Source organism: Stigmatopora argus, chromosome 3, assembly GCF_051989625.1.
Source record: "Stigmatopora argus isolate UIUO_Sarg chromosome 3, RoL_Sarg_1.0, whole genome shotgun sequence".
Taxonomy (NCBI): Eukaryota; Metazoa; Chordata; class Actinopteri; order Syngnathiformes; family Syngnathidae; genus Stigmatopora; species Stigmatopora argus.
The window spans coordinates 5,462,765-5,606,943 of NC_135389.1; the positions used below are offsets into that span (position 1 = coordinate 5,462,765).

The 144,179-nt window shown below is 38.8% G+C and overlaps 4 protein-coding genes and 5 non-coding genes across 17 annotated transcripts in view; 1 reads left to right on the top strand and 8 right to left on the bottom strand.

The window, feature by feature from the left end:
• Window positions 1–4,040: 4,040 nt before the first annotated feature.
• cstpp1 (centriolar satellite-associated tubulin polyglutamylase complex regulator 1) lies at window positions 4,041–16,215 on the bottom strand. Its single transcript, XM_077597158.1, has 9 exons — window positions 16,024–16,215; window positions 15,801–15,903; window positions 14,788–14,918; window positions 11,879–11,963; window positions 8,296–8,381; window positions 7,758–7,959; window positions 7,442–7,548; window positions 5,101–5,164; window positions 4,041–4,999 (listed from the first exon to the last, which is right to left on the bottom strand). The coding sequence occupies exons 1-9, from the start codon at window positions 16,103–16,105 to the stop codon at window positions 4,831–4,833; spliced, it is 1,029 nt and encodes a 342-aa protein (XP_077453284.1). The 5' UTR covers window positions 16,106–16,215; the 3' UTR covers window positions 4,041–4,830.
• Window positions 16,216–20,609: 4,394 nt separating this feature from the next.
• On the top strand, window positions 20,610–79,183 carry ckap5 (cytoskeleton associated protein 5). Of its 5 annotated transcripts, none has more exons than XM_077595721.1 (45): window positions 20,610–20,697; window positions 28,225–28,322; window positions 29,389–29,582; window positions 29,729–29,935; window positions 31,877–32,048; window positions 32,124–32,247; window positions 32,864–32,967; window positions 35,297–35,410; window positions 35,529–35,633; window positions 35,964–36,053; window positions 37,379–37,543; window positions 37,623–37,751; window positions 37,865–38,014; window positions 38,465–38,566; window positions 39,671–39,781; window positions 39,970–40,062; window positions 40,198–40,383; window positions 41,079–41,173; window positions 41,300–41,483; window positions 41,590–41,729; window positions 42,463–42,637; window positions 42,792–42,905; window positions 43,806–43,934; window positions 45,546–45,740; window positions 46,476–46,596; window positions 49,514–49,587; window positions 50,764–50,874; window positions 52,173–52,295; window positions 52,378–52,527; window positions 53,426–53,629; window positions 56,432–56,567; window positions 56,657–56,850; window positions 56,933–57,108; window positions 64,695–64,718; window positions 65,989–66,159; window positions 67,119–67,239; window positions 68,134–68,313; window positions 68,977–69,164; window positions 70,633–70,708; window positions 72,151–72,339; window positions 73,417–73,557; window positions 74,218–74,301; window positions 75,650–75,809; window positions 75,876–75,994; window positions 77,409–79,183. In XM_077595721.1, the coding sequence occupies exons 2-45, from the start codon at window positions 28,266–28,268 to the stop codon at window positions 77,667–77,669; spliced, it is 6,138 nt and encodes a 2,045-aa protein (XP_077451847.1). In that variant the 5' UTR covers window positions 20,610–20,697; window positions 28,225–28,265; the 3' UTR covers window positions 77,670–79,183. The 5 variants fall into 5 exon arrangements, with proteins under 5 accessions (XP_077451847.1, XP_077451848.1, XP_077451849.1 ...); XM_077595722.1 differs by having other exon boundaries at window positions 38,468–38,566; XM_077595723.1 differs by lacking the exon at window positions 64,695–64,718.
• Window positions 79,184–80,981: 1,798 nt separating this feature from the next.
• Window positions 80,982–93,349, bottom strand: LOC144071620 (homeobox protein DBX1-B-like). Its single transcript, XM_077596876.1, has 4 exons — window positions 92,980–93,349; window positions 92,357–92,458; window positions 85,235–85,440; window positions 80,982–81,767 (listed from the first exon to the last, which is right to left on the bottom strand). The coding sequence occupies exons 1-4, from the start codon at window positions 93,347–93,349 to the stop codon at window positions 81,468–81,470; spliced, it is 978 nt and encodes a 325-aa protein (XP_077453002.1). The 3' UTR covers window positions 80,982–81,467.
• A 42,135-nt stretch (window positions 93,350–135,484) lies between these two features.
• dnaaf4 (dynein axonemal assembly factor 4) overlaps window positions 135,485–144,179 on the bottom strand; it is a 119,499-nt gene continuing 110,804 nt past the window's right edge. For all 5 annotated transcript variants that reach the window (XR_013299777.1, XM_077597467.1, XM_077597468.1 and 2 more), the window contains one exon: window positions 135,485–135,951. Coding sequence is in view for 4 of the 5 variants with exons in the window: in XM_077597467.1 (XP_077453593.1) it covers window positions 135,839–135,951 (113 nt within the window). In the remaining variant the exon portion in view is untranslated. The remainder of the gene's footprint in view (window positions 135,952–144,179) is intronic.
• trnaa-ugc (transfer RNA alanine (anticodon UGC)) lies at window positions 138,710–138,782 on the bottom strand. The gene has a single exon. It is a non-coding gene; the product is annotated as a tRNA-Ala (tRNA).
• On the bottom strand, window positions 139,253–139,325 carry trnaa-agc (transfer RNA alanine (anticodon AGC)). The gene has a single exon. It is a non-coding gene; the product is annotated as a tRNA-Ala (tRNA).
• Window positions 141,720–141,792, bottom strand: trnaa-ugc (transfer RNA alanine (anticodon UGC)). Its single transcript has one exon. It is a non-coding gene; the product is annotated as a tRNA-Ala (tRNA).
• On the bottom strand, window positions 142,263–142,335 carry trnaa-agc (transfer RNA alanine (anticodon AGC)). The gene has a single exon. It is a non-coding gene; the product is annotated as a tRNA-Ala (tRNA).
• trnaa-ugc (transfer RNA alanine (anticodon UGC)) lies at window positions 143,225–143,297 on the bottom strand. The gene has a single exon. It is a non-coding gene; the product is annotated as a tRNA-Ala (tRNA).

Consider the following 144,179-nt stretch of genomic DNA (forward strand, 5'->3'; position numbering starts at 1 on the left):
TCCGACCCCTGAAATAGCGTTAAGATAATCCAGTATGTAAAACTTTATTATACAGTTCAGTATTCAGAACATGGCTCGACATAGGACTGGTCTGTTGTTATCAAATGTGGTTGTAAGTCAATGACTGCTTGTACTTTTGTTCAGTCTTAGAAACCTAGGACAATCTATTGTTTTTTTATTTAGATAAATTATGTATGTAATAATTTATATTGTCGTTTTTTTCCTATTTGACTCTAATGTGATAAAAATGGAGTGGACGTCCACGAGTGACGGATCATGTCATTTGTATTTTTCAGTACAGTATACTATAGTTACCAAATTTAAGCAGAAGGCACACATCAACTGAGCTGGAGAAGTCACAAAACCAGTGTGTGCTGTTTCACTTACCAAGGCCATGCATTTTGAAATTGAAGGGTCATTACAAAATTGGAAGCCATTTAGTTTTTTTTTTATCTTTTCAGGGACAGTAATCACTCAATTAAAAGCTATTCAAAGGTTGGCGGTTAAGACTTTTAACACTTAATAGGGCAAGCAATGATTTTTGGCCATTAAAAAATTTATTGCATTTATTATTATTGTTTTGTTATTTAATTTTTATTTATTATTATTTCATTTTATAATATTTTTTTAAAGAATTATAAATACACAAAAATACACTTTCGTGATGGCCCTCAGGAACATTCCTAAAGTAAGCATTCAAAAAAAAAATCCTAATTTGTGCATAAAAATGTCAAAACTCCTATCTTACATTGGCTTTAGACATTTGGTACAAGTAATAATTTTGTAAAAATATATATTAAAAAAAATCATTAACAGAGGAAGAGAAAATTGCATTTTTCGGGGGTTTTCCAGACTTATTTGGTACTTTAAATGTTTTTCAAGCATTCTTTTTGTTGTTGTTTTCTTGTCCGTAGACAAATAAATTGACTCAGAAACAAGATTTTTTAGTACTTTGTATGTGAATTATTTAAAATTTGAAGGGTGGATGCCATGTAAAATGCCCTCCAATTCTGGAATGACCCCATAATCAATTGAAATTAGTTTACATTCTGGCCTTTACATTTAGCACATTGCAAGCAGCTGTGCCTCCTCTTGAAGTCCAAAATTGGTGAGGGAAGAGACAAGTTGATCAACAGTCCAGTTTGTACAACATTTATGCAGTTTTATCCCAAACCTGCTCGGTGACAAGGCTTAGTTGTTCTGTGCAATCTAGAGAAATGTTTAACACTGCAGCCTGACTTATTAGTCAGTATCACCTGCAGCTCACGTGATTTTAATTTGGGGTTTCCTGCTTGAATCTGATCACACCACTTTAGCACTTTTTCAATTAAAAAGGGAACCTTTTATCTCAGTATATATCTATATTATACATAAATAATCATTCCAAGCACCTTGTGTATGAAAATCTGGCCTTCACAATCATCAAATTTAATCCGATAAACGTGTAATGCTGCCTAGTCTAGTCTTCTTCATGTTGTGTTTTTAAAAACACAAGCTGCTGAAGTACATTTCAGATTTAAGCAGTAGATCTGTTAAAGTGTTGAATGCAGAACGAGTGCCTCTTTATTTTTCTGATATCATTTATTTTCTGTCTGTATTGTCTTCAGATGAGTATCCATACAGCTTGAAATGAATTGGTTCACTACTTTTGATGGAAATGCTGATCTGATGTGCATAAAATAAGTGGTAGGATGAATTAATTAATGGTCAGCAACCTCCAGGTTTCAAGCTCAAGACAAAATTTTGAAAATAGAACAATTAGTACATCTGGGGACGAAGAAATTCATTCCCATTTAGAAATTTAATCTGGAGTAAAGGTTGTTTTGTCAAGCAAGAAAGTCTTATTTCATCTTTTGAATTACGTAAGCATCTTCATGAATGACTGTACTTAATCAACAATATGCATAGAGGTCGTATATTTGTATAGAAGGAATTCTATACTGGAAGCTCGACAAAAACGGGAAAAACATTGCATGGTATTGATGTTGAATTATGCGCAGAGTTGTGCTGATAATGGCTATTCTTGTCAATAAAAAACATTCAGAACTGCAGATACGAGATCTTTATTTGGGCATAAAAAAAGTCCATATAATTTTTTTGACAAAGTCAGCTGGGATAGGCTCCAGCAACCAACACAAACCTTGTTAGCATTACCGGATCAGAAAATGAATGAATACAGCAACTGTTAACAATTGTAGTGATAATAACAACTTAATGGTTATCATATATCTCATCTCATTTTCTGAACTGCTTTATCCTCATTAGGGTCGCGGAGGGTGCTGGAGCCTATCCCAGCTGACTCCGGGCCAGAGGCGGGGGACACCCTGAATCAGTGGCCAGCCGATCACAGGGCACACTCACCCATACCTAGGGGCAATTTAGTGTCTAATCATCCTACCAGGCATGTTTTTGTTTTTGGTAATGTGGGATGAAACTAGAGTACCCAGAGGAAACCCACGCAGGCCCGGGGAGATCAGGCAAACCCCACACAGGTTGACGTGACCTGGATTTGAACCCAGGACCCCAGAGCTGTGAGGCCGACGCGCTATTCACTCGCGCCACCGGGCTGCCGTTATCATATATATCTTTCAAAATAAAACAATAGTGTAATCAATTTTGTAGGTGTATATTGGGAGACCCGAGTCCTCACAAATAAAATATGAAATGTCGGCTTTGCTTCGGGCTCGAGCGCAAATCAAGTTAATTCAGCGGGTTTGGGTCAGGCTGAAAATTAATACGCGCGGGTCAGGGCGGGTTTTTTCGGCCCGATCTTACCTCCAGCGCAGGATTCATCACCAGACATGTTGAAATCAATGTAGGAAACTACAATGTCAGTGTTTGGTATTAAAAATATAAAAAAAATAAGACGTGATGAATTATGCTATCTTGGTTATGATTTTTTGTCTTGCTGGACATGTTATTTATATATTTGTGTGTGTTTATGTACAAATATGTACAGAATGCAATATCCTTTTAGACCTGTATTATTTTGGGCGGTGTGATGACGTGATTGGTTAGCGCGTCGGCCTCACAGCTCTGGGGTCCTGGGTTCAAATCCAGGTTGGTCCACCTGTGTGGAGTTTGCATGTTCTCCCCGGGCCTGCGTAGGTTCTCCGGTTTCCTCCCACATAAAAAACATGCATGGTAGGCTGATTGAACACTGTAAATTGCCCCTAAGTATGGGTGTGAGTGTGCATGGTAGTCCATCTCCTTGTGTCCTGTGATTGGTTGGCCACCGATTTAAGTGTCCCCCGCCTCTGGCCCGGAGACAGCTGGGATTGGCTCCAGCACCCCCCGCCGTGTGCGGTCGATTGGTCGCCGGTCTTTTGGTCGCCCGCTGTCGCGGTCCGGGCGACCAAAAGACCGGCGACAAAACAAGGTAAAACAACACTGTCTACGCATCAATAAAAGCCAACAATGGCCATGAGCAGTTTCACTGAGCCGACGTGTGTGCATAAGAGTTTGTATGTACATGCGTTGTCCCTTTAAGAAGCTACGTCAGTCAGGGTCTTAACAAGTTCTCCAACAAAAAACAATAAAAGTCCGGGAAATGTGGAGCTTTTCTTTAGCCTAATAATTAATAGGGCATTAAGTATGACTAAATAGTAATTCGCAGTTTGTATTTAGGGAATTTGAGAAACGATTTAAATGGTAATCATCAATAACCTTCCGGGCGACCAAAAGATCGGCGACCAAACGACCGTGTACCCCCCCCCCCCCCCCCCCCCCCGCGCGACCCTAATGAGGATAAAGCGGTTCAGAAAATGAGATGAGATCTGTATTTTGTTGCTTGTAGTTCTTACCTCATTCATTGCCACTAACAGTTATAGACAATAAATCCATTTTAAACTGGCAAGGTTGGCATAGAGTGATCAATTTTATTGCCCATGATGGCAATCGATGTCCAATCCAATTTGGTTGGGGGCTGCATTCGATGATTCTACAGCCTTTCTCATCCAAAACGGATTGGACATCAATTGCTGTCAGTGGCAGCCAATGAGTTAATACTTAACTCTGTTAAACAAATGAAAGTGGAAAGATTTCAGATAGGCCCTTGCCTCCTTTTATTTTTCTAAAAGCGGCCCTCGGAGACAAAAGGTTTGAACACACTTGTTATAAAACAAGCAATATGCTTCATATTTACATTGCGGGCTTCCTGTCATTTGCCTAAATTTGAACTACAGTGGTACCTTGAGATACGAGCTTAATTCGATCTGGGACTGAGCTCGTATGTCGATTTTTTTTTGTAACTCAAACGAACGTTTCCCATTGAAATGAACTAAAACCAAATTAATTCATTTCAACCCTCTGAAAAAACACCAAAAACAGGATATTGGATTGGAAAAAATGTTATATTCGTTCTAATTCGCCATCTATTAACAAAGTAACAAATAACTAGTGGTTTAATAATACTAAAATGAGTTTAATAGTACTAAAATTAGGATTTCGCGGAAGGGACAGAGACGGACCAAGAGAGGGGGGGGGGGGGGGGAGACTTTGCACGGCAACGCGCTCGTAACATAAACAAATTTAAATGAACTTGGATTACGATGCACAGACACTTAAAATAAGTTGAATCTAACCTTACACTAAGCTTAATTCTAATTTTGTTTTACATTTTTACACCTTTCTTCTCCTGGCCTGGCTTTCAGGTGTGCCCATGATGTTCTTATGAGCAGCCTCTCGCGTCCGCTGTATGCTCGTATATCAAAAATGGTCTCATATCTCAAATTGCTCGTATGTCGGGGCACTCGCATGTCGAGGTACCACTGTATAGTAATATTGCATGCCATTACACAACTAAGATTGGGAGGTAGCGAAGGTAAAAGATCAGTTTTCAGACGAGTCAGTCTCCTCTGTCGAGCCGTCACTTTCAACCTCCATCTTCCTCCTGTGGTGAATGTTCCTTCTGGGGGAGGCCTTTCTCTGGACCTCCTTAAGCATCCCCACTGCACTGCCACTGCTGTTGCTACTCGGGCTGACAGCTATTTGGGCAATGCTGCAGGGAAGAAGGGAAAACATGGACATTTGCACATAACAGAAGGAGGATTCTGACATGGAAAAATAAGCAGAATATACTGCATTGCACGCGTATCTTACAGTTTGTCCAGTTCCTGGTCCATCTCTGGGTCATTCAGTACATCGGTCTTACTGGGCAACACTCCTGAGTCCAACAAGCAAAGACAGAAGATTTCAAATTTGAGAATTCAACTGTTTTTCATTTTGCTTTGAGAGGCAGTGTGGTATGAAAGTGACAAATGTACTTTTTTGTTTGTTTCCATTGTTAGGATTTGTCACGATGCAGTAATAAATGATAATGATCTATCTGAATCCAAATGAAGTCCAAGAAATCTACTGTAAATAATGTCATAATGAAACCACAATACAGTAATATCTTGTGATACGAGCTTAATGCGTTCCGGGACCGAGCTCATATGTCAATTTACTCACATCTCAAACCAAATTTTCCCCATAGAAAATAGCAAAATGAAAATTAATCCGTTCCAATCCTCTGAAACCCCCCCCATCAAAAAACAGGATATTACAATGGAAAAACATCTGTTTGTTCTAATTCACCACTTATTAACAGTAACAAATACCTATCTACCTGCAGAGGGTACTCGGATGATTCGCCTAAAGACGTTTCGCCGACGGACGTTTCGCCGACGGACGTTTGACAGACGGACAGGTCGCCGAATGGACGTTCCACCGAACGGTCATTCGGCCGAACGGAGGTTTCGCTGAAACGGGATTCGCGCGGTTGCCCCGCCCCCGGATCGTGTGTGTACAAGTTTTGCAACCTCGGTCCGCGGGCCATATACGGCCCGTTAGGATTTTTAATCCGGCCCGCTGAGTAGGTAAATCATATCGCTACGGTCATCGGAGGGGTTTCTCCCCGGGAACAGTGCTTCGTGGGCGGATTTTAATGACACATGCAGTTTCATTATCGAGCTCCATATATTTCCCGAGTTTGAGCACTTTAAAAATCGGCGGGGGGTTCCCCCCGAGCCTATCTGAGAATAGTGCGCCGTGAGCGGACTGGGTTGGACGACGAATTTTTCAAATTTGAGCCCCACACACATTGGAGGGGTTTTTCACCGAGCACAGTGCTCTGTGGGCGGACAGGGGTGACACATGCCCCGCTGGGATCCTGAGCACCATAATTTTTTTCTAAGCGTGAGCACCACACACATCGGCGGCGTTTTTTCCCGAGCGTAACCAAGGATAGTGACACATGAGCGGATTGGGTTGGCTGATGCCCCGCTGAAATCCCGAGCTCCATAAATTTTTCAAAGTATGAGCACCACACACATCAACGGTGTGTTTCCCCAGTGCCTATCCGACATTTGATGTCGCAAATACAAATACTAGTATTTGTATTTAATCATTAAACACTGTTTTCGGCTGGATTTGACCGAATTTGAGAGCATTTTGAGCCGTCTGGCGAATGGCTCTGTTCTTAAAAAAATCCTAACGGGCCGTATATGGCCCGCGGGCCGAGGTTGCAAAACTTGTACACACACGATCCGGGGGCGGGGCGAGCGCGCGAATCCCGTTTCAGCGAAACCTCCGTTCGGCCGAACCGCCATTCGGCCGAATGACCGTTCGGTGGAACGTCCATTCGGCGACCTGTCCGTCTGTCAAACGTCCGTCGGCGAAACGTCTTTAGGCGAATCATCCGGCCACGCCTGCAGAGAGTGATCAACACTGCCCAGAAGCAGCTGTTGCATTTCCTGCTTTTCCTTCCTTAGCCTGTTAGCTCCCGCGATCGCTCATTCAAGACTACTTCTCGTTGGCAAGTGATCGTGCGTTATCCTATTGTGAGGACATTTGTGTGCATCATTTTCGGAATATTTTGAAGGCAATACAACAGCAAACAGCCCATCGATAGCGAACGTGAGGGTGGAGGCGTGGTAAACAGCTAACCCGCAGAACGAAGGTAAAAAAAAAAATTAAAACAAAATTAGAATTCAGTTTTGTGTAAAGTTACATTAAACGTATGTTTGAGTGTCTATATATATTAATCCAAGTTAATTTAAATTTGTTTGTTCGGTTACGAGTGCGTTGCCGTGGCAAATGTCTATATGTGTATATTGGATTGGATTGGATAACTATTCATCCCGTATTCGGGAAATTTCGTTGTCACAGTAGCAAGAGGGTGAGAATGCAGATATAGGAAAGGCATTTTAGAGTATAAATAGATAGGTAATAAGTAAGTTAATACATAAAATAAATACATGAATAAATATATAAATAAACAAGCGTGTATATATATTTTATATACATATACTAGTATATATATATATTTATATATATATAATTATTATCAAAGGTCTAAAAAAACAAATCACAATTTGCGTTTTTTGGAGCAACTTTCTGATTAGCTGTTGTTTTGCGCTTGAAGCATATCTGCGGTAGGCATACCAAGGAGAATACTTACCGATAATTTGGTTGATGGTTTCATGTTTAGCCAGGCTCGTCATTAAGCTGTAGTATGACACTTTGCCAGTCTCTAACGCTTCTTGCAAACAGGACATGGGAGGGTGACTACGCATAACAAATACACAAGCATACAGTTTTGGTGTAAGTCAGAAGAAACCAAAGTGTAATGCTTAACACCAAACGTGTACATTGCCTTTTGCGTATTAATAACTAACTGTTGCGAATACAATGACATTCTTGGCAACAACATATTTGATTCCGATGGTACTGGAGAAGAATGTAAGGCTCCTGAATAGAAACAAAAATAGGTCTACCTGTATTTGATACGGTCACAGAGTGTGTCTATACACCCAGCCAGAGTAGAAGCGTCCACCTCTAAATCCTGCTCCTTGTTATTTTCTTCGGTGATCAAGCAAGGAGGCTGTTCAACAGTTGTTGATGTGGGAACAATAACTGTGTTAGGACTCTTTCCGGCTAAGAGATCCTGGTAGATCAGCAGCACACTATCCAGGAACTCTACAAGTGCAATTGGGGGTAAAGCAATCTCATTTCAGAAGTAATAATACAGAAGGTATGTGAGAATGTAGTTTGAATGAATACTGGCTTTAAACGTAAAATCAGAGATTTTCTTTCGTAACAGTCAGGCTGTGGTGTATTTATTGTTTTTTCATTATTTTCCATTGACTAACCTGAATTAATAAAACTACTATTTATACCTCCTTAGAAAATGATTGGAGATTTTTTTTTCTTATACGAGTAAAGTAATTAATCAAGGTAAAATTGAAAATCATTTAAGCATTCTAATTGAAGATGAATTGATATTGAATTCAGACAATATGATACAGTACTGACCTTGGTAGTAGAACTGCAGCTGGAAGGCGTAAATGAAGTCTGAGAACGACATTAAACAGTCTAAGCCATCATCCATTGACACAATTCTGTAGGCAAAAAAAAAAAAAATCAGCAACCATCTTAAATAAGTCAAATGGTTGTAGTTATACCTCTGTTTACGAATGCCCCTAGGTGCGAAATTTCCAGGTTACAAAAGCTTTTTATATGCAAATGAGTCCCTCGAGATAAGAAAAATATCCAAGTTACGAAAACCCCAGAAAAGTGCATGCATTCCTCATCTGTTATTTTATTTAGAAAATATTGTCGGGATGCATTGATTCTCACTTTAGAAGCTCCCTACACCATACTGGGCTCTCATTGGCTGTCTCACAACAACCACTATCCATGTTTCAAGATTCTCTGTTATGTACTTTTGACCGCCGTTCGTCGTCACGGAGTTCTGTTTTTTTGGCGAGTTTTCCCAAGAGTGGATAAAGCAGCTGCTTCTGTTTTTATCATCATGCCTCCCAATGAAATTACCAGCGTGAATGAAAAGAAGTCAGCGAAGAGGACATTGACGAGTTGGTTGAGAGGCATAAAAACAAACTCTCTAGTGCACAGGTGTCAAAGTGGCGGACCGGGGGCCAAATCTGGCCCACCACATCATTTTGTCCGGCCCGGGAAAGAAAATCATGAGTGCCAACTTTCTGTTTTAGGATCAAATTAAAATGAAGATTATAGATGTATATTATATTTCCTGATTTCCCCCTTTTAAATCAATAATTGCAATTTTTTAATCCTTTTTTTCTGTGTTTTTAGTTCAAAAATCATTTTGTAAAATCTGAAAATAGATAAAAATATTTTCTGTTTTTTACTTTAATATTGAACATAATAAAGAAAAATTTGGTTTCCTTTTGCAATGAAAAACAAATAAATATAGATTAAATGAAAATAATTAATAAAGATTAAATAAATGATTTCCCTTACTAAGAAAAAAGCTTAAATTAAAATTGTATTAGATCTATGAAAAAATGAATATTTAGGGCTTTTAATCCAGTTCTTTTAATCCGTTTATTAAAAAAACAATCTAAATATTACATCTAAAATGGTACGGCCCACGTGAAATCAAGTTGACGTTAAAGCGGCCTGCGAACCAACCCAAGTCTGACACCCTTGCTCTAGGGTTAATGGAACACTCGACAATACGGGGGAATAAAACGAGAAGGCAAAAATCAAAAAAATGCTGGAGATATTTCACAAACTTTCTGTCTTCGTAGAATAAAAAACATCCCGAAAGTGTTCACGAGTCGTGCGATCGCCCACTTTGTCTGTTGCATTATAGAAACATTATTAAAAGTTGTCAAAGGCAATCATCTTTGGATTTTTTTTTTAATGTCTGTCAACCAGCACGGCAAGGGGCAAGTGAAATCCAAACAGGAAAGAACCAGTAGCGATTAATAAAAGGGGTGAAAATTTTAATTCCAAAGAAATCATAAAACGTTAATGTCTGTTGTTGATTAATGTTGTTTGAATTCTTAATGTTGCGTTTATAAGATGTATGCTTATGTGTCCGTGTGGTTGTCAATGTCTTGTTAGGGTCTTGGGTGGATGTGAGTGTGTTTGATTTTCAGCTCTTGTGTCCTGGACCCACGGGGCTTAACTTGCTCCAGGGCGCCCGGAGGGACACAATAGGGTGAAAAGCAAACACAGACACACTCACACATCCACCCAAAGACGTGACAGTGGTTGTATGCTATCTCTCTGTTGCATACCGATCCTCTTGTTCCTATGCGTTCCACCGTCGATATATTTTGTATGCTTTTAACACATTAATAATGTTCTTATAATTTTCTCTCATTTTTGTGTTTCCTCACATCTTTCACACAAAATTGGGACACAGAAATTTTTTAAAGGGTTTAGTTGGTAGTTGTGTGAGGACCATGGAACGGATTAGAGAATTTCCATATAAATGTACTGCTTTACTTATGAAATTTTCAAATTAGAAAAAAGTTCTGGAACGAATTAATTTTGTAAGTAGAGGTACGACTGTACTGTGGAGTGCACACAATTATTAAGTAATCTGTCACTGTTTTTATCCATTATGTGGACATCTTTGCTGTGCTGAGTTTGAATACAAATTCCAAGTTCATATCATGAGCCCATTTGTCGTACAACAAATAAAATAACATCAAAAATTGAGTCAGTATATGGTTTCATTTTAAAATAAGGGTCAACTCTGGACCAAATTTGATATATTCTAAATCACTTTCACAAAGGACCATGTGGGTAAAAGATTTCATTCCTACTGAAACAGGACAGACAGTTTGACCAATGAGGTTTCCACTGGAACAAGCAGCACCTGATTGCAATCAACTGATTATACACTTATAAGAGAACCGATTGGTGAAAAGGTATTGTCTTCGGTTTAAAATCCTGTGTGCTAAATGGTCAAACAAGTTGCATCTTTTCTTTCAACAGCGGTTCAATATGAGAATTTTTTCCATAATGCATTCCAGATGAGGCTCACATTCCCAAAGTACACATCCAAAATGATTCGTAACAATATAAATACCGTAAAACCTCTATTTGAGTGGCACCTCTTATTTGAACGGCACCTCTAATAAAACAGCACCTTGGTGGAAGAATGGAGTAATAGAACGGCACCCTCTAATTGAACGGCACCTCTAATTGAATGTCACTACGGGAAAAGTTTGAAAAATAGAACGACATGCCGGTGAAATTGAGGTTTTTCTCAACCTTAGAAGGTGGTCAGATGGCAAGCGCCTTCTTGCCTGGGATTCATACCGTTGTCACATTAGCGATGCCACCAAGAAGCAATTGAAGAGGCTCCATATTGATGTGGCCGTGATTCCAGGAGGCTGCACCAAATTTATACAGGCCCCCGAGGTCTACTGGAACACCCCATTCAAGGCCAAAGTCCGACAGTTCTACGAGAACTGGATGTTGCACGGCGAGAAGAGCTACATACACCAAATTCGGCAACATGCGAGCACCAACAATGGAAGTTTATTTGAAATGGATTGTCGATGCTTGGGATCATCTGCCGAAGGATCTAATCATCAAGTCGTTCAAGGGATGCGGACTGACCAACGCTCTTGGCGGCTCGAAGGATTGCCAGATCCATTGTTTCAGGTCAGTCGGCCCAATTCAGACTGGTTTGCATCTTCTCCAGCAAGCGCGAGCCAATGCTGGCGACGATGAACGTGAACTCACTTAGACACCAGACGCTGATGCGGCAGGTGATGTGAATGACGAGGACAGCTACAACAGCGACGTGTCACTTGATTTTCACCAGTGAATTTGTAATTACTTACCAGTAATCGCCTTGTATTTGTGCCTTTTGCCAAATAAATATTTATATGTTACCTGGTTTCTCTTTTCATCCATAAAATTTACCGCATCTTCTCAAAATTCTGACCAGCTAGTCGAAAAATAGAACGGCACCATCTAATTGAACGGCACCTCTAATTGAACGGCACTTCCGGGGAAAGTTTGAAAAATAGAACGGCATGCCGTTGAAATAGAGGTTTTACGGTAAATGAAGAAACAAGATGTATTATGTTGGATAATACAATGAACAGACCTGGCTGCACTGTTTACTATTTCCATTGGGAAGTCCGGACACAATAACTGAAGCAGGGAACTATAATCCAAACTGGACAGCAGATCTGGAAGCAACAAATACAAATGGGAAAAGAGATTACCGTATTTTCACGACTATAAGGCGTGCATAAAAGTCAAATTTTTTCTCCAAAATAGACAGGGCGCCGTATAATCCAGTGCGCTTTATATATGGACCAATACTAAAATTGTTATCACGATAAAATAAAATAAATCAGTCGATAGGACAACTAAGGAAACCAGCCCCCGACTCTACTATTTTCCCGTAGATAAAGTACTGCACAGTGACTGCTGGGATATAGAGTTCTTAATACACCCAGTTCTTCAATACACCCAGTATGACGTCGCACGAGCACACTAATTTGGTGCTCGCCGTCATTTCGGCTATATTTACAAAAGAAATGTTGGCGTCAACAGAGCATTCAAAGCTAGACTGAACTATATATATATATACACAACTACGCCAAGCAGCCCCAGACTCCACTATTTCCCGTAGATAAAGTACTGCGCAGTGACTGCTGGGATATCGAGTTCTTAATACACCCAGTATGACGTCTCGCGAGCACACTAATTTGGTGCTCGCCGTCACTTCGGCTGTATTTACAAAAGAAATCCTGCTGCTAAATGTTGGCGTCAACAGAGCATTCAAAGCTAGACTGTGAACTATGTATATATATATATATATATATATATATATATATATATATATATATATATATATATATATATATATATATATATATATATATATATATATATATATATATATATACATATACATACACACACCTATACATGTGTATGTATATATATATATATATATATATATATACCTATACATGTGTATGTATGTATGTATGTATGTATGTATGTATATATGTATATATATATATATATATTTATATTTATATATATTTATATATATATATATTTATATTTATATATATTTATATTTATATATATTTATATATATATATATATATATATATATATATATATATATACACACACAACTAACTACGCCAAGCAGCCCGACTCTACTATTTTCCCGTAGATAAAGTACTGCGCAGTGACTGCTGGGATATAGAGTTCTTAATACACCCAGTTCTTCAATACAGTTAGTATGATGGCGACCGCACTAATTTGGTGCTGGCTGTCATTTCGGCTGTATTTACAAAAGAAATCCTGCCGCTAAATGTCTGCGTCAACAGAGCATTCAAAGCTAGACTGTGAACTATGTATATATATATATATACAACTAACTACGCCAAGCAGCCCGACTCTACTATTTTCCCGTAGATAAAGTACTGCACAGTGACTGCTGGGATATAGAGTTCTTAATACACCCAGTTCTTCAATAGTTAGTATGATGGCGACCACACTAATTTGGTGCTGGCCGTCATTTCGGCTGTATTTACAAAACAAATCCTGCCGCTAAATGTTGGCGTCAACAGAGCATTCAAAGCTAGACTGTGAACTATGTATATATATTATATATAATAACTCGGAGCTTGCCGTCATTCCCGGAGGCTTAAGAACTACAACCGTGGGACCCAGCGTTTTGGAAGACTCATTTGGGCAATTGTTTAATGCGGACACAAAAAATGAGGACTTTGATGGATTTGTGGGTGATGATGACGCGAGTAAGTTGTAAAATGTCTAAATAAAGTACAACCGAACTCAGTTTTGCTTCCGTTGCCTTTTTAAAGCGTGTTTTTAGCGTGTGGGTGTTGCGCGCAAGAACTATATTTCCCAGCGCACCGGAACCCGGAAATAAGCTGCTTCCGGTAGCCAGCGCTATTGCGTTTCGATGTTCATCCATATATAATATATATGCGTGTAATGAAACGGTGCGTGCTTTGTGTGTCTAAAATACAGAAATAGCACTCGTTACTGACACTGCGGCATAAAATACGATGCGGCATAAAATACGATGCGCCAAATAGTCGTGAAAATACGGTAAATGATTTTGGAATTTGTACAGAGGCTTTTAATGGCAAGTAAAAGTACACCACACATCAACGAAACATAATTTCAAACGGTTACGTATGACGGGAGCATTCTAGTGGACCTGGACGATCGTCAATGGGAAAATGAATTCTCAAGTATATCACTATATAATTTGTCTTGGTTCATGGTTTCAGACGAACAAAATGCATGTTCTACAATGACCCAATCAGAGCTCCGATCTAAACTCAATCGAGATGTTGGGGCATGATCTCAAGAAAGCGACCCATTTTGCAAAGAGGAACAGTGCACGATTTCTCCTCATCTTTATGCCTTTTTGTCAGAGTTCAAATTTGAAACTAAAAAGATGTGATAGTTATCGTGATAATTATCGATAGACGGATAATTTCTTTTTTTTTCGTGATAACAATTTTTGTCATATCGCCCAGCTGTACTTTCATGAATTTATTTTGGTACACATGTACTAGACTAAAGATCCAACCAGAGGAGCAGACTCAGACGTCTCAATTGGGTAATCCACCCCTCCCTTGAGAATTGAGACCCAAATGTAATAATCCAACAGAAAAGAGGTGTAAGGTCAGAACGGAGTAAGAGAGCTGTCCTCCTTGCAAGTAAAAAACCAAGAGTGTCTTTCCTCTTTATTTGTTTACGGGAATGTCTAATGGCTAATCTGACAAACTCACAACCAAAATAGCTTAATTTATCACAATGCTTTAAAAAGATTATTTACAAGTTTATTTGTCAAAAATAAACCACAAAAATTTTACAGTTGACATTGGTTATGTCAGCTTTTGATTTAAGGACTAATGTAACAGAATGTAGGTTTGTATTTAGGGTTATTGTGGCGCCATATTAAATTATATTCCCATAATTTGAACGTTGAATTGTTTGTGTTTCTCTCACCTCCACTCTTTCCTATCTGCCGGTAACATCTCCAGAAGACTTTGATGAATGAGGCTCTATTATGAGGGGTTGCGCTGATGTAGTTAAACTCTCTGAAGAAGATGTGATTACAGTTCTTGACACTGCTGAAACTACACATAGACACAATAAAAAGCAAGTATACGTACTGTTCAATAAATAAAAATAAAAGCAAAACACTTCAACGTTTCCTTTATTTTTTAGCAGTACATAGTGTGCTAAATACTATATTTTCCGGACTATAAATCGGACTTTTTTTACATAGTTTGGCCCGGCCTGTGACTAACACTCACGTGCAAATTGTATATCTTTTTATTTCTCTTTGGCCACCAAAAGCCTGTTATGTTGTTGGTTTTAGGCTATAGCCATCTAAAAAACTGCCTGTTTAGTCTGATGTTCTCTTGTTTACCATTGTTACTTAAACGTATCGGTGTTTGTGGTTTCTGATAACGTAAAAAATGCCCTCCCAAAAATGCAACTTATACTCCGGTGCTACTTAAATTTAAAAAAAAATCCTCTTCATTGAGTATTCTTTGGATGGTGCGACTTATACTCAGGTGTGACTAATAGTCCGAAAAATACGGCAATATTTGGTTAACCACCAATTGTTAAAGTTTTCCTATTTAAGAGATTAGAGAGTATCGTAATTTTCATCATAAGTGCACCAAAACTATGAGAGATAAAATGAGAAAAACATTAAGGTAACAACTGGGAGAAAATCGTGGTCAGATGATACCAAAAGTTGGTAACAATGGTTGTTTGTCTCCTTGTGCCCTCCAATTGGCTGGCCACCAATTCAGGGTGTACCCCGCCTCTGGCCCGGAGTCAGCTGGGATAGGCTCCAGCACCCCCGCGACCCTAATGAGGATAAAGCGGTTCAGAAAATGAGATGAGACTATACAATTAAATTATAGCCAAGTGATATTTGAATAGATTACACTTTACGTGAAAAATCAGCTTAACAAAAAGAAAAGACAATAAAGAAAGCAACATACTATTCAGCTAAGTAGCGGGTCACACCAAAATGGGTATATTCTTCTTTATGTTCCAGCAACTGGGTCAAAGCATCACTGAGGTAAAACAACACATTGCTCTCAGCTGTGGAGGAAAATAAAACAATTATATGCAATCATAAATAAAAAGGCAATCCATTTTTTTAACCAAGAACTAAAAGTGCAGGAAACACAAATGTGAAATCGTTTCTATGAAAGAACCTACCGAGATACTCATCCACCGTGACAGTGGTATTAAAACGATTCAATCCTGACGTCATATTGTCAGAAAAAGTCGAACATGACATGCAATCTTACGAAATGTATGTGAACAATTTTGTTAGCCACAGTGTAAATCTCCGAGCTTGTATTCTTGAGGTTCCTCCCTCCGTTTTCGTGCCAAAACCAGTTGTTGTGAGTCACCACCTGAATGGTACTGAAAAACATATCCAAAATAATGGTTCCTACTACTTCCGGCAGACTAGCCGATAGTACTTTATACGTACAATATTTGCACGTTACATAAGTATATATCAGTGGCGGGCGGAGCATTTTCTGGTAGCGCCTTCAACGTATCAATCCAACCCTCAAAAACTATTTTATAGCTATAAAACCTCTACTGCGGCTACAGCTGCGACACATAAAAAATAATCAATAAATTAATGCGCAAAAATGGGGTAAAATCCACTTCCTAGCAGCATTTCATGATTAAATACAAATACTGGAGCTTTTCAGACATTAAAACCAGGCCAGGGGGTGATTTTCCCGGGAAAAGACAGCGATGAACGTCAATGGCGTACGGGCAAACATTGCCCGAAAATGGGGTAAAATACAGCCGAAAACAACATTCATTGATTAAATACAAATACTGGAGCTTTTTAGACATCAGAACCGGGCCCGGAGTATCATTTCCCCGGTAAAAAGACAGCGATGAACGTCGATACGTCCATAGGTGAAATGACAAAAAATGCACTAAAATTAGGTAAAATCCACTTCCTAGCATCATTTATTGATTGAATACAAATACTGGAGCTTTTGAGACATTACAACCAGGCCAGGGGGGTGATTTTTCCCGGGAAAAGACAGCGATGGACGTCAATGGTGAAACGCCAAAAATTACACTGGGGTAAAATCCACTTCCTAGCAGCATTTTGTGATTAAATACAAACACTGGAGCTTTTCAGATATCAGAACTTGGCCCACAATTGAAATATTATTTAGGAATACTATAGCCATATTTAACTCACCAAAAATCATTTTTACACAATATCCATCCTCCTTTCTTTCTTCCTTCTTTCCTATCGCCATCGAAGCTAATGATGAAAGTCCTGTCATATTTCCGGCATAGTCCGTCTTGAAAATGGCATTAAATCAACACAACAATATACTATTTGCTTGTGGAGCTAAGTTAGCGCGCTGAAAGTACCCCACACCATTTTCCCGGCTGTAACAAGCTTGCTAGCTTCGGAGTTGACCACCCTTTCTTAATGATGTCCATTTTTTTTCTGGAAAATAGCTTTGTGAGCAAACAGAATCAATTTGTTTTTGCTTCTGCTTCTGTCGGCCATAGTGGGTGGAGTTTGCGATCTCGGCTGCCTAGGGTGCTGCTTTGGCCCGCCTACTAGCCAATCATAGTTTGTGAAAGAAGCAATGACATGTCCCAGCCAGCAAAATGCTAACGCCTATGAAAAATCATTGTTGGGTTGCCAACTCGAAATCTGATTGGTTAAAAGCAACAGTCTAGTTTAATGCAGCAGAGCCCGCAAGAGCTGATTGTGATGGCTTTGAGGCAGATCTGATCTGGCAACGAATAATGGCTGAAATGTGATTGGTTAAATGCTTCAATATGAAAACACACATCTGGAAGCAGTGCAACCAGGCGGAAAAGCAATGAAAGGAAGCTAACAGACCATTTGGAATAATAAGTACGTATTGATGGACAAAATATAATATGATTCAGATATTTCTTAGGCCAGCAGAGAAGGCCTTGAAGGCCCTGACGGCCCGCCACTAATAAATAAAAAAAAAATATATATATATATATTTATATTCTGAACCGCTTTATCTTCATTAGGGTCATGGGGGGTGCTGGAGCCTATCCCAGCTGACTCCGGGGGACACCCTGAATCAGTGGCCAGCCAATCGCAGGCCACATGGAGACGGACAACCATGCACACTCACACCCATACCTATGGCCAATTTAGAGTGTCCAATCAGCCTACCATGCGTCTTTTTGGAATGTGGGAGGAAACCGGAGTACCCGGAGATAATCCATGAAGGTCTGGGGAGAACATGCAAACCCCACACAGGTGGACTTGAACCCAGGACCCCAGAGCTGTGAGGCCGACGCGCTAACCACTCGCGCGACCGGGCCGCTTTCATCTTCAATTAGAATGCTTAAATGATTAATTACTTTACTCATATAAGGAAAAATATTTTCTCCAATAATTTTCCAAGGGGGTAAAAATAGTCTATAACTGTTAGTGGCAATGAATGAGGTAAGAACTACAAGCAACAAAATAATACAGATCTCATTTTCTGAACCGCTTTATCCTCACTAGGGTCGCGGGGGGTGCTGGAGCCTATCCCAGCTGACTTCGGGCAATAGGCGGGGTACACCCTGAATTGGTGGCCAGCCAATTGCAAGGAGACAAACAACCATTCACGCTTACACTCATACCTAGGGGCAATTTTAGAGTGTCCAATCAGCCAGGACCCCAAAGTTGGACTCAACCAACAGCGAGCTGCACAAGCAAATATATTGTTGTGTTGATTTAAAGCCATTTTCAAGACGGACTATGCCAGAAATACGACAGGACAGGCTCGACTTTCAGCATTAGCTTCGATGGCGATAGAAAAGAAGGAAGAAAGAAAGGAGGGATATTGTGTACAGTTAAAAAGGATTTTTGGTAAGTAAAATATGGCTATATTCCTAAATAATATTTCAATTGTGGGCCCGGTTCTGATATCTGAAAAGCTCCAGTGTCTGTATTTGAGCTCCAGTGTCTGTATTTAAGCTCCAGTGTTTGTATTTAATCACTAAATTCTGCTAGGAAGTGGATTTTACCCCATTTTAGTGCAATGTTTGCCGTTTCGCCATTGACGTCCATCGCTGTCTTTTCCTGGGAAAATCACCTACCGGCCCAGTTGTAATGTCTGAAAAGCTCCAGTATTTGTATTTAATCATTAAATGCTGCTAGGAAGTGGATTTTACCCGTTGAAGGCGCTACGAGAAAATGCACGGACCGCCACTGATGTATATATGTATATGTAAGATATTTTTCGTCTTAATAGATACTCATCAATCTATTTCAGCAAGCTACTGATAATACTTTCCCAAATATTTTTCCTTTATTATACGTTTATTTCATACACGGAGTATTCATTCCTCTTCTTAACCGCGGCTTATACTCACAAGGGTCAGGGACAAGCTGAATCGGTGGCCAGCCAATCGCAGTGTATATGCGGCGTATGCTTGGGCCAATTACTAAATTCTATATACAGACGCTACCCTACTTACGAACATTCAACTTACGAACAACAGTACATACGAACATGTCTGCAAATTGCGTTTAAGTCCAAAAATGTTCGCAAGTGCAATTTTGTATTTCGCCCCTTTTTCGGAGTAGTACTTCTTTCCGCCGCTAATACCGACGCCTGGCGCTGTGAGAGCTCAGCTCACCCAGCATCTACCTTCTTCTTCGTTGCAATGCGGAAGTGCGTGAATGTATCTCCAGTGTGCAAAGAACCTTTTTCATTTGTATCATTAAATATCTCATGCATCCAATATTGAATATGGTTGGTAAAAAGCTAAAGGCTTCTATTGAGGGAGTTGCAAGGAAGAGGCAAGCCATTTCATTTGAAACGAGTGGCAATAATAACGAAGCTTGATGCGCGTGAGAGTGGTGAGCGTTGCACATTCAGTACCATTTCTAAACAAAAAGATCGAGCAGCAGGACCCAAATATTGAACGTTGCACAAAGTTTGCAAATCAATTGAATGATGCCATACAGTGCTACCTCATCATTTATGATGAAAAAAAGAAGAAAACTGTGCAATCGTCATTAGGTCGCTTCTTTTGGCCAGTTTCTAATACATAAATCTCTCTCTACAGTACTGTACATATTCTCTCCATTTTATTAAATGTTTTTTTTCAGTACAAACCAATGCGTGTTACTTATACAAGCCTTAAACATACAAATGCACTTGTATAAACCTTCAATATACTTATATCGGCCTTAAACATAAATTATAATACAAAATATAGCACTGAATCAACTTACAAACAAATTCAACTTATGAACAATCGCTCGGAACCAATTGCGTTCGTAAGTAGGGGAGCGTCTGTAGTTACGTATATCAAAATTGCAGTTTAGGGTGGGGTTTAAGTTCAAATTTGACCAATCAGTAGTTGACTATCGTGAAATAACACGATTCCTTGTAATGATGTAAAATAATGACTAGGATGAAGTTTTTTGGTTTTTATGCGAATTTTAATCGTGAGTCGGTTTGAAAGAAAAATAATTCTGATCCCTCGTTCCTTTCCGCCCTTTGAGAATTTTCAAATTATTTCAAAAAGTTGGACTCAACAAACAGTGACAAACCGGAAGTAGCGCTCAGGTAAACGCAAAATCTTATGACTTCTACCCCAAAAATAGGCATTGTATTAAAATATAGAGTAGAATATGAGAAAGAAACGACTAAACTAGATAAACTAACGTGTTATATAGCAAACACTAAATAGTATGCATATATATTTTTTGTTATCACCGGATGTACTATTTTTAGTCTTGTTCCCATTGGTTTCAACTCTTTATAACTTGATTGAGGTGGTTGTATTTTCACCTCCGTATTACCACCGGACGTCTAGCATCGTCTTGCCTCCCAGAGCCCTACAAAGGTATTTTTTGAAAACAAATTGATATCTCCTCTCGATTCCAATGTGTTTTTTGCCCCATAAATTAAACGACGGACTACTTTGTTTCAGTTAGAAGCCGGCGTTCATTGCGTTGATGGGCCTGTTTTTGTTGGCGCCGATGGTTAGCTCTGAGACGAGCTAAAGGCGGCGACCGTTCGCTATGAACAAAAAGCGAATAGCATGTCCCCGCTTGACATATCCCCTAATGGGCGATAACTAATTTACGTACAGTACACATTAAATTCATAAATGAATGCAGGGCTGCTTTTTTTCCCGTGGACCTGTCTTCAACTTGAATGGACGATGTAACGCGTTAGCTTGTCACTGTTGATATTCACTGGCATGACGTTCATCTGCTAAACCATCCCTTTTCTAAACTTGACGATCAACTAATTTTACCAGCATGTCAAGGAGCTAGTCAATAATGCAATATAGGACAATGGATATTTTTTATTGGCGCACATTTAAACCGATCACCTGGCAATAAATGTGCTTACATTCTTAAATGGCAGTGGCACCGTAGACGGTAACCGGTCAAATAGTCCCAGGGGCTATATGGCCCCATATGGCTATTTAGCCGGTGTGACAGTATATCTTATTTATTTATATAGTAAACCCTTACCCTCCTTTCATATTTTCACAACTTTTATCAAATAACAGTACACTGTCTCAGCATTATATTAATATTGCTCTGATTTGTCTTTGAGTCATCAAAACACAGGGATACTACTTTAATGTAGACTATAGGCAAAGTCAATCCATTATGAGAATTGAAATTTGGCAATATTTCTCCCATTTCTAAAGCAATACTCACAATAATTGGCAGTTATTGTTTATTTTATAAGTGGCAATAACACATCAAATTTCAACTATCAATATCATTGGAATTGTATGTAACACTTGTCTTAGAACTGTTTGAGTTCTAAAGAAAATTGGTGTCAATGGACTATGTAGACATCTGTGAGATAACATAATACTGTTACCATTAATGTTTGTGTGCTTTTGTTAATAAATGTATGCCATAAAAGTTGAATAGGCCTAGTTATCTTTGTATAAAGGTCCTTATCAATTATCACATTAAGGAAATAAGCCTTATAAAATGTAGTTTCTTACTATTTACCCCACACAGAATTCTTACCGGCTAAATAGCCACATGGGGGCATATAGGCTATTTGGCCGGTTACCGGCTAAATAGCCCCTGGGACTATTTGACCGGTTACCGGCTACGGAGCCACTGCCTTCTTAAATTCAGGTATTTAGACGTGTGGCTGTGTCTCATCTCATTTTCTGAACCACTTTATCCTCATTAGGGTCACGGGGGGTGCTGGAGCCAATCCAGGCTATCTCCGGGCCAGAGCTGGGTGACACCCTGTATCGGTGGCCAGCCGATTGCAGGGCACAAGGAGACGGACAACCATGCACACTCGCATACCTAGGGGCAATTTAGAGTGTCCAATCAGCCTACCATGCATGCGTTTGGAATGTGGGAGGAAACCGGAGTACCCGGAGGAAACCCACGCAGGCCCGGGGAGAACATGCAAACTCCACACAGGTGGACATGACCTGGATTTAAACCCAGGACCCCAGAGCTGTGAGGCCGACGCGCTAACCACTCAGGTCACCGCACCGCCCAAAATAATACAGATGTAAAAGGATATTGCAATATGTACACATTTGTACATAAACACACACAAATATATAAATAACATGTCCAGCAAAGAAAAAAATCACAACCAAGATAGCATAATTCATCATGTTGTCTTATTTTTTTTTATATAGATTTATTAATACAAAACACTGACATTGTAGTTTCTTACATTGATTTCAACATGTCGGGTTATGAATCCTAACCACTAACCGCTCGTGCCACTGGACCGCCCGTGTGGCTGTCTGTGTGATTAAAAAAAACAAAAAACTACCATTTGTTCAGGGTCCACTTTATGGGTGGGGTGAGAGATGAAACGTATTTTACAATTTACAGACGCTCCCCTACTTACGAACGCAATTGGTTCCGAGCGATTGTTCATAAGTTGAATTTGTTTGTAAGTTGATTCAGTGCTATATTTTGTATTATAATTTATGTTTAAGGCCGATATAAGTATATTGAAGGTTTATATAAGTGCATTTGTATGTTTAAGGCTTGTATAAGTAACACGCATTGGTTTGTACTGAAAAAAAAAACAGTTAATAAAATGGAGAGAATATATACAGTACTGTAGAGAGAGAGATAGATTTATGTATTAGAAACTGGCCAAAAGAAGCGACCTAATGACGATTGCACAGTTTTCTTCTTTTTTTCATCATAAATGATGCGGTAGCACTGTATGGCATCATTCAATTGATTTGCAAACTTTGTGCAACGTTCAATATTTGGGTCCTGCTGCTCGATCTTTCTGTTTATAAATGGTACTGAATGTGCAACGCTCACCACTCTCACGCGCATCAAGCTTCGTTATTATTGCCACTTGTTTCAAATGAAATGGCTTGCCTCTTCCTTGCAACTCCCTCAATAGAAGCCTTTAGCTTTTTACCAACCATATTCAATATTGGATGCATGAGATATTTAATGATACAAATGAAAAAGGTTCTTTGCACACTGGAGATACATTCACGCACTTCCGCATTGCAACGAAGAAGAAGGTAGATGCTGGGTGAGCTGAGCTCTCACAGCGCCAGCCGTCGGCATTAGCGGCGGAAAGAAGTACTACTCCGAAAAAGGCCCGAAATACAAAATTGGACTTGCGAACATTTTTGGACTTAAACGCAATTTGCAGACATGTTCGTATGTACCGTTGTTCGTAAGTTGAATGTTCGTAAGTAGGGGAGCGTCTGTACGTTCCTGAGGTTTGAATCCATCAATGAAATGGTGGCCTGTACCTGAATTGGGGATGCCCAGATGCAGATTTTTTTTAATATTCCATCTGATTTGCTATCATGATGTTTTTTTTCTTTGCCGATCGATACTCATATTTTTAGACCAGCAAAAATATTGTAAGCATTATATGACAAATCATATTTAAATATCAAAGTGAGCTCTGCTGGTACCACCTCAAAATGCTCTGCTTACAAGTATTATTCGATGAGCTGTTGCTATCATTAGTTCCACTCCTCAGCACTAGTTCCAGTCAGGGACATGTTTGCCTTGTGGTTTGATTTGCAGCGACCTGAAAAGCATGATGGTAGTGAAGACACGTGACTACTGGATCCAAATCTGCTCTTGTGACCAAATCCGATTCTATACAATACTCCAAAAGTAGCTGTTTTGGACACCATTAGTTAATATTGCATCAGGACATTACTACTTTGTATGTTGGGTGGGTTATTGATGAAAATACAGTCGTACCACTGCTTACGAGATTATTTGGTTCTAGAACCTTTTTGTTACCTTGAAAATTTCGTAACTAGAGGTGTACTTTATATTTAAATTCTGTAATTCGTTCCAAGGTCCTCACACAACTACCAACTAAACCCTTTAAAATTGCTCAGTTTCCCAATTTTGTATGAAAGATGTGAGGAAACACAAAAATGAGGAAATAATTTATTAATGTCTTAAAATAAATAAAGCATATGAAAATGTGACCTTCGCTGCTGAAATAGTTCCCTATGTGTCTGTTATAATGGAAAATTTGATACTCGTGTTTGTCCGCCAGATGGTGGCAAGAGCCCTTTCTACCATGGCCGAAAGCCGTCCACTTTGTAGTACTACATTTTAGACATTTACGTGTGCCCTATGTGTGTGTATGTGAAAATATGTGCCGCGTTGCATTTGTACGGTTTTTAATCGCTAATAAGGGGAATTGCAATCACTAATAAGGGGAGCATTTAGTCGAGGTGGACAGTTATGTAAGAGAGAATCTAGAAACATGGATAGTGGTTGTTGTGAGACAGCCAATTGAAATGAATGCTTTTATTGTCATGATATGAGATAGAATGAGAGCAATGAAATGAGAGCCTACTAGAGGGTAGCGATGTTCTAAAGTGAGAATCAATGTCTGAGCGACATTTTCAAAATAAAATAACGGATAAGGAAATGCATTTACTTGTTGGGGTGTTTTGTAACTTGGATCTTTTTCGTATCTCGAGTCAATCATTGCATATAAAAAAAATTTGTAACCTGAAAATTTCATATCTATTCCCTATACCCATTCGTTAGTAGTGGTATGACTGTAACTTCGCGCACTAATGTCCTTGCTTGAATGCGATAGAACAAGATTGTTTGCTAGTCAATCAATTGCTAATGCTCTTAAGTGCAAGAAGTACTGTGCATCGGCAAGTAGGAATGGGGCTGAGGACATGACAATATTGTATAATAGTGAACTAATAGTGGTACAGTGTCATAGTTTCTTAATGTCTTTTTGGGCAGTGGGATTGTTTGTCTCTATTGACTTAAGTCATGGATTAATTGTTGTAATATTATTATTCATTTTGAAATCAGCAAAAAAGCACATTTACAATTTGGTAGTGAAAGGTGCATAAACAGGTTGGTGCAGTGACACTTTAAACACCTTAAAAGAGCACTATGTAAGATTTGCACGTCAATTATTAATTAAATTGTCCTAATGTTTCAATAGACATGAAAGAAATTTAGAAAAACTTTACACGGTTCCCAATAGTTCAATCGAGATTTTCTTTTAAATGTATATTGTGAGCCAATAAAAGTCATTTTTAATATAGCTGATTTTTACCATGACTACAAATTTCTCGAGACCTTTGCAAATGCAAAAACAAATACATGACTAAAACAAATATCATACATTAGATTAAAATAAGCATGGATACTAAAATTTCTTGTCCACATACAATCCCCTCATTTTTTTATACTTTGACAACCCTATTAATTTTCAATATTAGCTGGATTGCAAGGGGTCAATCACTCCAGGAGTAGGAGGGACTGGAAGTAAAAAAATAGCCTGTGTTAGCCTGTATTCTGAAGAGGAGCAATGCAAAAAAAAAAAATAGTGGTACCTCGACCTACCATCAGCTCTACCTACGACATGCTTGAGGTATGATGACAATTTCGGTCGAATAATTCGCCCGCGATACGATCAAAATTTCGAGATGCGACCAAGCCAGGTGGCCATGACATGAGAGGCTGTTTATCATTGTAGTGCACTGCACTGTCTTTTTTGCCGCATCTCTTTCGTGTATAACAGATATCTACGAGCACTGAACGATTTATTCAGATGAGTTTCGACCAGGAAACGCACAACGCGCATGCATGGGCAAAAAGAGGGCTTTCTGGGTAATGAAGTAAAATCGTGCACAACACCGATAGGCAATGGCACCCTTTCTCAGAATAAAACTTCATTACCCACAATACATACGTGGGTAGGCTGTTATTCATTCCTTAGCCTTAGCTCCCGCGATCGCTCATTCAAGACTACTTCTCGTTGGCAAGTGGTCGTGCGTTATCCTATTGTGAGGACATGTGTGCATCATTTTCGGAATATTTTGAAGGGAATACAACAGCAAACAGCCCAACGATAGCAATCGTGAGGGTGGAGGTGTGGCAAACGGCTAACCCGCCCAGAACGAAGGTAAAAAAAAAAATTAAAACAAAATTAGAATTCAGTTTTGTGTAAAGTTACATTAAATGTATGTTTGAGTGCGTCTGTATATATTAATCCAAGTTAATTAAAATTTGTTTGTTCGTTTACGAGTGCCGTGGGTAAAGTACCCCCACCCCCCCCCCCCTCCGCCTCCATGTATGTCGCTGTCTCTACCCTCTGCGAAATGCGTCTAATTTTACTTCTATTAAACACAATTTATTACAATTAAACCACTTGTTATTTATTACTTTGTCAATATATGGCGAATTAGAAGAAATAAAACATTTTTTCCAATACAATATCTTGTTTTTGGTGTTTTTTCAGAGGGTTGGAACAAATTAATTTGTTTTTAGTTCATTTCAATGGGAAATGTCCGCTCGAGTTACAAAAAGCGCGACATACGATCTCAGTCCCGGAACGGATTAAGATCGTATGTCGAGGTACCACTGTAATCGGTACGGAAAATTAATGCTTTCATTTTTTTTGCTGTGCTCCTGTTTTTGTACAAAGCCCCAGACATGACACAGCTGCCAACTTCTCCGGAATATCCGGAGTTTAACCGGACAAATAACGCAAACTCGGGGACGCCTGACAACCTCCCTAAACTCTGGAAATCCCCCCCCAATTTTTTTTCTCGAAGCAACCATTTCGAAAAGTACCAAATTTCCAATTTAAATGCCTGGAAATTCACACCATCATAACATAAGATTAAAACTTATTTTTAAGTGCGTGTGTATTGTAGTCTTAAGTTCATTTATGTTACGAGCACGTCCGTCAAATCTCTCTGTCTGTCTGTGCTGAGTAATGTCACATTTTCGTATTGAAGATCATAACCACTTGATAGGTATTTGTTACCCTTTGATTTGGTGATTTAGAACCAATAAAAAGATTTTTTTCCATTGTAATATCCTGTTTTCCCCCCCCAGTTTTTTCACTGGGTGAGAATGAATTAATTGAATTTAGGTCATTTCTATGGGGAAAAATTGATTTGAGATACAACTAAATTGACATACGAGCTCATTCCCGGAACGCATTAAGCTCTATTTTCAAGTTATTACTGTACACAGTCACTTCTAGAACCAGCTCTTGTTGATCTGTTGGAATTTTGTTTTACACATTCTTGCAGAGGAGGAGGAGTTTTGTGATGGAAGATATCGTAAACCAAAATGGCATCAGCATATTTAACAGTATTGTCCCAGTTCTGGCATTTGTGTTTTTTTTAATATGAGAGTGATGGTACATTTTTGGTTTTCTGTCCAATACTTTCAGAGCTTGCTTATAAACGGCCTGTAATTCTTTTCTTTCCTGATATAAAGGAGTTACCTCATTTGTCCAGTGTTATGAAAACGTGACAAAAATCACTTTTTTTTAACTAGGCTTTAAATGGATCAACTTTATCCAACATTTTCATTTTATTTGAAATGACCATATGTGAGGTAAATTTCCACAGTTTTTTTTCTGAGGCCGAATATAGTCTGCTTGCCAATGGTGGTGATGTCTTCATTTGATTTTATTTATTTCATATTGCACAGCAACTTTTGTTTTGAAGCCAAATTCATAAAAATAAAGATGCCTGTCAAAATTTTTGCGGGTTTTATTATTTATTACTTTTCCTAGTTTTAGGAGGGAGTTGTCTTCCGTGACAGAACATCAAAAACGCTTTTTAAAATCATGTTATCTTTTTTTTAAGTAAGGTAACGTGGTTAGTTTCAAAAATGGAGTAATTTATTATCCTATACTCACAGAAGTTTTATATTTGAAAAACAAAAGATGTGATAGTTATTGTGATAATATTGATATCGAGTGAATACGTTTTTTAATCGTGATAATAATTTTTGAGATATCGCCCAGGCCTAACTTTATCAATACGTTTGCAATCAAATATTGTTTCCAGATACATTTCAGTATCGATACCTTTGACCACACATTTTTGACATAACTGCTATATTATGTTTTCCAGTTGAGTACCTCTTGGGGAAGCCTGCCGCTGCCAGTGGCAAAATGGGGGACGACAGTGAGTGGATGAAACTTCCCATTGACCAGAAATGTGAACATAAGGTAACTTACTTGTACTCGCAAAATTTCATGTTGATAATTTAAGGTGACTTTATTACTCATTTGACATGTTTCATAATCTTGGTCATTTCTAACTAGGTTTGCAAAACACTTAACAGGAAATAATGAACAGGAATTTCTTTTTATTTTAATCAGTTTTACTTGCCTTTGCAAAAACTCGTTTTCTTCTTAATGTGACTTACTGGATTTTATTTTAATACTTATGAATGTAAACTATTTGCCTTTATTGACAGTTAGGGGTGTCACTGAAAAGAACAGTACTTCTCAATTATTTTCTGTTGCCCCCCAACCCACTTTCAGCTGGGAGATTTAAACATTTCACCCCCTGCCAAACCATTTTTTTTTTTCTCTAAAATTCTAAATACACCTCTGGATACCTCCCTGCGCGAACTTTGCCAGTCAGCGTGCCACTGCTATCCAGAGTCAATCTCCAATTACACTTTCTTTGAGTCCGCCAAAAGTATGTTTCTCGAGTCGCAGTCTAGATCCCAGGTATTGCTTCACAATATTTCAAGCTTTGGTGTTTTACCCAAAATTTCGTATCTATATAGAAGTAATTCTCAACAAATGCATGCTTTTATATACTGTATTTACGGGTTGGTTGTGGCTCGGCTCATACAGAGTGACAGGGGTAGGAGTCAGGGGTAATAAGAAAGAAAAAGAAAAATGCAAATAGACTTAAGTGTCGTGTAACTATTGTTTTATTTTTTAAAATTGTTTTAATTAACTGCAACAAGTGCACAAATCTACTATTCTTAGTTTTTATTTTTATGGCTTGGCAACACTCTGTCCAAGAAGTAGGACATCCACATTCTTTGTGGTGAATCTTGACGATATGGGGCTAAATATACTAAAAATCTCTCCCAAATACATTTGGATTTATCAAAATGATAAAACTGTTCAAAAACTCATCTGAGTTTTGTTGACTACCATGTGGGATTTTTAAAAAAATATATATTTTTATTTTTTTACCTGGCATGGACCTGAACCTCAATGTGTGACAAAACCTGTGTGCAATTACTGTAAACATTTTTTTTATTTATTTCAGGTATGGAAAGCCCGTCTGAATGGTTATGAAGAAGCTCTGCAGTTGTTCAACAGGATTGATGATGAGAAGAGTCCAGAGTGGGGGAAATATCTTGGTCTCATTAAAAAATTTGTCACAGAGTCAAATGCGGTTGCTCAGCTTAAAGGCCTTGAAGCAGCTTTGGCTTACGTAGAGAATGCTCACCTTGCTGTGAAGTAAGTATATCCCGAAAAAAATCAATACATTGAGACTTAACAAATGTTTCTATTCATTTTTCAATGATACCATTTTGTTCATCAAAGTGTGGATCTTGCTGCATGATTAAAATCTTACAATTGCTGGCTTGATTTCACGTTTGCAGGACAACCGGCGATGTGGTGTCGGGAGTGGTGACCAAAGTGTTTAACCAACCAAAGGCCCGGGCTAAAGAGCTGGGTACAGATATTTGTCTGATGTACATCGAAATAGAAAAAGCAGAGGTGGTACAAGATGAGCTTCTGAAGGGACTGGACAACAAGAATCCCAAAATTATTGTGGCCTGCATTGAGGCACTCAAAAAAGCTCTGAGGTAAATGTTGCGTTAACCTGTAGCCAAAAAAAATCACTCGTGTAAATACAATTAATTGAACTCAGCCACAATATTAATTTAATAATAAGCTATTGTAAGATGACTGAGTTTTGTGAAGATTAATCAAATTTATATCTACAAGGAATACTATATTTTCTGAACTATAATGCCCTCCCGTTCACTACCCCCACCTACCCAAATGCCCCTTAAAAGTTTTTTTCCCTGCCAAAAGACTAAGCATGGTATTACCTGAATTTTCTTATACCGTATTTTCTCGAATTAAACGCGCACTTGAAAATAACACGCAGGTAATTTTGGGCCAAAAACATCTGGAAAAACGCAGTAATCGAATATAGTGCGCACCTAAAATTTCCCGCTGACGAAAATCAGAAATCTTACCTTTTTTTCTTCGTTTCACGATTGTTTTGTTCAAAACCGGGTAGAGAAATCTTCAGGTACGAGCGTGTCGAGTGTCGTGCAGTTGGTGGAGTTATGCGTTTGAATTTTAGGACAATAGATGATACACAGAGTGGACAAACATATCATGTAGACATGTTATGTTGCAATACCTTTTGTTTTAAGAAGTTCTTTCTCTAACTCTGGGAACATTGCTTTTCTTCCACGTCCTGATGCTTTTGCTGTTGCTTTTTCTTTCAATAATGAGTCTTTCTTCTTCCTCCAACCACGGATGTTAGCTTCACTAATATCGAATTTTCTTCCAGCTTCTCTGTTGCCCAATTCCTCTGCCACTTTGATGACTTTTCTTTTGAACGCTGCGGTATAACTTGCTCGTTTTGATGCCATGTTGCTTGTACAATGTCCAAAACTGAACTGAGAGAGGGTGAACTGAGACGAGTACGAGGCTAGAGGGGGGCAGTGGTGGTCTCGGCTTTCCGATTTTCGATCGGCTTTACGAGATGACGTAAAATCCGTGCGTCGGCTTTACGAGATGACGTAAAATCCGTGCGTCAAAGTGAGTTTGACAATGCTTTTTTTCGATCGAAAATTTGTAATTTATTTTAGTTATTGATTATAACACGCACCCCCATCTATTGGAATTAATTATATAGCAAAAATCTGCGTGTTATATTCGAGAAAATACGGTACTTATTTTCATTATGCTCTACTTTTTCAATAGTTTGCAAAAACACAATTTCAAATAATGTAAAAACATGATAATAACGGTTTGATTTAAGTTGTCCTACGTTAATTTTTTTAACATTTTATATCGATTTTGCGCGAATCGCATTCACTCCTGATGAAAACAGAAAATTCAAGAAATTGGACAAGGGTACTCTTAAAATGGGGTCGACAGAGGTTGGCAGCCCTGATTCTGAATTTCTAAGTAAATTGGATTTCACCATTAGTAGAAATTTACATTTAAAACCTCTCATAAAACAACTATAAAAAATAGGATGCTGTTCTTACCATTACTGGTGAGAGGTGCATGGAGAGTTAGTTTTCAATGCAACCGAAAGACGGGAACATAAATACTCTTATGGCAACAATACCAACTTGCCATCTCGTCCGCCTATTCCTGCTGCTCCAATCAGACAGGTGGTGCGTTTATGAACAGCCCTGAAAACACAAAACTTAACATCTCAATATTGCAATCTGAGGCATACATGCAACATAATTTGAAATATTTCTGTCTTTTTTTCTAAAAAGTTATTGTAAGCAAAAGTTTAGCTGACACAGAACTACTGTTTGCGATGACCAAGATGTTTTTGCACAACTGTTCAAATTTGGTCTGCAAGCAGTGTATGTCATTGGGGATGGATGTCTGTAGTCCTCTATCCTTTCTACCTTTTTTTTATTTCAAGCTCTGTTTCCATGGTAACTGCTTTTCTTTGTGGCTGTGATGTGACAAATGCAGGCAAAATAGGCAAAGATCCTCCTGGTGTACTCAGATCTTTTATAGATGCTGTCTTTTTTTTTTAGTGAGTTTGGACCCAAGATTGTAACTTTGAAGCCTATCGTGAAGGTTTTACCCAAACAGTTTGAGTCCAGAGACAAGGCAGTGAGAGACGAAGCCAAGATGTTTGCAATAGAAATCTACAAATGGATACGAGATGCTTTGAGACCTCCCCTACAGCATGTCAACTCCGTACTGGTGGGATAAGCTCAGAACTAGAAACACACAAACCAAAACTACTTGACAAACAAGTGTGTTCTGCCTCCTCTTCAGCTGAAGGAGCTTGAAGAGGAGTGGGTGAAGCTACCGTCTAGCCCACCCAAACAAAGCAGATTCCTGCGTTCCCAGCAAGACCTGAAGGCCAAGTTTCAGCAACAAGCACAAAGAGAAGAGTCTGGTATTTATAAACCTTTTTTATGAACTCCTGATAAATTGTGCTGTACTTCATTTAATAATTGGGATTCAGTTTGTTAAATAGTACTATGTTTTTGTTATATATTTACTTTCGTAGTTTTAAAAGTGCAACACATCCGCAAATATGGAATCAGATTGGTGTCAAATGATTTGACGCTTTGCATGTTGCGACCAAAAAAATACACTAAGCGTAATAATGTAAGCAAACCGTCATCTGAGAAGTAACTCAGAACTCACAATATTTCCATTTTTTTTATGTTCTTGCTGCCTAGTCTTTTGCTCATGATGCCAAATTTTCTCGCTTGCGCCACCTGTCTTTTTGCTTTCTCTCACTGCATCTTTTTTCATGCGCTACCAGTTTTTGCGTTTGTGCTCTGCAGTTTTTAGAATCTCATCAATACACAATCTTCAATTATGGCCTTATTTTAACACAAGCTTTGAGATCAGAAAATTGCCTGCCAGAATCTTGCAACTCACTTGGAATTTGACTCCGTTTATCATTGCAGATGTTGCGCTATTGTTTAAAATAGATTTTCAGCTATGTCCTGCTTGGTGAATCAATTTGATGTGGCTTAAAAACCCCACCCCTTTTTTTCTAGGAGGAGAAGAGGAGGAGGAAACGGTGGTGGAAGTGGATCCTTATGAGCTAATGGTAGCTGTGGATATTCTTTCCAAGTTGCCCAAAGACTTTTACGACAAAATTGTAAGTGCGATCTATAATTGTATAACAAGCTGATGTGATGTGCCACATGGGTGATGTGTGACGCTAAATATATCCTGTAAAGAATTTTTTTATGATGCCCTGGATGTTTTTTTTTTTACCATGCAAAATAATCAGTCTATTAGTGAGGACATCTGAGATTGCTTCCGTCCTCCCTCTCGTGGTTTTCTTTCCCCTTCCAAAACCGATACAAAAGATCAATGTTACTTTGGAGAAAATTATGCTGTTTAACAAAAAAAAAAATTGAACCATGTTCAAACTCTGGGATTAACCTCAACACCGAATGCCTGTGTTTGGCAGTCGCTTGAGGTACCGTTTTCTCACACCTAAATCTAAATTTTTCTTTAAAACAGTCGGTGCGCCCAATCGGTCGGTGCGCCCAATCGGTCGGTGCGCCCAATCGGTCGGTGCGCCTTGTTTATGCACTAAATTCGAATTTTTGTATGAACCTGACCACTTGAGTGACTGATTTTATTTCTTGCCGACACACTACTTATTGCGATCAACCCAGCGAACGTTCACCCTAAAAAAAGCCTCCCTGCTTATTCCAAGCATTGCGGTAAATCCATTCTAACCATCCCAGGCGAGTGGCAAGGGACTTGACTTCCGTGTGCTCGTAGCGCTTTTAACCCTCAAAAACACTCAATACTCAAAGAAGCAGCACTTAAGCTATACAGAGAAAATGCCTGATGTGAATGACAACAGAATGCGGGTGTGAACGCTTGGAAAATGGACTGAAGCCATGGATCGAACGCAATTTAACAGGGAGGAGGAACAACAGCATGCGAACGGCTTGAGAATGATGAATGTCAGATGGCCGCCAACATAGAGGTTCCATACAAAGACAGACAGGCAGGCAGCGTCGCATGAGTTACGTGAAGATTTGGAATGAATTGTTGATGCCTGGGCAAAAGTGCCGGAGAGCACTGTAGTTTGAGCTTTTGTCTAAATGGGAATCGCTATTACGAAACCCCACGATGAACGCGCTGACCCTGACAATGTTATGGAATGAGATCAGCACTTGTATTTCATACAAAACATGGTTCCATTATTCCAGGTAGGGCCGAGCGATAGAACGATAACGATAATTGTCGTTAAATAATTCTTGTCAACTATATTAAAAACTTTCGATAAAAAATAGATCATTTTAAACTGTTATCACACCACCCAACCACAATAGAGAACGAGGGTGCTGTTGCGGGATGAATGCTAGCTCCAGATTAATGCTCAGGAGAAGAGGATGACAAGGAAACATGTTTTTAGCGCGTTATCAATAGAGGCTAACACGGAGTATGAACGCAAAAGGACAGTAACTCGGCCAGTCCCTGGCATTTATTTTTTTAAATGCCTCGTACCTGTGAAAAGAGCAGCCTTATTGAAAATGTCCTTATTTGAGGACGGCCTGTAAGATTTTTCTTACTTGATCTGAAGATGTTTTCCCGTTTTATATAAATGTTCTGAAAACGAAAAATCTAAAACTATTTTGGGTAAAAATCGGTAAAGTTCATCCAACTTTTTTATTTAGTTTTTATAAATGGCCATATGTGGGGTAAATTTACTGTTTCTTTTTGTAAGACTGAAAATGGTCTGCTTGCCAAATGAGATGTCTTCAGTTGATTTTTTTAAAATGTATTTCATATTGCACATCAACTTTGGTTTGAAGGCAAATTTACAAATGAAGACACCTGTCAACATTTCTGCAGGTTTTATTCTTTACTCTTCATAGTGTAAGTAGGGAGACACGGGACTATCACTCAACTGGGCACCGTAAAAAAATGACGCTAGACCTTAAATTGTTCAACCCAAGTCGTTTTTAGTCATGCACGTTGTCCCACCGGTGGCTATTCTTGCTTCCTGCATTCAAAAGTAGACATTTTATCCGAAAAGTGAATGCAATGAAGGAGTTGGGAAAGGAAACACCCAGGAGGTGAGGGTGTGTTAGTCCTCAACCATCATGGAGTAGCGCAGGATGTTTCCAGTAAAGCTCAGCCTGCGGGTTCAGTAGTGTGTTTTGCGTGTGTCAAGTGATCAAATTCACTAATGTTTCCGCGCTTAAAGGTCTCCTTTTTTTATTCCCAGGTCGCCTATATGTAGTCTATAGATTTCATGACGACACAGTTTTAGCTTTGAAATATTACAATTTAATTTTCATAAATGCAAAAAACATTTTACCCACTTTCATTTTGAATATACTTTTTTTACTTTTTCTTTGTGAAAGTTAAGCAACATTTACTTTTGGCAGTAAATTTTTTTGAACACTGCTCTAGTAAATTAACTTCATTTTAATTAAGAACTTTGTTTTCTGTTAAAGGAAGCTAAAAAGTGGCAGGAGAGAAAAGAAGCTCTGGAAGCTGTTGAAACTCTGTCAAAGAATCCCAAACTAGAGAGTGGGGACTATGGAGATCTTGTTAGAGCACTTAAGAAGGTACGTGGTCTATTTGTTTCCATTATTCACTGAATCATTTGCTGAATATATTGCTGGAGCCTAACTGCAATCATTTAAAAGTCATTGATTCTACAATGCTGATTGTCCTGTATTTTAGGTTGTGGGGAAAGATGCCAATGTCATGCTGGTTTCAATGGCAGCTAAATGTCTGGCTGCACTGGCCTCCGGTCTCAGGAAAAAGTTTGGAACATATGCAGCGCATGTAAGTTGTACAATTCCAATTTTAAAGGACTAATCTGGGGAAACTAACATATTTTATTGATTTACACTGAAACTCCTGGGGAAAGCTCAACATGCTAGTAGTGACCAGGTGTTGGTTTGGTTGAGAAGTTGTTGATACATTTATTCAATTCTCAGAAATGTCATAAAACATGATGGATGGAAAAAAAAATCTATCCAAGTAAAACTATTTTATGACAGAAGAGTAGGTTTCATTTGTCATGGTGGTTTTTACAATGTCAAAGAAAATAATCCATTAATAATTCGGTCTTTTTGTGAAATGTTTCCTTTTCAATTTTCTCTTGTTTCTCAGGTTGTTCCAACTATTCTGGAAAAGTTTAAAGAAAAAAAGCTTCAGGTTGTCCAAGCACTGCAAGAGGCCATCGATGCCATCTTTCTTACTGTAAATATGCACTTGTTCTAAATACAGAGCATGTTTTATTTAAACACAAAAAAATGTTTACAGTCACACTACTTACAAATTTCTCTAGGTGCGACATTTTCTTATATGCAAATGAGTGACTCGAGATACGTAAAAGATCCAAGTTACGAAATCCCCCAAAAAGTAAATGCATTTCCTTCTCCGTTATTTTATTTTAAAAATATTGTTGCGGAAGCATTGATTCTCACTTTAGAACATCGCTACCCTCTACTGGGCTCTCATTTCATCGCTCCATTCTATCTCCTACAATGACAATAAAAACATTCAATTCAATTGAATTGGCTGTCTCACAACAACCACTATCCATGTTTCAAGATTCTCTCTTACATACCTGTCCATCTGTGCTAAATGCTCTCCTTATTAATCATTGCAATTCCCATTATTAAGCGATTAAAAACCATACAAATGCAACGCGGCATATATTTTCACACACAGGGCACACGTAAAAGTCTAGAATGTAGTACTACAAAGTGGACGGCTTTCGTCCATGGTAGAATGGGCGCTTGCCGCCATCTGGTGGACAAAGGCCATTAGAATGGCCGCGGAGGGAACTATTTCAACGGTGCAGGGCTTTATTTTAAGACAATCAATCATTTCTTTATAATTTTTTCATTTTTGTGTGTTTCCTCTTTCATACAAAATTGGGACACTGAAAAATTTGAAAGGGTTTAGTTGGTAGTTGTGCAAGGACTGTGGAACGAATTACAGAATTTCCATATAAATTACACCTCTACTTACGATATTTTCAAGTTACGAAAAAAGTTCTAGAACCAATTAATTTCGTAAGTCGAGGTATGACTGTATATGTAAAACTAAATGCAGTTTGACATAGAACTAGCTGATTCTGTCAATTATGATTAGTATTGAATTTTTCTGGCAATCTATTTAACTCTGTAAAATACACAATTCAAAACACTTGCTGATCAGAAAAAAACAATCAGAATATTTTTGAGCTCCAATTAAAAAAAAGAATAAATCTTTAAAATGCAATCCTCTCTCTAAAGTGCTTTATTTAACATGTATTGAACACAATTTGGTAATAATTGAGGAAGAATTATGGCCTAAAACCTTCCCTTTTATGATTCGTATAAACTTGATTTAGAATTGCTGTGGCAAATACACATGCACAATCAATTTAAGACTAAATGAAAAATCTATGGAAGATTTTGCAAAATCTTCCATGTTTTGTAATTGTAAAATGGAAGCCCTTTAAATTATAACTGGTCAGTTAAAAAAAAATCATTTATTTAGCCTGCAACTTAATGTAATTTGCAACTTTCTTTCAGACTACTCTGCAAAATTTATCTGACGACATTCTGGCTGTGATGGATAATAAAAACCCATCCATTAAGCAGCAAGCCTCTCTGTTTTTGGCTCGCTCCTTCACTCACTGCACTCAGGCCACACTGCCCAAGAGTGTACTCAAACCCTTCTGTGCTGCCCTAATCAAGGTATAGCATTGCCCATTGTATAAGGATGGAAAATAAGACTAAAAAAATACTCATCTGTGCTTGTCTCTTACTTCTATAGCAAGTCAATGACTCTGCTCCAGAGGTGCGGGACGCCGCCTTTGACGCGTTGGGGACAGCATTGAGAGTGGTGGGCGAGAAAGCTGTGAATCCTTACCTAGCTGACTTGGATAAACTAAAACTTGAGAAGGTGAAATCTGATCATTAATCTGACTGATAGGGAGCCATGCACTCGTGCAACTATAAAACACTAAAACACGTAGTCTTTTACTCAGTCTTTTTTTGTATTTTCATATTTGGTAGATAAAAGAGTGTGCTGAAAAAATTGAACTCCCGGGAAGTAAGAAGGGTGGAGGAGACAAGAAGCCAGCAGTCAAAGCACCTCCTGCTGCTGACAACCATTCTAAATCCTCTGCTCCACCCAAAAGGATCCCAAGTGCAGCTGCCAGCAAGGTAACAACATACATGTCAACCTCAGCCAATGGCTCCCCTTATTAATGATTGCAATTGCCCTTATTAAGTGATAATAAACCGTACAAATTAAACACAGCACATATTTATAATATATAATCGAATGTAATTGCCAGTGTCCCCAAATAAAACTAGTACATACTATTTAGGCAAGTAAAGCACACCTTGCATGTGATTCTTTGCAGTAATTTAGAGTCAAATACTCCCATGTATTTTATGTTCTTGGATGATCTGGCACCTGAGCTTCAGTGGATGCTTCCACTGTTGTATTAACTTACAACCGCTGGCGCGCTAGCATTTACATGAAGTACACAAATTTATTAATTGATTGTCAACTTCATCTATTAATTGTTGCTGCCCTAGTACATTCCATGTAAGTTATATCCCAACTTTGCTGTATATAAAGTATTTAAATTGTGAATCTTTCTCTAGCAGTCTGCTGGTCCACCAAAGAAAGTCAAAGTAAGCTCTTCTGCCAGTGGGAAACCCAAAAAGAACATGGAAAACAAGGAAGTAGCAGAAAGTGAACTGTCGGTAAGTCTGAACTCTGTTGGAACACTGTAGCAGAGTATGTTAATAGCTTTATTTGAATTTCATTTTCTGGATTCTGGTGGGCAAATGACCAATGTAAATATTTCCATATCAAGTATTTCCACGTTTCGACTTAAGTCACAACACCAAATTTTCTTGCTGCATCAGTCGATACGATTGAATGCAATGAAACTGGTTTCATTCTTATCTGAATGTTGTGACCTGTTTTTAGCAGTTTAAATTTAGGGAAACAGGCGCTGTCTTCTTTTTTGTTGTTGTCTTTGATTGTCCAGTTTCGTTGCATTTGGCCATGTTGCTCAGGGTACAGAAAGCCTCCCAAGCCAATCGTATTACAGTGCTAAACTGGTGCCAAATCTACTAGTAAGCCTCATTTGACTTGGTGCTTGATAGTTTTTTCTCAATACATGACATATTGGAGAGTAAATGTACTGTACAGTAATCCCTCGATTATCATGACTTCACTTATGGCGAATTCACTACTTTAAGATTTATTTCTGCTATTAATCATAAAAAAAACTTTTAATATAGGTGACCCTATTTTTCGCTATCGCGGCCATGTCTGGTCTACATTAACTGCGATATTTGAGGGATTACTGTACTCTGGAATCCATAAACCATTCAATGAGTCAACTGAAGCATTGTTAAGTAAAATGTCTAATACAAATCTGCTACAGTCATTGATCGTTTTTCCCCCCTTCTAAATTAGAAGTTTGCATGTTGATAGTTGTCTGATTAAAAAGATTCACAGAACAGTCGAAAGAGTAAACTGTCACGTGGGTAGTGAATATTGGAGAGAAGCATTGTACTGGTATGTAAACGCAAAAATTATTATGTTCAGTACATATTTCTGTAGCCAAAAAACAAAGGGAGTCTTTCACCTCTAAAGACACGAGTGAGTATATTGGTTTGTAAAAAAAAAGTAATACACCAAAAAGTATCTGTCAGGTTTGACCACTTTGTATATGGAATTATATAGACAAAATAAATCAGTGTCAAAATTTTGAACCAGGGCTTTTTTTCCTTATATTATTTTGAGATACTATTGCTCTTTGACCCTCATAATGACATGTATTTTTTTTATTTTAGATTGAGGTGTGTGAAGAACAGGCAGCCCATGTGCTGCCTGCATCCTGCCTTCAACAGCTAGGGTCAGCTAATTGGAAGGAGAGGCTCGCCAGTATGGAGGAATTTCAGAGGGTAGTGCTTTTGCTTTATTTTCAGGACACGCACATTCTTAAAAGTATAGCTCAGCATATTTATAGATTTACATGAATGATCATTAAGAACTGTGGTTATTATTTTTTTAGGGTTTTTCTCGGTGGTGACACCTGATTAACCAATGTGTTGTAAGAAATGTTGATTAGTTTATTCATGTTGTCTTTTAGGCTGTTGAAACAATGGATACAATGACAATGCCATGTCAAGCTTTAGTGAAAATGTTGGCCAAAAAACCTGGCTGGAAGGAGACAAACTTCCAGGTAACATTTGTTTCTTGTTGACCAGAATTAGATTCAAATAAAACTAATAAGGAACCTCTTAATTTGGTGCACAGTTTATATATTTTTAGTCTTGGGAATTGTAATTCACCACACTGTTTTTGTGCTTTTTGTTAGGTCATGCAGATGAAGCTTCATACCGTGACCACTATTGCCGAGAGAGGGCACTTTTCTAAGACATCAGCCTCTATAGTTTTGGATGGCTTGGTGGACAAGGTTGGAGATATCAAATGTGGTGGGAATGCCAAAGAAGGAATGACTGCAATTGGGGAGGCTTGCTCGCTTGCATGGACTGCTGAACAGGTTTTTGAGATTAACCATTCATTACCCTGTATTCCAGTGTTTCCCCACCACTGTGCCCCGGCATACTGGTGTACTTTGAGTGATGGTCAACTGTGCCGCAGGAAATGATCTGAAAGTCATACATTGTAATATTATGAGTTGAAATATGACGAACATTAACCAGAGCTGAAAACTTCTCCGGAATTTCCGAAGTTTACCCGGACAAGGAACGCAAGCTCCCTAAATCCCCAAAAATTGTAACTTACATTTTATTTTGAAGGGACCATTTAGGAAATATTGTAAGAAAAAAGGCATAAAATTATGATTTAAAAATGGTTAAATTACTTATTTTTACATGACTTGAAACAAAAGTGTTTCGGGTTCAACGGACAATATATGGTCGGTGTGAAAAATTTGATTTTGAAATACTTTTTGGGGGATTTATTTAATTCCTTTTTAATAAAATTTTGATGAGAATGCCTTTACGTTGATAATATAGATGACATAGTTTTAGATTACATTTTATTTATTTTCAATCCAATAAGTGTGCCACAGTTTAGAAAAGGTTGGGAAACACTGTATCCATTTCATGTTTTGTTCTTCCAGTCAGAACTTTACAATGCACTGGGCCTTCTAAAATAGAGAAAAACACATACTGCATATCACTATAATTTCTATTTAATGACGTCTATATTGTGTGTCTGCTTTTTATCTAGGTTGTTTCTTTGGCATTTGCCCAAAAGAACCCAAAGAACCAGGCAGAGGCTCTTAACTGGCTGGCTAATGCGATGAAAGAGTTTGGCTTCGTTGGGTAATTCATAGACTCTTTCTATACATGAATGTTTGCAAGCAAAAGAATCCTGACTATAATTTTCAGAGATCTGTTTAAATAGAATGCTTTAGCAACAACTCAGAAATTTAAACCTCTCATTCTCAGAATCAATGTAAAGGCATTCATCAACAATGTGAAGACGGCTCTGGGCGCTACTAACCCTGCAGTCAGAACAGCAGCAATTAACCTACTGGGTGTTATGTATCTCTACATGGGCGCTCCACTTCGCATGTTCTTTGAGGATGAGAAACCAGCTCTCCTGTCACAAATAGATGCTGCGTTTGAGAAGGTAAGGACCACATTATGCAAAGGCACCAATCCTTTTCGGTTCCTGTAACTGAAAACGATACCAGCTCAAACGTTTTAATTTGTCTTGGCTGTTTTCTGAATCATAGATGCAAGGTCAAACACCTCCAGCTCCATCAAGACTCACCAAGAAGGCTGGGAATGAAGAGGAGTGTGAAAATGGAGAGGAGCAAGAAGATGATGCTGTAGGACAGGACATCATGGACTTATTGCCTAGAACAGACATTAGGTGAAAATGACTAAATATTCCATTTTGAGAAAATGTGGTAACTTTCATTTTTATTATTTATAGGCATAATTCAATTTATAGAATGCAGTGTTGAAAACCGTCTTGGTGTCATACGCTTCACCTGCAGATAGAGTTTTGACAATTGCCTAACTGGCCATTAAAAAAAAGTTATTACTGTCTTAGTATTTCATGGCATCTGTCTAGAAATAGGGAGAAACAAAGTCTTTGGTGACATTAGATCACTGCAAAATTAGATTTCGGAATAATTTTTGGAGTTAATTGGATTCCTGGTGATAAAACCTTGAACGACTTAATATTGTTAATAAAGGTGATATTTGCCTTGAGATATTTTCAACGCATGGTATGCCGCAGCTCAAAAACGGTTGAGAAACACTGGTCTAATTAAACCCCCACAAAAGAATGTGAGAATTCGATCTCATAGTCTTAATGGAAATATTGCAAGCAAATGATTCGCATCCAAATTTAAAAATTTATTTACGTTAATCTCTCAAATCAGCCTCTTTTAGTAGTGTTTCTCAACTAAACTTTAGTCTTTCTTTTATTGCAAATGCTACTTTTCTGTTTGATTCAGCGCTAAATACCTGATGTGATCATCTTTTTGTGTGTATTGAATTTTTTTTTTTTTTTGAATTCAAAAAGCTGCTGATACTTATGAAAACTAGTATGTATATGGGAAAAAAATTCTCATTCAGCTTTTTGTCCCACCTTTTAGCGACAAGGTCACTTCTGATCTCATATCTAAACTCGGAGATAAGAACTGGAAGATCAGAAAGGAGGGTCTTGATGAGGTAGCAGCCATCATCTCAGAAGCAAAATTCATCACTGCCAACATTGGGGACCTCCCTCTGGCTTTGAAAGGCCGACTTGGTGATTCCAATAAAATCCTGGTAGGTCTATGGCCTTTCCTGTGGTTAGTATTTCTTCAGTTCTCTCTTTTGGATGGAAATATTTTTCGGTTGGAAAAAGTGGACCTTTTTAATTATTAAAATTATTATACACTATTAAAATGTTTTTTTATATATTGTTTTTTATTTTTTTTAGACTCAACAGAGCCTGACTATTCTTCAGCAGCTGGCAATAACCATGGGGCCTGGATTGAAACAACATGTTAAAACCCTAGGATTCCCCATCATCTCAGTACTAGGTGACAGCAAGGTACATAATCTGAGGACGTAATATATATGTGAATATTTTTTTCATTATTGACTGAGTAAAGATTGTCCTGGTCTCCATTAGTGTTATGATATTTAAAAATGGATTAAAAAAACAAAATACAGTTTTCCCTCGATTATCGCGACTTCGCTTATCAGGAATTCACTTATTGGTTTTTTCTCTCATTAATTATTAAAAAAAACTATTTTTTTTAAATTCAGAAAAATTTGAAAATCCACGCTGAAACTCACAAGCGGAAGCCACTCCCCTGTATTCTGCTTGCTACTGGGACTCAGCACTGAAGAAAACATATTTTTATTTATTTATTTAAAGTTCATTAAAATGTGAAAATCCATGCTGAAACTCATAAGCGGAAGCCAATCTTGCTACTAGGACTCAGCCCTGAAGAAGAAGAAAAATGTTATAATTGGGGTGACCCTACTTCGCGATTTTTCGATTATCGCAGCCATGTCTGGTCTACATTAACCGCGATATTCGAGGGATTACTGTATTTATTATTTTTTATGTATTTTTTTTTATCCAACACTGATTTAATTGCACAATTATTAAAATTAGTTCTATTACTCGTGGACTGATTCGTGGCTGAATTTTTGTAGGAACATTCTAAGGATATGCGTCTAACCCTGTAGCCCTATTTATTTATTTTTTTAAATTTATTTTTGAGGTATGTCTGTGCGTGCCTGTCTCAGAGTTGAACTAACCAGTAGAAGGCATTCATGTTCTTCCGTCGTTTTTGTGTTTCTGAGATGATTTTTCTTTTTCTTTTTAATGATTGTATGGAGTCATTTTTAAATTAAAAAACATTTTTTGATTTGCCAACAGTTACTTGGTGCAACACTAATTTACATATTATATAAGTGCATAATTAATTGTTTTATGTAGTCCAATGTCAGGGCAGCTGCAATGGCTACTCTGCAGGCCTGGGTGGAGCAGACTGGAATGAAGGATTGGCTGGAAGGAGATGAACTATCAGAGGAGTTAAAGAAGGAGAATCCCTATTTACGTCAAGAGGTACATACAGTAAATGCCCAAAACGGACCAAAGCATAACGGGCATAATAGAGATGGGGGTCGGGGGGCATGTATCACATGCAATAAAAAATACAATCCCAAAATACAATCACAGGTGCCAACATCCGTCCATTTCAGGAGTACCCTTGTCCAATTTCTGGAGTATTTCCAGAGTGAATGCGATTCACGCAAAATCAATATAAAATGTAAAAAAAACTAAGCGTAGTACAATTTAAATCAAACTTATTATCATGTTTTTACATTAATTGAAATATTGTCTTTTTGCAAACTATTGAATAAGTATAGCATGATGAAAATAAGTATATTTGTGTTTGGGTCCTTCTACATGTGTTTTACAGTCAGTAATTCCAAAATTTCATGTTGGTCAATGTGCAAATGTCGGTCCTTTTGGAGACTGCTTCAACATGGGATATTTCGTCGAATACGAACCAATATACTTCTGCGAGTGTCTGGGTTTCTTATTAGAAGTTTCATCCAAATTGCCATCCATTTTCCACTTAACCCGAGCAAGCATATTGATAAGGCGTACCAATGCTGTGTACGCCTATTTCCTTTAGAACAGTGGTTGTTAACCTTGTTGGAGCTACCGAACACCACCAGTTTCATACGCGCATTCACCGAACCCTACTTTAGTGTTATATATATATGTATGTGTATGTGTATGTGTATATATGTGTATATGTGTGTGTATGTGTGTATGTGGTTGTGTATGTGTGTGTGTGTGTGTATGTGTGGTTGTGTATGTGGTTGTGTATGTGTGTGTATGTGGTTGTGTATGTGGTTGTGTATGTGTGTGTGTATGTGGTTGTGTATGTATGTGTGTGTGTGTGTGTGTGTGTGTATGTGTGTGTGTATATGTATATATATGTTTTTCTTCCAAATTCAAGATATATAAATTCCTTGCAACACTGATTGGCCAAACAATGCCACGTGATCACCTGCAGCCAGTGATGGTCAAGCAGGGCATGTTATCATGAATAGACATGATGAGTCGATGTTTCTTGATCTCTGTGGTAGAGGCTCCACCAAACGAACCCCTGAGACCGACTCACCCAACCCCTAGGGTTCGATCGAACCCAGTTAAGACCCACTGCTTTTGAACAATCCCGGAAATGATAGGAGTTGTTTCAAAACAAAAGACTGGTGGTTTAGTCAGTCTTAATAATACTTACTTATGATGATAAATAGGCTACCTATGCAATCGATTCCGCATCGATTGCTACGCTGAAGTCGCACAAGACGAATCATTTGTCAGAACTTGTAACTTGGATGATTCACAATGCACTCGTGTTACTGAATTCATCCAGTTTACAGTGCAGTTTAATCAAAATGGCAGAAACCATTTGGTATTATTCCAAAACAGGTGCTTAAAAAATATTACGTGAACATTTTTGGGGATTTCCAAAGTTTAGGGAGGTTGTCCGGAGTTTCCAGAGAAACTCCTGAAATTCCGGGGTAGATGGCAGCCCTGCAACCCCCCTTGCAATAGAATAACTCCCGATCGAACACCATAATTACAATTAAGTATCATTTCTCAAGGGATGATTACTTGTGTAAAATGTTATAAATATCCCTCTCACTCCTCCGAAAGTTGTTAGGGTGGCTGGCCCAGAAGTTACCGACCCTGAGGACTGTGCCAGGGGATCTGATGGCTTGCGTTCCCAATCTATATGCATGCCTAGAAGACCGAAATGGTGATGTTAGGAAGAAAGCTCAGGATGCTCTTCCCGCATTCATGATGCACCTTGGATACGACAAGATGAATAAGGCCACTGGCAAACTCAAGGTACGTGAACAATCTATCAATCTTTGACCTGCAAAATAAGGAAAATAGGTCAAATGGAAACTAGATTTTATTTGCCAAAGATCTCTTATGTGCCACCACTAAATTAAAATGTGGTTAATACAGTCATGCCTCTACGTGCGAATGCCTCTAGGTACAAAATTTTCAGGTTACGATTTTTTTTATATACAAATGAGTGTCTCGAGATACGAAAATGATCCAAATTAGAAAAAGTAAATGCATTTCCTTATCTGTTATTTTATTTTGAAAATATTGTCGAGGATGCATTGATTCTCACTTTAGAACATTGCTACACTCTAATGGGCTCTCATTCTATCTCATATAATGATAATAAAAGCATTCAATTCAATTCAAATGGCTGTCTCACAACAGCAAAACTGCTAAGCCATGTCATTGGCCTGGAAGAAAGGTAGATCGCTGGTGGTTGGCTTCTCAAAGTAGATATTGAGCAATGAAAGTTTGAGCACCCCTCCACTCGCGAATCCATTCGAAACTCGAATTCCATTGAGTAAAAAAAAAATAAAAATAAAAATAGTCGTAATATTCCCCCCCTAATGCTGTTTCACTCAAAATGTTCTGTTTTGATGGGTGGTGTCACATACAACAGTTTTGTAAATAAAAAATCTTTTGCATCTCGTTCCCTTTTACACTTTTCCAAAGACACTACATCACAGTGCTTTTTTAAATTCATTTTCGCTTATCCTTGCTTCTCATTAGCAATCATCTAAAGACCAGGTCGTAGTCATGTTGGAAAAGGCCAGAGCAGTGATGCCAGCTAAACCTCCTGCTCCTGCCAAAATTGGAGGAACAAAAAGCTCATCAGAGACAAGTAGAGCGGGTTTGTATGATTCACCATATGCCTTTTATATTAACTAAAGAATATTGGTCTAACTCCTGATTTGTCATCACTTTTATCATCAGCAAAATGATAAGTTGATAGAGAAAGGGCCCTTTTGCATCTTTGATCTCCAGTATTCAGCGTGAAAAGGCTCACTTTGTTCGCATACTGCTAAATGATGGTTAGCCTTTATCGATCTGATTGGATCCAGCAAATGTGAAGTTCATATTTGTTTTGGTAACTCCTGCTAACAAACCTGTTACAGACGACCATAGATATACTGACTTCACTCCATGATTTTCTGAGAAATGCCTGAGACTGATACTTTATCAGTTTTGAACTGAACATACATGTATTCTCACAAGAGTTGTCCAGTTAATTGTAGTTTTTCCTTCAAGATGCCTTTTCTAATGTTCTGGGAGTTGCTGATTTAAAAAAATATATATACAGTATGTGTGTGTATACAGTGGGGCAAATAAGTATTTAGTCAACCACTAATTGTGCAAGTTCTCCTACTTGAAAAGATTAGAGAGGCCTGTAATTGTCAACATGGGTAAACCTCAACCATGAGAGACAGAATGTGGAAAAAAAACAGAAAATCACATTGTCTGCTTTTTAAAAATAATTTATTTCCTAATTACCGTAATTACTCGAATATAACACACAGATTTTTGCTATATAATTAATTCCAATAGATGGGGGTGCGTGTTATAATCAATAACTAAAATAAATTACAAATTTTCGATCGAAAAAAGCATTGTCAAACTCACTTTGACGCACGGATTTTACGTCATCTCGTAAAGCCGACGCACGGATTTTACGTCATCTCGTAAAGCCGATCGAAAATCGGAAAGCCGAGACCACCACTGCCCCCCTCTAGCCTCGTACTCGTCTCAGTTCACCCTCTCTCAGTTCAGTGTTATAATCAATAACTAAAATAAATTACAAATTTTCGATCGAAAAAAGCATTGTCAAACTCACTTTGACGCACGGATTTTACGTCATCTCGTAAAGCCAATCGGATGATGTGTTGTGGGAGGAAGAGGAAGTGGATGAAGGAAGCGTGGACGTTGATAGGATTCTCAACGAAGAGATGTATGAGGAGACGGATGAGAGGACAGACAAAGAGAGAGGAATATCTGCAGAGACTATTTAAAGATTCTGATGCGGACTCTTCATTTGAAGGATTCTAATGAATAAATTTGTTTGAACAAAACAATCGTGAAACGAAGAAAAAAAGGTAAGATTTCTGATTTTCGTCAGCGGGAAATTTTAGGTGCGCACTATATTCGATTACTGCGTTTTTCCAGATGTTTTTGGCCCAAAATTACCTGCATGTTATTTTCGAGTGCGCGTTTAATTCGAGTAAATACGGTAGATTGGAAAATAAGTTTTTGGTCACCTACAAACAGGCAAGATTTCTGGCTGTCAAGGTCTAACGAGGTTTCCACTCGTTACCTGTACTAATAGCATCTGTTTTAACTCTATCGGTATAAAAGGTGCCTGTCCACAACCTCAGTCTCTCTCACTCCAACCTCCACTAGGGCCAAGACCAAAGAGCTGTTGAAGGACACCAGAGGTAAAATTGTAGACCTGCACCAGGCTGGGAAGATTGAATCTGCATTAGGTAAAACACTTGGTGTAAAGAAATCAACTGTGGGAGCAATTATTAGAAAATGGAAGACATACAAGACCACTGCTAATCTCCCTCGATCTGGGGCTCCATGCAAGATCTCGCCCTGTGGCGTGAAAATGATAACAAGAACGGTGTGCAAAAATCCCAGAACCACACGGGGGGACCTAGTGAATGACATACAGAGAACTGGGACCACAGTAAGAAAGGCTACTATCAGTGACACAATGTGCCGCCAGGGACTCAAATCCTGCACTGCCAGACCTGTCCCCCTGCTGAAGCCAGTACACATCCAGGCCCGTCTGCAGTTCTCTAGAGAGCATTTGAATGATCCAGAAGAAGACTGGGAGAATATGTTATGGTCAGATGAAACCAAAATATAACTTTTTGGTAGAAACACAGGTTCTCATGTTTGGAGGAGAAAGAATACTGAATTGCATCCGAAGAAGACCATACCCACTGTGATCTCCAGATCTCAACCCCATAGAAAATCTGTGGAGGGAGTTGAAAGTCCCTGTTGCCCAACGACAGCCCCAAAACATCACTGCTCTCTCTAGAGGAGATCTGCATGGAGGAATGGGCCAAAATACCAGCAACAGTGTGTGAAAAGCTTGTGAAGAGTTACAGAAAACGTTTGGCCTCCGTTATTTCCAACAAAGGGTACATAAAGTATTGAGAAGAACTTTTGGTATTGACCAAATACTTATTTTCCACCATGACTTGCAAATAAATTCTTTAAAAATCAACCAATGTGATTTTCTGTTTTTTTCCACATTCTGTCTCATGGTTAAGGTTTACCCATGTTGACAATTACAGGCCTCTAATGTTTTCAAGTAGGATAACTTGCACAATTGGTGGTTGACTAAATACTTATTTTCCTCACTGTATATATATGTATATATGTGTGTGTATGTATGTATACACATATACATATATGCATATGTATGTGTACGTATATGTAAAATTTTGTTTTTAATTTCTGTGATGCTGGCTGTGAAATTTGTCCTAGAATTTGGATCAAATTGTGTTCAGGTTTTAAACCTTTCAAAACCCTGTTATGACTTTATATTGTGCTAAATTATTATTATTTTTGCCATTTCTCAGTAGCATTGCTCAAAAAGTGGCTATAAAATAGCGGTCTTTTTTACTCATGACACAGTAACCACTGGTAATTCAAAGCCATTAATGGACATCAAATCTATTTGTACTAGAGGATGTGGCAGCTATCAATGGTAGAGTTAGCAGTCTGTCGTTATTTGACAAATGTTTTCATGTCTTCCACAGCCCCCACTTCAGAGGACATTGTTGATAATAAAACTGAAGCTAAAAAGGTCAGAGGGGGAATAGCGGCTAAGAAGGTAGGTGTCGGTCAAAAACCACCACCACCCTTACACCCAGTAGCAGTTGTGGATATTAGGCGTCTTCTTTTAAATACCTGTTAGTTATTGGTGTCAGAATATCAACAATACAAAATATCCATTTAAAAGTCTGTTCATGAGATCATTTTTCACTATTAAATCTGTTTAGCCGCTTTACTTCCAAACAGTCACACACACAGGTATAATTTGGACTTTCAATAAATCATAACTGAAACATTATAGTTGTCCAGGAAGGAACCAGCTGACCAGGACAACTTGAACAGCCCAGTTACTATAATTTTAATACCTAGAGTTTGAAATAATGAGTGGATGAGTTGTAAAAATATTCACAGAACCCACACATTATGAAGATGGATAATTCAGGAATTTGTTTTGTTAGTAAGGTTTAATGGTTGAAATTTGTGTGCCCATAGAGTATTTTGATTTCATGTTAAATTCAGTATTTAGGGTTTTCCAATTGATTGTCAGTATTTCAGATTTCAAGTCTGTTAGTTTAGACCAGACATCACCAACTTTTTGAAACCTGGCTACGGTTGTGCAATCATTCTAAAATGAATAAAAATCAACAATTAGATCTTCTTCTAATTGAGGTACGGAACATTTGCATCGATTTATTAGGGTTTCACCCCCATTATTTTCTCGTTCTTTTCCATCCCATTTCAAATCTACCATTGGTTACACAAGACGGTTGGTGTTGCTAAGAACTACTTGCTTGGTTTAAGTCAGGGTTTTGTATTTATTTTGTTTTACGCTCCACCCCCCCAAGAAGATTTGAAAGTTTCACGTGTCTGTGTTCTTTTCACTTGAATTAAAGCGAAACGAATGATAGCTGCGCCAAAACTAGTGTTTCATTACATCTCAGAAATACAAAATATGCTCAAATGATGTAGGGGTAAATTATATCATCGTCACTTTGCTTGCTAGTTTGTCCCATCCTCCTTTTAAATGAAAACAGATATCCTTCAAAATACTGATTTAAAGAATGCTCTTTTTTGTTTACACATTGTTTTTGTCATGCTCGTGGTCCCTGGAGCCTAACTGCTGCCATTGGTTCAAACATGTGCTAGTGTTGTACATCTGTGTATATCATTTGTCACCCATCAGTCGCATTTTTGAATGATTTGTCAACATATTTTGGTTTTTCTGTTCGCTCAGCACTCCTCCCCCCCCGAGGAACCTGACCCTACCCCTCCCTCAAAGGACAAGGACGCTATTGCTAATAAAAAGCCCCTCAACAAAGGGAAGACTGTTGCTGGCAGTCAACAGGTAGATGTGGAACAGATGAGCTCCTAATGAGACAATTGTTGCACAACTACCACACATTAAATGATGCTGTAAGCTCTGAAGTTGAGCAAATGGAGAAAGTTTTGACAGGCTAATATTTTTAAGTTTGCACTGCACTTTAACATTTGTCTTGCCCCTGGGCTAGTGTTTACGCTTTCTAATGATAAGACTGTAGTCACTCTACTAATGGTGTTGTTATTTGTAACTTGTACAATACAATCACACTAATGTGCTCTCTCTCTCTCTTAGCAGATAGCTTACTAACTAATTAACACTTCAATGTTATTTAAATGGATATCATTGATGCACCAAAAACTGGGTGGCCATTTTTTAGAAATGATTTTTAGTGTGTATTTCATTATATAGATTTTTTTTAACTAACAACTGGGCCGAAACAGAATGTTGTGAGGACGTAAGCAAAACTGCCAACTCGTTCAGTCTGGCCAGCTAACTCCCTTTTTACGTTTTAGATTTTCTAAATCAAACCTAATTTTTCACTGAACTTATTGGCCAACAAGTGTGCGTACATCTATTTCCCATTGACTAGACTGCACAGGTGTCAAACTGGTTCCAGAAAGGGCCAAGGGGGTGCAGGTTTTCCTCCCTACTGAAACCACGCAGACAGTTAGGCCAATCAGGAGGTCTGCTGGAAGAAGTAGCACCTGACTTCAATCACCTGATTACATTTGTAAGGGAACAGATTAGCGAAAAGGTGTCTTGGTGGGTTGGAACGAAAACCTGCACCCACTCGGCCCTTTCTGGAATGAATTTGACACCTATAGACTAGAGCATATGACCCAGTTTAAACCTTACAAATGCTGTGATCCCAACTGATGAAAAGTAAGTAGTGTATATAAATAAAATGTAAATCTAGTGATATATGTGAAAACATGTAAGGAAACAGCAAAGTAGCTTGATTCAGCCAAAGAAGATTTAAGAGTTATTCATTTAACTGTAAAGAAAACGTACTAATAATTTCCGTATTTTGGTTTTGGAATTTTTCTTTTGGTTCATCCGTAAGGAGTTCTGAAAAAATGGGATTCAAATTCAGTGCCTGCATGCTTAGGCAAGTGTTATTGAAATGACTGATCATTGTTTTCATCTCATGCCATTGCATGAATTTGATAAAGTGCATGTTTAGGAAATAATAGTTACAATCTTTTCAACTTTCCTTGTTTTGTCCATTATTTCTTTATTCTTTGTGTGATAAACATGTATTTATTAATACAGCAAATGCATTTCTTGTGGTAATCTAATAATGTTAAATGTCTCACTTTCAGAGTGTAGCTAGTAAGAAGCCTGTAACTAAAGGCATGAAGGATGATGACGATAGGTCTGGGCCCCTCTTCATCCTTGTTCCTAATGCTAAGGAGCAGAGAATCAAAGAGGAGAAACAATTGAAGGTAACTGACAGCAATGGCCTACAAACAGCACAGAGAACATCTATCTGTTAGTATTTGAACATGATTGTTTTGTCCACCATAGATTTTGAAGTGGAACTTTAACACTCCTCGAGATGAATATGTGGAGCAGCTTAAAAGTCAAATGTCTACTTGCTTTGCCAAATGGCTCCAGGATGAACTTTTCCATCTCGACTTTCAGAGACACGTAAAGGCGATTAGCATCATGATTGAGGTAAGGAAGCTTGCTCCTTTCGTCCTTTTAGCTCATTGGTAACAAACTCGGGTCTTCACAGACACATCTTCAGTCTTTTTCTACATCTCCCTCCTCCAACACACAGATTTGATAGGGGCCCTAGAGGACCAGAGTTGGTGATCCCTGCATTAGATGCATAGAGTTGCAATACCAGGGCTGCACTTGTTGCATAAATTGTGTACAGTGGTAACTCTACTTATGAAATTAAATGGTTCCAGAACTTGCATTTTTTTGCAAGTAGAGCAGTACTGTGATGCCTCACCATTTAGCAGGTTCAGTACATTGCAGTTTTTAAAAAAGTTCATAAAAATGTCAGAATCTGTGCTGAAACCCCCAAGCAGAAGACCGGGTATAAAAAAAATGGCGGAAGTCAGGGCTCCGCTTCTTCAGCGCCAAATTGGGTGGCACTCAGCGCTGAAGAAGCAGATGCCATTGTTTTATCTCCGTCTTCTGCTTGCGAGTTTCAGCATGAATTTTGACATTTTTATGAATTTTTATTAATATTTAAGATTAAAAAATCACGATGTACTGAAGCCGCAAAGTGGTGAAGGATCACAGTAATTCTCATTTATCAACAGGATTCAATTAAACAAGTATTTCAACATCAAGTTTTTCACACCGCCCTTCGGTCACCAAAAGTACTATAACGATTTTTCCATTGTCTAATATCTGAAAACCAGTATCGTGTTCACTAAACTTCTGGTAACACAAAAAAAGCAACAAAATGACGTTAATCTTGTAATATTGCGATTTTTCTCTTGAAACATTACAATGTATGACCATTTGTTAGATAATATCCTGTGGGACACCTATCTTTCACGGCTCACAGGTTAGGAAACACTCGTGTAAATAACAATCACTGCATTTTTTTTGACAGAGGTTGGAAAGTGAGACTGATGCTACCATAAGCTGTCTGGACCTAATTCTTAAGTGGTTTAGTCTACGCTTCTTTGACACAAACACTACAGTCCAAATGAAGGTTCTGGAGTATTTGAAGCTTCTTTTTGCCATGCTAAATAGTGAAAACTATCATCTTACAGAGTATGAGGCAAACTCCTTTGTCCCCTACCTTCTACTCAAGGTCAGTACACCCCACATTTAGCAAGTTAAGTATGTTTTCTATGATCAGCAGTGGGCACACAAATATTTTTTGTTAGATATTGCAACCTTTTTTGATCAAATTCCTTTTGCCTTCGTTTAAAGGCAACATATGTAAAACACGTGACCAAACATGGTACTGCAACATGGATCAAAGTACAGACGCTCCCCTACTTACGAACATTCAACTTACGAACAACGGTACATACGAACATGTCTGCAAATTGCGTTTAAGTCCAAAAATGTTCGCAAGTCCAATTTTGTATTTCGCGCCTTTTTCGGAGTAGTACTTCTTTCCGCCGCTAATACCGACGCCTGGCGCTGTGAGAGCTCAGCTCACCCAGCATCTACCTTCTTCTTCGTTGCAATGCGGAAGTGCGTGAATGTGTCTCCAGTGTGCAAAGAACCTTTTTCATTTGTATCATTAAATATCTCATGCATCCAATATTGAATATGGTTGGTAAAAAGCTAAAGGCTTCTATTGAGGGAGTTGCAAGGAAGAGGCAAGCCATTTCATTTGAAACGAGTGGCAATAATAACGAAGCTTGATGCGCGTGAGAGTGGTGAGCGTTTCACGGGCATTGAATCGTTCGACCGTCAGTACCATTTTAAAACAGAAAGATCGAGCAGCAGGACCCAAATATTGAACGTTGCACAAAGTTTGCAAATCAATTGAATGATGCCATACAGTGCTACCGCATCATTTATGATGAAAAAAAGAAGAAAACTGTGCAATCGTCATTGGGTCGCTTCTTTTGGCCAGTTTCTAATACATAAATCTCTCTCTCTCTCTACAGTACTGTACATATTCTCTCCATTTTATTAAATGTTTTTTTTTTTTTCAGTACAAACCAATGTGTGTTACTTATACAAGCCTTAAACATACAAATGCACTTATATAAACCTTCAATATACTTATATCGACCTTAAACATAAATTATAATACAAAATATAGCACTGAATCAACTTACAAACAAATTCAACTTATGAACAATCGCTCGGAACCAATTGCGTTCGTAAGTAGGGGAGCGTCTGTATTGGAAAGCAAAGCCTTTGGTTTGCCAGAGAAGCACTTAGCATTAGAGAATAAAACTGCCTTGTCATACCATAGTTACATTTCAACCAGAAAAAACAGGCTAACAAACTACTACACATTGTTAGACATGTTATCATGTGCATGTGTTGTTCTATTTATTTGGGGACAAACATGTTGTTCTGCAGCATAATAAAAAGTTAAATAGGTTGATATAAATATATATATATATATATATATATATATATATATATATATATATGTGTATGTGTATATATATATATATATGTATGTATAAATATATATATGTATGTATAAATATATATATATATATATATGTGTATGTGTGTATATATATATATATATGTGTGTGTGTGTATATATATATATATATATATATATATATGTATATATATATATATATATATATATATATATATATATATATATATATATATATATATATATATATATATATATATATATATATATACAGACGCTCCCCTACTTACGAACATTCAACTTACGAACAACGGTACATACGAACATGTCTGCAAATTGCGTTTAAGTCCAAAAATGTTCGCAAGTCCAATTTTGTATTTCGCGTCTTTTTCGGAGTAGTACTTCTTTCCGCCGCTAATACCGACGCCTGGCGCTGTGAGAGCTCAGCTCACCCAGCATCTACCTTCTTCGTTGCAATGCGGAAGTGCGTGAATGTATCTCCAGTGTGCAAAGAACCTTTTTCATTTGTATCATTAAATATCTCATGCATCCAATATTGAATATGGTTGGTAAAAAGCTAAAGGCTTCTATTGAGGGAGTTGCAAGTAAGAGGCAAGCCATTTCATTTGAAACGAGTGGCAATAATAACGAAGCTTGATGCGCGTCAGAAAGTAGTGAGCGTTGCACATTCAGTACCATTTATAAACAGAAAGATCGAGCAGCAGGACCCAAATATTGAACGTTGCACAAAGTTTGCAAATCAATTGAATGATGCCATACAGTGCTACTGCATCATTTATGATGAAAAAAAGAAGAAAACTGTGCAATCGTCATTAGGTCGCTTCTTTTGGCCAGTTTCTAATACATAAATCTATCTCTCTCTCTACAGTACTGTACATATTCTCTCCATTTTATTAAATGTTTTTTTTTTCAGTACAAACAAATGCGTGTTACTTATACAAGCCTTAAACATACAAATGCACTTATATAAACCTTCAATATACTTATATAGGCCTTAAACATAAATTATAATACAAAATATAGCACTAAATCAACTTACAAACAAATTCAACTTATGAACAATCGCTCGGAACCAATTGCGTTTGTAAGTTGAGGAGTGTCTGTATATATATATATATATATATATATATATATATATATATATATATATATATATATATATATATATATATATATATATATATATATATATATATATATATATATATATATATATATATATATATATATATATATATATATATATATATATTAGGAACTTAAAAAAATATGGGGTGACAATGAACCTTAAAGATGGAACAATTAAGCTTAACCATTGTGAACCATGTTGGGAGTCTTTTGCATAAACCATGTTTCGTTAATGTCTATTGAAATATGAGAGCCATTTAATGAATAATCAATGTGCATTTCTTTCATATGGCTTCTTTTAACCTTTGCTTATGACCGGGATGACTGAGAATCTAGTCTTTGAAAGATCTTTAATTTGTGCATCCTCTATCATTTTCCCAGATTGGAGAGTCCAAGGATGTGGTTCGCAAAGATGTCAGGGCAATACTTAACATGCTGTGTAAGGTATACCCTGCATCCAAAGTCTTTCCTTACCTCATGGATGGTACTAAATCAAAAAATTCCAAACAAAGAGCTGGTATGCCACTCTTGTCTTCCATTAAATTGTTCAAATTCCAGCACTCCTGTGGTTTTAAAAGTTCTTAGTGTCTTTTGTTTTGTTTTAAGAATGCCTTGAGGAGTTGGGTTGTTTGATAGAAGGTTATGGAATGAATGTATGTCAACCAACTCCAGCTAAGTCTCTGAAAGAAATTGCAGTTCATATTGGTGATAGAGACACTTCTGTCCGAAATGCTGCCCTGAACACAGTAGTGGCTGTCTACAATGTCTGTGGAGACCAGGTCTATAAACTAATTGGAAATGTAAGTTGGCAGATTGTTATTATTTATTTATTGAAAACTCAACTTCAAAATTGACATTGTCCACCACTTGTATTGTTTCCAGTTATCAGAGAAAGATATGAGCATGTTAGAAGAAAGGATCAAACGTTCTGCAACGAAGAAAGTAGCTGCCATTCCCGCCAAGCAGAGTGCAAATGAGCGGTCTCAAAGAGATATCGCGGCTAACCCAAATGGCACTTTCCTTCGCAAATCTGCACAGGAAGACCCCAACAAACTCAAGTAGGTCCCCATGCAGTTTAGATTTCTTATTGTTCGGGCCGTGATTGGGTTTTCTAAGTTTGACATTTTCAAATTGGATAATGCATTTTAATATTGACATTTCTGTTACAAAAGTTACAGAATTTAAATAGCAAATGTGAACCACATTAATACAGGGAACAATCACAAACTTTATATAGTTTTTATGTGGATTTTTACATGAACACATTTGATAACAAGTTATGGAATGCTCATTAAATGATGTTGCTTGCTCATATTTAATAAGGTCTACAATTAAAGCGTTCAGTCCTTTTTTGTAAATGATATTCTACTTGAAATACGTAACTCAAATGATAGAATCTTTTAGAATACAGGGACACTAAAAAGTATCTTAAATAGTGAGTTAAAGTTCCTGTAAAATTAAAGGAAACCTAAAATAAATTGACATGTCAAATTATTGTGTCCTCAATTCTACCAAATTTGAAATAATAATTGTATTCAAAAATGAAAAAGGCTTCAAAATTAGGAGAAAAATAAGGCTCCCCTGACAGTTCTTAGTAGGTCAATGTGTCTGGTGAATGTGTTCAAATGACACCTTACTCAAGTTTAGAGGTTGACCGAAATGGGATGGATGGGATGGGATTTTTAAAGGGCGGTCAGTACCAATATCTAAAATTTTGGGGACGTTTGCTAATGTTTAAAAGCTGATATTAGAGGCCAATATACAGTCGTGCTTATACTCCACCTCCCTTACCATGTGTTTCAAACCAAATGTCTTGTTGTGGGTTAGTGTTGCAGTGTCATTCCAGGGTCTTTCTGTCAGTCAGCGTCTGGAATTGACCGTATAGATCCCTGATCAAAATGACTATAAATGGCTTTTTTGTTGTTAATCGCCCCATGTTGGATAAACCGTATTTATTTGAGTATAACGCGCACCCAAAGTTTGTGACTAAATATTGGTATAAAAAAATTCCCCAGTTTTTCTCAGCTCACACCAAGGATTGCACCAGTACTTGTAGCTGGCAAATGCTGAATACATGTCGCCATGACAAAACATTTATTCACAACATATGGTACGGAAACCTGATAAAACAAACTACTACCAGTATGAACTCAATTCTCAATTGGAATTTACAATTTTAAATCCTTGGTCTAATTCATCATAATATTTAAAAATGTTCAAAGTCTGATTCATCATCATCATCAGCTTCACCAAGGATATGATTCCATTCTTCTTGAGCAAGGATAGCGCTCCCTGGGTGGACTCGTTTCCCTGAAGCAACTTTAAAAAAAATTATTTTACCCCTACTACTACCCTATAAACTTGTCGAATGGTATTTGGAGATGACTGGCTTTTGTAAAAGAAAGTAGATTATCGGCATCTGGCGGACATAGACCGGTTTATGCCTCCCATTATACATAACGGCTGCGGAGGAGACTTTCTCACCGGCAGAAGGCAATGTTTCACTGGAATTTGTGTATAACGTGCAGCTGAACTTCACTTCAGTTTTCCGGTACAAAATGTGTGTTATACTCGAATAAATATGGTAGTCTATATATTGGTCGACCTCTACTCAAGTTCCAAATGTCAATCAGCTACACCTACTTGTGCATTTGGAAGTCCCTTTGTCTAACTCGGGGGGGGGGGGGGGGGGGGTTCAAACTCTTAATGGTTTTCAGGCCACTTTCATGGTATCTCAAGGGGTAGATATATTTCTGGGCTAATATTTGACAACAACCTATCCTTTTTACCCAATAAATAAATACACCTGTGCACTATATGCGTGCATAAATAATTCGAATTACTGATGCTTCTCTTCACAAATCATTTAAAATGATACATTTTAAAATCTAAGTGCATCGCAGTGCTCTGCATGTGCTCTTTCAATTCTATTGTCATAAAACAAATTATAATGAAGACTTCTTAAAAAAATCCACATTTATCTTAACCCCTACTTGACACACCACAAACTAAAGTGACCCATTACTTTGAAGGTACGCTTGTCCCTCTGACTTGTAATTGCATTCATCAAAATATTGGAAGCCAGTGCGTGACATAGAACTATCAGCATTCCTGTTTACGGAAACATGAAACATGCAAATTCCAATACTCATTTACTGCTCAAGAAATAGTTTAACAAAATATTATACATATTTTTTTTTTTGCTGTTGGGGCACAGTCATTTAATGCTAATCATATCCATGAGTTCAGCAGCCACGTCTCTCTACGAAATGTCCTCATGGGCAGTACTCTACACATTGCGCTCCTGCTGAAAAAAATAAAACACAAATGTTTTTACAAAATGAAACATCGCGGACAAGCTGCTACTGACAGAAGTTCGTAGCTGAATGCAGACACAAAAGATAACGAAGTACATGAGCTTGCTCGTATTCCATTGCTGTTCGCATCAGTGACATGCTCATGCAAAGCTCAAAATAAAATAATCAGAAGTAAGATGTTTTATGTTTTTGAAAGGGGTCATAAGTTGTAGGCCTGATTTGATACCATTACTACATTACTACCTAGTTCGAGGTTATCAGATCAAAAGCCTTTGTCGTCATACACAGCTGCATATAACGAAATTGGTGGTGCTACTCCACAAGGTGCGTTTTCCCAGTAAAAAAAAAACAAAACATAAATAGTAATCTAAAAGTATACAAATTCACATCCTGGCTAGGTAAATTCTAAAATATTGCACAATCTAAGATATTGTACATTATTATTGCACACCCCGAAGTTATTGCACAGAAGGCATTGTGTGTCGTGCTAACGCAAGTTCAGAGTCCTGATGGCTGTGGGAAAAAAACTGTCCTTAAGTCTATTTGTCCGTGCTTTGTGAGACCTTTAGCGTCTGCCAGAGGGCAGCAGCTGGAACAGGTTGTGACCAGGGTGGTATTGGTCCCTGACAATGTTCCCGGCTCTGCTGAGGTAGCGAGGGCTGGCATCCAGTGAGGGCAGAGAGCAGCCGATAATCTTCTGGGCAGTGTTGATCACTCTCTGCATAGCCTTTCTGTCTGCTGCCGTGCTTCCAGCGTACCACACTGTAATGCAGTATGCCAGGATGCTCTCCACAGTGTCTCTAGAAGGTTACGTAAAGCTTAGTGTCAAAGTTGTTCCTCCTGAATACCCTCAGGAAATGGAGTCGTTTCTGGGCCTTCTTCACCACTGCCGTGGTGTTGGTAGACCAGGAGACCTTGTCTGTGACGTGGACCCCCAGGAATTTGAAGGACTGGACCCTGTCTACGCATACTCCATTTATGAGGAGTGGGGCAAGATCTGTGCTGGGTTTGCCAAAGTCCAGGATAATTTCTTTAGTTTTTGTGAGATTGTGCACCAAACACCATGAAGACAGTTTGTTGACCTCAGTGTTTCCCTTTGATGCACGCGGGCACGTCCACCGTTGGATGCGCGAGCACAGTGATACCGAGACATCTGGACGATCGCAGGTGAGGGCGGTGCCCTGGGACCATCGCGGACTATTCAAGCATATAAAAACTGTGCAACCTGTTTGAGAACGGAATAATGGCGAAAAAGTTAGGTAAGAGACAAATTGATTCAGAATGCAGGGTATTTAACCTGGAGTGGACAAACGATTATTTTTTTATTCAATGCAAAGAAAAAGCTGTTTGTCTCTTCTGTCAAGAGACGGTTGCGGTATTCAAAGAATACAATCTTCGCCGACACTATGAATCCCGTCACAAAGACGAGTACGATAGCTTGCAAGGCCAAATACGAGCAGACAAACTCTCAAAGCGAAAAAGTGGACTACTATCTCAGCAAAATATATTTTTACGCCAAGCTCAGCTGAACCAGGCATCCGTTCGGTCCAGCTCTCGGGTTGCTAAAATGATAGGAAGCAGCGGTAAGCCTTTCACTGACGGAGAGTTTGTTAAGAAATGTATGGGTGCTGTCGCAGAAGAGGTGTGTCCCGAGAAGAAAGATGCATTTAATGCCGTAAGTCTGTCGGCGAATACAATGACCAAACGCGTTGAAGAAATCGGGAGTAATGTATATGCCCAGCTGCAGCAGAAGACGAACGAATTTGACTTTTTTTCATTAGCACTGGATGAAAGCACGGACGTGCAAGACACAGCGCAACTGCTCATTTTTATTCGTGGAGTTAGCGCAAACTTTGAGATATGCAAGGATCTGGCAGCCCTCCAAAGTCTCAAAGGGACTACAACGGGAGAGGATATTTTTGACAGTGTGCCAAACCGTGGAGAAGTTGGACCTGGACTGGTCAAAGCTAGCTAGCATCACGACTGACGGGGCTCCTAGCATGGTGGGCGAAACTCGCGGTCTAATGGGACGCATGAACCGGGAGTTGGAAAAAAGTGGTCTCACCGCCCCGCTACGAGTCCACTGCCTAATTCGCCAGCAAGCACTGTGCTGCAAAGTGTTGACGTAAGAGAGATTCTGCTCTGACAACTGAGCTGAACTTTTATCTGTTAAGATTGTGCATGGCACAACAGAAAGTTAATGTTCTATGGCTTTTTTTCCTATGAAGAACCCAGAGAGTTATTTAGTTATTTATTTCATAAATAGTGTTATTTATTTCCTGTTTTTTCTGTGAATAACTCAGAGAGGGTTATTTAGTTATGTATTTCATTAATAGTGTTATTTGTTTCCTGACTTTTTTCTGTAAAGAACCTGGAAAGTGTTATTTGGTTATGTGTGGCTTTCTGGAAAACAATATTTTTTTTTAAGCTCCCCTACGATCGTCACACTTTTTCTGTTACAAACTGACACCGGCATCTGGTGGGATGTAAGCAGTCAATCAATGACAATCGTTGGCTCTCTAGGTAGATAGAAATGCCTGCACCGTACTGCCAAGAGCTCTAAATCAGGGGAGCATTGAGTGTTAATGATCCTACTGTTGCAGCACCAGTCGTTGTGTATGTTGTGATGGATATATCGCATCTGCTCCCGAGAGTAATTAAATCCTGGCGACTGAAGAAAAAGTTTGCCTCGCAGATGTTAGTAAATAACGATGAGATTGAGAAAACAAAACACCAAAACACATCACAGGGCACAAGGAGACAAACAACCATTAACGCTCACACACATACCTTGGGGCAATTTAGAGTGTTCAATCAGCCTACCATGCATGTTTTTGGCATGTGGGAGGAAACCGGAGTGCCCAGCAGGCCCGGGGAGAACATGTGAACTCCACACAGGTGGACCGACCTGGATTTGAACCTAGGTCCCCAGAGCTGTGAGGCCAACGTGCTAACCACTCGATACACCGGGCCGCCCCTAACATATTTCATTTTTTTGCAAATTTTTAGCACTTACCTTCCAAAATATAAAAGTATACCCCAATGTATGTTTTACACCACCTTAAAGATTTTCCATCGATCACTATTCAATTTACACAATTGTACAAATTTTTACTCTTTCTCTCCTTTTAAAGCCATTTTCAGGGATATTTGGTCTGTCATTTATAGCATTGCTCGTTGCTCTTGGAGTCAACACTGATAGCGTAAAAGCAATTATATTCCTCCTCGTCAAATTTTTACAGCCATTTTAGTGAATGTCTGACCAATTGGTAGAGTACAATGTAATTATTAAAATGAAATAGTCATTTTGGGTTTTCATAAAAAAAACTATTGGTTTTATTCCCAAATAAACGTTAGTGTTTTTTGCTAGCCACTGTAACTGTACAAAATTTCAATGTTACTGTTTTAATAAGAGCATATAAACTACTGTAATGTATGAAAAACAAATACCCAAAATTGCATTCAAAATTTGAATAATTGGGGCTTCACTTGTTTAAAAATGTTTTTTTTAAATGACTAACTGCAAGTGAGTTTCAGAGGTCAATTGTACTGAACACATACTGTACTGGATTTTATCTGTTTAGTTCAAGCCAGTGAAACAGCTTTTGATGTAAACACAATGTTATTTAGTCAAAGGCCTCTTTCCTTCTGTCATCTTACCTTCCTCTAAACTCTGTATGTGTCTGTGTATGTACATTGGTATGAAAAAAGTTTCTTGGGCACCCCTGACAATTTCTATTTAATTCATAAACAAAAGGGTGTTTATCAGCAACTTAATTCTTCTGTATTTTCATGACTATAAGGCGCACTTAAAAGTCTTAAATTTGTGCGCGGTTCATGCTGGGATATGTGGTTCTTTTGTCAATACACCCAGTATGACGGCGAGCACACTAATTTGGTGCTCGCCGTCATTCCGGCTGGATTGACAAAAGAACTCCAGCCGCTATATTGGCGTCAACAGAGCATACAAAGCCTGCGAACTATATATATAAAAATATATTATATATGGGTCAATATTGAGCCGCAACAGCTCTCGCAACTACGGCAAGCAGCCCCCGACTCTATTTCCGGTGCGCGGTGAATGCTGATATATATAAAATGGCGTTTCATTTCGGTTGAGCTCGATCTAGCATATTAATTCCACGTTCGTCGTCATTCCCAGGGGAAGTCTCAACTGTGGTCCGAGCTTTCAGGAAGGCAGAAATTACTGACTCGATTAATGATGAATTTGGTGAGACGGAGATGTGCGTGTTGGATGCTGCATTCGCCCACCTGTTCCATGAGTTATTATGCTGTGTCACAAAAATACTAATACTTTAAACTCAGAGAAAATTAAAAAAACTTGTTTATTCATGTTGGGAGTGAATGGAGTTGTCAGAAAGCTAATTTGTAATCTATTAATAAAGATGGTCTGACCTCTGACTGTTTTGTTGACATTCCCTTTAGCGCAGCACCATCTAGTGGATGCATAACCTAACCCCAGCCTCTACTGTAGACCAGTATAATGCGGTGCGGTAGACCAGTGTAATGCAGAGCGGTGCGCCTTATATATGGAAAAAACATTAAAATGTCTCATTCATTGAGGGTGAGCCTTATAATGCGGTGCGCGTATAGTCGTGAAAATACGGTACATGTTTTCACAAGACATTTCATCAAAAACTAATAAATAGCAATATTTCAGGAGTGTAATGGCTTATTGGACTATCAGATGTGCAGCGTGCATCAAGACAAAATTATACAGCTGCACAAATGTGGCCACCCCAAAAAAGAACAAACAATATTCAGTCGACTTTTACTAAAAACAATGTTCCTGACTTCCAATGAGTTTCTGGTAGCGGTCCCTGTGTGCTGCGTTCAGTCAACTGCTAGATTTCTCTGAGTTGTGCTGTGAAAGTAAAGGCCTGTTCTCTATACTAAGTCCCACATGTCACTTGCCACATTATTTTAAATTGCCTTTCAAGATGAAATGTCTGGGCTTCAGGTTACATTTTATTAAAAACATATCCCCATAAAATTGCGACCCATGACGGTGCGATTTTTTTTTTTCTTTGTTATACCTTTTTTTGGCCTGTGCATATACACCTGAATTAAAGTTAAAAAAAAAAGGTATTCATACATGAAAATAAGAATTTTTCAGAAGTGCCCATATGTTTTCATACCACTGTGGATGTTGTACTTATTTGACTGGATCATAGAGTGAAAGCAACTATTTCTTGCCTTTTGCTTGAGAGGTGGGCCTGCTGCCTGCATGTCTCTTAACTCCTCATCTTTTTTTCCCCTGTGATTTCTTCCTTTCTGTATTCTTCCTGCCATCCTTTCCGGAGCAGAATTATGTATCGCACTTATAGGATGTGAGTACTTTTTTCTTCGTCATCCTTTTCGCTTTTGCAAAAAAGAAAGCAAAATACAATTTTTACAACCTCATGGACACTTTATTTTCTTTCATTGGATTCAGAGTGCAGCATCATTGAAAGGGATTAACAACTTGATCATGTCATGGTCCGAAAGAATCTTATATGGTCAAAAGAAAAGACACAATTTCATTTTGACAACAAGCAATAAAGGAGAAAAAGTTGATACATAGTTTCCAGGAATAGGCAAAAAGCAATTGTGAACCTTTTATAATCCCGGTAATGTATTAGCCCATCAATTTTCACATATTGTCCCCAAATTTTGTATTAAATACGTATGCAGAAAAAAATAACACATTTGTTTAAAACAATAAAATGAATAATAAATGCAAATTTTCCAATGCGGTGGTATTGCGTGTGATAGCTGAGTAAACATACATCAAGGATGAGTAAACAAGGATGGAAGGCACACGAATCAGGAACTCCCAACTGGCCAGAGTTGCTCTGCCAGGGTCCTAAAAAAAAGATAAAAATGTGACAGAAAAGGGGCTTTTGGTCGGACTTTTCCGTTGGCCGCTTCTCCACTCTGGGGTCCTCTTGGAGTGCGGCCTTTCCGAATCAGTCTGGTGCCATTCCCTCCGATATGACCAAGTGGCCGCTATCTCTTCACGGGTTTGCTCTCGCATCTGTCTGCAGCACGCCAACCTCGGTTTCATGGAGAGGCTGCTTCCTTCTAGCCAATAGGTGGCCCCCTAGGTATTGGGAGATGGCCAATGGGAAAGCAACTCAAACATGACAATTAAAATAAATAAATACCGGACACAAACTGTATTTATGTTTCAGTATACCAATTTTGTATAAAATGAAGTGAGACAAAAAAGAACAAAAAAATATTTACCAAGCAATTAAAATAACACATACAAAGACATTTCCCATTGGCGAGTAACACGACTCATATCGCCAGCAAACTGATATCAGCAAAGTGTTGAGAGAGGGCCAAAGGGAGAGCAACTTTTTCACGATAATTTCATAATAAAATACAGGATGCTCAAGTGTGTTTATGTTTTGGGGATGTTTGATTTTATTATTTATTTTTGGGAGGTTTCGTGTTTCATAAGTTGAATTTTGTTTTTTTATCTTGAAAAAACTTTCCCCATTGCGGTGTTTCGTAACCTGAATATTTTTTTATGTAGAGACGTACGTAAGTAGAGGTACCACTGTAATAATCACCCTGCTCTGTTATTAACTCACCTACCATTCTTTTTCCCAGCCAAGCCCGTCAGAATGCCCAGCATAGTGAGTCTCACATGCCCATTCCCAAGGAGTTCCAGTTGGACCTGGACATGATCGAGATGGACCGAGGCCGGGTAAATGAACTGCCAGACCTTGTCCAGCACAAGTTAGATGAATTGCTGGAACCCATTGTTATCCCCGAGCCCAAGTAAGTGTAACTGGGGTGCAGAAGCTAAATACCACAAATACCAAGAGCAGCAACACAATGATAAAATTACAACTGAAGCACAGACATACACCTCAAGTGAACATACAAAACAAACAAACTTGCAACACTAAATGTAGGTTGGTAGCTCTCTATCACCATTTCAGCTCATAAGTATTTATTTGGTAGAGATTGTTGTATCTTGTTATCATCCAGAAGAGTCGAGCTGTAGCTCTAATGTTAGCCACTAGCATTAACCAGTCAGTTAGTGTGTTTATTTATTTTTTAAGCCGTAAAAGCACATAGCTTCTTACAGAGCAAAATTGTATCCTTAACATTTTTCTTGTTCTTTTTAAATTAAGAAAAGCAAATGTATTAAATTGCCTTTTTTCTTTTTACATTTTGGGCATTCATAAGTCATGAAAAACAAGTGTTTAATGTACAAATCAAAATAGGCTCTCTGCAGAACTCCGGATTATTCTTTTTCGCCTCTGATTCCTGGGTTACTCGGTTGTTTGGTCGCCCGGAAGGTTATTGATAATTACCATTTAAATCGTTGCTCAAATTCCCTAAATACAAACTGCGAATTATTATTTAGTCATACTTGATGCCCTATTAATTATTAGGCTAAAGAAAAGCTCCAAATTTCCCGTACTTTTATTATGTTTTGTTGGAGAACTTGTTGACTGACATCCCTTCCTAAGGGGACAACTCATGTACATACAAACTCTTATACACTCACACGTCCGCTCAGTGCCATTGTTGGCTTTTATTGATGCGTAGACTGTTGTTTTACCTTGTTTTGTCGCCGGTCTTTTGGTCGCCCGTTGTTTGGGTCCGGGCGACCAAAAGACCGCAACCAAAAGACCGGCGACCAAACGACCGCACACGGATTCCTGGGACATCAAATATTGGAAATGTAAATGTTTATTTTACTGCTTTTGCGTTTTTTGTTTCACCAGAATGCGTGCTGTCTCCCCCCACTTTGACGACCTCCACAATAGCGCTGCTTCTACTATAAACTTGGTCATCTCTCAGGTGGCCAGTGGGGACATTAACACCAGCATACAAGCACTTGCACAGGTAAGGAGCGCTGCTCCCACTTTACTGGTTGAATTATATAAAAAATTATAACAATTTAATTTGCATTAGACTCCAATCACCCTTAGTAAGTGGTTTAATGTGACAGTAAAATCTGCTCGCTTTTTCAGAATTTGCAGAGACTAGAATATAAAGTCATAGTCCGGTGTTCGGGCTAAATAATCATAATTTTGTCTTCCGCAAACGTTAACTTAACCTAGATGCCGTTCGTGATGTGGCAGTAATCCAGAGTACTTGGTAAATGTATCCAGGGACATGGAGAACTTGCAAACTTTGCACAGAATGGGTGGATAACATCACACAGTTACTGAATGTGAAGTGGTAGTGCCAACAAGAATTGGAACAATACATTGATCTGGATTGATTTATGATAATACAATATTTCGTCAAAACGAAAGATGTTGATCGATTTATTTTATTTTTTTTAGATATGCTGTTTGTGCATTTTCGATAAAATTTGTGAAATTTTCAGGAGCAAAGCAAAGTTGTCTAATTTTTTTTCTATTTTTTCTAATCTTTGAATTTCTGTATGTACATGATAAAGTAATTGGATTGTACGTCCCTGCATCAAATCAAATAGGGGTAGACTAAAATAACAGCAAATGTCATATCGTGAAGGAATTGAAATTGTCGTCTCATGAAATTGTGACCCACACCTAGTGCTAACATTTATCCATCTTGCCACCATGGATACCAATTCATGTATGGTGCAATTATTTCATTCTGATTGTGAGCATCAACGCTTCTTAATCTGGATAGAAGTAATGACTTTCTCAGTACTTTTGATAACCTCTGAGGAGCTTCAAAAGCATTTGCGTCAATGCATGTTATAATACGGTTGATGTTAATGCTGAAAAATATGTTCTCTCCTTATAGATTGATGAAGTATTGTGTCAAGAAAACAAGGCAGAGGTCATGTCAGGACACATTGACCAGTTCCTCATTGCCACTTTTATGCAACTAAGGCTCATCTATAATACCCATATGGCTGATGAGCGGCTGGACAAGGAGGATATATTTAAACTGTATAGATGCATCCTTAGTAATATGTTGTCTGTGAGTCTCTCCTACACATTCATTTTCTTAGGCTTTGTCCACACCCAGCAGTGTATTTTGCAAACAGTAATTTGCCTACAGATTGTTCTATCTCCACATGCAAAAATTTTAGGCATTAAAAATGAATGTTTTTAAAAAATGACGTGTGAATTCGACATTTGATGCAAGGTCGTGTACATGAATGACCAGAGATTTGCTTTTTCCCCCCCCCAACAGTTGAAATTTCACTTCTGCCGACAAAATATGTTCATATTGATAGATGCGCCGCGTGCTTACATTCTGAATCTGTTCATACATACATTATTAAACACACGGAGGTTTTAATGCCACTTCTTTTGAAGTTGCTTGTTTTCACAAGACATTTCTCTGTATTGGTGAACACAGACAAATGACTTTGTGAAGGATAAACCTATATTTTATTTGCCATTACACATAAGAGGCATGTTCTCCCTTCAAGTTCAACTTTTTGAATAAAATTGTGAAACACGGTGGTTTGCTAGCTATTTATGATCGGCTGCAATAAATTGCGGGATATATATATTCCAGTTGTAATGAGCAAAATTCTCATTTGCAAAAACCCCTGCTACGTGTGCACAAAGCCTTAAATTTGCCTGAGCTGCATAGACCATTTGCAATAATCGCCTGCCATTTTCTTGTCCTCAGTTATTCTCTTTGGAGTCTTTGGCGAGAGAGGCATCAATGGGTGTGTTAAAGGATCTGATGCATGGTCTGATAACTTTAATACTAGACAGCAGAGTGGAGGACACTGAAGAGGGACAACAAGTCATTAGGTCTGTAAACCTGCTGGTTGTTAAAGTCCTGGAGAAGTCTGACCAGACCAACATAATTAGGTAAAATGAGCCGGTCCACCTATGTCCAGTTATTATTTGCTATAATGTAGTTCTTATTTTTTTGGCCTGTCTATCTAGTGGAGTTTTTTGGCCAGGGACAATTTCACATCCTTCTTTTTACAGTATGCTGTCAGTATTGCCTCGTGTGACTGCAAATGCACGCACGATAGTGAGTCCGGCAGAGGCATGCAAGAACAGGGAGCTGGGTACTCTCAAGCCAAGCATAAATGCATTCATTTTGTTAAAAAAAAGCCATTGCCTTTCTCACTTTAAGGAGAAAAGCGCAATTATTGTAGCAGTGAAAAGGACTCCACTACTTTCGCTAACTAAGTGGAGAGTTTGGCGTTTATGAATTACAGATCTCCCCAAAGTGCCTGGAGATGTCATTAGCTGTAGCAAAGAAAAGTTGTGTGTGTGTTCCAAGGCTCGAATCTTTTTAATCAAGTGCATGTAAAGGCTTCCTATTTTTGTTTGTGTGTGTGTTAGACCTAAAAGATGTCTCGTTTGAACCGCGACAACGCGCTGTGCATGTCCAATACTCGCATCGCGGAACGTGCAATAAGTTTTAGAGTTTATTGTTTGCTCAATACAACTCTTTTGATTGGCTTCGAGCGCTCTGCCGACAACAACTTAAGGTTGCCTTGCCTAATATAAACGTGTTGTCACCTGCTTGTTAAATGATACATTGATTTTGGACACTTCAAACGTGCCACAAATTATATGCTTCAATTCGGTGCCCTCTAGTGGTGACGAGACGGGAGTTGTCGCAAAAATCGCTGGGCAATATGAAAAATTATTACAATAAAAAAAAAATTGATTCTATCGATAATTATCACGATAGCTATCAAATCTTTTTTTCTTTCAAATTTGAAACTTCTGTGAATAAGTAGATACATTTGCTCGTTCTTGAATTATAAATGTAACTGAGTATCTTACTTTAAAAGAAAAGAGCATTTTTGTTATTCTGTTGTGCAATAAAGACAACTCCCTCACTATGAAAAGTACCTGCACCTTCAAACCAAAAGTTGCTGTGCAATGTGAAATGAATAAAATCAACTGAATTCATATTCACTATTGGCAAGCAGGCTATTTTTAGCCTCTCAAAAATAAAACGATGTAAATTTACCTCACATTGCCCAAAATACATTTAAAGTTGGATGAACTTAATCCCATTTTAGCCCAACTTCACAAGTTACATATTTTTTTCAGAACATTAAAATGGGGAAACTCCTTGATTCTGATATGATCTTAATGTTTAAACAGGATTATATGAATACAATGTGGTCCTGGTGGGTCAACATTAATATTTCCAAACAGAGCTAATCAAGTCATCTGGTGGAAAATCTTGAATTATTCATATCGCCAACACCCAAAATATCGCTATATCGTTTTTTTCTATATGTGCGTATGTATATATCGGTGTATATAAAAATAATAATATAAATAAACAAACCTTTCTACTTTTTAGTGCCCTGCTGGTGATGCTACAAGACACCTTGGTTCCAACAGCTGGGACTCCCAGGTTCTCTGAACTTGTTATGAAGGCAAGTTTCTGAGCGAAGAACACAAACAGAATGTTGCAGAAAGTAAAAAATCTATCAGGCATGCACCAAAATGTGGTCCAAAATGATTAGACAAAATGTGAATTAAGGCGCATTAACACCTGCTCCCTTTTTTGTCTGAACCAAACCTAAAACGTCAGTGCTGCTCACCTTTTGGTCTGATGTCAATACAAATCAGCAACTTTGGTGCAAACCAAGCACCCGGGGGGGTGGTTTCGGTTCACCTCCAAGCAGATCGTGGTGCGGTTTGCTTTGTGTGAAAGACCCACACTGTCTTTCTGATGAAGCCTCGAATCGCTCACCTATTTGAACGTAAGAGACTTGCGTAGCCACAGGCTTTATGGGAAATCTTGTTTGATTCACAATGCATCGGCTAACATAAGTCGTGACTAAATATATTAAGTTATGCTGGAGCCTATCCCAGCTCACTATGGGCACCGAGCGGACGGGGGGGCAACCTGAATCAGCGGCTAGGCCAGACAATCGCAGGAGATGGGCAACCATTCACGCTCACACTCCTACCTCGGGGCAATTTAGAGTGCCAACCAGCCTAACCTGAATGTTTTTGGGACATGGGAGGAAACCGGAGTACGTGGAGAAACCATGCAAAACTCCACAGTGAGAACCCACCTGGTATCGAACCCCCGACCACAGAATAGTTGGGCCGCTGCGGTGACCTCTCCTCTACCGAGCCACCCTTTTTAAAATAGGTAAACAAGTAAATAAACTAATTAATAAATATAATATGCCCACCCCAAATCCACAACTTCAAATTATATTAAGGACACTTAAAGCCAAGAAACAACTAGGTGACAAACATGGATCAGGAACTTACCGCCAGCCAAAGCTGACGAGGTTCATATCTTGACTCTTTAATTACTCTTTGACGTCGATGGCTTCTCTGCTAAGCTGACTGGCTTCCACAGCACGCTAACCTTGCAGCATCATAGCCATTGCTTCCTGCTCTCGAATGAAATGCCAGCAAATTGTTGGGAGAAAGCTAACCGTAAAGCAACTTCAGTAACACAATTTATAAAGATAAAATACCGGATAAAAAGGTGTTTATGAGGCTATTCTGCATGGATGTTGCTGACTGCAGTGAGTGGTAAGTGACCATGTTTTGCATGCTAACTCTGGAGTGGGAAGTTCAAGATCGACTCTCATAAGTGCTGCAATATCACTTCGATTCTTTCGTAAGTTGGACAGTTTTACGCGTCTTGGAACAGTAATTTGCATATCCAAGCATTTTGTAACCTGAAGATTTCATATGTAGAAGTATTCGTAGAGGTACCCCTGTATCATTTTCGTTTTTTTTTTAAAATATCTTTCCCGTCTTTATCAGTTCATTTTGGTGCATCCTTAGCGTACCAGATGGAATGCTTGAACAGAAATGTTAAACTAATCTCAACTGTGTGTTTGCTCAGTGCCTGTGGAGGTTGATCCGTAATCTCCATGAGACCATCAACAGCGTCAACCTTGATCGAATTTTATTTGATGTCCATAACATCATGAAGGTTTTCCCCAAAGAGAAACTTAAACAGCTCAAGAGTGACGTTCCACACAGAACCCTCAAAACTCTATTGCACACCCTTTGCAAGCTTACAGGGGCTAAGGTAATGAGCTCCTCCTGTATATTCATCAAACCAATGTTTTGTTTTCCCATCTTTTAAACTCCTCTGTTTTTTGAAGTTGAATGAAATGTAAGCACTGTGATAACAACCAAAAATTATTCAGTTGGCGTGTTTTTCTTCACTTGCATTGACGTTCATCCTTAACGAGTTAAATAAACCCAATTTAACTGCTTATTTTAATAAATAATGGTCTGTAATGAAATATTGAATCGTGAGTTACGGATCTGATCTTTCATCTTACGAAATAAAATGGTATAATCTCATCTCTATTTTGTAGGACGAAGTTTTGCCCATAAATTCAAAAGAACATTTTAGTTAAGATATCCACGATGGTCTTTTAAATTAATACAACAAGTGCTAATTAATTCCTTCTCCTTTTGAACATGGATTGTGAATGGAAAAACCTCAACATAGAATAAATTGAAGCTGTATGATCCTTTTTTAAACGTGGAATAAAATGTGTGCTGTGTGCGTCACATAGAGAGAGTGGGCTACTTAATCCCACTAGCAAGGGCACCCAGGATAATTCATCCATATTGTTTTATTTTCATAAAGTCTTGGTTGACATAATCCTCCTGCAGAAGCTCAAGCATGATGGGTTTTATCTAGCGTAGTTCCTTCACATTGCATGTTTTAACCTTTTGTTCTACACGGCAGATTTCTGAACTTAGGTGTGTCGCAATAAATATCCTAATAGAATATCTTATGTTGTAGCTTTAACTGACAGATTCTGTAGTAGGAAAGGGCTGTTTAAATGCTGCGTTGGTGAGTGTGTTTAAGCAGATGGTAATACTACTGCTTTTCCAAACATGCAGTAGCCAATATGTTGTCTGTAAAGCTTTGCAATTTGCAAAATCGGAAAGATTAAATTTTCTTTTTTCAAAAGATTCTTTCTGCTCATATGTACTTGAGCAAAGTCTTATTTTCCGACAGTTAAGATGGACGTGATTTTTATTTTTTTTTTACCAATCCATGAGATCACAAGTTAGAAGTCATAAGTTTATATTTTTGAAATGATCTTTACTAAACGTAGGTGCCCTTTTTATTCTTAATTGACAGATCTTGGACCACCTTTCAATGATCGACAACCGAAATGAGTCTGAATTAGAAGGCTACTTGCAGCGGGTTGTCAAACAGTCAGTGGGTAACCAGTTTGGTAGCAAGAGTGACCGAGGCAACGAGAAGGGAAGTCTGCACATGGTGAGCAATGGGTGATTTACAAATACTTGCATGCATTTTTATTTTATTTTTAGCTTTTAAAGTGACCTTGCAGCTGCTCTCTTTAAGGGTTATGAAAAAATAGCTAGATAAATAAATATTTAATTTTAATTATTTAAAGGACAATTATGGTGGGCAAAAATAATTTTGGAACCCGCATTAAAATATCAAGAGCTCACATGCTCTACCCCTTTGGCTCATGCTGAATTATCATACCAATGATGCATCTCAATCAGTAAAGACAGAGGCTAGCAAGCTACACAACATCAAGCAATGATCATGTAAACATCCAGCATTTGTAGTCTACAACCCATGCATATTTATTAATTTTCTGCTTATTCTCGAGGATAGTGGGGTGTGCCGGAGCCTATCCCAGCCAGCTATGGGCAGTAGGCAGGGTACACCCTGAATTGGTTGCCAGCCAATCGCAGGGCTCAATGAGACCATCATTCACCCACACATTCATAACTATCTACAATGTAGAGCATTTAATCATCTTGCCATGCATATTTTTGGGATGAGGGAGTAAATTTGTAGTTTTTATTGAGCAGCACATTTTGTTGTTGTCAAGGTCATCTTTGTAAAACAAACATATTTAATGATAAGAAAAAGATGACTGAATTATAAATGTTTTGTTCCAAGGAGGATGGCATGTCAAAGACAAAGGACCGTGACATTCTATCAGAAATCTTCAAAAAAATCGGCTCTAAGGAAAACACCAAAGAGGTGTGTTTGATTACTTTTTCCACACTTCAAAGTTGTATGCTTTACCTCTATGTATGTAATTTAAGTGGAGTTTTTCATGCCTGATTGCATCTGGTATAGTATGCTAACCATGTAAGCTAATGGCCATAAACTGGTCCCCCTTTGCACAACCTATGCAATACAACTGGCATGGCACTAATAGCACATTTTAGCACTTATATTTTATTCTTTTAATGGGCATTATTAAAATAGCTTTTCACATACAGTGGTACCTCGACATACGATCATAATCCGTTCCGAGACTGAGATCGTATGACGAGGTTCTCGTAACTCGAGCGGACGTTTCCCATTGACATGAATGGAAAACAAATTAATTTGTTCCAACCCTCTGAAAAAACACCAAAAACAGGATATTGGATTGGAAAAAAATGTGTATTTCTTGTAATTCCCCATCAATTAACAAAGTAACGCATAGCTAGTGGTTTAATAGTAATAAAATGTGTTTAATTTTAACTAAAATTGGGCGGATTTCGCCGAGGGGAGAGGGGCACAAAAGGGGCGGGGGCCTTCGGGTTTTTTTTCTCCACACAACGCACTCGTAAACGGAACAAACACTCCACCCTCACGTTCGCTATCGATGGGCTATTTGCTGTTGTACTATTCCCTTCAAAATATTCCGAAAATGATGCACACAAATGTCCTCAATCGGATAACGTACGACCACTTGCCAACGAGAAGCAGTCTTTTATCAGCGATCGCTCCGCTGCTCATGGGAGCATCGAGGGCGCTGGCTCGCGGCTCCCTTTTAGCTTGTAGCATCTGTGCTCGCGGCTCCCTTTTAGCTTGTAGCATCTGTGCTCGCAACCGCTTTGAACAGCGCCTATGATAGAGTTGCTACCGGGGATGCTATTGCGGGGAGTTGCGAGCCAGTGCCCCTGATGTTCTTATGAGCAGCGAACGAGAAGTAATATAATACTCCTCGTATTAGATAAAAATAACAGGAAATGCAGCAGCTGAGCTTACCCACGTATTGATTGTGGGTAAAGTTTTATTCTGAGAAAGAGTGCACGAGTATACTTCATTACCCAGAAAGCCCTCTTTTTCCCCGCGCATGCGCGTTGTGCGTTTCCTGGTCTGAATAACTCATTCGGTGCTCGTAGATATTTTTATACACGAAAGAGATGCAAAAAAGACAGTGCCATGGCCACCTGGCTTGGTCGTATCACGAAATTTTGATCGCATCACGGGCGAATTATTCGATCAAAATTTCCGTCGTAAGACGAGAATATTGTATGACGAGCGGTTGTATGACGAGGTACCACTGTATTGGTCTACAATGTGTTTTAATACTGTACCGAAATGTTCCCAGGGTTTAACAGAACTCTATGAGTATAAACAGAAGTGCAGGGATGTGGACCTTGAGCCCTTCCTCAAGAATACATCGCCATTCTTCCAGAGCTATGTGGAGAGAGGGCTTCGTATGATCGAGTCTGAACGAGAGGGCAAGCCTCGGATTCAAAACCCAACAGGTGAGAGCACAGACTAGAAGTGTCACTGACTTGTGGACAGATAGCAAGTAATATGCTATTCTGCAGTGATTCCACAGCATCAGGCCGACAACAGTCTGAGTAGTAATGAGGAACACCTGAAGCCTGCAGTATACTACGAAAGACTGAAGATCCTGCGTCAGAGACAAGGCCTGGAAAACACCAGGGTGAGGATATTTTTAATGCAGTGTTGCAAAGTGAAGATCTGTAGGAATGTTTTTCTTTGTAGATGGCCAGGTGAGATTTTTAGAATCAAAGTTGCAACTTAAATTCTTCATAAAATACAGTTCGACCTACATTCGAAATGTTCAGGTTACGAAACCCCTTCATATGCAAATTATTGTTCCAATATACGAAAGCTAGATCCAAGTTACAAAATCTAGTGTTTTATTTTGAAATTGTCAGTGTTAGATCGAGCTCAACCGAAATGAAACGCTGTATTATATATCTCAGCATTCACCGCGCACCGGAAATATAGTAAAATAGTCGGGGGCTGCTTGCCGTAGTTGTGAGAGCTGTTGCGGCTCAATATTGATCCATATTATTTATTTATTTATTTATTTATATATAGATATATATAGAGATATATATAGTGATATATATAGAGATATATATAGATATATATAGATATATATAGATATATATAGATATATATAGATATATATAGATATATATAGATATATATATATATATATATATTTATATATATATATTCTGCACTCCTGGGCATAATTCAAAATACAGATTTAGAGACTGTTAAGCAGGATCCTCCCCACACCCCTCTCGCAAAATGTAATAAGATTAAATGGCCATAGTGAGCACCAGTGGAGGTATTATAGAGCCACATGTAGCTAACGAATCACAGGTTTCCAAAACCCCTGTTAGTAGTTCCAAAATATTGGCCAGTTGAAAGGATAGCTTGTTAATATTAACCCCTTTTAATTCTGTCAATGTACTAGAACACTAAAGAAATTCTATATCCACACTTTGGCAAGGTATTGTTATGTTTCCAAATAATCTGACGTGCACGACCCAATAATTTCATCACCTTATTGAAGTGCTCAAATGTACTTGGAGGAAATTGCATAATACCAACATATCTTTATCCCGTGACTCATTTTTCACCACCACCGGACAAATAATAAAATACATGTAGATCTTTGTTGATAGAATTTGCTCCATGCACTAGTACATGTCCACACGCCGCTAGCATAGCGAGTAGTACGATTGTTGTAGGACTGGTATTACGTCTGACTGAATAACCAATGAGTTTAAAGCGGGCAAAGGACAGAGAAAATTACATTCCGAAAAAAGAAATTGAACATGTTTAAACTCCTTTTAGTATTAGGTTGTTTTCATTTTACGCAAAATGATGGCGACATTTAAAAAAAAAAAAAAAGCGCGCACGCAATTTTTGTGAAACACGCCAAGCCTGGATGATTTAAATCTCTGGCAGTCAAATGGTTAATCAAATGAATATGCTCTATTAGTAAAACAATATGAGCCAAAATCTCGCTCACAGAATGTAATCCTCAACTTTTTCCATTAGGCTCAAACATTTCTCTTTTGCCTGTGTTGCAGAGTAACAGTGGGGGTGACGGAGAGCCCCAAGAACGAGCTCCTATCACCTCAATTCTTTCATCCAAGCCGTCAGTGGCTTCGTCTACTGACATGCTGCACAGTAAGCTGTCGCAGCTCAAAGAATCCAGGGAGCACTATCAGCAGGAACACAAGGCTCAGTCTCGCTCTCCGTCCAACACGCACACGCGCTCGGCCTCTCCAGCAGCCAACCTGGGCGACTTGAAGAAACGTCTGGAGCGTATTAAGAGCAACCGGGAGTAGGAACACTCGAATCATATCATCTCATGGTGGAAACTAGCCTTGTTTTAGGGCAGGCACTTCTTTTGTTTCTCCTCCCTCTTCTGTTAGATGGACCTAACAAGCATTAGGAACTTTAACTCCCATTCTTCCTGTGTATAAAATCACCTTCTAGCTGATAATTCACTTCATTTTTCTTCTCTTTTTTATGTTCATCTCTTTAATGGAGCTGCATTTGGTTATGGCCGTACGTTTTTATTCTTTGATTAAAAAGTTGCCAGATTTTCTCATACTGCAGATTTTTCTAGGTTGTATAACCACTGCTTTTATTGTGGAGGAAACCGGTGCACAGTCAACCCTAGTCTTGTTTTGTTGCCATTCGTAATGTGCAGAGCCATATCGCTGTGTTGAAGTGGACTGTGCCGTGTGGACCAACAGAGGAGACTCTTAAATGTCCATCCAATTTCTTTGACGCTTATCCTTACAGGGGTTGTGGGTGAACTGTGGCCTGCTGACTAGGCGATAGGCAGGGTAGACCCTGAACTGGTCACCAGCAAATTGAAGGCTCTCAATTTTACTATTAGAAACGAAACCAACAGAAACGTTGCTAACCTTTTTAAAACAAGATTTTTTTTTTATAAATTAAATTTTTCATTTTACTCTGAATAGAAGAGCATTCCCCATCAGGCTAAATTTGACACTCAATTTTAGAAGTAAGACAGAATAGCAGAGCATATTCCATTCGGCTTCTACGTGCAGATGAAGTATGATTGTAGAAGTAAGACGATAATTACAAGAGGCGTGATATATTGTTGGCTTTACATTATTGAATCACTATTGGTCAAGCACTCAAGTACTTGCCCCACATGATAATGGCGTAAAAACTGAGGGCTAAAGTCTGTGATAGCTGCACTTCAGGGATAATTCCCCGGTTCTCCTTATACTACAGGAATGAAAACCTGGACTCTGATTGTGGTCTTTCCATATAAATATGCCCTCAACTTCTTCCACTCACTCCCTCAACGACCTATCATTAACAGGTTCATCCCCAACATCAGGAGTGGCCAATTCTGGTCCTCAAGACCCACTATCTGGTCTGGTCTGTTTTCTATATCCCTCCACCAACATGCCTGAATCAAATAATCAGGATTGGTATCAAGCTTCTTGACAGCTTTCTGATGAGTTGATCATTTGATTCAGGTGTGGTGGAGGAGGGAGATATGGAAATCAGACCAAATAGTGGCTCTCAAGGACCGGAGTTGGCCACCCTTGCCCAACATGGACACTGTGAGTATCTGTAAATACTATTTGTATGTACTAAAGTAATGTCCTTGTTTAACACCAAGACTTCTTTGAAACATGAGTCCGTAGCCAATATTAATGTTATGAAATTCTCTTGAAACCATCTCTTTATGTTGAGATCTTCATCCTACTGACAGAATTTCTCGCAGCCTAGACTGAAAAGAGCATGGCATTACATCCGTGTTTCTTTTTATTTTTCTCTTGTAAATAAAGTTTGCATTGCATAAACATGTTAAGTTGAGTAGTTGAGGATTTTTTTTCCTCCACAAAAAAATTAATTGAGCACACTTATTGGAATTGCAATACAATTCAATTGGATCACGTGGAAACGAGACTTGTTGTAATCCTGTATAGGCCTATTTTCAAGTGTTCTCTTTGCCCCAGGTGTCTTAATTTTATGAGTTTAGATAACTTTATTCATCCCGTATTCGGGAAATGTCACTGTCACAGTAGCAAAAGGGTGAGAACACAGACACAGGGAATGACATTTTAGACAAATAAATAGGTAATAAGTTAATAAATAAATAAGCATGTTGCTGATATATCTATATTTCTATACACATATGTACACATGTATACATACGGTTGGTCTTAACGTTCAGCCATTTCTTTTGTTAAAGAGCCTGACAGCTGATGGGAGGAAGGATCTGCGGAAGCTCTTCCTGCAATGAGGGTGTAGCAGTCTATTGCTGAAAGAGCTTCGGAGGGACTCCTCAAACTCATGCAGGGGGTGGGAAGTACTGTCCATGATGGACATCATTCTGGCCAGCATCCTCCTCTCTCCCACTTCCTCCACAGAGTCCAGAGGACAGCCCAGAACAGAGCTGGCCCACCTGACCGTCTTATTCAGCCTGTTCCTGTCCCTCTCCGTGCTCCCGCATCCCCAACAGACCACTGCATAAAACACTGTAGATGCCACCACAGTGTCGTAAAAGGTCCTCAGCAGTGTCCTGAACACTCCAAAGGACCGTAGTCTCCTCAGTAGGTAGAGGTGGCTCTGGCCCCTCTTGTACAGGGCATCTGTGTTTGTGGACCACTCAGGTTTGTTGTTGAGGTGAACATCCAGGTACTTAATTCTCCACGATTTAAATGTCCTTACTCTGGATGTTCACCTGAGTGGTCTGTTGAGGATTCCTCCGAAAATCGATCGCCATTTCCTTACTGGCGTTGATGTAGAGGTGGTTTCGCCTACACCAGTCAACAAAAGCTGTGATGACTCCCCTGTACTCTAGGTCGTTGATTTGTTTATGGGTTTGCTTTATGATGAATCTTTATCTTAAGCACTCTCTGTGCATTTAATAGTTATATTCCAACAAAATTAGTGTTCTGTCGAATTTTGGTAAAATCAAAGGACTTTCATGTGCCTTTTAGTATGAAAATATGGTAAATTAGAGCAAACACAAAAAAGGTTCATAATATTGCTTCAACTAGACATGAGCGATATATTAACACCGATAATCATCACCTTTTTTGGTCAATAACAATTAAAACTTGATCAAATTTGATGAATTTTAACTGCAATTAAAACACTCGAACACAACAAAGAACGATGCAACGCAAACACTAGTTCCAGACCAATGTTCCGTAGACAAAGATTGTAAGGAACAAAGAGCTGTTTTTAGCATGGTTAGCAATAGAGCGGCTAGACAGAGCATGAAAGCAAAAGGACTAGAAAACAGTTAATTATGAGATGCAGGACTACACTGTGATGTCTTTGGGTTTTTTTCTCTATATTGCTCAGGCACTTTTGGTTTTAAGAAACCTTTATAAAAAGATGCCTGTCAAAATTTCTGCACAAATACTTTTTAATATCATATTGTATATTCTCTTTTAAATTAAGGAAACATAGTTACTTCCCAATTTAACAACAAGAAAAGCAATGTATTTATTCACAGAGTTTGAAGTTTCTATTTTGAAAGACAAAAGTTGGCTTGTTAGTTATCGTGATAATTATTGATACTGCCTGATAATTTAAAAGGGCTAACTTTCAACTCTTGTTGACAACAGCACTCTTTTTTTTAAGGGGAGCTTTAAAAATGCAGCGCAGTAAATAGACCATGCAGGTTTGATCTCAGGACATGTGAGGCTTTTTACACAGCAGATCATTTTGTGCAGGAGGGAAAATGTGAAACCATATACTCAAAGGTAAATTTATGAACCCAAAAAACTAAAGTAGAGAAATGTGCTAAACTATTACAAGTGTTTTGTGGTCCAGTAATTTAACCATTGGACTATTTATTTATATAGAAAATAAGCATTACAAAAATTGAATAAAGTAGTGGAGTAAATGTACTGTATATTTTGGGAGAAAAACAAAACGATATAAAAGTCACATATTTTACGTGTACACAAAAAAAATGGAACAAAATATAAAAACTCAGATACAAAACTGTACACGAGCAAATGCTGATAAAATGCAGCCAGTCACAAAATGAACACAGACACTTGCAGTAGTCAGCCTCACAACGAACATTGGAAGACAACTGTACTACAAGAAAGGAAGGATTGGTTTTCATATTCTTACGTGACATTGATTTCTTCACTTTCTGACTCCGATTGTTTACTGGACTCTGATGGAGAGGACCGATGGTGATGGTGAAGACGTGGCAGCTTTGACTCGTGACCCTCCAATTGTCCTTGGCTGCTGGCTGCCGTCCTTTCCAGCCTGCTGTGGCAGAGGTTGCTACCCACGTCCGTGAGGTCTGGGTGGGGGTTTGTTTTGGTGGGGAGGGTCTGCTGACGGCAACCCCCTGTTGACAGCAGCTCTCTTTCTTTGGAGTTTCTCCATTTCATTCTCCGATTTTGAAACCAGATCTTCACCTGAATGGGGACAAACTTGGTTTGAAATCTTTACATCTGCGGCCTTTGGTTTGTTTTTTAGGTAAATTATATATTTATCATTGTATTTTTAATAGCATAGCGACATAAAGTAAAACCCTGTCCATCTTTCATAATACTGTATTGTTTTTTATGTGTTTTGGCTCTTGGTAGGTTTATGTGCTTTTGGTGTTTTTATTCATTCATTTTCTGAACCATTTTGTACTGACAAGGGTTGTGGGGGGTGCTGGAGCCACTCCCAGCTGACTTCGTGCACCAAGTGGGGGACACCCTGAATTGGTGACCAGCCAATCGCAGGGCCCGAGGAGAAAAACAACCATTCACGCTCACACTCATACCTAGGGGCAATTTAGAGTGTCCACCAGCATACCCAGCATTTTTTGGGAATGTGGGAGGAAGCCAGAGTACCTGGAGAAAACCCACACAGGCCCGGGGAGAACATGCAAACTCTGCACAAGTGGACCGACCTGGATTCAAAGTCAGGACTCCAGAACTGTGAGGCCAACACGCTAACCATGAATCCGCCGACCGCCTCTTTTGGTGTTTTTGTATTGATTTAATCTTGACTTTTTCCCTGTGTAACTTGTCCTGATTCTCCATTGCTTTCACCTGTTTTCAACTCCCCTGTGTCTCATCCTTTCTGTTGCCTTGTGTGTCATCCCCCTTTACTCAATGTCTCGTTAACCAAAGTCTGTGTATATTGTCATGTCAGTGTACATTGTCATGTCAGTGTTAAGTGTGTTTGTCCCAGGTATGTTTAGATTCTCTGGCTTTTGGTTCAGTTTAGTTTTTTCAATGACCTGCATTTATTTGCACTTGTTTTTGGTCTCTTTAATTAAAACCCTTTCATACACCATTGTCCTGGCCTTCCTTTTTCCCTCAGATTGGATCCATGCCTTCTTTTCATGTTTTTCATATTTCCATCAATAAATTTGGGCGGCCTGGTGGGGCGAGTGGTTAGCGTGTCAGCCTCACAGCTCTGGGTTCAAATCCAGGTCATGTCCACCTGTGTGGAGTTTGCAACCCACGGGTTTTCCTGTGTGGGTTTCCTCCGGGTACTCCGGTTTCTTCCCACATTCCAAAAACATGCATGGCAGGCTGAATGGACACTAAATTGCCCCTAGGTATGAGTGAGTGTGAGCGTGAATGGTTGTTTGACTCCTCGTGCCCTGCGATTGGCTGGCCACCAATTCAAGGTGTCCCCCGCCTCTGGCCTGGAGTCAGCTTGGATAGGCTTCAGGACCCCCCCACGACCCTAATGAGGATAAAGCGGTTCAGAAAATGAGATGAGAGATCAATCAATCTTGGTTAACTGCAAATCCTAACCACTGTTAATGACATCTTACAAAAGCCTAGTTTATACTAAGATAAATGAGTTGTGTTGGTAAAAGTATCTGATTTCATCTTTGTGTTCATTTATACAGCAAATCTGCATGCATTGAGGGTGCATGTACGTATTGTGGGGACAAAATGGTTTGGTTGTCACATTTGCATTTCTCGGCCACCTGGGGGCGTTATTTCACTATCGGTATTAAAATGATCAGAATTGTGCTAAGTATCGGGATGGCGCGTCACTGAGGTAAACGAGCAGTTACACTTCTAAGGTTCATTTCGATTTATTTAATTCTTAGCTATTATTTTCTATGAGCTCTTTTATGGAAATTTTACCATTAAAAAGAATGAGAAAAAAACTGCAACTTTAATTTGCGTTCTCTATCATAGGCATCTGCTTGCAAGCTCTTAGTTAAGATTTCATCGAAAACATGAACTCTGGTTAGTTGCAAATGATTGGGATGGGGTTGGTTGTTTCACGACACTTTAATGGAAATTTTATTGTCACTACAGAGCAAAGTGAAATTGTTATCCACCTGCTCTTACTTGTCTCATCTCATCTCATTTTCTGAACCGCTTTATCCTCATTGGGGGGTGCTGGAGCCTATCCCAACTGTCTCTGTACCAGAGACACCCTGAATCGGTGGCCAGCCGATCGCAGGGCACAAGGAGACGGACAACCATGCACACTCGCACCCATATCTAGGGGAAATGAGAAATTTGAGTGTCCAATCAGCCTACCATGCATGTTTTTGGAATGTGGGAGGAAACCAGAGTACCCGGAGGAAACCCACGCAGGCCCGGGGAGAACATGCAAACTCCACGCAGGTGGACCAACCTGGATTTGAACCTAGGTCCCCCACTCTGAGGCTGACGCGTTAACCACTCGCGTTACCAGGCTGCCCTGCTCTTAGCTGTGTGAAAGTTATATAGACAGGAAAACAAATTCAACACATTAATAATTGAAGGCAAAATGCAACAGTGCATTGTAGGGTGCATATTCAGAGAGTACACACCCTATGTTTAGTAGGATAAGATCTTGATGTTCAATTCTGAATTAGATTTAGTTTTGTTTGCAGTACGAAGTATTATGGCTACATTCGAATATAGTTTTGTTTTCACACATTCTTCTCAGATTTGAGTTGAAGCAACAATGTAAACCTAATTTAATGGTAACATTATGTACTCCCTTGTTATTGTTTCTAATTTTTCAGCTGCTTAATTGAAGAAAAAATCTCTCACTAGATTGGTGTCATTTTTTTAAATATCCTATTTAAAAAAATATGGGTTTGCTTCTCAGAATGTCAAAGAAACAAATGAAAAATGGAATGGACTTCATATCCAAGCCAAGACATTAAGCTTCGATGCAACGAATATTTTACTGGGTTTTCCCAAACATAAATATTATAAATATACAGTCATTCCTCTACTTACGAATGCCTCTAGATACGAAAGTTTCAGGTTACAAATTTTTTATATGCAAATATGTGACTCGAGTGACGAAAAAGATCCTTCTTACGAAATCCCCCAAAAAGTAAATGCATTTCTTATCCGTTATTTTATTTTGAATTTCCCTTATTAAGCGATTAAAAACTACAAATGCAACATGGCACATATTTTCTCTCACACGCACACACACAGGCACACATTGGGCACAAGTAAAAGTCTAAAATGTACTTCAAGGTGGACGGCTTTCGGTCCTCGTATAACGGGCTCTTGCCGCCATCTAGCGGACAGACACGGGTATTACATCTACAACGGTCGCGGAGGGAGCTATTTCTGTGGCGCAGGGCACATTTTCATATGCTTGATTTATTTTAAGACATTAATAAATCATTTCCTTATTATTTTTTCTCATTTTTGCATGTTTCCTCACATCTTTCATACAAAATTGGGACACTGACCAATTTTAAAGGGTTTAGTTGGTAGTTGTGTGAGGAGTGTGGAACAAATTAGAATTTACATATAAAGTACACCTCTCATTACGAAATTTTTAAGTTACGAAAAAAGTCTTGGAACCAATTAATTTCGTAAGTAGAGGTACGACTGTATATAAATTAAAAAATATTGGCCAGAATAGATGCAGAAAGGTGTCTTTGATATTGTGTGCACTGTACCTGTGAGTCTTTGAGCCCCAATTTATTGGCCAGTTTTTTTCTGTCTGGCTTGCTGATGTACTTTTGCTTCTGGAAAGTTCTTTCCAAGGCCTTCCTCTGGAGATCGGAGAAGACAGCTCGTCTCAGCATGCCCCGCCTAGGCTTCCCTCTGGGGGCAATGGGCCATGAAAAAGTTCCTGGGACTGGGACCACAGAGGAGGAGGAAGCTGAAGCAACAAGTGATAAAAACAGAATTGAAGATAACTGTAGAAGTGTAATAGAAAATTCATAGCACATCTCTTCTCATGTTATGTCCATTCTGATATTTTTTTCAAGAAACCTCCAAATTAGAAATTAAACTCACAATGATACTGATTATTAGGGCCTCTTTTGATTATTAAATACTACTCGCCAGAGAGGTGATGGCTTTGATTCACTATTTGCCTGCGTGTAAGGTAACCAATGTTTTAAAAGTAACATTTAATTTTTGAAGAAGGAATCCTGTTGCTATGTATGAAGTATTTTTTTAATCCTTTCAAGCAAAGTCCATTTTTCTAAAATACAGTAATACCCGACATACGAATGCCCCGACATATGAGCAATTTGAGATACGAGTAAAATTTCGAGCAAATGTTTACCTTGAGATACGAGACAAATTTTGATATACGGGCATACAGCCAGGTGTGGCCAACGCCCTGCTTTTGACAACAACATGGGGACTGTCTTTCTGGTCCCAACTTCCTCGTGTAAATGTCTCTACCAGCACTGGACGGAGCGTTGCATTTATTCAGTTTTTTTTTCTCCCAGTGCAGAATGGAGCTTGCTCGCTAATACGAGAGGAGTATACTACTTCTCGTTGGCAAGTGGTCGTGCGTTATCCTCTTGTGAGGACATTTTTGTGCATCATTTTCGGAATATTTTCAAGGGAAGATAAAAGCAAACAACCCTCGATATGTTCCTTTTAGCTGCAGCTGAAAGTCAGGGTGGAGGCGGGGCAAATAGAGCCAACCCGGGAGAAGAAAGGTATAAAAATGTACAAAATAATTTGAATTAAGTTTAGTGTAAGGTTAGATTAAATTTATTTTTGAGTGCGTTTGTATCGTAATCCAAGTTCATTTAAAATTGTTTATGTTATGTTACGAGCACGTTGCCGTCCAAAAAGTCGCTCTCCCCTCCGCGAAATCCATCTAATTTTAGTACTAATAAACATCATAACCAGTAGTTATTTGTTACTCTGTTAATAGATGGCGAATTAGAACAAAAAAACAAAAAAATCCAATCCAATATCCTGTTTTTTGGTGTTTTTTTCGAGAGGGTTGGAACAAATTAATTTGTTTTTAGTTCATTTCTATGGGAAACGTTGATTTGAGATACGAGTAAAATCGACATACGAGCTCAGTCCCGGAACGGATTAAGCTCGTATCTCAAGGTACCACTGTAATTCATTTGCTCCTTTTTGTTGTGACAATTTACTTGACCACCATATATGTAAACACAAAATACACACCAACTTTCTCTCACATGGACAAAACACGTATGATGTTTTCTATTTGAACCACTCTCCACACTCTAAAAAAGTTTCCGTTATTCCTTGCTCGCCTTAGTCGTTGGTTGAGTAAAGCACCCGCTGTCAGCAATTGCAAGTCAATCTTGACTCGACCTCAAATAGAATTGTCCTCCCTGAAATGTGATGTTTAAAAGTCCAATTTGTCAAGTGGTGCAAACAGAGCCGATGCTAATGAGACCGGCTCTCCAAAGCGCAACTCACACTACCTCTAATGAAGCATGAAGGGCGATTGTATAGGCTGCAAATGCATAGAGAAAGCTGATTGTGTTTCAAAGAATTGAGTGGAGAAGGCTGTCGACATGCCAGTATATTACAGGCCCATTAAAGGCAGGTCAGTATAATGTCCTACTGTTAAAAGGCTTTAGATGCTGGCATCTTGGAGATTTTGCGTGTTATGTACCTATCCTGATCTTATATGCGTTATCATTTCCCTACACTGTCATCAACTAATTTCTTTTGCATCTGTTTCTCATGGCCGAGAGAAATCGTGCAAAGGGATGCCTTAACACAGAGTAATATGTATAAGTGTTAAGCATACTGTAGCTACTATATAAAACCTTCAAAGTGTGCGTGTGTAGTTCGGGGGGAGGTTGTTAGGCTCCTATTGGTCACGGTGCTGGGAGTTTTGTGAGCAAGCAGAAGAGCTCGGTGGGAAAACGACAGCGCGTGAAGAGGCACTGAGTTCCCTAGCTGGGAAGCTACCCGCCTCACATTTAAACCATGACAAACGGCACTAATATATATGGAGCGTGACAAACTAGACTAATTTGTAGATAACAACAACTGGTGCTAATGTCAGCAGTCAGAGTATCCCCTAAGTAGGTCTTCAACTTGATGGGGATATCCCAATGTTAAAAGGCTGACCATGTCTTGGAAGGAAAATGAGAGGTCTTGCAATTGACTGCACTTGTCGTTTTTTTTAATGGGGTGTGAATGAGATATGCATTGTCCTAAACTTTTATCAAATTTATTTCAATGAGTTCATTTCAACTCCAATAGATTCCTATCCAAGATTTTGCACTGAGAAAGATAATAATGCTTAATATTGTTATATTGGTTATTTTTACATTATCTGAAGCAGATGTTTTTTTTTGTTTGGCGCACTGTTGGCGACGTTGGGTCTGTTTTAACACAAAACTAATAAAGTGCTACCTCGACATACGTTGGGTCTGTTTTAACACAAAACTAATAAAGTGCTACCTCGACATACGAGTGCCCCGACATATGAGCAATTTGAGATAAGAGTAAAATTTTGAGCAAATATTTATCTTGAGATACGAGACACATTTTGATATACGAGCAGACAGCGGACGCGAGAGGATGCTCATAAGAACATCATGGGCACTGTCTCCTCGCAACTCCCTCGTGTAATGTCTCTCTGGTCGCAACTCCCTCTTTGTAATGTCTCTGTGAGCACTGGGCGTTTTTCCCCGTTAGTCAGTGCGAATGGCGTATATACTACTTGTCGTTGGCAAGTGGTCGTGCGTTATCCTATTGTGAGGACATTTGTGTGCATCATTTTCTGAATATTTTGAAGGGAATACAAAAGCAAACAACCCTCGATAGGTTGCATCTGAAAGTCAGGGTGTAGGCGGGGCAAATAGAGCTAGCCCGGGAGAAGAAAGGTATCAAAATTTAAAACAAAATTAGAATTAAGTTTAGTTTAAGGTTAGATTAAACTTATTTTTGAGTGTGTCTGCATCGTATTCCAAGTTCATTTAAATTTGTTTATGTTATGTTACGAGCGCGTTGCCATGCAAACATTCTCTATCTCTCTCCTCTTAGAAAAATTTTAGTACTATTAAACACATTTTAGTACAATTAAACCACTAGTTATTTGTTACTTCGTTAATAGATAGCAAATTAGAACAAATAAAAATGTTTTTCCAATCCATTATCCTGTTTTTGGTGTTTTTTCAGAGGGTTGGAATGAATTAATTTGTTTTTAGTTCATTTCTATGGGAAACGTTTGTTTGAGTTACGAGAAAATCGACATACAAGCTCAGTCCCGGAACGCATTGAGCTCGTATCTCGAGGTAAAACTGTATTCAATACCAAAACATTAGAATCAAACATTTGCCATAAAGCCTGTGGCGACAGAAGCCTGTTAGGTGTGAATGGGTGTGTGAGTTCAAGTCCATCGTGAGGTCGCCTACACCAGTATTTCCCAATCTTTTTTAAGATGCAGTACACTTTTTTGCATTGAAAAAAATCTCAAGGCACACTACCGTCTGAAAATCTTCTAATTTAAAACTATATCACCTATATTAACAACATAGTCATTCTCATCAAAGTTGTATCAACAGGAATCATATAAACCGCAAAAACTATTCCAAAATCTTCAAAAAAATTTACATTGACCAATTGTTACCAAAAGTTGATATCTACGGACCCTAAACAACTTCCGGTTCACGCAATGTAAAAATAAGTAATGTAACGTTTTTAATCTCATAATTCAATGACTTTTACTCTCAATATCTCTTCTTAAATCTTCTAATATGGCATGAAAAGCAATCTTTTGCTCACAGACTTTAATTCGCCAAAAGTTGATGCCCTTGAAACCAAACAACTTCCGTTTCACGTGACGTAAAAACAAGTATCAGTAACATTCAACTTTTTTTTACTCCCAATATTATACTTCAATCTCCTGATATTACGCAAAGAGAAGTTTCGTGGTCACACAGACTTAATGTCAACAAAAATTGAAGCCCGTGAAACAACTTCTGTTCACGTTACAGAAAAATAAGAAACAAAATACACTTCAATTTCAACAGTTTACGATTTGAATCTTGTAATAGTACAATCTATGATATAATGTTCGTACTATTCCAATTTTAATCTCATAGTAGTTTGGTTTTAATCTCGTAATATTAAGATTATTCTCTTGGAATATTAGAATTTATAATTCTTTGTAAATTCTTACAGCACACCTGACCATCGGTCACGGCACACCAGTTTATGAGAGTGGTTGGGAATGGGAAACACTGGCTTACACGAATAAAACAAACTGAACTACGGTCTGCTTGGAAGTGAACTGAGACAACTTCCTATTAGGTCACCAAACCAGCTGTTTGGTCCACACCACACTTTGCTGGTTTGTATTCACACCAGCTCAAAAGGTGCACACTCACAAACTTGGTAGCTATACAGTCATATCTCTACGTACGAATCCCTCTAGGTACGTAAGTTTCAGGTTACGAATTTTTGTATATGCAAATGAGTGACTCGAGATATGAAAAAGATCCAAGTTACGAAATCACCCAAAAAGTAAATGCATTTCCTTTTCCTTTATTTTATTTTTAATTCCCCTTATTAAGCAATTAAATACTGTACAAATGCAACGTTGGGCATATTTTCACACACAGACATACACACAGCGCACGCGTAAAAGTCTAAATTGTGCTACAAAGTGGACGGCTTTCGGCCCCTGGTAGAATATGATCTTGCCGCCTTCTGGCGGGCAAACACGGGTATTAAATCTATAACGGCCGCGGAGGGAGATATTTCAGCAGCGCAGGGCACATTTTCATATGCTTTATTTATTTTAAGACATTAATAAATCATTTCCTTAGAATTTTCTCTTTTTTGCATGTTTTTTCACATCATTCATACAAAATTGGGACACTGACCAATTTTAAAGGGTTTAGTTGGTAGTTGTGTGAGGAGCGAGAATTTACATATAAAGTACACCTCTACTTACGAAATTTTCAAGTTACGAAAAAGTCTTGGAACCAATTAATTTCGTAAGTAGAGGTACGACTGTATTCTGGACGAAACAGGACAAGTGTGAATACACCGTTAAATTACCCCACTGGGTGCGCTGCGCTGATATGAGTGATAAAAGTCTCCAACTGTCTATTTCAAAGCAAAAATCTCCCTGGAAAAAACTATGGATCTATCTCATTGTATTCGCCTTCAACATAGTATGTATATCTCTCTCCGTTACTTGGATAGCAATGGATGTTGTTAGAGAAGGGAGAAGAAAGAATTTTAGTTTTTAAATCATTCAAGGGTTCTTGAAGTAGAAAGCTGCCAACTGCTTGATTTTAGGCATAAGGCAGAATTATTATTTTTACTGTCCAAAGCATTTTTTTCTGAAAAGAAATTTTATACATTTGGTTATCTATTCATTCATTCATTTTACGTTTGTTGCTTGTGTTCAAATATTAATTCCTTTATGTATTCATAGAGCTTAACACTGCCAGCCAACTTGAGGCAGCGTACATACCGCGCATCTTCGTAAGGGTTGCGGGGCCGCGGGGGTCACACCCATGGACCATTTGGATTGGCCAAACAACCTACAATGCACGTTTTTCCAATGTGGGGAGGAGTTGGGGGAAACTGGGGTATTCAGAGACAGGGGCCGGCAATAAATAATTGGTAGAAAATTATTGCAATACATTTCCACGAATATATTTATTTTTATGCTGAAAAATGATCAGTTATTGGTCGCCGGACCAAAATTATTTGCAGTTATTTTCCTCAGCCATTCTTTGTAGCATGCTAGAAATTTGCCGACTTCCGTACAGAAAAACACGCAACACACCCTTCACGCTTGCACGCACATTGCGAGCATTATTTTTCTATGCGTTCAAGGTCAAATGATGGCTATTTGTATCTGATATTGATCTTTCGAAATTTTTATGGATTGTAAATGATCCAAAAGTCCTAAACATGCAGTTAACCGCAAAAAAGAAGACTTTTTTTTTTAAACTTAAACTTTTTTAAACACCGATTTTGTTTTGTAAACGTGAAAAAGATTTAATCGTGGGAGTTTAAATATATTGCAATCATTTTCAATTATTGCTTTTATGACAAAAATTTGAATTAATTATTTTTTTTACAGCCAATATTAAAATTGATTTACAAATTATTTTTTTACATGCCCTGCTCGGAGAAACCCCCCACAGAATAACCCACATCTTATGTTTAGGTTATTTTTTACTTTAGGGCAAATTGTAGCAAGCCTTTATTTAAATAAAACACCTTTCTCTTTTGCATGTGTATCATTTTCAGCCTTATTAATGAAACTGTAGTGACTATTGGGGTTGTTGTGATTTTAGTGATTACTTTGTATATGTTAAAATGTACATGATCTTGCCCATGTCACTCATATCACACACATTAATACCAGAATTATGATTAAACAAATATGAAAAAACCCAAACCTTTGAAAATGCACCATTTTCCCCAAATGATTTATCATAAATTTTATCAGAAAAGAAAGATGTCAAAATCATACAGATTGTAGTTATTATTATTATTTACCATAGAAAGATAAAACTTCTGGAGAGAGAGTGAGAGAGTGAGAGAAAACCTCCCGGAAAAGGCAATTTTGTTCAGATAAATTTGTCTTTCATCGTTTAGTATTGAAATTCAATAACATTCTCATTCATGTCCATTATGTGATTCAGTCCTCCAAAATATTGACAAGTGAAAAGGGGACATGTTTGCATAAAATGTGATTCATCAATGTGAATTATTTTTATTACTTATACTTGCTTAGATTTAGGTTTTTTTTTTAATTGAGATCAAACACTGGTGTTCAAATGGAAGAGCTGATTAAGTCCTTTTACCTGTGAAATAGGAAGCTCTGATGAAAGGATGAAGACTTGCATCCAAGAACGGTAGAGGAAATGATTTGGTCTGCAAACTGTGAACTGGAGAAGATGAGCAACCTGGAGTACATCAACATAACACTATATCATCTATTTAGAAATCACTATAATCTAAAAACGATTTATATTTAATTTCAAGTTTAACTCATGATCGTATGGGTTGACTATGACTATGTACCGATATAAAGTCAAAGTATTTATACCTTTCATTATTAATTGCATAAAGGCCCATGCATCTGATCTTTATCATTAACTTCTACCAAAACAAATATAAAATTTCGAGAAGAGATGTGTCCATCTCAGTTGGGGTGGGCATTGTGCCAGATCGGATCAAAAAATATCGATCTTGATCACCAATTGTAGAATGAAGGCAATATATGCTCATGGCAGTATTAATATGTCATATTATGACATATATGTATATGTATATATATATATATATATATATATATATATATATATATATATATATATATATATATATATATATATATATATGTATACATATACATACACACACTAAACTATGACTACTACTGTACTTCAGTGTATAATTCATGATTCGTCAAGGAGATTCTTACCACCCCTTGTGGACGGTGCCAGTATGGCACTGACGCCAAACTTCAAACAATTCGAAGCCGGACAAGCCGACTGCGGGGAGCCGCCGCTGTGGTTCGGCTGCTCGGAGCACTGAAACACAGAGAGGGTGGTGCTGGCTCCCGACGCCCGGGACGAGGCGCCCGGCTCCGGGCTGAAGGAGAGGAAGTCGCCGGGGTTTGCGGCCGAGAAGCTCCGCTGAATGTAGTTGTACGCCGGCTGGCTGATTCGGAGGAGATCTTCCACGCGGTAGCCCGAGGGCAGCGACCGGGGGACGGGGCAAGTCAGAGGGGCCGGAGGAGGCAGCAGCTCCGGGTAGAGAGGATGCGACAAGGCGCTGCAGGGAAACATCATGGCTTGCCCCTGCGCTGACCAAACTTGTTCAATTCTTGTCTTGACACTCTGGACTACTTGTCGCGAGCAGCCTATTGGTTGCTGATTGGTTTTTTAACTTTTATAGAATCGACTTTGGCTCGAAAATTCAACGCCCAGCCCATCATCGGCCAGGTTTATGAACAGGGATTGGCCAAAACTTCTATTCTCCGGGCCTGATTGGATTTGAGAGCAACAAGTGGGCGACTCCTCCTCCTCCTCCTTCAAACTTTTGAAAGTCTTACAATAAGTCGTCTGGGAGAAGTATATTTATATTTATATATATATATATATATATATATATATATATATATATATATATATATATATATATATATATATATATATATATATATATATATATATAATATATATAAATATATAAATAAATAAATCTTTATCATAAGGTGGGTCAATCAGATAAAAAATAGATAATTGAGGCCAAACATTAGTAGAATAATATACACGTCCAGGAACAAGTACAACTGTGTTCTGGTCATTATTATTACGTGTACAGCTAGCTATCAGCTGTTTCAAATTTGACACTTAAAACCTCTAACCCTTTATAGGCCAGGTGAGTATTTTTGGGCAGTAAAATAAGCAATTATGATCATTTTTCTGAATTTTATCCTCAATAGGGTCGCGGGGGGTGCTGGAGCCTATCTCTGCTGACTTCAGGCCAAAGGCGGGGGACACCCTGAATTGGTGGTCAGCCAATCACAGGGCACAAGAACACAAACAGCCATTCACGCTCACACTCATTAGAGCGTCGAATCAGCCTACCGTGCATGTCTTTGGAATGTGGGAAGAAACCGGAGTACCCGGAAAAAACCCACACAGGCCCGGGGAGATCATGCAAACTCAACACAGGTGGACCGAACTGGATTTGAACTCAGGACCACCACTGTGATGCCGACATGCTAACCACTTATATACCGGGCCGCCCCAATTATGATCATATCATTTGTAAATCATTATTGTATTGTTCCTATACATTTTTTGCATAAAATGTATAATTGCATTGAAGGAAAACAAAATTACAGACTCATTAAAAAAAGTATTGTTATAGTAGTAACTCATTCGGTACACGTTCGATTGGTCGCCGGTCTTTTGGTCGCCAATCTTTTGGTCGCCGGTCTTTTGGTCGCCCGGAAGGTAAGTGATAATTACCATTTAAATCGTTGCTCAAATTCCCTAAATACAAACTGCGAATTAATATTTAGTCATACTTAATGCCCTATTAATTATTAGGCTAAAGAAAAGCTCCAAATTTCCCAGACTTTTATTGTTTTTTGTTGGAGAACTTAAGACCCTGACTGACTGCTTCTTAAAGGGAAAATGCATGTACATAGAAACTCTTATACACTCACACGTCGGCTCAGTGAAAGTGCTCATGGCCATTGTTGGCTTTTATTGATGCGTAGACCATGTTGTTTTACATTGTTTTGTCGCCGGTCTTTTGGTCGCCCGTTGTCGCGGTCGGGGCGACCAAAATACCACGACCAAAAGACCGGCGACCAAAAGACGGCGTCCAAAAGACGGTGACCAAAAGACCGGCGACCAATTGACCGCACACGACTCATTCCATGCCATTGACGGCGATAAACGTCCAATTCATTCATACCCCTTGAAAAATTCAGAAATCTTGCGTGAAAGGGTTAAACTCAACTTCCATCGATATGTGTTGTATTTTTTTCACACTTGCAGAGTTGGGGAAGTGGTTCAGAAGTGATACTGAAGATTAGGACTCGAATGGATTTGAAAGTAATTTGGGTAGACAGTGAAAGTCTGATAAACAACATTACTGGTGTAAATTTTCTTGTCATTAAAGGGATGACTTAACTATGAAATATGTATAGTTGCTTTTCTACATAGTGAAAAGTACATATACAGTGTATTTTCAAGTGTAAGTATTTTTAACATAAAAAACAGGAAAAATAATTATATAGAATGTATGAATAATTAATAATATATTTGGGGTCACCTGCTCATGGGGTTTTTCTATTGAACATAAATGATTGTATCATTTAGAATTTTAAATCACTGGAACCGGTACAGAAAATATATGTATGTATATAAATTCTTATATGTATTTTGCACCCTAATATTATAGATCACCTTTTTTTAAAACTATTTTCATATATAATTTTATTTAATGTATTAACATGTGGTTAGAAAGAAAATGTATGATTTAATCAAAAAACATATAAGTGAATATATACAGAAGTAGTTAAATACAATATTGAACAGCACAGCAGGAAAGCAACATTACACATTTACAACTTTGTAAAACCTTGACAAAAATGCCATTTTATATTAAAAAAAGGTTGTGTTTTATTTAAGTAACAGATTTCTTTCCCCCATTGTGTAAGTTCTACAGTTTACTCATTATCAGGCATTATGATTAAAGGATCCCTTCTTCAACAAAAGGAGCCCATCATTAAAAGTGCAGCTGATTTGCTGAGCACCTGACCAGCTGGGAAATGCGACACTTTAACCAAAACTTCTTTCAAAGGGAGAGAACGAGAAATTATTACGTTCAAAGCATTTTATTCCTTCACAAAATCCCTCTTTTGTATTGAAGTAGAGCAGATGGTTTTCTGGGAGGGAAAATGGACATCAGCAGAACTAATTTCTCCTCCTGGGTCAAAAAACAGAACAGCCTGCTCCTCGATTCTTAACAAACGTAACAGCTGTTAGTGAATTAAACACCAGTCAAGACTCATTTTAAAGCTCTTAGCCTGTAGAAGTTCTCTAATATGAACCCTCCCCTATATGTGTCTTAATTGATCACGCATGCAAAGGTCACACCACTGACGCCTTGTCTTTGGGGATACCGTAGTTGTTTAATTATAATGCCAATGCATTAACACTTGATTAATCCTAACGAACAAATGGACGGGGTGACGCTTTACAAGTAGTGTTGAATTAATCATAAGAAAATAGAATACACTCCTACCTCTACTTACAAATTCCTAAGGTTACGAATTGTTTTATATGCAAATGAGTGACTCGAGATACGAAAAAGATCTAAGTTACGAAATCCCCCAAAAAGCAAAATGCCTTTCCTTACTCGTTATTTTATTTTGAAAATATTGTCGCGGATGCATTAATTCTCACTTTAGAACAAAGCTACACTCTACTGGGCTCTCATTTCATCGCTCTCATATAATGACAATAAAAGCATTCAATTCCATTCAATTGGCTGTCTCACAACAACCACTATCCATGTTTCAAGATTCTCTTACATACCTGTCCACCTGGACAAAATGCTCCCCTTATTAATGATTGCAATTCCCCTTATTACGTGATTTAAAAAACATACAAATGCAACGCAGCACATATTTTCACACACACACACACGCACACACACACACACACACGCACACACACACATACACACACACACACAGGGCACACGGAAAAGTCTAAAATGTAGTACTACAAAGTGGACGGCTTTCGGCCATGGTAGAACGGGCTCTTGCCACCATCTGGCGGACAAACGCAGGTATCACATCTCCCATTATAACGGCCACGGAGAAAACTATTTCAGCGGCGCATTTGCTTTATTTAATTTAAGACATTAATAAATCATTACCTTATAATTTTCTCTCATTTTTGTGTGTTTCCTCACATCTTTCATACAAAATTGGGACACTTTGACCAATTTTAAAGGGTTTAGTTGGTAGTTGTGTGAGGACCGTGGAACGACTTAAAGAATTTACATATAAAGTACACATCTACTTACGAAATTTTCAAGTTACCAAAAGTTGGAACCAATTAATTTCGTAAGTAGAGGTACGACTGTACATACTGCAAATGCATTGATTCACACATTAAAATAGCCATGTTAATTGTTATAGTTCATAAATGACATTTTTTCCCTCACTATATGATGAAATCAGGCGGCTTAATTCATTACAACATCTGAGCAATGGCCTTCTGCAGTGTAATATTTCTATAACCATAATTGTGTATAGAAAAACAAAAAAAATGAGAACTACAGAGCAAAACAATGCAGATGGATAACATACATACTATTAGTATATTTATATCGCATGCTATCGTTCACACTTAAAAGTTTTTGTCATTCATTTTCGGTACCGCTTATCCCCTCAAGGGTCATGGGCTTGATTAATTGCATTTGACTGAATAAGAACATTTTTCATTAAAAGGTAGACTTTTCAATTTAACGCTGCTTTTTAAATTAATGACTAAATCGAATCTTTGAGGCAGATGGGAATATTACTAACTGAAAAAAATATTTGAAATCCATTTCTGTATGAAACAATGTTAAATATTAAATACTGAACACACCCAAAATTGAAAGGGTAAAAACATCAAAATTCTGCATGAAGTCACATATTTTTTCTTCTGATAAAACAACTAAAAACAGAACTGGTCCTTTGATAGGCCTAAAATTCCTTTCATCTTGGTGTGTGTGAGTATAATAATTAAAAAAACAAACATTTCCACAGGAAAAAAAAATAGACGGCTTTAAAAAGTTCTTTTTAAACTAAAAATCAACAAATGAACAAAGATTTTCATACAATATTCATGTTTTCGCATGCAATGTTTCTTGGTCTCGCTCTCTCTCTCACTCTCTCTCTCTCACACACTCTCTCTATCCCTATCTCTCTCTGCCCTAGAGCATCTGTTTCCAGGCGGTGTGGAACAGAGTGGATTAGTGGGGCCCAGGGTGTCGAAGAGCAGCGACAAGCATTAAAACCATATTAACTTTCCATTAAACATCAGCTCACTGTGTAGTGGGTGAGAGAGACAAGCCTGCGAACAAAGCTGCTTAGACAGCAACAGAGAGACGGAGTCCTACGCAATGCACCTGTTCTCTCAATGTGCTAAGCATTTGGACTGAAAAACAATTTCAATTCGTTAGTCAGACGCTATGCCATACAAAAATATGAAGGGGACATAGTTTTTATTTTTATTTTTACAGGATATACACCATTCATAGGGAACCATTTTACGACCATTCTTTCATTTTCCCAACCGCTTTATCCTCACAAGGGTAGTGGGAGTGCTGGAGCCTATTTCAACTAAGTATAGGCACCAGGCAGAAGTTACCCTGAATTGGGGGCCACCCAATGGCAGGACTAAAAAAAAGGTAGTTATAATAGGGGTGATCCTACATCGCGGTTTTTCGTTTGTCGCGGCCATGTCTGGTCTACATTAACCGCGATATTCGAGGGATTACTGTACCATTCACGCACACACTCATACATAGGGGCAATTTAGAGTTTACAACCAAACCTCTGCAACCCAAATGAGGATAAAGTGGTTCAGAAAATGAATGAATGAATCAGTTTCCTTAACAAAAATCTCCCAAAAAAGACAAAAACATTCTGACAGTTTATGCCAAGGAGACATTTCTACTCAAAACAAAAGGAGCTTGTGCGCCACCATAATAGCATTTAAAAAATAGATTGTAATATTTATGGTGGCTGAGTGGCATCGGCTTCACAGTGGGGGTTCTGGGTTCAAATCCAGGTCGGGCCACCTGTGTGTAGTATGCATGTTCTTCCCGGGCCTGCGTGGGTTTTCTCTGGGTACTGTGTTTTCCTTCCACATACCCACATACCAAAGACATGCATGGTAGGCTGATTGGACACTATAAATTGCCCCTAGGTGTGAGTGTGAGCGTGAATTCAGGGTGTCCCCCACCTCTGGCCAGAAGTCGCTGGGATAGGCTCCAGCACCCCTTGCAACCCTAATGAGGATAAAGCGTTCAGAAAATGAGATGAGATTAATATTTTTCCATTAAAACATCAATGTTCTCTTTCAAACAGGATTTGCTACTGGCAAAAAAACAAAACAAAAACGACAACCCCCCTCGAGCAATGCTTACTGCTTCAATAATTCAGTCCCCTGATGGCTCTGACATTCACTGTGAAACTTTTATAGGGTAGCCCCATGAATTTTCATCGGTGTCAGAGTGTGAGAGGATCCTTTTCTTGAATTCTTGCATACAACAAAAGTGAAAGTGCATGCAAGCAATTAGACTGTGCTGCAGACAAATATGAGAAGTATTATGCCTCCGTGTCCCCATCGTTGGGGTACTTGTGACACATAGCATGCTCATTAGTTGCAGATTGGTCATGGGAGCTAAGAGCATCACATCACTGCAACACAATCTCTGCCGTTAGAAGAGCAGCCATTCTTCAATTGAAAGGACATTCTGCTCTAATCTCACTGGAGTCTCATAATGTTCCACAGCCTTTTAGTGATGCTCTTAAGGAACCTGGCAGGTTGTTTAGAGGGGAGCTTGTAAATGTCTGTGGTTAAAATAGGCCCTGTGGTTCAAATACAAGCCAAACACTACACAAGCAGAAGGAGGGGAACTGATTTGCTTGTCAAGTTTAGTTTGCATTTCTTTTTTTTGCTATAGTGGCGTTATTGACACACTTCTTGCGTCAGCTTATTTTTTTTATAACCCGTGCTTTGGAAAAACCACAATTTTCTCTATAGATAACAGCAGGACATTATCTTGAAATTAAAAAAGTCTGGCCTGGAACACCCGTGAATTTAGTCAAGGTGGAAGTGGCTGTCAGGAGCGGCTCGTTTGTCCCTCCTGGCTTGCCATTAGGTTATAGCAGCTGCAAGTGATCCTTGATTACTTCCTGATGTGTCTATTTAAGCACCACGGAAGTGGTTAGTCATTGTCGGATCGTCCTGCGTGACACTGCATACATCGTCGCATAGGTACAGTTCTCCCTGCTCCGGTTTTGTTTCGTTTTCGATGTACAAGTCCTTGTTATTTTGTAAAGCTTTTGAGTCATTAAAGTTACTGCTGTTACACCCTGCATTCGATCTTGACACACAGGGGGAAATAATCAGAACAGCGAGATGTTGTTGTTACTTCAATCCAAACTTTTACTGTAATGATTCAACACAAAAACCCATAACATACAATTACACCCATATATATACATTATCAACACGTTAGAACCCAAAATATAATGTACAATTACACCTATATATATAAATATATATATATTCAACACTTTAGAACCCAAAACCCAATGCACACACACACTCGTTCAACACACGGTCATAACTTGTTATATCTTTTCCTATTACAACTTCTAGTAGTCCTACTATTATTCAACAGGGCAAACAATGCAATATCAACAATATAACATCCTTTCTATGACCGTTATAGACACTGTCAACGATAATGGTGGCCGAAGGTAGCGTGCTAAATGCTATTCCATGTGCGTGCCCCGAGACTCTCACATTCACGCCCGTAATTCAAAAGTAAATAAACATTAATAACCATTATCTCTTTTCTCACACGCTAAACAGTGTATATTACAAACCCCAAACTCAAACAACCTTTACAACAAACAGCATACCTTGACACACAGGGGGAAATAATCAGAACAGCGAGATGTTGTTGTTACTTCAATCCAAACTCGTCATAGCTTCTTTACATGCAATCGTTAATAAATCAAACACTCTAGCATGTCACACTAATAAATCAAACACTCTAGTATGTCACACTAATAGATCAAACACTCTAGTATGTCACACTAATAAATCAAACACTCTAGTATGTCACACTCTCCCCCACAAAAACAAATGTCGTCCCGACATCAGTATATTCCAAATATCTTCCCCTTGATAGTTGTTATGCTGAACAGTCTAGCGAACTTGTCATCTCACATCCTCTTCTGTAAACTGATACTCATGAAAACTCCAGGCGGCAAGGGCCACAGTTCAAATATAATCCACAACTCGTACGGTCCACGTTCACTGGATGGAAACTGTAATCACAGTCGTAACAGTCCATGTTCGCATAATACATGTCACCCTTGTGGCTCAAGCCTGTTGGAGTCCATACATAAAGGGTGGTTGAATGTATTATGGCTGCAGGTGTACTAACCAAGGAACCACTCCTGGTGCAGGGTAAGCAGGTACCAGCTGATGTGGTGACTGAGTACTATAACAGGAGGGGACACCAAGCTGATCATAGGTCGTTCGTCGTGGTGGATGTCTCTCCCTTCTTGGCCGTTCATAAGTCAACGCCTCAGGTTCATTCACACCGGTTGGCGGAGAGGTCTCTGATAAATGATCATCACGAGGATCTTCAACAGCCAGATTTGTTCCCTCACCAGGCAGGTCCTCCAGCTGATAGTCATCTTCTCGTTGTACTGGTCCGGAAGCAGGGCCCTTCACTCCGAGTCTCTGATTCGCTAGCAGTGGCCTGTGCTTAGACTCCATCCCTTGGGCATCTCTCTCATTTAGCACCTGGAGGGGCTCATAGTGAAAGTCATCTTCGTAACCACTGTCTTGGTCTGTCTCTTGAAGATGAGATACCGGCTGCTGTTTATTTCTCTCCATACTCTCGTCAATTTTTCCTCCTTCTGGTGTCAGGTTTTTTATCAGGATGCGCTCTCCTGGTTGTAGCACGGAGCTCCTCACTTTGGTGTCATAGTGCTTTTTACCTCGTTCTGCAGCTTTTCGTACACTCACGGTGGCAATGGTGTACGCCTCCTCCATCCCTTGTCTCCCTTTCTCCACTTTGGCCTTGTATAACTCCAGCTTGTCAGCTTTGATTGCGCGTTCTCTCAGCGCATCCAGTTCATCGCGATAGGCGCGGGCTGCACGGGCGTCTACGAGCAGCTTCAAATTCTCCTGCTGGAGCCTCTTTATTTCTTCCTCCATGTTTTCCTGCTGGTGTCTGTTGTCCAGCAGTTGTTCATTCCTCTCTTCTAGCTCTTGTCTAAGTCGTCTGATCTTTGCCTTTGAATCTGCAGGTTCCACCATCAGGTGTTGCTGAGTTCCCACCTGCTGCTGTTGCATGCTGGGAGGATTGACGATGGCCAGTGGACTGGGTGTGCCACAAAGCACACGAACCACACCTTCCCTTTCCTGAGTTAGCTCTGCTATAGTCTCTTCTTTTAGTGGTCTGCCTCCTCGGATTTTACATCCAGCTTGGAAATGTTCTCCACTCCCACACCGATAACAATGTGTGCACTTCACATCTCGCCCTCCCTGCTGACAAGCAAAACACCTTCTTGGGACATAAGCAGGGCGGCTAGTGTTCCAGGGGGGTGCTGGGGGCTTGCTGTAGTAATTTTGTTTTGCAGAAGGTGGCTGGGGCTTCCGAACTGGTCTTCTAAATGAAGGTGGGAGGTAGGACTGAGGCTGAAACATAGCCTGCTGTAGTGTCTCTCTGATCTGAGCTATCTCTGCACTGAGATCTTTAAGAGAAGCAACACTTGCCTTAAGTTCAGTCAACTCCGCTCGTACCTCACGGGACACTTTTGGTTTTTCTTCTCCAGGGCAATTGGTAGGTCGTAGTTCTTCTGAGTGCACCTTGCTAATATGTGTCGCTGCCTGTGGGGTACTAAACTTCTTTTTATTTCTCCTTTCTGTTTCATTAGCACAGGCTACATTTAACCGCTCTAGCAAAAGCTCATCTGAAGTCTTACAGTTCAGCAAGAGAGGCTGCATATCTACTCTAACACTGTCACTCTGGAGACCAGTGAGTATCGTGTGCAAGCACATACGCTGGACTAAACTTGGGTCATACTGGAGTCCTGATTCTGATTCTCGAGATGCAAACAGTACCTTCTGTCTAAGAACTAAGACTCGCATTAAGAAACTTTGAGGAGTCTCTTTGATATGCTGCACTTCTGAAGCTAACTGCACATAGAGGTCGGTAGCACTCCTTTCCTGAAAATGAGCGCGTAGGATGCGTTTGAGTGTGGGAAGAGTGAGGTTAGGTTTCTCTTCCAAATAATTACGTAGCTGCAAACTGGGGGAGATAGCTCTGATAACTGCATCAATAATTTCCACATCTAAGTAACCCCTAATCAGTCCATTTTCAATTTGATGAACAAGGCTGGAGAATGTCAGCTTGTCCCTTTGGCCTGGTTCACCTATCTGGCCAGCAATTTTGAAGTCCTTGCGCCAGTATGAGCTTGGCTGGGGCTGGGGAGACACACCCCCTTGAGGGTCCGCAGCATCTGGTAGCTGGGGCAAAGTTATTGGAGTCTCTTCCAATCTTGATCCTTGCTTTTCGTTTTCATCTATTTTGACTTCATGCTTCATATCTGATATTTTATCCTTCAGTTTCAACAATTCAGACATGCCTTCATCCTGCAGTTCCTCTAGTTCTTCTCTTTCTAGGTACTTTACAATGTGAGCCACTAATGATAGACGCGATTTCCGTTTAACACTTCTTAATATGTTAAGAAAATCACATATTTCCAGTAGGTTATTTTCCGTCAGGTTGTTCAATGTTCCTACCACCTCTTCGAGTAACTGTTCCATTTTGTTGACGATCTAGGAGCCCTGTTGACTGTACAGGAGTGAACTCTGAACTGGCACGTCTTTACTGTCCATCTGATGATCTCGTAGGCCTCAGATGACAAGTACTCAACCGCCAACTTCCAGTTCTTCTTAAACAGCAACACCTCCTCTCACTGCCATCTGCCTGGTTTGTGGGGGGATTTAGCTGGCTCAGAATTCAGTGAGCAGGTCTTGGACACTGGACATCTGAACAGCAATCCCAGCGGTGCCTCCAAAATGTTACACCCTGCATTCGATCTTGACACACAGGGGGAAATAATCAGAACAGCGAGATGTTGTTGTTACTTCAATCCAAACTTTTACTGTAATGATTCAACACAAAAACCCATAACATACAATTACACCCATATATATACATTATCAACACGTTAGAACCCAAAATATAATGTACAATTACACCTATATATATAAATATATATATATTCAACACTTTAGAACCCAAAACCCAATGCACACACACACTCGTTCAACACACGGTCATAACTTGTTATATCTTTTCCTATTACAACTTCTAGTAGTCCTACTATTATTCAACAGGGCAAACAATGCAATATCAACAATATAACATCCTTTCTATGACCGTTATAGACACTGTCAACGATAATGGTGGCCGAAGGTAGCGTGCTAAACGCTATTCCATGTGCGTGCCCCGAGACTCTCACATTCACGCCCGTAATTCAAAAGTAAATAAACATTAATAACCATTATCTCTTTTCTCACACGCTAAACAGTGTATATTACAAACCCCAAACTCAAACAACCTTTACAACAAACAGCATACCTTGACACACAGGGGGAAATAATCAGAACAGCGAGATGTTGTTGTTACTTCAATCCAAACTCGTCATAGCTTCTTTACATGCAATCGTTAATAAATCAAACACTCTAGCATGTCACACTAATAAATCAAACACTCTAGTATGTCACACTAATAGATCAAACACTCTAGTATGTCACACTAATAAATCAAACACTCTAGTATGTCACACTGCCATGAGCTCAGTTCGTCTCGCCTCCTCCTGCTTCCCCGCTACTGGGTCCAAATCCCTCCGATCGCGCCACAACGTCTCGGTGCGATCGTAACAGTGGGAAAGAGCACATTTAGTGTTTTCATTCACGAATTCTGAATTTTTCTCCGCCATAAATGTTTTTTATAGCTTCCAGACCGGACAGAAGTCTCAAATAATATAATAGTAATAATATAATATAAAAATATTTTGCAACCCTCTATTATAGTATTAGTGTTGCCCGTACGTATTTAGCAATCGGCGATTTAAAAAATACTATATAAACCATTTAGAATAAAATGAAGTAATTTCGCAGAAAAATGTTTGAGTGGTTACCACGTCCGTCTCACAGTTCTCAGATCATGGGTTTAAGCCCCAGTGGGTTCTGACTTTCCTCTGTAGAGTTTGGTTTAGTGTTGGTTTTCAACTGTTACATTCATTTCCTCCCAAAAATATACATGGTAGTCTATTTCAACACTCTAAATTGTCCCTAGGTATGTGTATGACTGTGAATGGTTGTTCTTCTCTTTGTGCCTTGTGATTGGCTGGCAACCAGTTGCCCCGCCTACTACCAAAAGTTGACTGGGATAGGCTCCAGCATCCCTGAAACCTTCTGAAGACAGGCTGAAAGGAAAATGTACAAGGATGCATTTTAGGGGAAAAATGAATCATTTTAACAAGTAATAAAAATGAATAAAATAAAATGCAAATTAAAAAAATAAATAAATCAAAGAAAATTGTCAAAATTTGAAACAAAAGAACAGGAATGTTCGAATAAACACTAATAAGTGTGTCCTGTGTGTATTTTGAATTTGGAATTTTATGTATTAATTTATTCATGTTATATTATAAATCTCTTGAGACCTCACTTAGCTTAACTCTGGCTGGAAGTGATCGAATCCCTTTCCCTAGAAAATTTAACCCAATTGGTCCATCCTTGTTTTACCTAATACAATTACCGTATTTCCTGGACTAGTCGCACCTGAGTATAAGTCGCACCAGCCAAAAAATGCATAATTAAGAAGGGAAAAACATATATAAGTCGCACTGCAGTATAAGTCGCATTTTTGGGGGAAATTTATTTGATGAAATCCAACACCAAAAACACATCATCTCTAAAGGCATTTTAAACTTAAAATAAAATAGAGAACAATAAAAAATAAGTGTATGGTAAACTAACTTTACATGAGCTAACATGCGTGGTAATGTCATTAACGACGTAACATAAGAGTTATTCAGATAACTAGCATAAAAAACATGCTAACAAGTTTACCAAAATATCAGTTTAACTCCAAATCACTAAATCCAATGAAATCTACATCCTCAGTGTCACTTTTAAACAACTCCCCCAACTCGGGAAGTAGACACGATTTAGCTTTTTACGTTTACTTCAGTCCCTTACAAGTTTCTCGCTAACTCCAAACTTTCTTTCTGCTGCTTGATTACCGTTTTCGGCTGCACATCTCACTATTTGAAAAAAATGTGAATTGATATAATAATGTGTTAATAATTTCACACATAAGTTGCACCCCTGGGCAAACTATGAAAAAAACTGCGACTTATAATCCGAAAAATACGGTAGGTACGCAAAGTAATAATTAAATTCTTCTTGCCGAATAAATTCATTTGAATAAAACTAGGCCAGCTTCCTCCTCTTACATGCCAAAAATGTGCAAAAACAGGCTAGTTGAGCGCTCTAAAATTGCTCCTTTTATGAGTGTGAATGGTTGTCTGTCTCCTTGTGACCTGTGATTGGCTGGCCACCAATTCAGGGTGTGCTTCTGACTTGGCTGGGATAGGCTCCAGCACCCCCAGGACCATTGTAAGAATAATGAATGAAAGAACAATCTGAATACAAAAGGAAGATCGTCCATTTAGAAAAAGATGAGTGAATGCAGAGACACAACAAAAATCAGAGATCAGATTTTGTTCTTACATTGTGGATTTTGAGACAGTCATTTCCTTTCTCCTTCCTTTTTCCTATTTTTTATTTTTTTACTCTGTGTGCATGATTATAACAGTAGCTAGCTATTCATCAGCATCGGTCTTTTGATTACTTTGGAGGGGATTTTCTTTCACTTGTGCAGTCTGAGTGAGCAAAGGGAACCAAATTGTCCGGTCCCAAAAGGCCTTTATTGAGCTGAGTCAAGCTCAGAGTTGAGGGCAAAGACTCAGGGCCAGTTGCGGTAAAGAGACAGAAAGGTTAGCAAGAGGCTTGACACTGAATGAAAAACGCCGTCTAATTTCTGAGGCTGAATGCAAGGACGCCAGTGCAACTCTGCATGACTACCAGGTATTGAAGCGGACCACGCCACATAATTGGATTGAACGCCGGCTACGGTATTTATGTCACTTCTTGTCTTGTCAATCCCATAACAGGCATGGCAACAGCGTGGGGATCTCCCATGGAGACGGAGCTTTGCCTTACTCTGATAGAATAAGGAGAAAAGAGCCAAGCCTCATTTAATTCACGTTTAATTCTCACTCAAAACATTTTAAGGCCTGGCGTTATTTGCATAACAGGGAGAAGGGACTCTGCCTTTTCAGTGTCCCTGTATGTGTGTGTGTGTGTGTGTGTGTGTGTGTGTGTGAGAGAGAGAGAGAGAGAGAGAGAGAGAGAGAGAGAACAGGAACAGTGTTGTAACTGAAAGTGTATAGCAGGCTTATATATGCATATGCTGAGGAACACGCTTTCTCACACGGATCAGCATACAGAGAGATTCTGTTGCAATACACTCGTGCATTCTGCTGTTTATTGACTGCTTCACATCATTGTTGGGATGGCATTTCAAGAAAGTATTTCTCACTTACTCACACCAAATCACACAAAAGAATTGATGAAATGTATAACACCACATTAAACAAATACAATAGTACAAGTACCCAACGGTTCGTTTTTCTCGTAAACTGTTCACAAAGAAAGAGATGCAATATTTTTTGGGACTCAAAATAAATACCACAAACATTATCATATAACATTTTCCTTATCTAATATTTATTCACAATATGAATAGATTCACAGTTGATTTTAGTAAAGTAACAAAACAAGTATTTGGACCATATTTGATGAAAAAAAAGTTAAATAACCAATAAATCGTTAGAATAATAAGCCCTCCACCCCATAAAACAATAGTATATACTTTTGTGTGGTGTGTGCTATTGGGTTGTCATTGTCGACATTTGTTGCATTCATTCATAGGACCATTTTTGCAAGAACCACTGTAATTCACATTGTTTTTGTTTGTATTTATTTATTTCAACCAGCCCAACATGATGTCTTTAGTATGATGGAGAAAACTCGAGCACACAGAGTACAATCGAGTGGGAATGGAAATTGGTCTGTTTTGAAATCAGAGGAGCCAGACTCAGTGGCCAAAGTCCGGGATGGCAGCCTATCCCAGCTAAATATGGGCACTAGGCAGGGAACACCCTCAATTGGTGGCCAGCATTCCCCATTTCCAAAATATAAATTTTATATAATTTAGAGTGTCCAATCAGCCTACCATGCATGTTTTTGGAATGTGGGAGGAAACCGGAGCACCCGGAGAAAACCCACGCAGGCCCGGGGAGATCATGCAAACTCAACACAGGTGGACCGAACTGGATTTGAACTCAGGACCACCACTGTGATGCCGACATGCTAACCACTCATCCGCCAGGCCGCCCCAATTATGATCATATCATTTGTAAATCATTATTGTATTGTTCCTATTGTACATATTTTCTTGCATACAATGTTCAATTGCAATGAAGGAAAATAAAATTACAGACTAATTTAAAAAAGTTTTGGCATAGTATTAGTATTAAGGCAATTCTACACAGGTTGACTGACCTGGGTTTGAACCGCCACTGTGAGGCCGACACGGTCAATTTTGGTATCGTTTTAGCATTATTAAATATGAGTATCTATTCCAAATAACCTGCCCTTCCTGCATCTGTGCTCAAGTCTGTGTATGTTCTTGGGTATAAATAATGTCGCAAAATGGGCGTGCCGTTTTAAAATGCAATATCGTTTTAAAATTCATCAACCTATTTCTAAATGTTGGAAATCAATTTTTGAATTTAAAATGAAGTATAATATTTTCTTGATTAAATGCATAAAAACTGAAAAAATGAATGAATAAAACATAACAAAAGTGCAAATGTAAATAGATTAGGCATGGTTATCTTTACTAAATTAAATTATATGTCCTAGGGATTGCCAAAATAGGTGGTTTATGTCATATAAATGTCATTTTATATGAATAAAACTAGGATGGTAAATTGAGTACAGGATGAATTAAGTTGAATCTAATCTAATTTAATCTAAATTGAATTGAATGCTTTTATTGTCAAGTATAATGAGATTTCAATTGGATTAACAAGTAAATTTAAGATAACTGCTGTGTTTGCAATATTATCTGAGGGATTGCTCTAGTTCGGGGTTGGGCAAACTTTTCGGCCCGGGGGCCACATTGACTTTAAAAATTTGACAGGCGGGCCGGGTCAGCACAAGATACGATACATATAAAAAACTGCATCTGTTAACGGTACATATGAAAGATAAACAGAAAAAAGGACTAAAGTATGAACATACTCATTACTCATCTGGGATTTATGGGGTGCTTTCTTGGTTTTCATCAGACTAAAGGTCTGTTCACACGTGTAGAGCCAAATAACACCAGAATCCTCTGTGCCATCTTCTGGATGTTTGGAAATTTGGCTGCACTTAATAAAGCCTAAAACTCAAAGACTTTCAGGGAGTTGAACTTGTCACATTGGAGATCAATCAGTTCCAACAGCAACTCCTGTGGAACCGTTTCCGGGTCTTGTGAGAAAGGGCATGACACCAGCTGTCAATTTTTCCAAAATCACAAAACCGACGGCAGAATTGCTCATGCAGGTCATCCAATGATTTCCTGTATTTTGACCGCATAAAAAAATAATAATAATAATAAAATTATAATAATTTGGACAACGTCGGCGGGCCGGATTAAAAGGCCTAACGGGCCGTATATGGCCCGCGGGCCGTAGTTTGCCCATGTCTGCTCTAGTTTGTGTGTTGCAGCTGGTTATCATTTAATGGTACGAAGAAAACGAAACAGTTTCTGGCTCCTTGGATGAATGAATGAGACAGACGGACAAACGGACAATCTAATCTGATTTTTACTGAAAGTCATCCTCTCTCTACGACTCTCTTTTAACCTGAACCTCCCTTGATATGCAGCCCACCCGCTCCCCACCCGAGGCTAATCCCTGGTTTAGCCTTTGATTTTTTAAACTTCAACTTTCTCCTTCATCCCTGCGGCTGCTTTAGCAAGGAGAGACTCCGCCAGAGGGCCTGGGATAGAGTGACTAGTCAGTTTCCTGCTGCTCCTCTCTTCTTGATCTTTGTTGCCTTTCGGCCCTTTAGCCTGTCTCTTTGCTCCCAGCAAGCGAGCACATAAATCCATGTGGGCACATGTTTTATATGCAGAGTCTACACATGTATATGAGTGTGTGTGTGGTTTGATCTGGTTTCCTAGCGAACCCTATTGTGTCGGGGCAGGAAACACCTAATCCAGTCGGATCTAAACCCAGGCAGGGGCCTGATGCTCTTATTATTATCATCATCTTGGCTTTGGCACAGCTTATACCAAAGAGAAAAAAAATCCTACTTCTACGGGGTTCTGTACCTGTTGATTAATGAGTAAAAATTACCCAGTTTGATTAAGTGTGGAATTTTTCATTTGAAGTGAATGCTCTTAATTATTGGATTAAAGTAGCCTGGTTGAATGAGTAAAGAAGGAAATTTGGATTCCTTATAAAATTGCAATTGTTACAATTGAAACGAGATTATTTTAAAGATGAAGTACAGTAATACCTCGACATACGAGTGCGCCGACATACGAGCACTTTGAGATACGAGTAAAATTTTGAGCAAATATTTACCTTGAGATACGAGCCAAATTTTGATATATGAGCACACAGCCAGGTGGCCGATGCGAGAGGCTGCTTTTGAGAACAACATGGGCACTGTCTTTCCCATCGCAACTCCCTTGTGTAATGTCTCTACGAGCACTGGGCGGAGCGTTGCATTTTTTTCAGTGTTTTTTTTCCCCCGTTAGTCAGTGCAGAATGGCGGAGCTTGCTTGCTAATATGAAAGTAGTATACTGCTTCTCGTTGGCAAATGGTCATGGATTATCCAATTTTGAGGACATTTGTGTGCATCATTTTCAGAATATTTTGAAAGGAAGACAACAGCAAACAACCCTCGATAGGTTCCTTTTAAAAACTGCAACTGAAAGTCAGGGTGGAGACGGGGGAAATAGAGCCAAGAAAGGTATAAAAATGTCAAACAAAATTACAATTACGTTTAGTGTAAGGTTAGATTAAACTTATTTTTGAGTGTGTCTGTATCGTAACCCAAGTTCATTTAAATTTGTTTATGTTATGTTACGAGCGCGTTGCCGTGCAAAAAGTCTCTCTCACTCTCGCTCTCTCTCTGTCCCTCCCTCTCTCCCCTCCACGAAATCCATCTAATTTCAGTACTATTAAACATCATAAACACTAGTTATTTCCTTACTCTGTTAATAGATGGCGAATTAGAACATATAAAAGTGTTTTTCCAATCCAATATCCTGTTTTTGGTGTTTTTTCGGGGGGTTGGAACAATTTAATTTGTTTTTAGTTCATTTCTATGGGAAACGTTGATTTTAGATCTGTTGAGATATGTTGTCTGTTTCGTTCATTCAGTTTCCGTGCTGCTTCTCCTCACAAGGGTTGTGAGGGGTGATGGAGCCTATCCCAGCCAACTACAGGCACCAAGCAGGGGACAACATGAATTGGTGACCAGCAAATTACAAGGCACAAGGAGACAGACAATCATTCACACTCACACTCTTACCTAGGGGCAAGTCAACCAGCCTATGTTTTGGTGACATGGGATAGAACCCTCAATCTCAAAACTGTGAGGCTGTTATGACATGAATTTTATTAAGATAATCAGTATTCAATCTTTTTTTTTGTCCACTTATAAATGGCACGATAGTCATTTGAAAATTGTCATAATGGGGTTTTCAAACAGCAACCTTTCTTCTACCATCTACAATAAATCCTTAATTTCACTACTAAAATATACTGTAAATTGTAGTATGGTGCATCAAGCTAACTCACTAACTATAGAACAGTGTTTCCCAAACTTTTGTGAGTTGTGGAACACGTTTTGCTTTGAAAAAATCTCAAGGCCCACCACCATCTGAAAATCTTCTAGTTTAAAACTATGTCACCTATATTAACAATATAAAGTCGATCTCTACAGAAATCAAATGAACCCCAAAAATAATTACAAAATCAAATTTTTCACACTGACTTAATGTCACCAAAAATTGATGTCTACGGACCCCGAAAAACTTCAAGTGATGTTTTTAATCTCATAATTTTATGACTTTTATCCCCAAAATTACTTAAATTCACACCGGATAGGCACATGGTCATCTGTCCGGGCACGGTTATTTTATTGTTTTATTTCCATATGTGAAGAAGACATCTTTTAAAGTTAAGAAAAACAAATTATGACAAAACAACAGAAGATGTTGTACTGAATAACACAGTTTAAAGAGTGTTCTCTCTGCCACATACACAAAACCCTGGGTGACAAAAACAAGGAGGGTCAAGGTGAGGGAAACATAATGGGGGGCCCTTCCAGGCTCCATGCTGGTATCAGTTTTATAACTACGATAATTGAAAGATACCTTGACAATTGTAATTTGCTGCATTGCGGCCAAGCACATGGTTCAAATGTGTGGAAAGGTCGAACGACAACAAAAAATATTTGAGAATAATCATAACGAAGTAAAAATCTGGTAATTGACTGTAGATGAAAAATTAACTTGCACTATGTCAAATTTTATGGGCTAGTTGAGAACTCTGCACCAGTAAATTCGGGACATTTAAACGTTTTAAATTGTATTTAAATATCCTTTCTGAAAAAGTATTTTCAATTCACAAACCGAAAAGAACATCAATGGATTAATGATTTTTAGATAAAAAGAGGAACCTATTGAAGTCTGCACACAAAGACTGAAAAATGCAAGGAACATTAATTTAAAAAAATAAATAAAAGAATATGCCACAGAACAGTTTCGAGACGCAAACGCGGCGTCCGTATAGACACACATGAGCACACCGCTCATGAACGTACGGTCACGGTGCCCAGCAAGACACCATTCATTTGACTTCCTACTTCAGCTTTGTTTGATAATTTCACAAGGACAAAAGTCAGCAGCCCACACCAAACATCCTGGACGTGCACACAAACACACATTGCGTGACACTCTCGAGAAAGAAAGGAACAGCGAGGAAGGATATCCTCATTTCTTCCATATCAGAGCTCCTTTGAAAGCTTTGACTCAGTGCTGAATGAGAGGTTTCACTGAAGCCATTCACCTCAATGATCTGCTCTGATCCACTCACAATCCACCATATCTGTTATACATGGCTAGGCCTTTCATGGCCAGCGACAAGGGAACAGCACGGGTAAAGAAAGAACTTGAACAGGAGAGAAAAGGAAAAAAGGAAGGGAAGCAGAACTCAACTAGATAATTAATTTATTTAATCAATTTACTACGCACTATACCAGGGGTGGCCAAGTCCCGTCCTCGAGAGCCCCTCTCCAGTCTGTTTTCCGTATCGCCCTCCTCTACCACACCTGAATCAAATGATCAACTCATCAGCAAGCTGTCCAGAAGCTTCATACCGATCCCGATTATTGTATTTAGGTGTTTTGGTGGAGGGAGACGTGGAAAAAAGACTGGATAGGGGCTCTCGAGGACCGGAGTTGGCCACCCCTGCACTATACCAACATGGCTGATTAAACTAAGGTTACATTTATGGATTATGGAAATTGTCTTCCAATAATGTGCCGCTCCCTCGTGACCCTCAAAATGTAATAAGGGGGCCAGATAATCGATAGACGGAACATCCAGTCAACTAAAGTCTAAAGAAAGAGAGGAAAAAATAGGACAAGGAGTAAAGTCATACTATTATGAGAAAAGTTGCAATATGTGACTGAAGTCATACATTTTATTAGATTAGATAACTTTATTCATCCCGTATTTGGGAATTTTCACTGTCACCGTAGCAAGAGGGGGAGAATACAGACACAGGACAAGACATTTTAGACATAAATAAATAGGTAATAAATAAGTTAATAAATAAATAAATAAGCGTGTTGCTGAAATGTGCATCTATATATCCAATATATATATATATATATATATATTATATATATATACAGACATACATACATAGATGCACATGTATACGTCAGTATAAAGTAGAGTATTAAAATAAACAACAACTTAAAAACAAAAGATTAAAAAAAGCTGTAAAAACACAGAATACGAGTGAGGACTACTGCCGCTGGCTGCCGCTTGAACTGCGCAATTTTGAAGAAAAAAAATCATTAATTTTAAGCATTCTTAATTAATGCTTCCTTCCAGTGACATCCCACTCATAATGCGAGTTTTGATACATGGTTTCTCCACCTTCTGCAGTTATAACACCATGAACACTTCTGGGATGGTTTTCACGTGGATTAGGATTGTGTTTATAGGATCTTTTGACCATTCTTTCAGTACATTTCTGAGGTCAAACACTAATTTGGATGAAGAGGCTTGAATCTCTATTTTTGTTGGTATTTGCTGGTATTTTGTTTAAAACTTATTATCACAGATAATTTGATCACATATTTAACATAAATGTACCAAAAGATTTTTACAGATAGTTTTTTTTTTAAATACTGGTAAAATTCAAAAAACAAATGAACATGCCTGAATTATTATTAGCCATTATTATTTATACGCAGAGCAACCACAACCAATTGTTTTTGCATGTCAAAAAATATCATAAAAAAGTATTAACATTTTGTAAACAACATTTAAATGTTTTTTGTCACATAAATTCTACTATTTTCCCAGTTTTGGTGAACATTCACACCAACGACTATTCAAATAGTTCATGTCCAAATCACTTTGTTGTGATTTTAATTTTTTACAAGAGATAGAGGTAAATTTTATAACAAATTAAAACACTATTTCAACACATCAAACTCTTTTTGAACTTCACTGGATATGTCACATGTCGGCCCCTAAATAAACGGAACCACCCAAATGGGAAATTTCAAGAAATGTGATAGAAAAGGTAATTATAAGAAAGGTAAGGCATACAAATTAAGTATTACTGAGATGACCGCTAAAAACACTTCAAATAATCTTTCTAGGCTTTGATATTTAGGATTTGAAATGAACTAATCTGACGAGGAACATTAATGACTTTTCTTAACTTCACTAATCATATGGAACTTGAATGATTTTTGTTTTGTTCATAAAATGTACTGCATAACATCTAAATTTAAATATGCATGTATGTAAAAAGCTTGCTTTAAAACCACTCTCCTTCAGACTGAATTGAGGTGAATTATGTAGTATGTGTGCATGCATGAAGTTCTAGGATGTACACGAGCAAAGAGGATGTCCATGTGTGTGGGCTACCCTCCCAGGGTCCCTAATCCCTTTAATTGAGTGGAGATCATGAATTGCCCTCAAGTCTTCTTAGGCAACTCCACTTCGCCATATGTCTGATAAACGTTGCGGCTCGAGACAATAAGTCCTTTCCAATTTTTCCTAAAGGAACACAAACTCCCTTTTACTCATTTTCTCTCCACCATCCACATCTTTTTATGTCAAGATAATTGTTGCTTTTCAAATCGTAAAAAGCAGCGGGCAACAAGGTCTGACATGACGTGCGTAAGTATGCAGTCATTTGTATTTGAGTCTAACACTGACCAATGGTGCGCTCGTTTTGTTAACCATTAAATTTAATCCATGACACAAAGACCTTGATGGAAGAGTTGACTATCAAGCATTTTTCTCTTTGATTCAGCTGCATTTGACACAAAACACCAAGACAATGGATTTGAATCGAAGTAATCCACAATCTATTAAAAGATTTGCATCTTAAATTTGAGACCCTCTTGAAAAAAAGGGGCCAAATGCAAGACATGCAACTCCACATAACAAAGGAGGGACCATGTCAAGCATTATTCACCACTTGAAGACGCATGAGGCCGAGTGAAACCTGCACATTAGCTAAAACCTTTCTTTTTGTGTGAAAAGATCACTTCAATGATATAGCCGTGTTGTAGTTATAGTGCCGTTAATGTGTGATGTCAGGGGTTCAATCCAGTTCGAGCAAAGCAAACACTGACAAAAAAAAGGAATGCTGGTATTTTAAATGGCTAATCATGTATTTTTTTTACTTAATCACTCACTTGCTATATGCTCTTTATTTTTACAGAAGGATTTTGTACTCAACTAAAATTTTAAACTATTGAATTAAAAAAAAAAAGATCCACATGCTTTTTGTGTAAAATGTTTCATTTCTTTATTTCAATCTAGCCTTTACATACACCCAGGTTTAAATCAGCAGGGCCTAACTCAGGAGTCAGGGACCCTTTTGACCGAGAAAGCCAGAAACAATTCATATTTTTATGTTATTCCTTGAGCGCCATTCTCAGAATTTAATAGTAAAAAATACTTATGTGCATTTTTGTCTCTGGGGTCTTGGGTTCAAATCCAGGTCACGTCCACCTGTGTTAAGTTTCCATGTTCTCCATGGGCCTGCGTGGGTTTCCTCCGGGTACTCCGGTTTCCTCCCACATTCCAAAAACATGTATGGTAGGCTGATTGGACACTCTAAACTGCCCCCAGGTATGGGTCTGAGTGTGCATGGTTGTCCATCTCCTTGTGCCCTGCGATTGCCTGGCCACCGATTCAAGGTGTCCCCCACCTTTGGCCGGGAGTCAGCTGGTATAGGGTTCACCCCCCCACGACTCTAATGTGGATAAAGTGGTTCAGAGAATGAATGAATGAATAATTTTTCATTTAATTCGAGCTGGAGCATGAAAAAAAGAATGATGAGTGTAGTAAAAGATGTAATGTAAATATCTAACTATTTTTTGTTAAAGAATGCTATTGTTATTGTGGACTTGGAGTGTCATTGACTGCCTTGTATTTTCAGGAAAAGTTGAATGAAAGGAGAATTGCTTGGTTTGTTCTCGTTAACTTTTGTATTAGCCACTACAAATGGGCCATTACCCAGACCAGTGGTTTTTACATTATTCCACAAAGGGACACAGTGGGTGCAGTATTGCATTCCAACCAAACAAGATGATACCTTTTTACATATGTGGTTTCTTACAAGTGTAATAATCAGTTGTTTGCACTCAGTTAGTGCCTGTTTTAGGAGAAACCTCACTGGTTAAACAGTTTATGCTGGATTGGTTGGAAAAAAAAGCCAGGACCCACGGTAGCCCTTGAGGACCACTTTTGGCATCATTGATAGACGCTCAATATTAGTGGTTTTCAATCAAGCAACACCTCTTTTAAAATGACTTTGCTCTCCAAATACCACATCACAAGTGAACAGTTGACAAAAGACCTTCAATCCGAATGACTACTTCTCTAGAGAGCCGATTATTGTATTAAATCAGCGACGTGTTAGCAAATAGTCAACCTTCAAAATGTTGTAGAGATAGGAGGAAGACATTAATACTTAAATAGATTCTCTCTCTTTCTAATACCTTCTTGTAGTAGTTCTTGTCATAAGGGCTGTAAGGCCATGGGGATCCACTACAGGCCAGATTGGAGCATTCCTTATGCCACTTTGGTGAAAGGATGAAGGGATGAGAAGTGGTCAAGGAAACAAGTTAGAGAAGCTGTAGTGTAGCAAGCCTATAGAACAGCAAGGCAAGGAGGGGGAAGACGGTTGGTTGGAGTCTTGGACTTTAATTAAAATCACCAGAGGAATTCTAAAGAGCGCTCTGCTTTCTTTTTTTCTGAGTGCAAAGCTTAATAATGTCTTGAATAACTTGTTGAAGCAACAATGGAACTAGGATGTGAGAGCAGTTGATTGGAGTCAGTATTGAAAGCAAATGAGAGGTGGCATTGCTCGTCAATCAATTAACTTATTCAAGGCTAACCATAGTCAAATTAACTTTAGGTTAAAGACCATGAAGGCTTTCTGAAGGAAAAACAGTTGCTGAGTAAGAGAGCTTCTGCAAGATTTTGTTTGAATTATGTACATTATATGTACAGGCTTGAGGCTGACTAAACCACCAACCTTTGGTTTTGAAACAAATCCCATCATTTGCGGGGTTGTTCTAAATATATTTAATATATTACTTATTTGTTTCTTTACTGGAAAAACGGACTTTGTGGAGTAGCACCACCAATTTCGTCATACGCAGCTGTGTATGATGACAATAAAGGCTTTTGATTTGAAGCTAATTGCTGAAAACGGGCATTGACTGAGAAATGCACAGGACTTAATTGAGACAGGATGGCATTAAAGGGATTTAGATTAAATTTCCATTTCCTGATTTCTTTTAGCACATAACTAAAACGACATCCACTGAGCCTCTGCCATGAGCCACTACTGGATGATAGACTGATAGCCTTTTGTCACGCCAAAGGCCATCTGGCTCCATTTTGAGTTACTATCTATTTTCTATACTGCTTATCCTGTTTCAACTTGTTGGTGTCCTGGATCATTTTAAAGCTGCCCCAAGGTGAAAATAACACGCTAGACCTGAGACCAACCAATTACGACATGCGACATCACCAGACTTCTGACCCAAGAGTGTACTGCTGTTCTATTTGACTCCCAAAACACACATCATACTACACTTTTGCTTCATTCTTAAAAAATATTTTTTACTGGCTTTCGAAGTTTTATACCCCCAAAGATTCATCAGAAAAACAGAGTTGTGGGTTTGGGTGCACAACAGAGAATACATTTTCAAATCTGCAATTTTACATGAGAGCCAACCAGAAGTATGGCGCGAAAAGTATATTGCTACAATCAAAAGCTTTTGTTTCAAATGTTGAGATGTCATGGGTATTTCATGTTGGGTATCAAATTTGATTGTCCTTCCCAAAGGTTAAATGCAGTTTTCTGTGTATGAATTGGTGTTTAAAAACCTCCCTCGGTTTGTTTCTAGAGTGTTTTATTTCTGAGCTTGGTCTGTACATTGCTCTGTGTAATCTGCACACAACATGTAAGCCTATGCATTGCCTATGGACAATGATGTACAGGAGAAGGATTTAAGTTATGAATATATTCCCTCACTCGGGTGATCGTGATGTGCATGAATGCCAAGAGCTGGTTTCAAGACCATCATTCAATTACATTCAGTTTTGGTACCTGTGATCCTCTCAAGGGTGACGTGGGTGCTGGAGCCTATCCCTGCCAAATGTGTGCAGGAGGCAGAGGACACCCTGAATTGGTCCCCAGGCAATCACAGGCTACACTGAGACAAACTATTTTTCACAGTCAAAATCATATCTAGGGACAATTTTGAGTGATCAATCAGCCTACCAATGCTGTTTAGCAGATGTGGGAGAAACCAGAGTACATGAACATACAAACTCCACATTGGAAGGTCGGAACACAATGGGGATTGAACTCTCGATCTCAGAATCATGTGATGGGCGAGCTAATCACTTGCTCACCATGCCGCCACTTTTAACCGTAATACAGCAAAATTTTAGCTGCCATTGGACAAGAGGAAGGCTACAGTCATCACTCGCCATTTTGCACCTTCAGTCCATCATGGCATTTTCCAAAAGTATCCCAAATCAAAAAATGTTCCTGCTGAAACTCGCAAGAGGAGGGCAGGGACTGGCCACTCAATTCAGCGCTGAAGAAGAAAAGTCCACGGCTAAATGCCAACGAAGAAGGAGAATGCCATGCCGAAAAATAGAAAAGGCCGAGAAAGATGACACCCATTTCCGTAGTTTTTCCAGAGTGAATGCGATTCACGCAAAATTGATATAAAATGTTAAAAAAAAATAACGTAGGACAAATTAATTCAAACTGTTATTATCATGTTTTTACATTAATTGAAATATTGTGTTCTTGCAAACTATTTAAAAAGTACAGCATAAATGAGTATAAAAAGTAAACAAAGTATAATTTGTTGATCATTCATTAGCAAATTCAAATTTCCACAACATTAACATTTTTCACCTGGTTCCTAACCCGCACCTGCATGTTGTGCAGTGTGCAAATGTCGGTCCTTTTGGAGACGGCTTCAACATGGGATACTTCGTCGAATACGGACCAATAAACTTCTCCAAGTGTTTGCGTTTCTTATTAGAAGTTTCATCCAAATTGCTATCCATTTATGCCGAGCAGGCATATTGATAAGATAAGACTTACCAGTGTTATGCACCACTACTTTAGAACAACCCTGCAAATGATAGGATTTGTTTCAAAACAAAAGACTGGTGGTTTAGTCAGCCTTAATAATATTTATTCCCTTATGAAAAAAAACGAAAACGAAAACATTAAAGCGATAGAGGCTACCGATGCAATCGATTCCTAATCGATTGCAACGCTGAAGTCGCACAAGATGAATCATTGGTCAGAACTTGTACCCCGGATGATTCACAATGCATTCGTGTTAACGAATTCATGCGGTATACAGTGCAGTTGAATCAAATGCGGAAGCCGTAGCGATGGTATAAATTTCCAGGCATTTAAATTGGAAATTTGGTACTTTTCCGAAATGGTTGCTTCAAAAAAAAATTCAAGTGACAGTTTTTTGGATTTCCGTTTAGGGAGGTTGTCAGGAGTCCCGCAGTTTGCGTTACTTGTCCGGGTAAACTTCTTGATAATTTTATACTTGTAATTACTTCTAATTTTACTTTTAATTTTTGTGGGGTGATCCTAATTTGCGGTTTTTCAATTATTGGATTGGATAACTTTATTCATCCTGTATTCGGGAAATTTCGTTGTTCCAGTGGCAAGAGGGTGAGGATGCAGGAATAGGAAAGGCATTTTAGACATAAATAGATAGGTAATAGATAGGTAATAAGTAGGTCAAGAAATAAATACATGAATAAATATATAATTAAATAAGCGTGTTGCTTAGGACATATATACATACATACATACACATAAATGTACATGCATGCATACGGTAGGTTTTAACACACAGCCATTTTTTTGTTAAAGAGCCTGACAGCTGATGGGAGGAAGGATCTGCGGAAGCGCTCCTTCCTGCAATGAGGGTGCCGCAGTCTATTGCTAAAGGAGCTTCGGAGGGACTCCACAGACTCATGCAGGGAGTGGGCAGCCATGTCTGGTCTAGATAATCCGGGAAAATTGAGGGAATACTGTTTATACCCTGAACAGATCACAAACCACTTGGAAAAATACAAGATAAAAATCTCAATTTTAAGGGTGGATAGTTGCACATAATTTACACATGTATTCATTCTCATATTTTCAGTTTTTCCATTAAGGCAATTGGCAATGTTTTGCCAAATTGACAGAAAGTTCTGTCAAGTGCAGTTTAGAGAGTCACTGAGTGGGGCAGTAACAATTGGCTCATGGGGTTACCGGGTGACCCCAAGGAGTCTATATTTCTGAGAGGGGTTAGTCTATCACTCAGACGCTCAGACCACCACACACAGGCACCCTAAGATTCAGCAGAGAAAGCTGTAAGATTTCATTTGGAGAGGGAGTAGATGAAAGAAAGGGTAAGAAAGACAGAGTGAAAGAAAAGAAAAAGGAAAAAGTAATTACTTATGAAAACCAAAATAAAAAATCACTACGACCAAATCACATACACAAGCATGGAGAGCAAAGGTCATGTCAGTTGATACCACCCTACATAATAGCCCCGAGGACTCCTTTTTGTAGGACACTTAAACATTTGAACTCTGACATAATATAATCAGCAGTATTCTAAATTTCATCTCATTTTGCTCCCACTCCTTAATTCTGAATTCACAAATTGGTTTCACAAAAATGCAATAATCCTCTTTTGTGCATGTTGGTTTATGTTTTCTTTTTTTTGTCACATTTGACTAATGTAATATTTTTAATCACTAAGCAAAACTTTTTCAAGTTTTAGTTTTTGTTAATATGAGTTTTAAAAGTATCTCTGTATTTAACCCTCCCCCAAATGAATCCTTTAATTACATCATTATTATTTTTTTAATCGTTACCATCATTATATTTTTATTGCAAAATAGGTGCAGACAACACTAATAAGATAGTTGGATGTCAAATTTGGGCAGCAAAATATTGTTTGAGTTTGAGTTAGTCTCTTATGTAAATTTGATAAACATCTGTTTTGTCATAATGCAATGCACAAAGAAATTTCATATAGGGGACACATTACAAAACATACATACATAAAAATAGAAATTATAGACATAAAATACAGTATGTGTAAAATATGTCACATGTCGTCATGAGAAAAGTGTAACATTCATTTATTTTCCGAACCGCTTATCCTCACAAGGGTCGTGGGGAGTGCTGGAGCCGATCCCTGTTAACTATGGGTAGAGGTGGGGGACACCCTGAATCGGTGGCCAGGCAATCGTAGGGTACAAGGTGACGGATAACCATTCAAGCTCACACCAATACATAGAAGCAATTTAGAGTGATCAACGAGCCCACCATGCATGCTTTTGGGTTGTGGGAGGAAACTGGAGTACCTGGAGAAAGCCAAGAGAGAACGTGCAAGCTTCACACAGTGAGGACCCACCTGGGATCGAACCCTAGACCTCAAGACCGTGATGCTGACGCACTAACCACTTGGTTTCCGGCCAAGTGTAACATTGCAAGTAATTGGGCATGACGGTTAAGTGGACCTTAAAACAAATAATAATAATAAAAAATGATAATTCCAAAGCTCATCATATGAATAAATTGGAGAACATATTTTGAACATTTAATTATCTTTATCCTTCTAATACTTTATTCAAAATAATTCAAAATTTCCAGAAGTTTTTTTGTTTTAGAAATTTACACACACTCAAGATACATTATGCAATTACTGCAAGACCTCCCAATCTAAATGAATCACCATCAAGGGAGCCAACATGTTTATTTATTTAATTACAATTAGATGTAGTTACAACATCAAGAATGAGCTGATCTGTTTCCAGAAATTCATTGTGTACAAATATAAGTAATAATATATCAGTTATTGTATAGTGTCAATATGAAAAAAAATATTTTCTAGCGCAGACAGGGTTCATCAATGACAGTCAATGAGATAAAAGTAACAAAAAAATCAAACTTTTTTTTTTAGTTATTTCAATCATTATTTAATGGAGTAAAAAGTTCCGATTCTGAGGTTTATCCCAGAATCCAATTAACAATGTCTCGGGAGAACAACGCATTAACTTCATAATGCCAACATATGGTTACTGGTGCGTGTTTGCAAGTGTGTTTGTGTGTTAGGAGATACCACACAGAGCTGTGACGAAAGGAGCAAAATACAGACATTTCACACACACACATACACCCCGAATCGCACACACACAGAGGCGTTTTTCAGCTCATTAGGCAGAAGGTTGCGTGTCAAATCAGGTTTTGTAAGGGGTCTGCAGGGTCATTATGATCTAATTTACCTTTAGTGGTTATTCAGCTGGGTAGACAGCAAGAGGAAGGAGGAGGGAGTAGAAGCGGGAAAAGATGACACTAAAAGGTAGGAAGGAGGAGACAGAAGCAAAATCACCCATGTTATTGTATTGTTTATTATTGTATTTATTATTAGTTTGAAAAATTAAAAATTAAAAAAAATGTGGATTTGAATAATTTGAATGACAACTTAAAAAAAAAGGTGAAAAAAAATCCTTGCAGTCATGAAAATAGATTGTAAAACACTCACAAAAATGTTTGTACTTCATTTATGTTTTCTGTTGTGTAAAACACTAAATTGGCTACTTTTCCTCGTATTATTTGGCATATTTATAGATACTATAAATACAATATGTGGAAATAGAACTGCATTTTCCACACTGCCCTTAAACTAGCAATTTATTTTATCCTTTTTTCACTTGTTTTACTTGTTTAAATTATTGTTTAAAATGGACCCTTCAAAAGTTAATTCATTTTCCGTTCCATTTACCCTCACAATGGTTGCAGGGGGTGCTGTAGTCTATCCCAGCTAACTATGGGCATCAGGCAGGGGACACTGAATCGTTGGCCAGCCAATCGCAAGGCACAAGGAGATAGACAACCATTCATGCTCACACTCATACCTAGGGGCAATTTAGAGTGTCTAACTTGCCTACAATGCAAATTTTTGGGATGTAGGAGGAAACCGTAGTACCTGAAGAAAACCCACATAAGCACAGTGGGAAGATGGAAACTCCACATAGTAAAGTCAAAACCTACCAGGGATTGAACCCTTAATCAGAGAGCTAACCACACTTCCTCCATGCTTTCTCAATATAACTCATAAGTATACAATTTGTTATATTTTAACCAACATGCAATACCAATACTATAATAAAGCCAGGGCTTGTGAGTACAAGAGAGTATGTTTTTGTAATTTCAGATGTAACATCATTCCCTCTGATTGGCTCATTTTTCAAATTAAACTATATGCAACGTGTCTGAATTCTTTTGTAAAGGATTCTAAAATAGCTATAATTTATCATCATGCTGTGGTCATGTAATGGAATTGGGAGTTTCTCTAAAATGTCATAAAATGACAAAAAACGGATCATTTTTGTCTAAAAAAAGAAATGTCACGGGTAAAAAAATACAAATATTAAATTAGCTGCCACATGGCCATTAACAATGAAAGAATAACTACAAATAAAAACCAAAAAATAGAAAATAAAGTCTTTACAAGGGAAAACACATGAATTTTTTCATTTTTACATCCACCCATTGACGTGTATGCCAGTTCCAGCTGACTATGGCAAACAGTAAAGAGCAATTCTTACATACGAGATTGGTCGCTCGTCCATCACAGGGCACATTTAGAAACAGAGAACCACTGACACTCAATATTTTTACTGTAACTGAGTGGGGTCTGAACCTAAATTCTGCCCAGACCATTCTTCAGTGTCTCAAAAGAAGAAATCCAGTGTAACGTCAAGGCTAACCCAACCTAACGTTTGGAATCCAGGTGCTGATTGAATTCTACACACTTCTTTTCAGCCGGAACATGTATACATGGGGGTCCTCTGCTTTTGTATAGTGTGTTAAATGGGTTAAAGTGTGGTGTCCAGGAGCAGCAGTGTGTGTCCTGGCCAGCATGCAGGGATAAAGGCTTCCATATTGTGGTGGTCACTCAGCTCCAGTAGCCAGCCAAAGGGGTTGTCCAGCTGCCAATCAAACTAGTAACCTCTAGAAACAATGGGAGTTGCCCTGAGCCTGCGCACACATCCACAAGCACGCGCACGCAAGCATAATTGTAACTAGATTTACATTTCATTCTCAAATTGTGTGGACTAAAACAAACAAACAAACTAAAATAAAAAATAATAAGGGATCAGCCTTTAGACTGAATAATAAATCTGCACAGCTCCTTACTGTGATCCTTCAACACTTCCGGGATTCAATATTTGCAGCTTCATTACATCGCATTTTTTTATATTAAGTACCAAAACAAAGTTCATAAAAATGTTAACATTTACACTAAACTCGCAAGCGGCAGACAGGGAATAAAAAATGGCAGAAGTCAGGGCTCTGCTTCTTCTTCAGCGCTGAGTATCACCCAATTCAGCGCTGAATCATATTTTCTTGCCATTTCCTGGTTTCTTTAGATTACATTCGAATTGCGCACTTTACCTGTGGAGAAACACTACGCCGAGCCAATTGCAGTTTTGTTAGAATTTTGAATCGTCCTTGAAAATGTCTCCTAAGCGCCAATGAGCCCAAGAAAAAACAAGACATGATGACACTGATTGAAAAAGTGACATTGCTAATCTAAAGATGTAGCATGCCATATAAGCATAAATGAATCTACAGTGCATATTACCAAGAAAGAAGAAGCGAACATTCGGAAAGCGGCCACAATATCCTTTTCCAAGGACACTAAGCAAGTGTTAACCAGCATTATGAGGGATTTACGCCGTAGATGCGGCTGCAAAGCTGACTTGACGATCACAACGTCAACTACATTATCCACGATATTCGAGGGATTACTGTATAGTCTCGTTTGGAACACAAAAGGAAACCAAACTTTACACAACTCTGCATATTGTACAATATTGTCAATCTATATGGCGGTTAGTCAAATAGCCATCAGGCATTTCTTAATATTGATGGACATTGATCGTGCATTTGTGCAAATGTGTTATGTCAGCCTTTTTATTTTGCAAATTTGCATTGAGTGTACTGTAAACACCAAATAAAAGTGACACCTTGGGTAAATCAGTGTTTACTTTGATGACAAATGACCTTGCACAAATGTCAACTTACATTAATCGTTTGGGTGAAAAGATTGATTACTCTCGACGTCGTAGTCGGGGAAGAAAAAGCTTGCGACGGTACTGCCCCTTCAAATAGTACAAAAGAATGCTGAACGCCATTTTTCTTCATGTTATAATTAACAACCTTTTTTTTTTTTAAAGTGTGTATCTAGTATGTATGTATGTAGTATCTAGTATGTATGTATGTAGTATCTAGTATGTATGTATGTAGTATCTAGTATGTATGTAGTATCTAGTATGTATGTAGTATCTAGTATGTATGTAGTATCTAGTATGTATGTAGTATCTAGTATGTATGTATGTAGTATCTAGTATGTATGTATGTAGTATCTAGTATGTATGTAGTATCTAGTATGTATGTAGTATCTAGTATGTATGTAGTATCTAGTATGTATGTATGTAGTATCTAGTATGTATGTATGTAGTATCTAGTATGTATGTAGTATCTAGTATGTATGTATGTAGTATCCAGTATGTATGTATGTAGTATCTAGTATGTATGTATGTAGTATCCAGTATGTATGTATGTAGTATCTAGTATGTATGTATGTAGTATCTAGTTTAGAATATACCTTGTATCTAGTGCAGGGTTGTCAGACAGGTTGGTTCGCGTGGGCCGGACCATTTTAGATATGATATTTAGATATTTTTTTTATAAATGTATTAAAAGAAGTGGATTAAAATCCCTGAATATTCAATTTTTATAGATCTAAAACAATATTTATTTGAGATTTTTTTAAATATATTTTTAGATTTTACAAAATGATTTTTGAACTAAAAACACAGAAAAAAATTGATTAAAAAATTACAATTATTGATTTAAAAGGGGGAAAATCAGGAAATTTAATATACAGTGGTACCTCGACATACGATCGTAATCCGTTCCGAGACTGAGATCGTATGACGAGATTCTCGTAACTCGAGCGGACGTTTCCCATTGAAATGAATGGAAAACAAATTAATTTGTTCCAACCCTCTGAAAAAACACCAAAAACAGGATATTGGATTGGAAAAAATGTTTTATTTCTTCTAATTCGCCATCTATTAACAAAGTAACACATAACTAGTGGTTTAATAGTATTTTTTTTCCACGACAACGTACTCGTAAACGGAACAAACAAATTTAAATTAACTTGGATTAATATATACAGACTCTCAAACATACATTTAATGTAACTTTACACAAAACTGAATTCTAATTTTGTTGTAATCTTTTGTTACCTTCGTCTACCGGGTTGGCGGTTTGCCACGCCTCCACCCTCACGTTCGCTATCGGTGGGCTGTTTGCTGTTGTACTATGTATTCCCTTCAAAATATTCCGAAAATGATTCACACAAATGTCCTCACAATAGGATAACCCACGACCACTTGCCAACGAGAAATAGTCTTGTAGTACATTTTAGCGATTGCTCCGCTGCTCTTAAAGACCGGCTCGCAACTCCCTCGTTGTAATGGCTCTGGTCGCAACCGCTTTGAACAGCGCCTATGAGAGAGAGTTGCAACCAGAAATATTATAAAGAGGGAATTGCGAGCCAGTGCCGCTGATGTTCTTAGGAGCAGCGAACGAGAAGTAATATAATACTCCTCGTATTAGATAATAATAATAACAGGAAATGCAACAGCTGAGCTTACCCACGTATTGATTGTGGGTAATAAAGTTTCATTCTGAGAAAGAGTGCCATTGCCTATTGGCGTTGTGTGCACGAGTATACTTCATTACCCAGAAAACCCTCTTTTTGCCCGCGCATGCGCGTTGTGCGTTTTCTGGTTGATCCATAGGAGAAACTCGTCTGAATTAATCGGTCAGTGCTCGCAGATATTGTTATACACGAAAGATATGCAAAAAAGACAGTGCCATGGCCACCTGGCTTGGTCGCATCACGAAATTTTGATCGGATGACGGGCGAATTATTCGATCAAAATTTCCGTCGTAAGACGAGAATATTGTATGACGAGCGGTCGTATGACGAGGTACCACTGTACATCTATACTCTTCATTTTAATTTGGTCCTAAAACAGAAAGTTGGCACTCATGATTTACTTTCCCGGGCCACACAAAATGATGCGGCGGGCCAGATTTGGCCCCCGGGCTGCCACTTTGACACAGGTGATGTAGTGTATGTAGTATGGGTCACCATTTATGTTCAACTTGCACAAAGGACTAAAGATGCAAATTAGCCCTCGACTACAATCTTACATATTTACATATATGTTCATTAATATGAATATAAATACGTTCATTGATATGTGCTATTCCTTATTAAATAAATCAAACTCAAATTCAAATTTTCACTGTATATTAATTAGCAGCTTTTCATACGCATGGCTCTGGAGAAATTGACCCAACTCTTTTTTAATGCTTTGTTGTTAAAAGCCTTTAAATCACCATCAGCAGAAAACTCTTTTGGTCTGTTTTTTCTATGATAAAGCCTGCATGATCAATCACATGGCGTCTTTAAAGCACTGTAAAATCAAAAACCAAATTTTTTTTATAAAAAAACAAAAAACAAATAGCACTGCTGTCAGCAAGAATGGAAAATGAGGCCTTCAAACTCACTCTCAGTTTGGCACCGGTAGAAAGGAGATGTGCTCGTTTTAGAAACCCAGAACCTGGAGTTATGCTCATTTTAGAAAATTAGAGAGATGCTCATTTCAAACCGATGGTAGATTGTGTCTGTGTGTGCACTAGACGCTTGAAGGGCAAACATGCTCTTGGGACTGACCGCTTCACTTAATAAATTGTATTTGTATTAGTTTGGCCTACTATAGGAATATAACAGTTCATGAAGATGACCTTGTGTTGAAAAGAATTATACCAAGCAAGATACCTAGTTTCTCTACCAAATTTGGCATATAGCTGGCACTACACCTGTTGTGCCATGTCTTTATTTATTACATTTATCATAGGTTCTCATAGATTCTTTGAGCAACCAACCATCTTTCATTTTAAGGTTATTTATACCAGCTCTCCCCTTTTCCTTTGAATTGAAAACAATCTGCAATTCCTCAAATGAAAACTTGAAGATCTCTGTCCCCACTTAACTACTCTATATATCAGAGTGGCAACAGTTGGAAGTACTGCAGTGAATTCCTCACAGAAGCACTCAGTGCACGACCCTCCTTTAGTTCAATTTCCAAGGCCCTGCATTAATCTTTTGTAACAACACTTGAAACCCTTTCGCTTGTCCATGAGCTCAGGAATTGTGTTTATCTTTTCAAACGCTTTGAGAAGTCATTCACTGACAACCATTCATTGCAACTACTCTGCCACAATGAAAGCCCACTACAAATCACAGCCTCTTAATGAACCCATTCTTTTGATGCGGACTTTCAATCATTGGTAATTCTTGGTGAAGCTTTCGGCACATTTGATTTAAAGATTAGAGAGAGAAAAAAGCAAAAATTGGTGGTAGGTTAAAAAATGAGAAAAGCAGCTCTATGAGGTGTTTATAGATTTCTACTGTGTCTGCGGACAGAGGCCAGGGTGTGTGGTCGAGGTCCTCAAGTACTACTTCATAGCTTTCCGAGGATTGAATCGGCTTGGATCACTAACAAAGAGGAGCCCACTTTCAAAATCCACGATACTGATTTTGTAATGACTAATGTGATGACATCATGGCAAAAGAATTCAAAAAGGCGAGAGAAAGAAACAGTTTTATATGTGATATATAACCTCCACCTAAATATAACCTGTGTAAGTACTATCAAAGTACTTTTAATGTATGTATTCCAACTTCAGTTTCTCCTCTACATTCCAAATATGAATAATTAAAAATACAAATGTATTATGCATGCATCAAAAGAATGGGTTCATTAAGAGGATGTGATTTGTAGTGGGCCTTCATTGTCTTTGCAATGAATGGTTGTCAGTAGTCTTGCAAGCCAGCAACGTCAAATAAAAATGTCAATTTTTAAATGTCGTTACTGTGAAATAATCTGGGATATTCACTCGTCATCCAAACTCACATCCTGGCAACAGTTGCTTTTTTTCTTCTTCAAGCATATCCCAGCTGACTACGGGCACACAGAGAAATGATTCACACTCACAATCATACTGCCAATGAGCGGGAAATAATCCAGAATATCATAACAATATTTCTGAGAATATGTGTAACTGAGCTCACACCACATGCACCAAAAAGTAACTATATGAGAACAATACACACCAAGTTAATGTAATACTTAGACAGTTAAGCAGTAATTTAGTACAGTATATAAATGATGCTCCAAATCATTTAGAACTTTTCCATGAGGTGGATGGGTGGGAATTTCTTTTTTTTTTTAAATAGATGTAATATTAATAAAGCAATATGACAAGAGGTGCCTTGCCTAAATTTATACAGATGTGTGTTTTAATGAATTAAAAATGATGATTTCTTAAAATATTTTCATAAAACTATTTTTAAAATATTTTAATTACCCCAAATTAACATAATTAAAAATAAATAAATAATCCCAAAACTGTTATTCCGCAAGGGTTTTTTGTTTTGTATCCTGACGCTCTGTGAGCATACAGATAAGTATGATTCAATCCAATTTAGCGTGCTTGGTGAGAAATTAAAATTAGACAGTTTGGTCAGCAGTATCTGGTGGTTGATTGTGTCAAATGCCTTTTTGAGATCAATGAAGACCGCACCAATGACCCCGCCTTTATCTATTTTAATCTTTATCTTTTAAAAAATCATTTCTAACTCTATCCTCCTACCAACACATCTTCACTTATTAAGTGTGCGTAAACATCCCCAACTATTAACAGTACAACTTATTGTGTTCCTGGGTCATCTAATATTTATCTATTCACATCATATGTTGTTTGTGTGGGGCTAAATACATGCTTGAATGACTAACATGCATTTCAGACTGGGTACACTTATGAATAGGTGTCAGGAAACACCTATACACTGCACTAACAATAATACCGTGAATAACAGGATGACGACTGGCAATTTTCACACGTGATCGTTGCATCCTTGTGCACTCACTCTGCCCCGTAATTGGTAAATGTAGTTTGGAAAAGGTTAGACACTCTTTCTCACTTGATGTCTCAGTAAAAAATGGAAAGTGCGTTCAGCTGCATTTATTGCACAACAATAGAAACCAAAAAGAGAGTGATTCAAACTGGTACATTAAAACTGTTAATAAAGGCATATTATTCTACTATACGACATTTCTAAGCAGGCCAATAGGACAAGTTAAATAATAAAAAAATGTCGCATAAACTTGGAAGGCCAATACAATAATTGCATGATATAATTCACCCAAATACTCAAAACCAAGAAATCCCAAACTGATGTGCCTGCACTTCTACGGTTGGCTTTGCGCTCTCCTGTGTATGTGTAAGATTACATTACACTAATGTATTCAAGTAAAATGTTGGATACATTATTGCTATTATTGTAATAATGTAATTATTTATATTGTTTTACTTACAAAATAAGCATGGAATGACAATAGTATTGTAAATTTCAAAATGCAAGAATGTAACCCAAATATCATGAATTTGTTTGGTCCAAAATTAAAAATGGTTGTGTAACAAAGAGCACAGGGAGGTAAATCATTTACTAAATGTCGAGGAAAAATGGACATTGTCTTTCTAATATATCATTGGACAAAGACAAGTGATTCAATTGCATCGTCTGGAATGCGCTCTAAGTGACGAAAGCGTGTTCCTTATTGAGTTTGAGCTAATGTGCTGCCCCCCACTGGTCAATTTGCTATTCATCATTCTACTTGAGTCTCGAGTTTCAATGCAAGTTTCTGTAGCATTTTCAACAATCAATTTGAAGCTTTTCCACACCTCACTATTACCAGTGCGTGTTTGTCTTTTCAGTTCTTCTTTCTTAGTTTATCCTTAACTTCTTGCTCCTCCATATTGGGGATACCAGGTCAAAATAGATGTGGATTTGCGGAGAGGAAGATTATTAAGAGGGTGGCGTTCCTGTGCGGAGAGCATGTTCTGGTTCTGCGGCTCCTGTTTAGTAGTTAAAGAGCAATTACATTACAGCGCCTCCTCTATTTTATCCAAATTATTTATTTTATAACAAGCATTCCTCAGTTTAATATCCACACATGGTTTGAGTATACATTTTTATAAACATATATTTATTTATAAAAATAACCCGAACCCGAAGTAATGATTTAAGGCCCGACTTGACCCGAATTTCGGGTCGGGTTGTGTTGGGCTCGGGCACAAGATCTTACCTCTAGTCCCCAGACCTGAATATTATTGAAAAACTGTGGTGTGGTTTAAAGCGGGCTGTCCATGCTCGGAAACCATCAAACTTGACTGAACTGGAGATGTTTTGTAAAGAAGAATGGTCAAAAATACCTTCAACCAGAATCCAGACCCTCATTGGAAGCTATAGTGAGCATTTAGAGGTTGTTATTTCTGCAAAAGGAGGATCTACCAAATAGTGATGTAATTTTTCTGTTGGTGTGCCCAAATTTATGCACGTGCCTACTTTTGTTTAAGTAATTTATGCATACTTTCGGTGAATCCAATAAACATTTGACTTCTCAAATATCACTGTGCTTGTCTGCTATATGGTATATTTAACTGAAATTGCTGATCCAAACAACTAATGACTCATAAAGGAAAATGCCCAAACTTTTTCATATGAATGCATGAAAGGCCAGTGATCAAGAAAGAAATCAAATTTGTGGTTGCGTAAGTGTGCACACCTTTGACTTAATTGATATCAGGCCCCGGACCAGATTGGTGGCTGGTTGTGCCTGCCACCCAATCAAATGCCCAGTCCCTAATCACTCAAACGCTTCCAGGTGTGATTCATCAGCCAGTGGGGGATATTAAAAGCCAACAAGAACATGACCACGCTGCTGGATTGTCTTAATCAGTTCACTGTTAAAAACCCTCTTGCATTGTCATATTGCCTGTCTCTACTAATCTACGACCTCTTGTTTTTGCTCCCAGGATCCCGACCACGCTCAGCCCCACGACCACGGACAACGATCTCGCTCTCACACATTGTGACCTTCGCTCTGGACTCCACGACATACTCCACAGTTACCGACCTCCCTTCCACGACTAACGACTCGCCTACTCTACTTTCCTCTGCCCGTCTCTTGGACGTTTCCAATAAAGATTCGATATCCAGACTTGCTGCCTTGCCTGATTTGGGGTCCTCTATCCCCAATCGTAACAATTGCTTTATGTGCCAGTTCAAAACTCAATTTACATGTAGTGGAATGCTGTTACCCCCCAACGAGTCATCACCTTATCGTGGTGGTGGGTTTATGTGTCCCAGTGATCCTTGGAGCTATGATGTCTGGGTCCTTGTGCCCCTGGTAGGGTCACCCATGGCAAACTGGCCTGAGGTGAGGGACCAGACGAAGAATGGGCCAGAAGACCTCTTAAGACGAGGAAGAGCTATCGACTACAATTTCCCTCGCCTGGACACAGGTCACCGGGGTCCCACTTTGGAGCCAGGCCTAGAGGAGAGGCGCAATGGCGAGCGCCTGGTGGCCGGGCGTACACCCATTTGGCCTGGCCCTCACCATCTATGAGAGGGGCCAAAGAAAGCTGGGCGGCAGCCAAAGGAGGGATCCTTGGTGGTCCGATCCCCGCCACCAAAAACTGGCTCTTTGGACATGGAATGTCACCTCTCTGGTTGGGAAAGAGCCTGAGCTAGTGTGTGAGGTTGAGAAATTCCGGCTTGATGTAGTCGGCTCACCACTACGCACAGCTTGGGTTCTGATACCACTCCTCTCGAGGGGTTGTTGGACACTCTTCCACTCTGGAGTTGTTAAGGGTGAGAGGCGCCGAGCAGGTGTAGGCATACTTGTTGCCCCCGGCTTGGTGCCTGTATGTTGGGGTTTAACCCGGTGGACGAGAGGGTAGCATCCCTCTGTATACGGGTGGGGGGACGGGTATGCTCCAAACTGCAGTTCAGAGTACCCAACATTTTTGGAGTCCTTGGAGGGAGTGCTGGAGAGTGCTCCTTTGGGGGACTCCCTCATTTTGTTGGGGGACTTCAATGCTCACGTAGGCAATGACAGCGAGGCCTGGAGGGAAGTGATTGGGAAGAACGGCCCCACTGATCAGAACCCTAGTGGTGTTCTATTTTTACACCCTAGGCCGCAGTTCGATGATCGACTTTGTGGTCGTGTCATTGGACCTGCGCCCGCATGTCTTGGATAATCAGGTAAAGAGATCACCAACTGGTGGTGCGTTGGCTCCGATGGTGGGGTCATATGCCGGTGCGGCCCGGGAAACGCATATGTTTCGTGAGTCTGCTGGGAACGCCTAGCGGAGTCTCCTGTCAGGAGTTTCAATTCCCAACTCCAACAGAGCTTCTCTCATGTCCGGGAAGAGGTAGGGGACATTGAGTGTGAGTGGACCATGTTACACGCTTCTATTGCTGAGGCGGCAGACAGGAGCTGCAGCGACAAGGTGCCTGTCGTGACAGCAAACCCAGAACCCGCTGGTGGACTCCCGTCAGGCTGAAAAAAGAGTCCTACCGGGCCCAGGCGGATCGGTGCGGCATGGTGATGAAGGAGTTGAGCCAAAAGGCGAGGCTCTCTATTTACCAGTCGATCTACCATCTTCCACCCTCATCTATGGTCACGAGCTGTGGGTCATGACCGAAAGAACGACATGCCGGATAAAGCGGCTGAAATAATTTTCCTTCGCAGGATGTCTGGACTCTCCCTTAGAGATAAGTTGAGAAGTTTGGTCATCTGGGAGGGCTTCATAGTAGAGCCGCTGCTCCTCCGGATCGAAAGGAGCCAAATGAGTTGGCTCAGGCATCTGATCAGGATGCCCCCAGGACGCCTCCCTCGGGAGGTGTTCCGGGCACGTCCCACCGGAAGGAGGGCATGGGGCCAACCTTGAACACGTTGGGTAGACTATGTCTCCCGGCTAGCCCGGGAACACCTTGGGGTCCTCCCGGAAGAGCTGGATGAAGTGGCTGGAGAGAGGGAAGTTTGGGCTTCCCTGCTGAAGCTGCTGCCCCCGCAACCCGACTTTGGATAAAGTGGAAGAGGTGAGATGAGAGAGATGGAATGCCATCAATTTATCAATCCTCTCCTGAACATTTTTACGCATTTTTAGAGAAACTGCTGTATTAATAAATAGATTGTAAAAAAATGATAAATGAATTGAGCTGAAAGGCAAACCTCTCTATTTATAAGTCGACCTAAATCCCTCACCTATGCTTATGAGCTGTGGGTCATGACCGAAAGAACACGAACCCTCATACAAGCGGCTGAAATTATTTTCATCCGCAGGGTGTCCAGGCTCCCCCTTAGAAATAAGGTGGGGCTCAGAGGAGAACCACAGCTCCTCCACATTGATAGGAGTCAGATGAGGTAACTCAGCCATCTCATTAGGGTTTTTCATGGAAGCCTGGTGAGGTGTTCTAGGCACGTCCGACCGGCAGGAGGTGACGAGGCTGGGCCTACCTGATGAGAATGCTGCTGAGGATGGGTGGTATGGAAGCTGATAAAGATGCTGATAAAGATGATGATAATGGTGAGACTTCAATCTCTTGACACAGTCACACAGGCTGTACTGCTTTTAATGTAGGATTTTAATGCCGTTTAACTTCTAGAGTGATGTCATTAGTGCTGAAACTAATGATAGCCAATCACTACATAACATTGAAAGTAAGGGTAAGCATGGTCTACATCCTTCTTGGAAGTATTCTCCTTTTGCTCAATTTGTTGATCTTCCCACGCCCTTACTCAAATACTGTCTATCAGAACCTCATTTGTATTTCAAATTTTTGATCACAACACAGAAAACCAATTTTATCACACGACAAAAGATTACATTTCATGCATTCAAAACCATAAAGAATAAAGGACAAAAAGAAATAGTAACATTAGGGATTTAACTTTACACTTCCCATTCTACACTGCCCTGTATGATTTCTCGAATATTTTGTGTGTCTGCCTGCAATGCTTCATTGCATGGGTCAATCATCAGTGCAGTCTGGTATTCTTGTAATCCTGTGAAAACAATTAGATGACATTATTAGATTAGGAATGCACCATAATGAAAATTCTTGGAAAGTGAATACAGTAATACCTTGAGATACAAGCTTAATGCATTCCAGGAATGAGCTTGTATGTCAATTTACTCGTATCTCAAATCAATTTTTCCCATTGAAAATATCTACAGTAATACCTTGAGATACGAGCTTACTGCATTTCAGGACTGAGCTCGTATGCTCTGAATTTTCCTAGTTACTCAAATTGGAACACTTGTATGTCAAGGTATAACTGTAAATACAAATTAATCCATTCCCACCCTCTGAAAAAACACCCAAAAAAGGATATTAATATGGAAATACATATTTTTATTTGTTCTAATTCACCACCTACTCACAAAATAACAAATACTAATTTAGTGGCTAAGATCATCAATATGAAAATGTGAAATTACTCAGTACAGACAGACGGTAGAAGCTTAACCGCGGCGTGCGCGGATGAGAGAGAAAGAGACAGGACAAGATAGAGCCTTGACGAAAGGCAACGCTCAACATAACATGAACTTTAAAAGTAACTCCATATATAAACTTAGATTACTATACACAAGTTTTAATCTTACATTACACTAAATTTAAACCTTCTTGTGTGATAACCAAGGCAAAGATGTTAATATATTCCACCACGACTTCCGATACTCAAATAATCGATTCATAAAACAAGCGAGATGGAGCTGGTTGGAGAATGAGAGCATCGAGCCACCTGCCTCTCACATCCAGAGTGAGCGCTCTACCACTTGAGCTAATGCCCCATCATGCTATGTATGCCTGGATCAGAAAAAAAGATATTATATTTTACTAACTAGGGGGCAATATGTCAGTCCCATTGATTCCCACGTACCTCAGCACATTGGCGATGAGGGGACCGAGAGGCTAAGGTGATGGACTGCTAATCCATTGTGTTCTACACGCATGGGTTCTAGTCCCATCCTCATCGTGAATTTGCTGTAATGTCTTTCTCTGCCAGTTTGCATGGTTGAAGTTTGATCCTTGACAACATAACACTAGGTTAGAAAAGGACCTACCTACACTTAAGAATCACGAGTTGTACTTTCACTCATGAATTTTACTCTGCTCCTTTGTAGCCAAAATACTTAAAATGCATACACAATGGGACTACTCAATTCCTGCAAAATGACATTGGCTTCGAGTCTTTTCAGAAATATAAATTTAAACCACATTAGACTTGGTGCCTTAATCAGGCAAACAACAGCAGATTTCAGATGGAGAATGCGGGCATCGATCCCACTGCCTCCCACATGATAAGCGAGCGCTCTACCACTTGAGCTAATTCCCCCTCATGTTATGAATGCCTGGATCAGAAAAAATATATTATATTTTACTAACTAGGGGGCAATATGTCAGTCCCATTGATTCCCACGTACCTCAGCACATAGGCGATGAGGGGACCGAGAGGCTAAGGTGATGGACTGCTAATCCATTGTGTTCTACACGGATGGGTTCTATTCCCATCCTCATCATGAATTTGCTAAGGTAATGGACTGCTAATCCAGTGTGTTCTCCAGGCGTGGGTTCAAAGCTTATCCTTATTGTGAATTTGCTGTAATGTCTCTTTCTGCCAGTTTGCATGGTTGAAGTTTGATCCTAAACAACATAACACTAGGTTAGAAAAGGACTTACCTACACTTAAGAAACATGAGTGGTACTTTCACTTAGGAATTAAATTTAATTAAATTAAATTTCACGAAAACACAAACATGCTTCTAAAGACTTGGCTCTTTCAGTAATGAAGTAGCAATTGGAAACGGGGAAATTTGTCATTTTTCCTTGGTCTAAGGGTCTGCTAGAAATTCACTTGAGCTAATTCCCCCTATAATAGATCCGACCTGTCTGGTCACTTTCTTGAAGGATGTCCATAGAAGCAATGACATTGGACAAATTTCTTCAATGTTACACCAAACATTCAATGTCCAGTTCTTCTAAATTTAACGAAAACACAAACATGCTTCTAAAGACTTGTCTCTTACAGTAATGAAGGCACTGTGAAGTAGCAATTGGAAACTGGGGGAAATGTGTCATTTTTCCTTGGTCTAAGGGTCTGCTAGAAATTCAGATGTGGAGTCCTTAATGTTTGTGGAAGTTATGCATTGTCCTAAGAGAATGAATGGAACCTGTCTGTTCAATACAATGCACCTTCAGGTTAAGTCACGATACTCAAAGCGTTTCTGCATTCAGACATTATCCATGGCATTTCAGACAAGTAGACACTCATGTAGTGGGGAATATGAGGACCAAGGGTGCTAGCCCTCATGTGCAAAGAATTTAAACTCTCCCAAGAATCAATTCCTCAAGGTCAGAACTCTTGGTAAGACAAAGTCTTGGATACATTCAAGATCTTCTTAAGCATGGGTGTTAACTATAATGAAGGTATTGAGTCTGGTCCAATCTGCCCACCATAAAAACAATGGCTACTAAATGGGGCAACATAACTCTTGCAAAACATTGTGTCTTTGAATGTTTTCAGAAATAAGAGTCATGAATGCCCAACGACTGGTAAGGTTTAGTCTAGTCACGAGTTTAGGGTATAGTTTGTCATCGGACAAAGTCTGCTGGGATAGGCTCAAGCACCAGGCGACCCTGAACAGAATAAGCAGTGTTTAAAATGAATGAAAGATAAATTTAGACAACGCATTTCAAATAATCTTTTCATAAAAAGCAAGCTTGCTAAAACATCCACGGGATGACAAGATGGAGCTGTTTGGAGAATGTGGGCATCGATCCCACTGCCTCTCACATGCAAAGCGAGCGCTCTACCACTTGAGCTAATTCCCCCTCATGCTATAAATGCCTGGATCAGAAAAAATATATTATATTTTACTAACTAGGGGGCAATATGTCAGTCCCATTGATTCCCACGTACCTCAGCACATTGGCGATGAGGGGACGTGACGCTAAGGTGATGGACTGCTAATCCATTGTGTTCTAAACGCATGGGTTCTATTCCCATCCTCATCGTGAATTTGCTGTAATGTCTTTCTCTGCCAGTTTGCATGGTTGAAGTTTGATCCTTGACAACATAACACTAGGTTAGAAAAGGACCTACCTACACTTAAGAATCACGAGTTGTACTTTCACTCATGAATTTTACTCTGCTCCTTTGTAGCCAAAATACTTAAAATGCATACACAATGGGACTACTCAATTCCTGCAAAATGACATTGGCTTCGAGTCTTTTCAGAAATATAAATTTAAACCACATTAGACTTGGTGCCTTAATCAGGCAAACTACAGTAGATTTCAGATGGAGAATGTGGGCATCGATCCCACTGCCTCTCACATGCTAAGCGAGCGCTCTACCACTTGAGCTAATTCCCCTTACAATATTTTTTACCTGTCTGGTCACTTTCTTGAAGGATGTCCATAGAAGCAATGACATTGGTCAAATTTCTTCAATGTTACACCAAACATTCAATGTCCAGTTCTTCTAAATTTCACGAAAACACAAACATGCTTCTAAAGACTTGTCTCTTACAGTAATGAAGGCACTGTGAAGTAGCAATTGGAAACTGGGGGAAATGTGTCATTTTTCCTTGGTCTAGGGGTCTGCTAGAAATTCAGATGTGGAGTCCTTAATGTTTGTGGAAGTTATGCATTGTCCTAAGAGAATGAATGGAACCTGTGTGTTCAATACAATGCACCTTTAGGTTAAGTCACGATACTCAAAGCGTTTCTGCATTCACACATTATCCATGACATTTCAGACAAGTAGACACTCATGTATTTAAGAATATGAGGACCAAGGGTGCTAGCCCTCATGTGCAAAGAATTTATACTCTCCCAAGAATCAATTCCTCAAGGTCAGAACTCTTGGTAAGACAAAGTCTTGGATACATTCAAGATCTTCTTAAGCATGGGTGTTAACTATAATGAAGGTATTGAGTCTGGTCCAATCTGCCCACCATAAAAACAATGGCTACTAAATGGGGCAACATAACTCTTGCAAAACATTGTGTCTTTGAATGTTTTCAGAAATAAGAGTCATGAATGCCCAACGACTGGTAAGGTTTAGTCTAGTCACGAGTTTAGGGTATAGTTTGTCATCGGACAAAGTCTGCTGGGATAGGCTCAAGCACCAGGCGACCCTGAACAGAATAAGCAGTGTTTAAAATGAATGAAAGATAAATTTAGACAACGCATTTCAAATAATCTTTTCATAAAAAGCAAGCTTGCTAAAACATCCACGGGATGACAAGATGGAGCTGTTTGGAGAATGTGGGCATTGATCCCACTGCCTCTCACATGCAAAGCGAGCGCTCTACCACTTGAGCTAATTCCCCCTCATGCTGTGAATGCCTGGATCAGAAAAAATATATTATATTTTACTAACTAGGGGGCAATATGTCAGTCCCATTGATTCCCACGTACCTCAGCACATTGGCGATGAGGGGACGTGACGCTAAGGTGATGGACTGCTAATCCATTGTGTTCTAAACGCATGGGTTCTATTCCCATCCTCATCGTGAATTTGCTGTAATGTCTTTCTCTGCCAGTTTGCATGGTTGAAGTTTGATCCTTGACAACATAACACTAGGTTAGAAAAGGACCTACCTACACTTAAGAATCACGAGTTGTACTTTCACTCATGAATTTTACTCTGCTCCTTTGTAGCCAAAATACTTAAAATGCATACACAATGGGACTACTCAATTCCTGCAAAATGACATTGGCTTCGAGTCTTTTCAGAAATATAAATTTAAACCACATTAGACTTGGTGCCTTAATCAGGCAAACAACAGTAGATTTCAGATGGAGAATGTGGGCATCGATCCCACTGCCTCTCACATGCTAAGCGAGCGCTCTACCACTTGAGCTAATACCCCTTACAATATTTTTTACCTGTCTGGTCACTTTCTTGAAGGATGTCCATAGAAGCAATGACATTGGTCAAATTTCTTCAATGTTACACCAAACATTCAATGTCCAGTTCTTCTAAATTTCACGAAAACACAAACATGCTTCTAAAGACTTGTCTCTTACAGTAATGAAGGCACTGTGAAGTAGCAATTGGAAACTGGGGGAAATGTGTCATTTTTCCTTGGTCTAGGGGTCTGCTAGAAATTCAGATGTGGAGTCCTTAATGTTTGTGGAAGTTATGCATTGTCCTAAGAGAATGAATGGAACCTGTGTGTTCAATACAATGCACCTTTAGGTTAATTCACGATACTCAAAGCGTTTCTGCATTCACACATTATCCATGACATTTCAGACAAGTAGACACTCATGTATTTAAGAATATGAGGACCAAGGGTGCTAGCCCTCATGTGCAAAGAATGTATACTCTCCCAAGAATCAATTCCTCAAGGTCAGAACTCTTGGTAAGACAAAGTCTTGGATACATTCAAGATCTTCTTAAGCATGGGTGTTAACTATAATGAAGGTATTGAGTCTGGTCCAATCTGCCCACCATAAAAACAATGGCTACTAAATGGGGCAACATAACTCTTGCAAAACATTGTGTCTTTGAATGTTTTCAGAAATAAGAGTCATGAATGCCCAACGACTGGTAAGGTTTAGTCTAGTCACGAGTTTAGGGTATAGTTTGTCATCGGACAAAGTCTGCTGGGATAGGCTCAAGCACCAGGCGACCCTGAACAGAATAAGCAGTGTTTAAAATGAATGAAAGATAAATTTAGACAACGCATTTCAAATAATCTTTTCATAAAAAGCAAGCTTGCTAAAACATCCACGGGATGACAAGATGGAGCTGTTTGGAGAATGTGGGCATCGATCCCACTGCCTCTCACATGCAAAGCGAGCGCTCTACCACTTGAGCTAATTCCCCCTCATGCTATGAATGCCTGGATCAGAAAAAATATATTATATTTTACTAACTAGGGGGCAATATGTCAGTCCCATTGATTCCCACGTACCTCAGCACATTGGCGATGAGGGGACGTGACGCTAAGGTGATGGACTGCTAATCCATTGTGTTCTAAACGCATGGGTTCTATTCCCATCCTCATCGTGAATTTGCTGTAATGTCTTTCTCTGCCAGTTTGCATGGTTGAAGTTTGATCCTTGACAACATAACACTAGGTTAGAAAAGGACCTACCTACACTTAAGAATCACGAGTTGTACTTTCACTCATGAATTTTACTCTGCTCCTTTGTAGCCAAAATACTTAAAATGCATACACAATGGGACTACTCAATTCCTGCAAAATGACATTGGCTTCGAGTCTTTTCAGAAATATAAATTTAAACCACATTAGACTTGGTGCCTTAATCAGGCAAACAACAGTAGATTTCAGATGGAGAATGTGGGCATCGATCCCACTGCCTCTCACATGCTAAGCGAGCGCTCTACCACTTGAGCTAATTCCCCTTACAATATTTTTTACCTGTCTGGTCACTTTCTTGAAGGATGTCCATAGAAGCAATGACATTGGTCAAATTTCTTCAATGTTACACCAAACATTAAATGTCCAGTTCTTCTAAATTTCACGAAAACACAAACATGCTTCTAAAGACTTGTCTCTTACAGTAATGAAGGCACTGTGAAGTAGCAATTGGAAACTGGGGGAAATGTGTCATTTTTCCTTGGTCTAAGGGTCTGTTAGAAATTCAGATGTGTAGTCCTTAATGTTTGTGGAAGTTATGCATTGTCCTAAGAGAATGAATTGAACCTGTGGGTTCAATACAATGCACCTTTAGATTAAGTCACGATACTCAAAGCGTTTCTGCATTCAGACATTATCCATGGCATTTCAGACAAGTAGACACTCATGTAGTTGGGAATATGAGGACCAAGGGTGCTAGCCCTCATGTGCAAAGAATTTATACTCTCCCAAGAATCAATTCCTCAAGGTCAGAACTCTTGGTAAGACAAAGTCTTGGATACATTCAAGATCTTCTTAAGCATGGGTGTTAACTATAATGAAGGTATTGAGTCTGGTCCAATCTGCCCACCATAAAAACAATGGCTACTAAATGGGGCAACATAACTCTTGCAAAACATTGTGTCTTTGAATGTTTTCAGAAATAAGAGTCATGAATGCCCAACGACTGGTAAGGTTTAGTCTAGTCACGAGTTTAGAGTATAGTTTGTCATCGGACAAAGTCTGCTGGGATAGGCTCAAGCACCAGGCGACCCTGAACAGAATAAGCAGTGTTTAAAATGAATGAAAGATAAATTTAGACAACGCATTTCAAATAATCTTTTCATAAAAAGCAAGCTTGCTAAAACATCCACGGGATGACAAGATGGAGCTGTTTGGAGAATGTGGGCATCGATCCCACTGCCTCTCACATGCAAAGCGAGCGCTCTACCACTTGAGCTAATTCCCCCTCATGCTCTAAACGCCTGGATCAGAAAAAATATATTACATTTTACTAACTAGGGGGCAATATGTCAGTCCCATTGATTCCCACGTACCTCAGCACATTGGCAATGAGGGGACCAAGAGGCTAAGGTGATGGACTGCTAATCCATTGTGTTCTACACGCATGGGTTCTATTCCCATCCTCATCGTGAATTTGCTGTAATGTCTTTCTCTGCCAGTTTGCATGGTTGAAGTTTGATCCTTGACAACATAACACTAGGTTAGAAAAGGACCTACCTACACTTAAGAATCACGAGTTGTACTTTCAATCATGAATTTTACTCTGCTCCACTGAGCCAAAATACTTAAAATGCATACACAATGGGACTACTAAATTCCTGCAAAATGACATTGGCTTCAAGTCTTTTCAAAGATATAAATTTAAACCACATTAGACTTGGTGCCTTAATCAGGCAAACAAATGTAGAATTGTGATGGAGAATGTGGGCATCGATCCCACTACCTCTCACATGCTAAGCGAGTGCTCTACCACTTGAGCTAATTCCCCTTATAATATTTCCTACCTGTCTGGTCACTTTCTTGAAGGATGTCCATAGAAGCAATGACATTGGTCAAATTTCTTTAATGTTACACCAAACATTTAATGTCCAGTTCTTCTAAATTTCACGAAAACACAAACATTCTTCTAAAGACTTGTCTCTTACAGTAATGAAGGCACTGTGAAGTAGCAATTGGAAACTGGGGGAAATGTGTCATTTTTCCTTGGTCTAAGGGTCTGTTAGAAATTCAGATATGGAGTCCTTAATGTTTGTGGAAGTTATGCATTGTCCTAAGAGAATGAATTGAACCTGTGTGCTCAATACAATGCACCTTTAGGTTAAGTCAC

Coding starts and splice junctions, on each gene's coding strand:
- cstpp1 (XM_077597158.1), bottom strand. CDS start 16,105: ATGTCATGTTCGACTTTTTCTGACAATATGACGTCAGGATTGAATCGT. Junction 14,919..15,800: donor ACCCGCTACTTAGCTGAATA/GTATGTTGCTTT, acceptor GTCTATGTGTAG/TTTCAGCAGTGTCAAGAACT. Junction 11,964..14,787: donor GCAGATAGGAAAGAGTGGAG/GTGAGAGAAACA, acceptor TGTTGCTTCCAG/ATCTGCTGTCCAGTTTGGAT.
- ckap5 (XM_077595721.1), top strand. CDS start 28,266: ATGGGGGACGACAGTGAGTGGATGAAACTTCCCATTGACCAGAAATGT. Junction 28,323..29,388: donor ACCAGAAATGTGAACATAAG/GTAACTTACTTG, acceptor TATTTATTTCAG/GTATGGAAAGCCCGTCTGAA. Junction 37,752..37,864: donor ATAAACTAAAACTTGAGAAG/GTGAAATCTGAT, acceptor CATATTTGGTAG/ATAAAAGAGTGTGCTGAAAA.
- LOC144071620 (XM_077596876.1), bottom strand. CDS start 93,349: ATGATGTTTCCCTGCAGCGCCTTGTCGCATCCTCTCTACCCGGAGCTG. Junction 85,441..92,356: donor CAGAGCTTCCTATTTCACAG/GTAAAAGGACTT, acceptor TTGTTGCTTCAG/CTTCCTCCTCCTCTGTGGTC. Junction 81,768..85,234: donor TGGGGCTCAAAGACTCACAG/GTACAGTGCACA, acceptor GTCCCCATTCAG/GTGAAGATCTGGTTTCAAAA.